This window comes from Acomys russatus, chromosome 27 (genome assembly GCF_903995435.1).
Source record: "Acomys russatus chromosome 27, mAcoRus1.1, whole genome shotgun sequence".
Taxonomy (NCBI): Eukaryota; Metazoa; Chordata; class Mammalia; order Rodentia; family Muridae; genus Acomys; species Acomys russatus.
In genome coordinates this window covers 7,573,757-7,717,296 of record NC_067163.1, presented here as the reverse complement: position 1 = coordinate 7,717,296, position 143,540 = coordinate 7,573,757, and the positions used below count along the sequence as shown (strand labels likewise).

At 49.6% G+C, this 143,540-nt stretch overlaps 3 protein-coding genes across 3 annotated transcripts; 1 reads left to right on the top strand and 2 right to left on the bottom strand.

Annotated features, from left to right (window-relative positions):
* The first annotated feature begins 47,341 nt into the window (after positions 1-47,341).
* Gas6 (growth arrest specific 6) lies at positions 47,342-77,031 on the top strand. Its single transcript, XM_051170051.1, has 15 exons — positions 47,342-47,607; positions 47,856-48,022; positions 56,394-56,418; positions 58,040-58,102; positions 62,660-62,782; positions 63,315-63,437; positions 64,537-64,659; positions 65,467-65,588; positions 66,599-66,717; positions 66,971-67,160; positions 70,116-70,280; positions 71,557-71,725; positions 73,855-74,027; positions 75,597-75,825; positions 76,528-77,031. The coding sequence occupies exons 1-15, from the start codon at positions 47,490-47,492 to the stop codon at positions 76,680-76,682; spliced, it is 2,064 nt and encodes a 687-aa protein (XP_051026008.1). The 5' UTR covers positions 47,342-47,489; the 3' UTR covers positions 76,683-77,031.
* A 3,635-nt stretch (positions 77,032-80,666) lies between these two features.
* On the bottom strand, positions 80,667-109,104 carry Tmem255b (transmembrane protein 255B). The gene is made up of 9 exons (XM_051169708.1): positions 108,917-109,104; positions 105,483-105,625; positions 103,266-103,328; positions 95,195-95,284; positions 91,906-91,986; positions 90,852-90,937; positions 86,194-86,353; positions 85,217-85,360; positions 80,667-81,066 (listed from the first exon to the last, which is right to left on the bottom strand). Exons 1-9 carry the CDS (start codon positions 108,969-108,971, stop codon positions 80,899-80,901), a joined length of 990 nt encoding a protein of 329 aa, XP_051025665.1. The 5' UTR covers positions 108,972-109,104; the 3' UTR covers positions 80,667-80,898.
* Positions 109,105-126,967: 17,863 nt separating this feature from the next.
* Positions 126,968-138,263, bottom strand: Grk1 (G protein-coupled receptor kinase 1). The gene is made up of 7 exons (XM_051169915.1): positions 137,565-138,263; positions 136,011-136,138; positions 134,034-134,191; positions 133,554-133,637; positions 130,066-130,190; positions 128,791-128,992; positions 126,968-127,303 (listed from the first exon to the last, which is right to left on the bottom strand). Exons 1-7 carry the CDS (start codon positions 138,261-138,263, stop codon positions 127,005-127,007), a joined length of 1,695 nt encoding a protein of 564 aa, XP_051025872.1. The 3' UTR covers positions 126,968-127,004.
* Positions 138,264-143,540: the final 5,277 nt, after the last annotated feature.

Below are 143,540 nucleotides of genomic sequence, written 5' to 3'. Positions count from 1 at the left end.
TGTAGGCACACATACAATCATACAGTAAGACATGTGTAGACACACACACAATCATACAGTAAGACATGTGTAGGCACACACACAATCATACAGTAAGACATATGTAGACACACACACAATCATACAGTAAGACATATGTAGACACACATACAATCACACAGTAAGACATATGTAGGCACACATACAATCATACAGTAAGACATGTGTAGGCACACATACAATCATACAGTAAGACATATGTAGGCACACATACAATCATACAGTAAGACATGTGTAGGCACACACACAATCATACAGTAAGACATGTGTAGGCACACATACAATCATACAGTAAGACATATGTAGGCACACACACAATCATACAGTAAGACATATGTAGGCACACACACAATCATACAGTAAGACATATGTAGACACACACACAATCATACAGTAAGACATGTGTAGGCACACATACAATCATACAGTAAGACATATGTAGACACACATACAATCACACAGTAAGACATATGTAGGCACACATACAATCATACAGTAAGACATATGTAGGCACACACACAATCATACAGTAAGACATGTGTAGGCACACATACAATCATACAGTAAGACATGTGTAGACACACATACAATCACACAGTAAGACATATGTAGGCACACATACAATCATACAGTAAGACATATGTAGACACACACACAATCATACAGTAAGACATATGTAGGCACACATACAATCATACAGTAATACATGTGTAGGCACACACACAATCATACAGTAAGACATATGTAGGCACACACACAATCATACAGTAAGACATATGTAGGCACACACACAATCATACAGTAAGACATATGTAGGCACACATACAATCAAACAGTAAGACATATGTAGGCACACACACAATCATACAGTAAGACATGTGTAGGCACACATACAATCATACAGTAAGACATATGTAGACACACATACAATCACACAGTAAGACATATGTAGGCACACATACAATCATACAGTAAGACATGTGTAGGCACACACACAATCATACAGTAAGACATGTGTAGGCACACATACAATCATACAGTAAGACATATGTAGACACACATACAATCATACAGTAAGACATATGTAGGCACACATACAATCATACAGTAAGACATATGTAGACACACACACAATCATACAGTAAGACATATGTAGGCACACATACAATCATACAGTAAGACATATGTAGACACACATACAATCACACAGTAAGACATATGTAGGCACACATACAATCATACAGTAAGACATATGTAGGCACACACACAATCATACAGTAAGACATATGTAGGCACACATACAATCATACAGTAATACATGTGTAGGCACACACACAATCATACAGTAAGACATATGTAGGCACACACACAATCATACAGTAAGACATATGTAGGCACACATACAATCATACAGTAAGACATATGTAGACACACACACAATCATACAGTAAGACATATGTAGGCACACATACAATCATACAGTAAGACATGTGTAGGCACACACACAATCATACAGTAAGACATATGTAGGCACACATACAATCATACAGTAATACATGTGTAGGCACACACACAATCATACAGTAAGACATATGTAGGCACACACACAATCATACAGTAAGACATATGTAGGCACACACACAATCATACAGTAAGACATATGTAGGCACACACACAATCATACAGTAAGACATGTGTGTAGGTCAGTGAGTGTTTTAAAAAGGTTAAATAGAACACAGTTTAACAAGCCCAACTGAGGGTGGTAGACACAAGGAATAGACACATACAGGGATTAATATTGCAGATGGTTAGGTAAGCTGTTAGTAAACAGAGACACATGACTGATGCAGACAAATGACAAATTTGAATGAACGGTGGCCAGCCCTGGGGACTGTACTGAGCTGAAGCCCAAGGGACAGGAGGTATCATTCAAGCCTCTTACCAGTGGAGAGAGTCAAGAATCCCAGCATAACTAATATTTGCTGTGAAGACTGTGGACATAGAATGGTTCTTTTTAAAGAGAGATATTTTGGGGTAAGAATGTTAAAATGCCATCAAACAGTACTTAAGACCTGGGTGTCTATCTGAATATGGTCTTATTCCTTTGTCAGATATTTTCTGGGAATTCATAAACATGACGGCAAACCGTTTACAGTAACAGACATCTTAGCTTCACGTGCAGCCTTTCTGATTTCAGGTTTCCTGGGCAGTTGTGACCCCACCCCGCATGCTGTGATCTTCTTTAAATCCCTTAGCCACTCTGTGAGATAAGCACACATGCACACTTAAGTGTGTCATATCCTTCACGCGAGGGACTGAATTCCCCATACTTAAGTCTGTTAAAAATCTCTCCTTTTAAAAGGGGGTTTTTATTACTTTTTTGAGAATTTCATACAACATATTTTAATCATATTTAACCCCAGTCCTTCTCCTAACTCCTTCAAGACTCACCATGCCTCTTCTCCTCCCTATACAACTTTGTACTCTCTTTATTTTTTTTTTTTTGAGAATCTCATCTATAAATGTTGTGTGCTTCATTTCCCCTCCTCCTCCTATAATTTATCTCATGCCCCTGCCTCAAATCCACGTCTTCTTACTCTTATTGTTAAACACACATACACACACACACACTCACACACACGTGTGTGTGCACGCCCGCATGTGTTTATAAAGCCTGACTTCATTTAGTGTTGCTTGTAGGTATATCTTCCTTTTCTAAGCAGGTTTAGCCTGACTGTGAGCAGTCAATCATCTTTCAGGCCTGTCAGTGATTCTGGGGACACGTTGGGGACCCACGAGTGTCAGCAACTAGGACCCTGAGCTTTGTGGGGCACCACGAACATTCAAGCAGAAGTGGCTGACTTGTGAGACAGAACTCACAAGCAAGCTGCACCCCATCAGTGCTTGACTGGTGGACACATGACTGTCACCTCAGCACTTGGGAGGTGGGGATGACAGGCTCAAGGGTTCAAGATCAGCCTGGAATACATGAGACTCTGTCTCAAAAGTAGAAGAGCAAAGAAACAGAATAAAGAGCCCTCACCTAGCTCAGCGTGTGCTGTATCTTGTTTGCTACAGAGTCACACCCAGCCTGTTGCAGGAGGCCGAGACCCTGAAGAGGAGACCTTGAATACAGAGTGCTGCATCATGCTGAGCACATTTCAAACTGCGAGCTTCCTCGCAGCCACAGGGGTAGGAACTGGGCTGAGTCATGCATTGCATGTTTTTGGCTCCTAAGCCATATCTGTTTTTCTCACTCTGGACACCATAACCAAGGCAACTCCTTCTTTAAAGTCTGAGAGGGGGAGTCCATGCTTGTCATGGGGGGAAGCAGACAGGCATGGTGCTGGAGCAGTAGCCAAGAGCTTTACAGCGAGAGAGAGAGAGAGAGAGAGAGAGAGAGAGAGAGAGAGAGAGAGAGAGAGAGAGAGAGAGGAGAGAGAGAGAGACGGGAGAGAGAACAAGCAAGACTGAGTCTGGCATGGGCTTCTGAAACCTCAAAGCCCACTCCCCAAAACATGCCTTCTCCAACACAGCCATACCTTTTAAACCTTCCGGAACAGTTCCACTCTCTGGTGAACAAGCGTTTAAGCGTATGTGGGGCTGTTTCTCATTCAAGCCCTCACAGCGAGCCTGGGATGAAGAGTGCTGCACTCCTGTAGAGCACTATGCAACCATGCATTTGATGGAGGCCTCGTTAACCATTAACAGCCCAGTACTGCTCAACTCTGGGTGCTAAGCCAGTGTTTCACTTGCTGGAACCCACATCACATGACAGAGGGCTTGCTGCGATTTATAGTGTGTGTGTGTGTGTGTGTGTGTGTGTGTGTGTGTGTGTGTGTGTGGTGTGTATGTAGTGTGTGGGTGTGGGTAGGTGGGTGGGTGTTATGTGTGTGCAGGGTGTGTGTGTGTCCTGTTGTATGTGTGTGTGTGTGTGGTGGATGTGTGTGTGTGTGTGTGTGTGTGTGTGTGTGTGTGTGGTGTGTATGTAGTGTGTGGGTGTGGGTAGGTGGGTGGGTGTGGGTAGGTGGGTGGGTGTGGGTAGGTGGGTGGGTGTTATGTGTGTGCAGGGTGTGTGTGTGTCCTGTTGTGTGTGTGTGTGTGTGTGGTGGATGTGTGTGTGTGTGTGTGTGTGGTAGGTGTGTGTTATGGATGTGTGGTGCAAGTGTGTTGAGATGGAGTTTGGGCTCTGCAGCCTAGACCAGCCATGAACTGCGGATCTTCCTGCATACCCCTTTCTGCGCCACACTAAGGTCACAGGTGTGAGGTATCACGCCCAATCATAAAGTTAGTTTTGGGGGGCTGGAGAGATGGCTCAGTGGTTAAGAGCACTGCCTGCTCTTTCAAAGGACCTGGGTTCAATTCCCAGCACCCGCATGGCAGCTCACAACTGTCTTTGACTCCAAGATCTGACACGCTCACACCAGCACACATAAATTAAATAAAATATTTAAAATAAAAATAAAGTTAGTTTTTAGCAGGCACTTGGTGGCCACTTCCTATACAGGCTACAGAAGCCCCCTCTGCTTAGCTTGATGCTGCAGGCTGGTGACCAGGAGCAGAGGGAAGCAAGCGTGTGTAAACATGAAGGCTTCCAGGAGAAAGCTCCCTGTCCTGCCAGCTGGAGGGCTTGGACACAGTTTACCCAAACAGTCGTTGCCATGGAGACAGGGAAGCCTGAAGTGCTATTACCAGCAGCATCCAGCGTGGCTCCAATGTGGGAAAAGACTTGGCCCTGTGGGTCCTTAGGGAGACAGTTTGAGAGAAGGGGCTGAGGAGGTGGCTGACTCTCTCAGCCCAAGCATGGCCAAGCCTCGTGTAGCTGCCCTGCTCTGGGTCCTCAGGCCAGGCTCTCGCAGCAGGGGGTAGAAAGGCCAAGCATTTTTTGGTTAAGTAGGCCACAGCCAAGTTGCTTATGAAAAAACCATAGCTAGGGCCAAAGGCCTCTCTGCCTGGTATACTTGACCCTAAAATGGCTTTTTTAACAGCTGGTTTCCACTTCTCTAAGCTGTCAGGTCCTTTGGGGGGAGTCAGAAGCCTGATGCCAGTTGGGACATGGATTCCTGTTGTGTCAAAAGCAAACAGAGGACCTTCCTAGAGACTGAAGAGGGTGTGATTTCTAGGAGCTGGTCACAGATCAGAAAGCCAGGATGTCCCCAGGGATGTTCTACCATTGTTAACAGTGTGGTTACAGTCACAGCCTGGATCCTAGACTTCATAATGCCCAAAAGGTTCAGCAGAGCCAAGTAGCTCAGGGTGAACCAAAGACAAAGGTTATTACCAAATGACAGTCATCAAGATGATTCAAAGTGGAGGACAGCTCAAAAGAGCCCCCGACTAAAAGGAAGGCAAAGCTCAAAGTGCCCTAGTCACAGAGAAACTCACCAAAGTCAGCCTCTCTCCGGGGTCCAAAACAAGGCCCAGGCTCTGACTGGCCAGCATCATCAGGCTTGGTGGAGCACACCCGCAGTCTCAACGCTGGAGGCAGAAAGAAGAGGCTCACCCCAAGTTTGAGGTCAGCATAGATGAGATGAGTTCCAGGCCTGCTTGGGCTAAGGAGAGGTGGCGTAGGGGGCAGGTTGAGGGAGAGGGAAAGGGAGGGAGAGAGGAAGGAAGGAAGGAAGGAAGGTGGGAAGGTCAACACCAAATTAATCCAAGTGGCGGAAGAGATTGTAGAGGACAGGCCACAGGTTCGACACCAGCCTCGGGCAGATTGGGAGGTACATTGGCCTTCCCAGATGGCCTATAAGAAACAGAGAAATGGACAGGAGTGGACTGGAAATAGATGATCAAATTCTGAAGCCGTGGTCTGTGCTTTTTAAAGTGTTAGGGTTTTTTATATAACACGACTGGCTGAGAACTGAAGTCCCACCAACTACGTGTGTGTTGGAAGTGCACAATTGCATGGCTTTGGATACTCTGACACTACTGTCAGAAAAAAAAAAAAACTGTAGCAGGTGCAGTTTAAAGATAGCGTGGCCTCAGCTCTGTAGCTTCAGTCAGGGGTGCCTACTTCCAGCAAACAGAAGTTTCCTACGAGTGGAGGGCCAACAGGCCTTTGAGGGCTGAGGACACAGAACAGACTGAGAAATGGGTCCACACTTGCTTTACTTGGAGACTCAGGTAGATGGCACCCTCTTATCACCCCGACTCAGGTGGACTGTTCTCTCTAGGCCTCTGACTTAACAGAGTCTGCATGGCCCTTTATTTAAGGTCTCCACTGTAGTCTGGTCTGTGAGCCTTGCACAGAAGGGCTGTTCTAAGCAGAAGCCTTCTTGCCTTAAACATAGCTTAATTCATTGTCTCCAGCTGTGTCACCTCTTTCTCCCCCGCCCCAGAGGCTGGCCGGTTGGGAATCCGGCACAAGAAGAGCCTTAGCCGTAGCCTCTCCGTGGTCTGGCTTCTAGATGCACAGCACAGAGACTCTAAAGCTCTGTGAACTCATGATGGTTCACACATCAGCTAGTTTCTTTACATTGCCCAGCGTTGCCTTGTACTGCACACTGCCATTTGTGCACAGGTTACCAAATGGTGGCCATTTGGGGGTGCATGATACTATCACAGGCAGAGCCTCGTGTAAACATCCTGTTATTAAGGGGGGGGTGCTCCATTGAGGCAGTCATGAAGGTGTTGAAGCATTGGGTGGAGATCAGCTTTGCTTAACTTCCTAGGGTGGAGCTAGTTTCCCAAAGCCAGCTGTGAATCCCATCCCAGCCTTAGCCCAATGAGTCTGGCTTCATCAGATGGCTCTGTTCGCAGTGATGGCAGCACACACCTCTTTCTGAGCATATTGACCATCCCTGTGTCTTCTTAAATGAGCATCTGCACTACTCTGAACAAATAGGAGTTCCTTGTTCCTGCTGGACAGGATCCCAGTGGCGGTCTGTATGCAGCTCTGCTTCCATGCTGTGATGAGCCTTTCCTTTTTCTTGGTGATTTCTGAAGTACGGGCATACATTGCAGTTTTTAGCTGCATTGAGGTCCAACTGATTGCCATGGGCCTTGTGTTCTAGAAACCTTCACCCGCTCCAAGTAAAGGATTTTATCCCATTTCCTTACATAATTTGTATAGTTTTAGAATTTGTATTTTATTTTATAATTTTGAGTTTTCTTTGTATATACTGTGTTAGATAAAGGCTAGGGTTTTAAAAGTAAATCTGACTCTAACTGCTGAAAAGACTTTTTTTCGGAGCTGGGCGTGGTGGCGCACTCCTTTAATCCTAGCACTCAGGGAGGCAGAGGCAAGCGGATTTCTGTGAGTTCGAGGCCAGCCTGGTCTACATAATGAGTCCAAGACAACCAAGGCTGCACAGAGAAACCCTACCTCAAAAAATATTTTTTTCCAGTTAAGTTATTTTTGCACCCTATTGAAAGTTAAATATGCCTGTAATTCTTGATACCCAGAAGTCAGGCACGAGAGACTCTTGAGTTAGAGGCCAGCCCAGATAACACTGGGAGAACTTATCAAAAAACAGGCATGGACAGAGGGTTGGAAGGAAGGAAGGGTGAAGGGGAGAGGAAAATAGCCTACCAGATATTTTTAAAGAAAATTTGTGCCATGTTTTTGTCTACTTGGGGCCCCTGCCCTATCCCCTTCTGTCTGACTGGCCATTGCACATAAATAAATGTGCATTTACCTTATGACACAGTGATTGCAGTTCAGGCATTGATCCTCAGGGAAATAAGGCTTTATTCACATGTTCCCAGAAGTGTTATTTGTAAAACTGAAGCACCTGGAATCGGCCCCACAGGTGGGCAGAGTGTCCACCCCAAAGGGCACATCTGAGAGTAAAAGGACCTCGGCCATGCCTTGGAACTGAGGCAAACCCAGTCACATACTGTATCACACAGTATTCCTGCAATGATAAATTATGGCCATGGAGAATAAATCAGTGGCAGTGAAGGCCGCAGAGGAGCCCAGAAGGTATAGGCTATGTGTGAATGACTAAGTGTAAGGTAGGTCTACAAACCTTACCTCAGAGTGGATGGCCATGACACGGACAGCTGGCCAGCACACAGAGCAATAAAAGCCAATGGAGATTGGCCTGCCAGTTTCTTAACAAAGTTATTATGAACTCTTCTCCAACCCGCACATTCCTTTTCTCTGTGTGCTTATGCAATGATTGGAATACAAATGTTTGTAACACCTCATCCATCTATGATTGCTCAACCCAGAAGCAACCAAGATGCCCTTCAAAAGGAGATGAACAAATAGGAGACTCGCAAAACACCATTGACCATCATTGGGTGAAACTCAAATTAGCTATGCTGCATAAACAAACCATGGGCAATAGAAGTGTTTCCCCGCTTACATCAGATTCCAAAGTCTGTAAAATACAATGCTAGGAAGACAGATGTTATCAAAGGAGAGGGGTAGGAAGAAAGAAAGCTTTGGGGTAACCAGTGGATTCTTGATCTCAACTGTGGCTATGCATCTATGCATAAAATGTACAAGACTCTTAGATACATCTTAGATACAGTGTTTGCTGTGCACTGATGGAGATGGGAATGGCGCTAAAATGCATGACAAATGACCCAATTCTAATGAGGAGGGCTGAGGTCAGCAAGCTGCAGAGAATCGTCACCAGATGCCATGGGTCTCTGAGGAACTGTTACTACTTAGGTATATTTAAACTTAGGACTAGTGAGGACCCTAAAATGTAGTCTGCTAAGTATGCTAACTTCCATACTATTTTTTGTTACCTGTGGGAAGAGTGGAAATAAGAGTATGTAGCCAGGGGCTGGGGAGATGGCTCAGTGCTTAAGAGCGCCACTTACCCTTCCAGAGGTCCTGAGTTCAATTCCCAGCAACCACATGGTGGCTCACAACCATCTATAATGAGATCTGGTGCCCTCTTCTGTAAAGCACTCATATGCAATAAATAAAGTAAACAAATCTTTAAAAAAAAAAAAAAAAGAGTACATAGCCATACCTTTAAGTCTACAGCAGTTGCACACTCAGCAGCCGGAGGCAGGTACCCACTCCATCCATTCTTTCTTTTTCCTCATCACCCTCTCCATCGATTAAAGGCCACCCATTGTCTCACTGAACTATTTCAGGAGTCGACAAACTGGAGAAAGGAAATGCAGATGTTACCTCCATCCACTGGAAACCTTTCCAGGGACCACTAGGAACTTTATGGACACGATGTCAAGCAAAGAAGCCAGACAAACAGGGAGTGCATTGTGGTTTCATTTATCTCAGCGTCTAGAACAGACTTAGGAGCCCAAGGTAAGCCAGGAGCCAAGTTTGCCTCTGAGAAGGCCCAGAGGAAGCCTGGAATCTGACCACATCTGTGTCTCTACTGAAGGAGCCTGTCAACTGTGTGGGGACATCTTAAACACGTTGGGCAAACAGATGCATGAGCATGCGAAAGCGGCTGGCCACTTTCCCTAAGTACCTCCAACCAGCCAGCAGGAAGTCATCCATTCCCAGTGCAGCCTTGGACCCTCAGTGGTCATCCTCCATCCTCATCTGTGATCAGCTCTTCCCAGACGCCAATGCCCAGGAACCCTCTTTTGCTGCTGCTGCTGCTGCTGCTGCTGCTGCTGCTGCTGCTGCAACCTGGTTAACCAGTGCACCCTCATTGCCTCATGGGTAGGGGAAGATGACCATCTTCACAGTTGCAGCCTATTGTCAAAGCCACAGCCACCTTTGATCCCGCCCCTTTGAGGTGGCCCACCTTGTAGCCACGCTCAGGACCCTGACGATAAATAGCATCTTGAACCGCCAGCACTGCTGAAGTCTGAGAGGAATGTAAGGGCTCAGACTCTGCAGCAAGCCAAGGACCTGACATCCAGGGATGTCCTCAGACATGGGCATCTTGACACTGAGGCCGGGACATTCCTGGTCTGCTTGGATATCCTGCTGGAAACGCAAAAGGAAATGGCTTAGGAACCTCTCCTCTTGCTCAGCCGCCTTATCTGAGGCATGGGCTTCCGATGGTTCGGGTGATCTTGCAGAGGTCTGGCAGCCAGTGACAGGGCCAGTGACACACTTGAGAATGGACCATGGGGCGGAAGCGGGAGGTCAGGACCTCTGCTCCTGAGCCTGGGCTGGACTCCAGACTCCCCAGGAGGCTTCCTGCCCTCACCCCATGCTTTATCAGGCAAGGAGGCAGCGCCACATAGTGCCCTTAGTGGCTGAAGTCCCACCTGGATGGCACATAAACAGATGTGGCAGAAAACCTGAACACAGCCTTCCGAGCCCAGGACTCTACGGTGGCCCAACAGGCTGTACATATAAATCTAGCATGACCACAGGAACAGGGACAATCATCCTGTCCCCCAAGTTGGGGGACAACCAGGATGGCCCCAGGGCTGTCTCAGAACCAGTCATGGCTTTCTGTTAGAGAGCCAGCAATCCATGAGGTAAGGAAAAAGGGCTTCTGGGGCCACATGGCACTCAGCTACCCAGAGAAAAAGTCAGAATGCTCAACGCTCTGGTGACATCAGAAGATGCCTTGGCAGTGTCATCGGAACTTTGGTATGGGGATCCCTGGGATGCAGTCACCATTTAGAGTCATCATGAGTGACAATGTACACTTGCTTTCAGTGACCTGCAGTGCACAGTGCGCCTCAGCCCCAACGCGTTCACTCTTTGGCCATTGGTTGAGAAACAAAGGCAGGAAACAACCAGGCCAGGAATACTCCAGCAAGCAGGGCACCGTGGCAGTCTCACACCCCCAGTTCAGGAAGCTACACGTAAGGCATGTGTCTGGAATCTCTGCCTAGGACTAGCCATCCTGGGATAGCAGGGGACCAGGTGGCCTGCACCAGGTCATGGTAATTCTTAGCCATTTGTAGGAACTGGAATGCCCTGGCCTGCAGTGTGTACACAGGGGAATAGCACATCCCCCAGCCTCTTACCATCACTCAGACCCCAAGATCTAATTGCCCTCACTTCCTATTACCCTCAGCATCTGGAGGGGATGGAGAGTGGGACAGAGGGTGGCTGCAGGGGCTCCATGCGCAGCACAGAAGCTTCTCCTCAAGTCTGTGGCAGACCTAACTCCTCTCTTGGCTGAGTGCCTGGTAGTTGGATCCTGTGGATTCTGGCTAGGACAGGCAGGGCTTGGCTCCTTCTGGCCCTGGCTTAAGTCCCAGCCTCCGAAACCTTAGCCCTGAGTTTCTGCCTAAGCAAAAGCACAGCAAGACCCACACTGAGCCAGTCAGAGGGACACAGTGACCAGAACAGAGCACTTAATGTCAACGCAACCAGTGTCAACAAGATTGTGAAAAGGTCTTTGTGGGCACCGAGGGTGTAAACAAACTCACCAACAAGAAACAGAACAAGAGGCAGGCATGGTGGCGCACGCCTGTAGTCCCAGCACTCAGGGAGGCAGAGGCAAGCAGATCTCTGTGAGTTCGAGGCCAGCCTGTCTACAAAGCGAGTCCAGGGACAGCCAAGGCTACACAGAGAAACCCTGTCTCAAAAAAATAAAAGAAAGAAAGGGAAAAAATGAAACAGAGGACAGAGGTGGGGTGGGGGGAGAGGATGATGCTTCCATGCCAGGAACACATATGTGTGTTTGCACGTGAGATGGATGTACTTTGCATTTCCACGCATGGGGAGACTGAGAGTGGGGAGCCTTTCTAGCCTGTCATAGGCTCGCTTCTACCAGCCTTGGTGAAATCACCCGGGAGTGTGGAGAACTGGCATGGCAGACATTGGACCAGCTGCTGTCTGCCTCTCAGGTTTAGCTTCCTTCTCCCTGACTCCTGGGCTACACTTCCTCCCTCTGTCCATGCATGAGCTGGCAAACATTCAGGACCCAGGGAGGCTCCAGCTAGTCTATGAGCTGAGGAGGTCATGGGCAAAGCTTCTCCCCTGTGGGGGGAGCTGTGGGGGAATGGGGGGACGAGGTCCCAGTGTAAGCTGGTCCCCTCCATTCCTGGCAGACCAGGCCGTACCCTCAAGAACATTCTTCCTGGCCACAGGGCCTCCACAGAGCCCATAAAAACAGCGTTCTTGCCGGCCTCACACCTCAGGAATGCAGTTGTCTTCCCAGACAACAGAATCTCAGGCTTGGCGGTGTTCAGGACAGAACCCTGTGCCTCGCGTGTTCTGAAATTGACAAGATAAATTACAGTCACTTCCAAGGAAAAACAAAACAAAACAAAAAATCGATTCTCTGTTTTAAACACCCTGGCTACGCGTTTGGCGTCAATGACTCTAAATCAGGAGGAACACAGAGTTTCTCTTCCAGGAATCTCCTTGAGCTTTGCAGGTTGCCTCGGAGTCCGCAGCACATTCCTTCACTCCCAGAAATGGGTCTGAGGTCGCATCAATCACCCGGACAGACGGCCCTTCTCAGGGATCTGGGCATGTGTGCTTGAGACTTATTGGAAAGGGCCCCTGGGGTCTCACAGGGCTGGAGACGGGTAGCAAGAGAGTGCAGCAGAGACCCACTGAGTCTGCACAGTCAGGCAGGCAGCCGCTAGTGAGGCGATGTGTGCCTGGCCACCGAGCTGGGAGTTCTGGCCGATTCAGACCTAACAAACCTGAGGCATGACTTTTAACCATTCAGCACTTACTTTAGCAGGAACCTGTGTATAGCACGGACTGCCTACCCAGGACTGTTAAACACTGGGCAGACTGGGGAAGAAGCAGGTCTCTGCAGTAAAGCGCCAACGTCAACGGTGCAGCCAGCGAGGGACAGGCCTCTCTGAAGACCCACGGGCTTTGATTAGGCGAGGAGGAGGGGTGGAGTGAGTGAGGTACCTGTAATGCCAGCGCTGAGCCTGGAACAGTGGGACAGCCAAGCAGCACGCCCACAGCAAGAGGTCCAGCTGCTGTCCCGCTGAGGGCTCAGTGACTAGAACTCCTTCACAGTTCGCAGCCTCAGAGCAGGAACCAAGGGTCCCCTATCGGAACTGAACTGATATTTTCTTGCTGACTAAGGCCCACCCGGGGTGGTACTTTTCTCTACCAGCAAGTGGAGCTGTGCCCACCCCACCCCACCTCACCCCTGCATCATTTTTGCAAACCTCTCATAGTCAGCAGAGGAAGGCTGAAGGCTGAGGGCTCCGCTGGGCTCTTTGCAGTCTTCAGGATGACTGGAAAAGGTGAGATCTTCCACAGCTCTGGCCAGTGGTCAGTCGGCCGCCAGTAAAGAGGAGAGGAGGAACACACATACCCGGAGAGTGATGAGAGCCCACGGACTGTCTTGGTGACTTTCGTCTGCAGTTGTCACTCATTAAACACCCTCCTTTCTTGGTGCTTCTTTTTACTAAGGTGACAGTCATGTCACCTAGCAACCTCCTTCAAGGGCATCTCAGTGCACCACCACATCCATTCCGGAGTTTGAAAACACTTCTCATCACTCCTGAAAGGTACCAGGTGCCCCTTAAGTAAACACCCTCCATTCACAGCCCTGGCAGCTGCTGCCCTGCTTCTTATTTCTAAGGATGCGACGTCTGTCTTTGTCCGTGTTCTATTGCTGGGACACCATGACCACGGCAACTCTTATAAAGGAACGCGTATAATTAGGGCTGGCTTACAGTTTCAGAGGTTTAGTCCATTATCAGCACGGCAGGAAGCGTGGCAGTGTGCAGGTAGACACGGCGCTGGAGAGGCAGCTGAGGGTTCTTGAAACCCAAGGGCCCAAGTGACAAGCTTCCTCCAACAAGGCCACACCCACTCTAACAAGGCCACACCTCTAACAGGCCATACCTCCTCGTCCTTTCAAATAGTACCACTCCCTGCTGACCAAGCATTCAAATATGTGAGCCTGTGGGGCTATTTTTATTAAAAGCACCACAGCAGGGGTAGACACTTCTCAAGAAAGGAACTGTGTAGCATATGAGCTCATGCGAAGCTTCTCTCAGTGAACACAACGTTCTCATGACTCACTGCATTTCTATGCATCAGGCCTTTTTCATAGGTGAATAATATTTCTTGTATAATATAGCACAACCACTATCCCTCCCTCTGTCGCTGGGCACCTGTGTTATCTCCTCTGTGCTCAGTAGTGCAGCTGTGAACACAGTATATATTTTCCTCAGGGCGTGCTTTCTTTTCTCATGGGTATATGCATAGATGTCAAATTGCTGGGTTTGGTCTTCATTTTATAACTAAGTTTTGAGGGTCCATTAAACTTTTACATAGCAGCTGTGGCATGTTGCATTTCTGCTAGGACAGTATGAGGGCTCCTGTGTCTTCACACCCTCATCTTTCATGCTTAAAGAAAACCCCAGCCATCTCTGTGCATGAGGAGTCTTTCACTGTGGCTTTGATTTGCACTATTTTAGTGACAGATGATGCCGAGTGTCTTTCACATCTTCTTGGACATCTGTAGGTCTTCAAAGGAATGTCCATTTAAGTCTTTATTTTTTAATTGAGTTTTGTCTTTCATGTAAGAATCATGTGTATGTGTGTACACATGTGTGTAAGTGCATGCACACATGTGAGCACACACAATGCACATATAGTGGTGGTTAATGTTGGTAGTCAACTTGACAGGATCCAGAACCACTGAAGACCGGAACCTCTGGGCAAATCTGTGGAGGGGAGGATCCAGTTAATTAAAGTAAGACTCACCGTGAGTGTGGGCAGCACCATTTATTTCACCATCTGGGATCCCAGACAGAATAAAAAGGGAAAGTGAGCTGAACAGCTACCAGCGTTCATTTCTGTCTGCATCCTGAGTGGAGGTCATGTGACCAGTCACCTCCCACCCTGATAACTATGATCATGACAATCAACTGAGCCCTGCAACTGAGAGCTGAAAAAACCCTGCCTTAAGTGTTTTGTCAGATATTTTATCACAGTAATAAGAAAAGTGTGTGTGTGTGTGTGTGTGTGTGTGTGTGTGTGTGTGTGTGTGTGTTACTGAGACTAAACCCAGGGCTCCAAACATTCTAGATAAATGTTTTACTACTGAGCTACCTCCACAGCCTGCTTTATACATTTTGGACATTAAACCCTTATCAGACATAAGTTTTACACGTGTTTTCTTCCATTCTGTGGCTCTTTTTTTCCACATCTTCTTCATAATGCCATTGGTGCACAAAAGTCTTCCAATGCACGTGTTTTGCAATGTATCTGCCCTTTGGGCTCAGGTCTAAGATTCCATTGACAAACCCACTGTCACATGTATATTCATCCTTATTCTCTTTTAATAGCTTCGTCGTTTGGGGGCTTTTATATTTAGGCCACGGATCCATTTTGAGGTAACTTTTATATATGAAAGGAGAGGATTCTAAATCCACCCTTTTGCAAATGGCTGTGCGGTTGCCCCCGAGCTGTTGAATCGGTTGCTCTTCCAACTGCCTGTCTTCCATGCCCGCACAGCCCTGGTGCTGCCTCCTCTGGGCTCCCAGCTCTGTTGTCTCTAGCTATGCGTCTGGCCTTGGGGAACCCTGCACAGTCGCCATGAAGCAGGATGTGTGAGTTACCTTCTCTGCTCTCAAAGTCTGTCTCTTCCGAATGCATGAACTGAAACCTAACCCTCAGGGTGACGGCAGAGAGAGGGACATTGAGAAGTGACTAGGTCACAAGGGCTCTGCTTATTCCTAGGGAGCCCTTTGTCTCCGTGCTTGAAGATGCCCAGCAGGTAGCATTAGAAGGCAGTTTTCTCACCAGACACCAGATCTGTTGATAGATTGATTACTTGGGTTTTGCAACTCTACATCTGTGTACAATAGACCTCCCCTATTTCTAAATTACCCTGACGAAGGCATCTCTGATGAATGAAAGCAGTTTAATTTTGATTCGGTTTGGTTTGTTGTTCTTTGGTGATCTGGGGTCCCTCACAGTTCCACCTGAAACCAATAAATAATGAAGCCTCAAACCAGGAGCTTTTCTTAGAGAAAAGGGTAGCCCAGCACCATAGTCCTCAGCTCTCTGCTCCCAGCACACCCTCCTGTGCTGCCTGGGCCAACACTTGAGTGCATTCTGGTCAAGTAGTAGCCCCTAGCCTTGGCACTCAGTCTGAGATTTCACCTCTCTGAGCCCACGGCCAGTGTTTCCAGGGCACAATACCGAGTGTCCCCTGTGCAGGAGAAGGAAGAACCTGAAAGCTTGCAGGGTGACTGTGCGGCTCCTAGTGACACCTGCTTTTACAGCATGGCCCTCTGCTCTGGAGGCAGGGGTCAGGATGCCAATAGGAGGCGGGCTGGATGCTCACACAGGGCCCTGGACTCAGTCTGCTCACTGCCATTCCTTGGGCATATGGTCTACTCTGAGTTCCTCATATGCTCCCAAGAGTTGGTTAAGTGAGTGACGAGCTCAGACAGAGCTTCGGGTCACTTGTCTCAGTGACCCAAGACTGCATAGCACACAGAATGTGGGTGGCAATGTCCTTTCCATAGGGCTCAGCCTCAAGGTGTCAAATAAAGATGGCAGATTTATGGGGGCTGGAGAGATGGCTCAGTGGTTAAGAGCACTGGATGTTGCTCTTCCAGAGGACCTGGGTTCAATTCCCAGCACTCATGGCAGCTCATACCTGTCTACAATGCCAGTTCCAGGAGATCTGACACTTTCACACAGACATACATGCAGGCAAAAAACCAATACACATAAAATAAAAATAAAGTCTTTTAAAAAATGCCAGGCAGTAGTGGCTTATGCCTTTAATTCCCAACACTTGGGAGGCAGAGGTAGGTGGATCTCTATGAGTTTGAGGCCAGCCCGGTATACAGAGTGAGTTCAAGGACAGCCAAGGCTATACGGAAAGACCCAAACCAAACCAAACCAAACAACAACAAAAAGAGGGCAGATTTCACTGATGAAGGACTTAGTATAGAAAGGGCCTAAGAAGGGGCCCCCACCAGTCTGCAGACCAGTCTTCCCCTGGATGGCAGAACAAACCATACGCAACCGTGAAAGAGCACTTTGTTTCTCAAAGCTAATAACTACTTGTGGAGAGCCAGCTACTGGCCGTCAGAGCAAGTCAGATAACACACAGAGGTCCTGCAAGAGGATGAGGGCTGAAATTACATACCGATCCTGTAAGCGCCTTAAGGAAGTCTCTAAGCCCAGTTTAAGACTTTTTTTTTTTTTTTTTTTTTTTTGGTGAGGAAGAGAGTTATACACTAGTCAGAGCCAGGGGAGACACAGTTTAAGCCGTACTGCCGTTCTGAGTGTGACCTGGGCACCACAGGCCATAAACAGCCATGAAGGTTTTGTGACTGCAGGGCACATTGTCTGCTCTGCACATTTTGCCACAACAGTGGGTGCTCAGCACGTATGTATGCCGGCTTCCACAGTGGGTGCTCAGCGCATGAGTGTGGGGCTCACTGAGGCTGGCTGTGTATCAGGGAACAATCCTCTTGGAGCAAGAGGTTGTAGACTTCAAAGCTACTAAAGTTCTTGTGTGTCAGTCAGGGTTCGGGGCACAATGTAAGGAAGAAGGACATCATCACACATCCACAGTACAAGTGCACATCATCACTAGGAGAGGGGAGGGGCAACGGCACAGGTCAGCATCCTGGAGAAGAGCTTTGGCACTCAAGGTGCAAAATAGTACAGTGCCTAGGAGAGCACAGAGGGACGTGGAAGATGTCCCCTTCCCAGCCCCTGAACCTCAGGAAGCAGTACGAGGGAGCAGAGCCAGGTGTCTGCAAATATGTGTTGGTAAATGGAAGCACGTCTCTTTTGTGGCTTATTTTGCCCTCTAAGAGCCACGCTGTGGAGACAGGTGATAGGAATCGCACAGGAGACCTCCAGGCTGGCCAGGCACACTTCAGAGTTTCCCTTTGTTGCTTAATACTCTGTTGTCTCTTTGAAATTCTTTTCTAGAAGATTTGTGTGTGTGTATGTGTGTGTGTGTGTGTGTGTGTGTGTGTGTGTGTGTCTGTCTGTCTGTCTGTCTGTCTGTCGGTCTGCCTATCCAGCACTGGTGCCTGAGGAAGTCATAGACTTTAGATACCTGGAAACTGGAATTACAGGCACTTGTAAGCAGCCTGATGTGGGTGCTGGGACCTAAATTCCTCTGCGAACGCAGCCCATACTTTTAACCACTGAACCATCTTTCCAGCCCCATTCTCCGCCTCCTCCTGAAATTCTTAATAACCAAGTAGATGCGTCTTCCCACCACAGGCCCTGCAAACCCTGTTGGCCCCTGCTCCTGAGCCACCTGCCTCAGCCTTGAGGACCCAGAAGCACCTCCTTTGTGCTCACAGGCGTTCGACCCTCCGCCCTTGGCCCCTGGGTGCTCACTGCGTCCCTCCAGCTTCACCATAGAGCCAGTGCTGGCATAGAAACAGGGGCCCCCCAGCTTCATAATATTCAGAGAGAGTCTTAAAGACATATACATGGACAACTCTCATCCCTGCCATGGCCCCTCATCCCGTCTGGAGACTGCTGGTCTCTGAGATGATTCTGCTGAATGTAGAGAGAGAAGGTTCTGGGCCACTGGCTTGGTTTCTCTCCCTGCTATATAACCTTACCTGCTTCTCTTGTCTCTGCAAAATCGAGTCAAAACGGCATCTCTCTTGGATTGGGGGGAGGATGTCTACAATGTCCCATCACTTCTACCAGTGGCTGCTGCCCAGACTCCCTCCTTGCTACCCTGGTCCTCATCCTGGTCCTCTGGGACCATGCCTCCACTATTATGAGTGGCTAAAGTCCTTGTCCTGTTCAAGTGTGACTCTGGAAATAAATTCCTTGTGGATAATGGAGTTAACAGGTCCACCCCCGAAGTAAGGCACATCCTGCCCTAAGAAGACAAGAAAATCCAGCTGAGAAACCAGGAAGGGACCAGGAAGGACAGATCTGCAACATCAGCCCACAAAGGGGACCAATATCTTGCTTTTGCTCATCTGGGCTCCAGGACTACAAAATGGTGGATTTCTGAAGGCTGAGGCAGGAGGATTGAAAGTTCAAGCCAGTTTCAGCTACATATTGAGATCCTATCTTTAAAAACTTTTTTCTTTTTTGTTTTGTTTTGTTTTTCAAGACAGGGTTTCCCTGTGTAGCCTTGGCTGACCTGGACTCAATTTGTAGACCAGTCTGGCCTTGAACTCACAGCAATCCACCTGCCTCTGCCTCCCAAGTGCTGGGATTAAAGGCATGCGCCACCACTGCCCAGCCCCTATCTTTAAAAACTTAAAAAGAAGTGTCTACACAAAATAATAGCAAGCAGTGTTCACCCACATAGTAGAATAGTCCACAAGACCAATCCATGTTTACCTTGAGGTTGCTAAACCAGATCAGTGTTAGAAAAGCACAGCAATCTGTTCACACACCAAAGGAGAGGGTCAGAGAAGAAACCGGGAGGCTTTTGTTGTTAATACTGAAAAAACATATTGATAAAATTTTGTGACTTTATCTGAAAAACTTCACCTGTGACTTTATGTAATAACAGAAGGAAACTTGCTTTTGCTCTTCGAAACTGGTGGGAAACTGGCTTAAATGTGCCTGGCATTCCAGCTTTACCCACCTCTCCTGGCAGAACAACCAGAGACGTAAATCCCTGTGTGTGGTGACAGTTCTTATGCCTGGAAATGCTTTCCGGCTGGCTTTGCCCAGTGAGTTTCAACATTACTTTAAACTTTAAGATAAGTAGGGGCGGGGCACAAAGAGAGAGTGTGAAAAGGTCTCTACTGGGCACTGTGAATCTCGGGGTGGCTGGGAGGTAGAAGAGCTCAGACAGAGTACCCACAGGGGAGTCACTGAGAGAATGAGACCACTGGGCTTAGTCAGATAAAAACTCCTGCAAGACCTTCAGGCCCCAGGGCCCAGCCTACCTCAGGTACCCTGACCCCAGTGCCTGGTCCATGCAGAGCACCTAGACCCCCTATACTAAGATGCATCAGTTATTTGATCACATTTTTTAAAAGTGATTGAAATGGATACCGAAAGCAGAAGGAGGAGACCAGCAGGTGGTAGGTCTGAGGACAGGAGAAAATCATGCAACTAGGTGGAGAAACATATCACCACATGCTTAGGGGTTTGTGTGCATGCGTGTATGTGTGTGTGTGTGTGTGTGCATGCGTGCATGTGCACATGTGTGTGTGCGTGTGTGTGTGTGTGCGTGTGTGTGTTCGTGCGTGTGTGCGTGTTAAATTTGAGACCAGATCACTTGAAGCCATCCTTCTGCCTCTCCCTTTTGGATACTGGGCTTATATGTGCTCCCCACCATGCCCAGTTTGCACAGAAGTTTTATAAACTTGACTACAGGCATCTTTGCTTCCTGGATTCAAGTCTCCAGTATTATTGTTCTTAGTAGAAGTAGGTTCGGGGTCCAGAGACAGTTCCACAGTGCCACCCTGACAGTAACCTCTACTCAGATGAGAGATGAAGCTGAGATTTCATTTTTAAAGATTTAGTCTTAGTTTTATTCACGCACGTTGTGGTGTGGGTATGCATGTACATGTGTGTGTACACATGTGAGTGAGTGTGCACACATGCACAGTGGTGTGCAGGTATTTGGAAAGGCACAACGAAGGCATCAGATCTGCTGAAAGTGGAATTACAGGTAGTTGTGAGCCACCTCAGATGGGTGCTGAAAAACAGAACTGTTTTCTAGAAGAATAGCAAGTGCTCTTAACTGCCCAGCCAGCTCTCCAACCCTGAAGCTTGAACTCTTGACTTCACCACAGATTTTGGGGGGGGGGGTGGTTTCAAGACAGGGGTTCTCTGTGAAGCCTTGGCTGTCCTAGACTCACTTTGTAGAACAGGCTGCTCTTGAACTCACAGAGATCCACCTGCCTCTGCCTCCCCAAGTGCTGGGATTACTGGTGTGCGCCACTGCACCTGGATCCTCAGAAAATAACTTTAGGATGAGCCAATATGAAGCAGAGTTTTAGATTTTATTGAGAAGAGATTTTAAAAATAGATCTAATCACAGAGATTAATAAAAGGATCCTCAGGGATGGATAGTATACACACAAGCATGGGTGTGAGCATCCTGAGAGAGTCACGCTTAAAGATAGTCATATGGTTTGGTGTGTGTGTGTGTGTGTGTGTGTGTGTGTGTGTGTGTGTGTGCGTCTGTGTGTCTCTATGTGTGCACATCTGTGTGTCTCTGTATGTCTCTCTGTCTGTGTATGTGTGTGTGCCTTTCTGTGTGTCTGTGTGTGTATCTCTGTGTGTGTCTCTCTGTATGTGTATGTATCTGTGTGTGTATCTCTGTGTGTCTCTGTGTCTTCTCTGTCTGTGTCTGTGTGTCTATGTGTGTATGTCTTTGTGTGTGTATCTCTCTTTCTCTCTGTGTGTGTGTGTGTGCATGTGTGCATGCATGTGCGTGTGTACATGCATGTGTGTATGTGCGAGTGTGTGTGTATGTGTGTGTGTATGCGCATGCGTGCACATGCATATTCCAAGTACCTAGACAGCTGTGTGGGATTCTGTCACTGGGGTGGTCTGACTGGTAGGCTAGTTGAGCAACTCAGTAGCCGTATCCATGCTGTGCCCATTGCTGCCTCTCCCTCTGCTCTGGTGTGAATTTAGCTAAGGCAACTCGGGCTTCTGTGGTGCCTAGGAAGCTCAGGCTGCCTAAAGGACTCCAGAACTCTCCTGGGCAATAGGCCTGGGAGAGAGCTGGACACAGTGAGTGGGGGCGGGGGACGAGGAAGCTATTGTCCAGCTACTCCACAGAGGAGGTTTAAGGAACAGCCAAGCTGCTTGGTTTGCCTTGAAATATCCGCTGGCCTGTATTATAGGCTGATGACAAACTGTCACATATCCCCAAAGTGGTCCATCTGAGAGAGAGAGAGAGAGAGAGAGAGAGAGAGAGAGAGAGAGAGAGAGAGAGAGAGGGAGGGAGAACAGGAAGTCCAAGCTGTAGAACCTCAAAGCCCACCTCCTAAAGGTTCCATAGCCTTCTCAAGCAGCGTCACCTCCTGGAGATTGCACATTCAAATACATGAGCCTGTGGTGGACATTTCTCATTCAAATGACACCGCCACCGCCGCCTTCCTTTTCACAGCTGTACACAAGTTGCTTTCTCCTGTCACCTTCGGCTTGATAAGCAGGTGCCAAGTGGGTGTGCTCTCTGTAGATCTGTTCTGGGTGAACTGCTGTCTACATGTCAGGCACATGGATCCCCTGATGGTCAGGGAACTTTCTGGAAGTAACCATTGGGTAATTTGTTTTCATGTGGCCAGTAAAGGCTTGGAAGTTGTATCTGCGCTGTGAGCATGCCCCAGCTTACCAACGGTGCCAACTTAGCCTTTGAAATCCTGACATCTTTGCTTGAAACACAATTGTCTCAGGAGGAAGGGTGACCAGACCAGTGGAGGTATTTGGAAAGGACACATACTGTTTCCAAGAACCTGATCTATAGGCTGAGAAGAACACCAATGTCCCAACCCGGCTCTGCCACACTGTGTGCACGTCCTCCCCTGTTGCCCTGTTTCTCCAACTGTGTGGGTTTGTACAGATAAGGTGCCCTGCTGCCTGACCAGCCACAGCCCTGCAGCCCAATCAGGCATGGTGGGCTCCAAGGCTGTAGAGAAACCCATCTGTTCAGGAATGTTCCGGGCAAAGGAGAAGCAAACAGGCAATGAGGTGTCAGGAGGTTAGAAACCACACAGACAAAAGCAGAAAATAATGTGCTGGCTGAAGCTGAGCTTCTTTGGAATTTTCCATTAAAATATACTCAGTGTGGGAGACTTGGGAAGGGAGAGGGAGGGGCTCCCCAGATCCCTACCACCCAGAGAAAATCATGAACATTTATGACATATTTTCTCTGAGATCATTGTATTGTCATTAAAACCATTGTTCTCACATGTCATACATAAACTTTGATATTTCTTAGAACAGAGCTGAACACAGAGCCTGTTACCATACACAGGGGTAGATATGTGTTAGCCTGCTGACTAATTTTCCCCAGTCCATCTACCTCCCACTGGACATTGAAATTCTTAACATTTTTCACTGTGATTTAAAAAAAAAAAAAATACTAGGCTGGAAGTGAATGTTTGGGAGCATTGAGTTGTTGGTTTTTTTTTTTTGTTTTTGTTTTTGTTTTTTCACACTTTAAATTCCTTCCTCTAGATCTTTCCCAGAATAAAACCCTAAGAAGAGGAGCATCCCCGAGTCAGTGGTGTATTAAACTGTGACCTCATGCCAGCTCAGCCTCCTGGTTAATAAAATGTATTCGTCCCAGAGGCATTTTTAGTGTGTCTGCGGAGCTTTGAGGAGCACTGAGAAAGCTGCTAAGACGTGGTTAAGAAGAAGATGGATGAGCTCTGTGCTTCTTCCCTGGGGGCACCTATTCCCTTGGTTTTCAGAAAGTGGAGCCGGAAGAGGTCCAACTCCTGGGTCACACCACGTGACCTCCTGGAGTCTTGTCCAGAGGGAAGGAGGTTCTGAGTGTCCATCCTGGGGAGCCATGATTCATACAGGAAAGCTCCCTCCTGTAGTGGGACACAGCACTGAGTGTCTGCCTGGAGATGCTATCTCCCACTCCACGTGAAGTAGGAAACAGGCCATAGGGGAAGGCAGTGTAATGAAGCCGAGCCTCATTCCCAATAATTTATGGCTTCTGGGTTGGGAGGCTGAACACATTCTGTCTCCATAAAGTTCTGTAGGAAGGAAAAGGGGTGGGTGAGGAGGACAAGGAGGGACCCACCTGGCTGGTGGGCGAGTGGCTTTCCTCCTACCGGGTTAGATTCTGATCCACAAGCTGGCTGCCAAGAGTGCCTGGGAGCCGAGCCGTGCTTGGCCTGTGGCGCAGATCTTACTGAAGTGGCTTTCATCTTCCTCCAACAAGTGCCTGGGTGGTTCTGATAAAGCCGTCTTTGCTGCTTTGCTGCGGCTGGGATCCAATTAACTGTAGCACGTTCTTACTCCAGGGCCTTTAAGGTTTGGAACAAGAGTCCAAGGCCACTCTGGGGAGCTGCAGCCTTGGGTTTGTTGACATCAGCTCAGAGCACCAAAAGCCTTTGCTGGAGGGAAAACAGAAGCTCCACCGGAGTACAGCCATAGGCTGTGGAGGAGACATCATAGCCTCCTTCAGCCTGTATCCCAGGGGCCCCTCAGCAATGCCAGGTAGCCCACCATACAAGCCAGCATCTCCACTGCTGTAGCTGGATGTCAGGACAGGTGCTCCTGTGGTCTTCCCATGCATTGGGGCTACTACTTGGTCGTCACTCACCCTGAAGTAAGACAACAGTCTGAACTGCCAGAGCTACTCTGAGAAACTAGTTTCTCTGAAATAGCTTCCTTTTACGCACTATCCTCTCACTTCCCAATAGTGAATAGAGGCACGAGAGTTACCACAGTGCCACATGAAGACACATGTGAGAGACTTGCTCACTCTCGGACCCCAGTTTTGTGGTTGGGCCATACTGGCCAGGAGATCAACCATCCCTTTGCATTCGGTAACCTGAAGTCAACTCATAACATGCCCATGTTTCAGGCTGTCAGTGTGAACTGAAGACCCTGCAGCCTTAGTGAGCCTCAATTACATGGGCACTTTACAGTGAGGATGGCAGAAAAGGCCAGGTCATCTGAACTGTAGCATTCTAAGTTGCTAGCGGTGCGACCTGGAGCAATGCCTTTAACTTGATCTCAGATGCATCACCCAGGGAGAGCACTGAGGACTCAAGGCAAAATATTTAAATGATAAACTATTTGATAATCAGTATAAGGATGGCCAGCTTATCCACTTGGGGAACACAAAATTCCTGTTGCACGTCTTCATCTCACATATTGAAATTGCAAAATAAATGCAAAATTAAAATATGAATGCAAAGGAAGAGGAAACAGACAGAAAAAGACAAAGAGACAGAGAGAAACAAAAATGTCCATTCTGTAATGTTGGGATAAAGGCCACTCACTCTAAGGAAAATCTGAATACCTTTCTGAGATCAAAATTTAGAAGACACCAAGGAAGTGGCTGATACAGTGAATATACATCAGTTGTTAAGAGAAGATCAGTGAGGGGCTGGAGAGATGGCTTAGCAGTTAAGAGCACTGTCTGCATTTCCAGAAGTCCTGAGTTCGATTCCGGACAAGCACATGGTGACTCAACCATCTATAATGTGATCTGATGCCCTCTTCTGGCTTGCAGGTGTACATGCAGATAGAGCACTCATATACATAAAATAAATAAATAAATATTTTTAAAAAGCAGACCTATGGGCAACCCTTCGGTAAAAAACTTTCCAGGTGACATGAGAGTGTGGGCAGGTACAGAAGAGGGGGCCTGCGTTATCTCACAATACGTTTTTTGTTTTGTAAGAAATCATTCATGCCAGGCAGTGGTGGCACACACCTTTAGTCCCAGCCCTCGAGAGGCAGAGGCAGGTGGTTCTCTCTGAGTTCAAGCCCAACCTGGTCTACAGAGCAAGTTCCAGGACATCTAGGACTATACAGAGAAACCCTGTATCAGAAAGAAAAAAGAAAAAGAAAAAGAAAGGAAGGAAGGATGGAAGAAAGGAAGAAGAAAGCAAGCAAGCATTCATGTGATCCACAGAATTGCAGAACAGAGGGCTTGTTCCGGAAGGAAATCAGTCTGAAGGGTGTTTGGGCAGCTCTACAGCTAATGTGATATCGTGAGTGCTTAGTGCTGTCTGAAGACAGGGGCAAAATAAAAAACACCTTTGCTGCTTTTCTTTGCCCTGTCCTGACTCCAAGCAGGACACAACAGGAATTAAATAAGGCCCTTAATCCAAGCTAAAGCCTGTTCACCTCTGCTCCCTACCCACACAGAGAAGGGAGTAGGAGGGGCTGGCCAGGGCTAGAGAAACAAGAGAGAGAAGCCAGCGTGATGACACTGCTCAGCAACTAGATCCTCTGGATGCTGGAGCTGGCGCCATCCGCCCTTCCTAGACGGGAGTGTCCCGTGTGATCCTGAGCCCAGAACTCCCCAAGGCCAGGGCAGATTCCCACTCTCCGAATGGGATCAAGGCGCGTCAGAACAAAGGCCAGCAAACCAGTAACCAAACATTCGTGTTCTGCATTCTTCACCTATATAAATGTTCATTCAGTTTTTCTCGTTTTCTGCTTTCTATGGCTGGCAATAGCTAACGACTTGGAGGAACTTTGTTTTGAAACACTTGATACACAGACAACAGAATCCCAGCAAACTGTCCTGCGGGAGCAGAGGTACATCTGCTCCCATGGTGTCAGGGTCCTTGTAGAGGTACCTGCGTGAGGAACTGAGATGCAGATTATCTAGAGAGCCCATTGGCCCCAGGGAGCCACAGGTCCTTCTGAGACAAAGACAGACCGACCGCTTGTGTGCTGGGTACTCAGTACCTCTAGAAATTCAAACCACTAGAGGCATGTCCCGAGCCTCTATCAGTCATGTCAGCCCTTGCCCTGTGGGCTACATGTATCCAAAGGTGGCTATGAATGTCATCCAACATAAAATATTTTTTAAATATTTATTTATTGTATATGAGTGCTTTATCTGCAGATCACATTACAGATGGTTTTGAGCCACCATGTGGTTGCTGGGAATTGAACTCAGGACTTCTGGAAGAGCAGGCGGCACTCTTAACCACTGATTCATCTCTCCAGCCCATAAAATCTTAAGATTAGTTAAAACGCTGAAGTGTGTGTGTGTGTGTGTGTGTGTGTGTGTGTGTGTGTAACACATGTGTGACACATGTGTGAACAAGGGTCCTCATGAGTACACATGGATGTGGGGGTCAGAGGTCAACACTGGTGTCCTCCTCAATTGTCGTCCTCCTCAATTGTCCTCCTCCACCTTAGGTTTTGAGACTCTCTTACTGGACCTGGACTTGTGGACGAGGCTAAGCTAGCTAGCCAGCACATCCCCGAGGATCCTCCTGTCTCCCCCAGCACAAGGACTTAAGGCACATGTAGCCAGACTCTACTTCCATATGAATGGTAGAAATCGGGTGCAGGTCCTCATGATCGTACAAAAAGTACATGTTTGCTTCAGAACTTTAAGATGATAAATGTATGCTATTTAAAGCAAAAAAAAAAAAAAAGTAATTCTTTCATTCCGTTGGCTGTTGGCCAGGTTCCAGCAGGTTCCAGGCTCAGCAGGCACCAGGATGCACCAGAGAAGGAAGTGGCTGTGGGTTACGTCATGAGCACATACCGCAGTTGTACACAGGTGCACACATTCTCAGTTCCTCCAGGTGAAGAAAGGAATTTGTTCATCCTATGTAGTCCCTGGGCCACACAGCATCACAGGGAGAGAAACATTTCTGCATGGAGCAGATGGTAAGCACTGGACAGACGGGGCCTGGGTGGTCCAAGAGCAGGAGACACGTCAGACTCACCAAACACCCCTTCCACAGGTGGCTCAAAGTTGCCTCATTCCTCCATGAGACTCCTTCTTTTCTTTATGTACAGGTTCCACAAGAGCGCTTCCGGCTCTTTGTCAACATCCCTGGGGCTCAGGACCTTGGATTTCCTAATAACCTCTATTCCTTGCCTGCCTTCTCCTCGGGTCCAGCCTCAGAGGGTGTCAAAGAGCCTGATAGGAAATCCTAACAGGCTAGCCTCAGCCCTCATCCTCAGCACAGCAATTAAACCAAGGAGAGGAGAGCGATTCAAAATGGCCACACTGGGAAGAGGAACACATAAAGAGGCCCAGGGACTCCCACCACCTGCTAAGTCCATCTCTGGAATTCTGGCATGAATCTTGGGTTAAAAAAAGAAAAAACAGCAAGAAGTGCATGTAGTTTTAGTCAAGGGCTGTCCTTGCCTATCACTGACCCATCGTTGTTTCAGCTCCGTCCTTTCCTGTGTAGTTTGACAAGTCTCTTCCCAAAGACAAGCTCTCCCTCCAGCTGGTATCAGACTTCATTCTTTTCCTTCTGCGGAGGAGATTTCCGATGAAATTCCAACTTCTTGGGAACCATCCTTTCAATTGTCCAATAGTGACAGGGCAAAATGTCTGCCCCAATGTGTGTTCGGCCAGGAATAATCTCCCGTTCTTTGCTTTTACACCTCCACCTTTTAAAAATGTTTTAAAATTTATCAATTTGTTTGTTTGTTTTGAGTGTGTGTGTCTGTGTGTGTGTGCACACGCATGTACGCGCACTTGCGCACACGTGCCAAGGTGTGTGTAGAGGTCAGAAGACACCTTGCAGGAGCCACTGGTCAGTTCTCCCCTACCATGTGGGTTCTGGGGATTGAACCCCAGTGTCCGTGTTGGTGACAAGTGCCCTTACGTGGTGAACCATCTCACCAGGCCCACGTCTCAAGCTTGAAGGATTTGGTGTGAAATTCCTAAATATGCCTGTATCTGAAACATCACAAAACAGAATGCACGTAGTTAAAGACACTCGGTGTCAGGCCCCCATATGTAAGCACCATCTCTTCATGACCTCTCGGATTTAGTTACGTTTGGAAGGCCTGGCACAAGTGACTCGGCTTTTGTTGTTGGCTTTGAGATGGAGTCTTGTCATCACACAGGCTGGCCTCGAACTCACAGAGATCTGCCTGCCTCTGCCTCCCAAGTGCTGGGATTAAAGGCGTGCGCCATCACTGCCTGGCAATGTATATTTTATTTACATTACATCCTGATTGTTATCCCCTTGCTCTTATCTTCCCATTCCCACCCTCCCTCCCTCCCTCTTCTGCCTGTTCCCCTTCCCTAGACCCTTGGTGGGGGCGCCCTCCTACCACAACTGTCTGGCCACAGCCTATTAGGTCTCATCAGGATAGCTTGCATCTCCTTCCTCTGTGTGCCCACTAGGCCATCTTGCCAAGGGACAGTGACCAAATCATGGGCACCAGAGTGCATGTCAGAGGGTCAGCCCCACCCCCACCCCAACACGTGGAGAATAGGCAGTCCATTGGTTACATCTGAACAGGGGGCTTGGTTCTCTGCCTGCAATATTTCTGGTTGGTGCATCAATTTGTGGAGACCACCTGTGGCCAGCTCCGCAGGCCTTGATGGTCTCCCTGTGGAGCCCCTGCTCCCTCCTGGACCTTCCATCCTCCCACTCTTCCCTACAACTCTCAGCACTCTGCCTAGAGACCAGCTTTGAGTCCCAGTATCTGCCCTATCCCCCCACTGGGTGAAGTCTCTCAGAGGAAATCTATTTTGGGCTAATATCCACTTATAAGTGAGTATATACCATGTGTGTGTGTTTCTGGGTCTGGGTTACCTCACTTAGGATGATCATTTCTAGTTCCATCCATTTGCCTGCAAAGTTTTAAGATTTCCATGTCTTTAATAGCTGAATAGTATTCCATTGTGTGAATGTACCACAGTTTCTTTATCCATTCTTCAGTTGAGGGACATCTAGGTTGTTTCCAGATTCTGGCTATTACAAATACAGAGGCTATGAACATAGTTGAGCAAATGTCCTTGTTGTATGGTGGAGCATCTTTAGGGTATATGCCAAGGAGTAGAATAATTGGGTCTTGAGGTAGCACTATTCCCAATTTTCTGAGAAAGTGCCACATTGATTTCCAAAGTGGTTGTACTGTTTGCATTCCCACCAGCAATGGAGGAGTGTTCCCCTTTCTCCACATCCTCGCCAGCATGTGCTGCCACTTGAGCTTTTGATCTTAGCCATTCAGATAGATGTAAGATGGAATCTCAGAGTCAATTTGATGTGCATTTCCCTCATGACTAGAGATGCTGAACAGTTCTTTAAGTGTTTCTCAGCCATTCGATATTCCTTTGTTGAGAATTCTGTTTATCTCTGTACCACCTTTTTTAATTGAATTATTTGGTTTGGTGGTGTTTAATTTCTTGAGTTCTTTATATATTTTGGATGTTAGCCCTTTGTCAGATGTAGGCTTGGTGAAGATCTTTTCCCAGACTGTAGGCTGCCACTTTGTTCTGTTGACAATGTCCTTTGCCTTACAGAAGCTTTTCAATTTAAAGATATTCTTAATATAAGCCCTGTGCCCTCCCCTTTGGCGATCAGATCATTGAAACAATGGTCCCCATGAAATTAGAATTTCTCCAGGATTCTTACGCTGAGAGAAGGAAAAGGTTGAAGCCAGAGTGTAGGAAGAGGAGGAGTTTCTCTCTCTGAAGAGATGTCAAACAATTCTGACTTCTCTGAGCACCTTGCAGGAGTGCCTAGAGCTGAGACACCAGTGTACCAGCGATGAGCCAGAACACAGCCTCACTGGGGCGGCTTAGTGTGGAGCCTTCTTGTCCTCTGTTCAAACCTAACCTTAACAACAGGACACGCAAGATGGACTTGGGAGTGGACGCTGAGGGCAGTGGGCTGCTGAACCCTACTTGCTCCTCTTCCCAATGTGGCCATGTTGAATGACTCCACTCTCTGCATTTCACTTTACTGGTCTGTTTAACTGGTGACCTGAGGATGTGTGGCTGAATCTGGCTTATTAGGGCTTCCAGGGTGTGGTCTCTGAGGCTAAGGACACTAAGAAAAATTTGGTGAGCCAACCAGGAGAGAAGACACACTTTGTGTATCAGTCACTTACAGCAAGTTGACCTAGAATAGAGGGGGAGGGTTGTAAGGTTCCCACAGCTGCTGGAGTCTTTTGCTCTCCTACTTCAGCCAACACCAGCTGCTTTACACCTCCACTTGGTGATGCCAAGTAATGAGAGCCTGGGCTTTGTTTTGGACCCCGAGAGTCTGACCCTGGTGAATTTCTCTGTGACTGAGGCACTTTGAGCTTCACCTTCCTTTTAGTAGGGAGGCTCTTTTGAGCTGTTGTTGACTTTGAATCATCTTGATGACTGTCTTTTGGTGATAGCCTTTGTCTTTGGGTCATCCTGAGCTGCTGGGCTCTGCTGAACTATCTGGGCATTATGATGTCTATGTGACTGGCTTCTTGGGTTTAGAAGCTTTTTGAGAAAATTTAGAGTTATGTTGAACTATGTGGTCATCTTGCATGATGGGAAAAGTTAAATTGTGTTAGTCTTTGGGGCTCTGCTGAACCACAGGGGTTTTATTGAACCTTTGAGAGAGGAAAACAAGCTGAGGAGAATCTCTGTTGTGCCTTGTGTAACCATAGAAAATGTGTAGTTGGCTGCCATAGTGTTCCCAAGGGGATTCTAGTTGACTAGTCTTTTATAAACATGTGATGATTTAATGTAATTATTTCTGTGCCATTTTGTTTCTAAAAGAGCATAAGAAAGAAAATTTAATCTATTTCTAGTTTTCCTGAAAGTAAGTAAATACCAATCTTCTGACAACACATCATTTAAAATCTTTTCAACTTATTACAGGGTAAAAGCACTATTCCTGGCAAGTATAATTTAAAATGTATATTTACTTACACACACACACACACACACACACACACACACACACACACACACTTACATATACATGTATCTTAACAGACTCAAGGTTTCTTTAAGTGTTTGTTTATAATGATGTTTTTTCAATAACCACTTTATAAGCAACTATTTTTAGATGATTTTAGTACATTTAATCCTATGAATCTGTGATTAGAAATGTGTAGAAATTTGCATATGAACTTTATGCATTGTGCAAAAGTTTATAGAACCAATATATTATATGATAATATGTTAATACAATATTTATTATAGTCATTATTATTTTATAATATAATATTTTAAGATATATTTATTATAATGAAAGTTTAATATTTTAAGTACAAGAATGGACTCTAGGCAGGCTTAACTGAAGAGCCATCCCATCTACAATTCTTAGTTGCTTAACAGACAGAAAGAAGTTTTGGCATTTTTGTCATCTTTCAACACACACACACACACACACACACACACACAAAGATCAGACTAGCCATAACTGCCCTCGTCCTGGTGACCAGAGATAGATAAACCCACAAGGTAGAGTATCTACAATGTCTTTAGAGAAAATGTTCAGAGACACAGCAGGAAATTTTCTGAACCAAAGCCACACTGGGCATCTGACGCCTGCCTCTAACTCTGGCAGCTGAGAGGCTGACGCGGGAGAATGATACATATATCTCAAACAAACAAAAAAGAATATCTTTGCTTTTGTCCAAACATGTATAAGGAGAAATGGCAGAGTCACCCCTCCCTCAGGTCTGCATAGGGACCATGATGTCACCTGAGATGTGCACAGACACAGCTGCGAAGTCCAGGCAGTGATACGGTAGTGAGAAGACAGGGTCACAGAGCGAGCATTCTGGGTTCTATGCCCGCGGGATGTTTGAGAAGTGTTGTTTCTGCTAAAAAGCTCCACTACCACTTGTTCCAGATCAACCCTCAAAACCCCAGCCAAGAAAGTCACTATGCACAAGGGACATACACCAAGGGACACTGAACAGTCTCATTGGCCAAAGTGTGTATTGACACTTGACAGGGACCTCCTACCTGTCAGAATGGAAACCATGTGACTGTCTGTAGTGAAAGGGAACATTCCCAGCACTGCAAACTCATGAGCTCGTGACAATTCTGAAAGCAGTGACAACATGAGTCACCGTTGAGGGCGCTAAAGACTTACCTTTATGAAAGGGAAAAGGACAAACTATTGCGAGAGCATTGCAGCCCGTGATATGGAAGAGCAAGGACAGAAACCAGCGATGCTTTGCAGCTGAGTGACGACACAATCGCGTGCGAAGGGCGCTGTAGGCCCTGTACCCTGTAGGAACAGTAGAGGATGCACTAGCACAGGGCTTCTGCCAAATGGGCCAGACTACAAGCAAGACAGGAACCCATGCCAGGCCCAGAGACAGGACAAAAGTTGAGGGGTGCCAGGTACAGCTAGGCAACTCCAGGCCTGGCGAGTTATAAGAACAAAGAAAGGAGGCTGTAAGTCATGTCCCCCCAAAGTGACAGCAGTAAGGTAGAGCCGTGAGCTGCTAGGAGTCTGGACCACTCCCTGGGTTTCTGAATCAAGGTGGTGAAGGATTCCCGGGCTTATCTTTACAAATATTTTCTGAAAAGTTCCTAAACACAGTGTTAGTGTGTAATGTTGTAACATCTGGGAGTGGTTTGACATGACCCTGAGGAAGGAGTGTGTGTGTGGACAGTGCTAGCATGGCAGCCGAAGCAAGGTGCGTGGGCCATGATGAGGCTTTCATGTTCTCTCTGTCTGAGAGCTTTGAAATAAATACTCTATGTATGGGTGTGGTGCTCTGGCCAACTTCCAACGAGCTGCTGGAGCTAGGACTCCAGCCTCTGGTCTCCAGGCTCCACGGATGGGGAGTCATTGGTTCATGAGGCCAGTGTGTGACCCCCACTTCAAGGGAGCAACAGTGGGATTCACCTGCATGGATTCCCACTGTGCATTGACACATGTTCCGTCTGTCTCTTACTCCTGCCATCACTGTCTTCTTCTATGAAATGGAGGTCATTGTCTCTTCAACCATGACTTGTGATTTTAGGAGGCGCTTAGGACTGTGGAGCACATGACGTATTTCAAACAGCTGTCTTGGAGATCTTGGGCTACCGCCTACCTCCTGCCACTCTGTCTCTCCTTAGGTCCACACCAAGTATCCCATGCTCAATCATAAAAAAATAGGACATAGCTGACCTGAGCTGGGCGTGGAGGGCTGACCAGACATCTGGGAGACACAGGTATACAGGCACATGTACATGCGCGCGCGCACACACACATGCATGTGCACAGAGACCACTGCTCCACTGCCATGTTTACAGAAAAACCACCTTCTTAGATTCCACATTGCACACGGCGGAAGCTAGGCAAGGACTCCTTGCATCAACATTCCAGTTCTGCATGTCCAGGTACCTTTTGGGGGGCAGGGAGAGTAAGAGAAAGCATCCCGCAGCCTTCTTGCTTTACAGGGTTCGATAGCACCACAGTAGCTCCCACGGCTTTCAACACAAACACATCTGAACCCAGGGACCAGTCCCTCCTGAGATATAAAGGCCAAGCCCACAGTGTCAAACAAATGTAAATCTTTAGTATTGTCTCCCTCCCTTGTGAATACCACCCTGCTTCCCTCTGTCATGTCCCACAGCTTCGCGGTGTCGACGGCCCTTGGATTACAGCCCCTCCATTAGTTTATCTAGAGTCTCAGAGGCAGAAGCAAGAAGCCAAACCTGAGACCTCAGTCAGGACTCAGCGCTTGAGCTTTGCAGCCCTGGCAGACAAATCTGACCTTACATACACACGCTCTGCCCAGCATGGCCTAATGCCAGCCTTGCTGAGTCAGGACAGCACGTGGTAGGGCTGGCAGGTAGCCAAGGGCAGGCTGAGGTGCCCTTCTGAGCCAGCCAGGAAGTGAGGCAGGACAGGGGCACTGGCTGTCAGAGGCAATGCGTGAGTGGGAGTCCTGGGGAAGTCAACTATGATCCAGCCTGCAGCATCTCCAATGTATGCCCGAGAGCAAAGCTGCTATGACTTATGTCCTAGCCCTACTGCCGTACTGACCAAGGTTATGTCTAAACCTTCTTTGGTAACGAAGAAAAACCAAATGCAATGATAATGGAAATATGGGATTCATTTCTTAGCATCTTTTCAAGTCCCTCATGGTCACCTTGACCCAGTCCCTCATGTCTTGTTGCTCTCCCATTTTTGAGGGACATTTCTCAGTAGCACTGGAGGCCGTGAGCATCTCTGAGGAGTTGGGCAAGCTCGTGACTCAGCCTCCAAAGCCATGGCTCTGGTCCCTTCTACTTTGTGAGAAGTTGGGAACTGGCTGTATCTCCCTGCTGCCTGAAGAAGGAACAGGTGCCAGGTCTGGACCCAAACACTGCTATTTCCAAGTTGCCTGTCACTCTCCCTGGTGACAAAGGCTGGCTGCTCAAAGACCAAAAGGATTGATTGGCAGGGCTCCATTTTGGGCCAGATCTACATCTAGTGGACCCTATGACATCATAGCTGTGCCCTTCACTTTATAAGTTCTAGGGGTTGAGAGGTGACAAAGGACATTCTGCCTCTAAAGGACACATGGATACTGTAGCACGAGGCCACCTTTCTCTTAGAGAAAAGCCCCAGAACAAATTCTGCAAAGGCAACTAGACCTAGACAGCACGCTCCATCTATGCAGGGTGGAGGAGAAGCGGGGCTTAGGAGAGATGCAGTCATGCCTTTCTTTTACCCCTGCCTGGACGTGAGAGTTCCATGCATGCTTTGCAGATGTAAGGACAGAGTTTGGCTGGTGACCTAGGAATGTGACCAAATTACCTTGTCGTGCTAGATTTTGGACCCAGCCCTTTCCATGCCTGCCCTTAGTTTCCAATGGCAATTTTAACAGAAACCCTTGATTCTCCGTAAAATTCTCCATAAAGATCAAATGCAACACAGGGACCATTTGGAGATGTGCGTGGTCTCCTGGGGTGTTTCCCTGTGCAGCTGTATTGAATTTGCCAAGCACATCAGCACGTTTTGAAATTTATCAGTCAGGAATTTGAGGTTGGGTTTGGAGAGATGGTTCAGCGCTGAACGGCTCTTCCAGAGGCCCCTTTTCTGATTCTCGGCCCCTCACATGGTAGCTCATGACCAATTCCTGAGGATCTGTTGCCCTCTTCTGGCCTCCATGGGCCCCAGGCACACACATGGTTCACAGACAGATGTGGGGAAAGAAACACCCCCCCACACAAAATAAAATAAAAGGTAAACACAGAATTTGTGGTTAAGAGATTCATCATAAAGTAGTGTCTTCGTGTTGGGTGTTAACAGTTCTTTTGCAAAGGGAGCAGAGAATTCCCAACATTGTGAAGAGTTCCCCCAAAATACTGTGTGACAGGGACAATGGCTTCTCAGGTCTGTCTGAAAAAGATCCCCAACTGGGAAAGCAGGCCCAGCCCTGTGCCCAGCCCCACCAGGATGTTTGCCATCTGGCAGGTTCCCTGGTTTGCCTTGCTACTTGCTGTGAATACTCACTAACTCCAAGTTACACATTAACCCACAGCTCTTTCCCAGTGAAGAACCACTGAGCGCTTGCTCTCAAGAGTAAACGAGCTCACAGGCCACGTCTCCATCCATCCAATGTCATCGAAGGACAGGGATCCCTTCTGTGCCTGACCCGGTGATCCGGATCTGCAGAACAGCCATCCGTGCCTTAAATCACCTCTGGAACTAGTCTGTCTGTTCTGTCTCCTTCATTGTCTAGTGAGTCAGTAACTCTTCCACTCCTGTTCTTGCTGTGTGCATAAGAGCCAAGACTGAGGACCGAAAACCTGTACTTCTGTCCCTGAGAAGGAAAAAGGCAAAGGAAGGTACGGAAATTCCAGGGCAGTAGCACCCAGAAGACTATCTAGATACACCTCAGCCACCTCCAGGGGGAAACACAGTTATGGACCCCATCTTTGACGCCAGCAAAGTAAAGGCCAAGACAAAGAGTCTCTCCTAGCTCCACCAGTCCACCCCTAACCCTTAACCCTCAGCCTTCAGCCCGAGACCTTACGGCAGGATGCTTGCTGAGATACTTAGTTAAGGCGAACTCACACTGGGGTAAAATGGGCACTACCTAAAAGGACTGTTTCTTTCTTTTCTTTTCCTTTTTTTTCTTTTTTTTTTTTTTTTTTTTTTTTTGGTTTTTCAAGACAGGGTTTCTCTGTGTAGCCTTTAGCCTTGGCTGTCATGAACTCACTTTGTAGACCAGGCCTGCCTCTGTCTCCCTGAGTGCTGGGATTACAGGTGTACGCCATCATGCATTTCTTTAGGCGGAGGAGAGACAGATGCATCTAAAGCGAACTCATAGAAAAAGAGGCAGAGACCATACATGAGCATCTAGGAACATAGGCAAGTGGATGGGTGAAGCTTGAGACAGAAGGGACCTCCTGGGAGATGTAGGCTTTCTTGACTTTAGGCTTTGGGGTACAGACCAAACAGAATATACTTCTCCACTGTATTAATATTCCCCCAATAAATGGATCACTTGGCTGCTCCAGGCTGTTAGCATGCCCAGAGCCTGTGTCCTCAGGAGTATAAGTCACACTAGCAGAGCTGGGCTGTCCTTGAGCATCCTAGAGTTGACTGCCCATTCTAGAATAGAAGGTTAGAGGGGGGGGGGGGAGAACACTCTGTTACACCAAAGTAGCTGTGTCAATTCCGAAGATGTGCACAGTTGCTGTAAATGCCCTGGGTACTCTCCAATCATCTCTGTAGAACTCTTCCGGCTCTGTGGGGAGCCAGATTCCTTTTTCTAAGTCAATGACTGCAAAGCTCATCAGTTTGTTTAACGTGAGATGTCAGCAAACCACAGCCTCTGGCAGGAGGCATCCACTTCTGTCCGCCAGCTTTCCTTTAGATTGTCCTGCATGCATTTTCCTCGGCGTTCACAACCCAGGCCTTGATCGCTATGGGCACTGGCTTTACTGGGCCATGTGGCTTAGTCACTGCAGGCTCCATTCAAGCCAGGGCGGCCTCCAACCAGCCATGAAGGGCACTTCAGACTCAGCCCAGCTCCATATGATACCTGCGCTGGCTGCCCTGAGTCCTTCCCCAGAGGACAGATGGTATGACAAACACATGCACATAGAAATGACCAAGGCCTGACTTTATAGCCTGTGGACACCCCTTTCTTCCAGATCACAGGGGAAGAGCTGAGCACAGCTGACAACCTTCCTTCATGGTCAGAGGGAGATCTCTGGGCCAGGGCATGCGTGTATTCTTTGTAATTCTGTCATGTGTTCCTGTTATACAAACTGTAGATAAAAGGCTGGCTTGTAGGCCATTGGGCTATGCAGGGACAACACCACCTGAGGTCCTGTCCTAGAGACCCACAAGTGGCCTTGGTCACCACGTAGGAGCTCAGAATTCCTACTCCGTAAAGCTTTCACCAGGAACTCCAAAATAGCCTCCAAATCTCACCATGGGAGCTACACGGGACACCTTGGTCTTGCCATGGGTGAGTCTTCAAAGACCTTGGAGGCCACTGCAGCAGGAAAGCCATGCAGTCACTGTCCAGGCCTCTTCAGCCCAAGACCACAGTCACACCAGCCCCCTGAGCCCCAGAGAGCAGTGGGCATCTCAGAGTCTCTGTGGGATAGTGGGGGCTTAGGCCCTCAGCCTCTCTTGTGACTAACATGCCCTCCTTTCTATAAAAGTCTCTTTCTTCAGGAGACAAAGCTTATTCACAGAACCACCCGGGTCTTTTTAAATCATGCTCGTTAGAATGAAATACATGGCCATAATTAAAAAACAAACAAGCAAAAAACTCAGATGTAACCATTGAAAATGCTATAAAAGGCCAGTTTCCTCTCCGTGGTAATGTGGGCGCAAGAGGTCTTATTAGGCCTGTGACATAAAGTCATGGAGTCAGAACTCTACTCCCCAAAGGGCCAGCTAGGACAACTTGCTTCTGCCTCTTGCCCTTGGGGCCGCACACAAAGCTCCCATATCCTTAGGAGCTACTTTTCCTGGACCAGGTCCCTGCCTAGAGAGCAGGAGCATTAATCTAGATGACTTCTCGTGCTCGGAAAGCTTTAACCATTGTCTCTGTCAGAGGCACAGCCTTGGGTAAGCCTCTCAGGCAGCTCTGGGTAGGCACACCTGAATTTGAGGGACCTCAACAGTGCGGGCCACACTTCCTGAGCTATCAGATGGGTTCTGCATCTCACCTGGACTGAGCTCCTGCCTAACAGCCCAGCTCCTGCCTGCTGCTCTGACTTGGCCCCAGCCAGCCAGTGTTTAAATTATGTTCCTCTGCTGAGGCTGCCTAAGGCATAATCGCTTTCATGAATCCTGTCCCCAAGTCGCCTTTGACCTCCATGTACAATATTCTGATGAAATGACCAATGCAAGTAGATGCCATTATTGCTTCCGCTTCCTCTGACCGCACTCTTGCAAGCTCTGTAGGTCAGAACTTGGCATTTGTTCTTCATAAATGTGTTCCTCACATATCTGCTTCATATTGTCCCAGGCCCCCCTTTGCCCCCCACCCCCCCACCCCACCTCTGCAGACCTGCTAGTCCTTGGAGCTAGCCGAACTCATAGCCCATCCCCCAACCAACCAGCTGGGCCCACCCTTCCTGAGACACAAAGCTCCTAAGGTTTCTATTTTCTTAGTATGCTTGGACCACTGATGAAAAGTGATCACAGACCATGTGGCTAGACCGTCACTTCTCACAGCGCTTGGGGCTGGAAGTCCGAGAGCAAGGAGTCAGGAGATCAGGTCTGCAGGCTCCTGGAACGGCAGGTCTGGGTTGGGCTACCTGGCTCAGAGCAGATACTTTGTGATATGTCCTCATGTGATCAGGAACAAGGGTGATTCTGGTCTCCTGTCTTTTCCTGTAGGACATTGATCCCATCAGGGACTCACCCTTGTGACCTATGCTTAGCCCCACCAAGAAGTCCTGTTGGCCGACTGGCACCACCAATTTGGGTAAGGATTGAATATAAGCATTAGAAGGACACCCACTATTTTTGTCTTAGACCAGAATATGGGCATTTTCCCGGGCAGAACAATACCTGGTTATCATAGACCATCCCCCAACAGACAGCTGCTGGTCCTCTTCTAGTCTGGAGTTAGGACACAACTGTGCGATGGCAAAGAGCCCTGGCTACAGCAGGACTGGGGAGTGGGGTCTCTCATTTTTATACACCAAGGGGTTCATATTTGCCATCTCCTTTAACTGTCGCACCTCACCCTAGTGAGGGCGTGTCTTCACAGAAGGAAATTTGGCTGTGAAAAGAGAAAGTGGTTTTCACAAGTCTAAGCAGGTAACAGTGCGAGGAGGCAGGTAGCTTCCACCAGAGCCAGAACACCCCCACATCTCTCTAATCCTTTGCACTGTTGAGCATACGCTGCCCAGGATTTGGGACCTAGATAGACCAGGGCTGAGATTGTGCGCATGGTGAGGCACAATCAAAAGGCTGTAGCAAGCAGGTTCACTTGGAAGAGAAATATTGTTTCCTGTTGGAAAACCAGTACAACACTCCATAAAGACACTTCTATGTGTATGTTTGACCAAAAAATCTCATTATTAAGTGACAGGCTACAAAGGAGGAGCAGAGTGAGTGGAAAACATCTTGCTTTCGGGGCCAGAATTCTGATGCTGAGAGCATCCTGAAAAAGGAGAGCAGAGCAGCACCTGGAGCAGCTGGGGCATTCTTCACAAGGACTTTGCATGAGCAGAGCACACTCATTCACATCTTACAGCCTAACCATCCTCAAGTGCATAAGCAGATGCAGTGAAAATGGGAGATTCCCACCTATCAAAGGTAAGCCCTGAGGCTCTGTTCTGCACCTTTAAAAACCTACTGGTTAGGGAGCTGCAGAGATGGCTCAGCAGTTAAGATCACTGTCTGCTCTTGCAGAGGACCCAGGTCCAATTCCCAATACTCACATGATTCATAACTGTATGTAATCCAGTTCCAAAAGATCCAATGCTCTCTTCTGGCTTCCCTGAGCACCAGACATGTGTGTGATACAGAGATAAACATGCAGACAAAATATCCATACACATAAAAATTAAATTATTTAAAAATGTAATCTACTGGTTAGTAAATCAGCAAATAAAAAGCCTGGCTGGAAAATGTTCTTTATTAAAATGTGATTGGGAATTTTTGCTTCTGGGCAAGACAGAATATCAGGGTCTAGAGCTGCCTCAAAGTAATTAACAATGGACAACCAAAAGGAAGACAGTTTGTGAGGAGCTGGGCACTTGGCAGTAGAGGAGAGCGTAGCCTGAGAAAAAGAAACTGACAGGTAAGGGGCAAACTCCACAGCGACACCCCAGAGAGAAGGGAGCCCTGTGCCTGTCACAGAAACCAAATGTACCTGTGAAACCATCTTTACGGGGAAAATTTAATTCTCCATGGCATCACTGGCAATCTTCGTCAGCCACTTAGCTAAATAAGACTCACTCTTCATAAAACTGAAGGAGTAAACACTGATCCGATGAGAATTTGTCAGTCCCCCAACCAGATAAGCAAAATAAATGAACCAACAGCACACACCCTTCACAATAAGGATTCTTATCAACAAAGCAACAATTCAATGGAATAATTCACCTGAACCAAGTGGGGTCATCCCAGCAAGGCAGGGTCATTCAACTATTAAATGAGAGAAAAGGAAAACTAGCAGGTCACCTGAATAGATAAGGAGGAAGCATTTGATGCATTCCAACCTCCATCCTTAGCTTATACTTTTGACTGTGAGCCTCGCCTTTAATGGCTGAGTCATTTCTCCAGCCACATCCCTAATTTAGAAGCAAAGATTCACTGAAAACTCAGAATAGGAACTTTCTCAACTTGATGAAGGAGTTTCTGTGAGAAACAGCCAACCAGTATTGCACTGAAGGACAAAAGGTTAGGGTGCTGCCCGGGAGGCTCAGGGATAGAAGGGGTGTCCTCTGGTGTCTCTGCACTGCAGTAGAAGTTGTTAGGAGGTAATGATGAGCCAAGAAAAGAAATAAAAACGTGTGTTGCAAAGGAGGAAACTGAAGATTTTATCTATACAGATAGCATGGTTATCTCTGCAAAACTTCCTACTGAGACTACAGAAAAATAGCATCAAAACTATTAATAGAGTTAAACCAAGTTGTATGATACAAGATAATCACACAAAAAGTAAATGTCTAAGCAACCAGAGACTGAAATAGAAAAAGAAATCCTTGTTTGGCGAGGTGGAGAGATGGCTGGGAGGTTAAGAGCACTGGCTGCTCCTGCAGAGGACTGGGGTTCAGTTCCCAGCATCCTCCTAGCAGCTCAAAAGCATCTTGAGTTCCAGGTCCAGGGATCTGAGAGCCTCTTCTGGCCTCTGTGGGCACCAAGCACACAAGCAGTAAAAACACAGACATGCAGGCACACACCTGTAAGCTGGAACTGGGAGAACAAAGGAATTTAGGGCTGGAGAAACAGCTCAGCCGGGAATCCGTGTGCTGCATAATCATGGAGATCTGAGTTTGATCCCAGAACCTATTTTTTTTAAGTGGGTTCTTTTTGTTTTGTTTTGTTTTGTTTTTAATCCAGGCATGGTGTCAAATGCTTTTAATTCCAGCTCTAGGGAGGTGGAGATAAGAGGAGGAGCTCTGGGGCTTACAGGTCAGCCAGCTACAGGCTAATAAAAGACCCAGTTCCAGAAAGCCGAACTACATAATAAAGCCCCGTCTCAAAACTAGAATCCACTAAAACAGCATGAAACACCGAGGAGCAAGTCTTGCTGTACACGCACCACTTCTGACAGTGAACACTGTGATACTGCTGGCTAATCTAAGACCTGTGTAATAAGTAAAAGATGCTGACTATATCCGCAGATCAGGAGATGGGAGACTGTAAAAATGTTTCCCAATTAAAACTTAGCATATCTCTTTTAGGAGGGCTGTTCTAAAATTCATATGTAAATGAGAAAGCAGAATAAACTAACCATTTTGAGGAAGGAGGGAACATTTGAACAGTCATACTACCTGATTTCAGTTATTGTAAGTCTGCTGTCGTAAAGGAGTGTGGTATTGTCAGCTGTGGTGCACACCTTTAATCCCAGCTCTCAGGAGGCAGAGACATGTGGATCCCTGAGTTGGAGGTCTCCAGAGTGAGTTCCAGGATAGCCAGGGCTGCATAGAGGAAGCCTGTCTCAAAAAAGAAGAAGAAAAAGAAGAGGAGAGGAGAAGAGGGGGAACAGGAGAAAGAGAGGAGAAAGAGGGAAGCTAACTTTAAAGAGAAATAAATTGCACAGAATAGTCAATAAACAGACCCGCACATGTGGCTGCTAGTGTACAGATACAAATCACTAGAGGTAGAATGATCTTTAGTAAACAGTGTTGGGACAACTGCACCATTAGCCCATACACACATGCAGAGATCTACAGCTCAGCCATTTATTCAGAATGCTGGGTAATGGGTCAACACTACTGATAACCGAATGATTAGTCACTAATTTAGAACATTATATGTTCTTAGAAATAAAACTTAACTTTGCAGTAATTTCTAGAATAAAACCTTATGATACTTGCTTGGAGAAATACAACACTAAAAGCATAAAGGTGAGGGTGGGGGCAACGCCTCAAACTTGAGAAGCCTGCTCTTTGAAAGACAACTTTGGTAGAAGGAGAACACAAGGCACAGGCTGGAAATAAATACTTACAAACCACCCATCAGATAAGGGACTTTTATCTGGACTATTTAAAGAATTCTTGAAACAACAACTGGAAAAGCAAACATCTCTAACAGGAAGGAAAGAGGGAGGGAGGAAGGAAACTCAAACACACACCCCAGCAGAGAAGCTATTTGGATGGCAAAAGGCACACTAAACTCCACTCAAAACCATTAGTTACTAGGGAAATGCAAATTTAAACTATGAGATGCACCCGTGTACCAACTAAAATGCCTAACACTTACTAAAACTTGTAAGTGTTGCAGAAGTCTAGAACCTGTCCTTCAGATGCTGCTGGTGGGTGTGGGACAATGTGATCCCTTTGGGAAAATGTCTTCTGTTTTCCTTAAAAGTTAGGTGAGTATCTGCCACACGAGCCAGCCATTCTGCGCTTAGGTGTTCTCCAAGGAGAAATGAAAGCAAGGTTGTTGAAATGGCTTCTATGTAGAGGCATTGCAGCCTGATGAGGCTAGCTGCATTCAGTACCTGGGACCCACACAGTGGAGAGAAAGAGGGTATACACCTACAGAGTGTGCACGCGCGCACACACACACACACACACACACACACACACACACACACACAGACAGACACACACACACAGACACTAAATAAATAAATGATTTTTTTTTAAGCTTTAAAAAAAAAAAAAGCGCATCTGCTGCCTTCCGCTGCCCTCCTGGCACTGCTTGCCTGCTCCTTCAGTGTGGACCTGGTGCCTCTTTTGTGAAGTGGCAGCCGAGGAGGCTCCGGCGCTCGCTGGCCAGCACTGACAAGAAACCCATGGAAGGGGACTGAGAACAATGGTCATATTCATTTGAAGGTGGTGGGACAGGGTGGTTCTGTGGTGCGCTTCAAGATTAAGAGGCAGACAGCACTTAGTAAACAAATGAAAACCTGCTGGGACTGACAGGGTTTGCCAGCGAGGCGGGTCAGATTCCAGCCTGAAGGCCAACCTTCAGTCAATGAAACAAACACACCTGCACAGCTGCACGTGGAGGACGAAGATACTTTATTCCAGAATTTTGTTATAGACCGAGAATACATTCTCACCCTGACTACTACAGTACAATTTTCTGTTCTTTCCTTTCCCTGTCCCCACTTCCTTACTGTACACAGTGCACAGTGCATGCACACAAGCACACCGCTCTTCTTCTCTTTCTCTTTTTAAAGTTAAGTGGCCAAAGTTCTGTTTTGGTTGACGTCAGATGGGGGTAGTTTGGGGGAAAGCATTCCTCTTTCTCCATTTGTGGCACACTCATTCAGCTCCTATCTTTATATTCTAGGATGTTATTTTTTTTATTATTAATTTATTCTTATTACATCTCAATGGTTATCCCATCCCTTGTATCCTCCCATTCTTCCCTCCCTCCCATTTTCCCCTTACTCCCCTCCCCTATGACTGTTTCTGAGGTGGCCTCCTCCCCCTGTATATGCTCATAGGGTATCAAGTCTCTTCTTGGTAGCCTGCTGTCCTTCCTCTGAGTGCCACCAGGTCTCCCCATCCAGGGGACGTGGTCATATATGTGGCACCAGAGTACGTGTGAAAGTCATACCCCACTCTCCACTCAACTGTGGAGAATGTCTCTAGGACGTTATTTTGTTCTCATTGTTTTAACAAAAGAATCCAACAGGAAAAAAAAAAAATAACCCAACAGCATTAAATCCTTGCATGCCTTGTTCGAGTGGAGAATTTTGATGTTTTTCCCTTATCATTGTGAAACCAAGGACAATTTTGTAACATTTCTGTACATAGCTGTTACATGTAGGGCAATCTGCCTGTAAGTAGGGATAAATACTCCTGAGCGAAGTGATCCTGATAGTTTTCCCTTTGAGCCAAGTGTCTTGTTGTTTAAATGAACTTCTTGTGTAAAATTAAAAAATAAGTTCAAGGGAAATAAAAGCTTATATGCATATAATAACTTGTATATAAATGGTCCATAGTGTTCACAGTCTGTTTCCTGTTTAAAAAAAACCTCCAGTGTCCATAAGTAGGTAAGTATATATCTGTACAATGAAACATACCGAGTGAAAATGAAAATATGCGGGTTGAAAAGGCCCAGCAATGCACAGTTGCAATCTTAGCACTTGGGGAGACAGAGGCAGGCGGATCTCTGAGAGTTTCAGGCTAGCCTAGTCTACAAAGCAAGTCCAGGACAGCCAAGACTACACAGAGAAACTCTGTCTCAAAAAAACAAAAACAAAAACAAAACAAAAGGCCAAGCAAAAATGTGTTCAACATAGATTTGCCTTTATATGTGATGCTAGAAACTGCCAGGCAAGCCGCAGTGCAGAGGCTGTTTTCTAGAGTGTGGGAACTCAGGAGAGGAGGGAGATGCTAGGAAGGAAGATTTAGCAAAGGGGGACATGTGTCACCTATGCAGGCTAACACGTTGGTCTCAGGTATGTCAAAATCTATCCTATGGGTAGGTGCAGCTTACTAGCATTTCCACATATTAATAAGGCTATCAAAACCACAAACAGAAATCAAACTGAACAGTGGCTTGTTCCACACCCAGGTCAACTCCTTTTAAAGAAAAACAAGAGGCCTTCACTCGGGTGTAATGGCACCGAGGGACAATGCAGAGCTGATTCTGTCCAGACTCCTTGCTTCCACCCAACCTCCAAGACTCACCCCCGGCTTATTCCTGACAGGAGAAGCAACAGCTTTCATTTTCATAGCCAGATTGTTCACAATACCCAAGACAGCCCAACCTCCTGCCCTGTGGGGCTGAGCCATCTGCCCCACCACGCCCATTTCAGGAAACATCATTTTCCATTTCTGGCAGGTTTGGGGGGTGGTGGTGCTTGTTTATTTTTGTTTTTTAGTTTGAACCAGTAACTGGCTAACCTCCAGTCATCAGTTTCCCACTGTTCTCCACATTTGCTTCTTCCTTGCTCCCCCCCCCCTTTTTTTTAAATGCCCAAGAATGAGGATTTCCAAAAATTATGTCTGCAGAGGAGGGTAGAAAACAGTCAAACAGCACCTGGCCAGGAAGCCAGATCGTGCTCTCCTTTCATTTTACCGCATTCTAGGTCATGATAGCAGAGAAAATTTGAAGATACTGGAGTCGAGCCAGTCAGCCCAGGAGGTGAAGGACTTTATTAAACCAAATGTCTGTACCATGGGAGGCACCTTTACCAGGATGCTCAAGAGAACAGATGCTCTGGGAATGAGGGGAGACTGAGGTCCAGGCTAGGAGTCAGAGGACCCGGATGGTTCCATCTAGTGTTGGCTTCTGGTCATCTGAGTCATGACCACACCCTCGAAGTCAGAGACGCCGCCTCTCATGGGGGGGGGGGGGGGCATTCAAGTACCTGGAAACTATGTTTCCTCTCCAAACTTCCACAGGCAGCAGCTGCAGGTGGTGTGTAGGAGCCTGTAAACCACCCCACCTGCACCCATGGCCCTGACTTAGAGCCCCAGGAAATGGTGGACAGAAATGTAAAAAAACAAAACAAAAACAAAAACAAAAAACCCACTTGGCTCACAGTGTGTGTCCCCCTCTGGAGGGGTTCATGATTCCCCAACTATGTTTTTGAAACCAGTGTTTCTTCTTAAGAAAGAGCAGAAAATTAATATGGTAAATACTCCTCCCAAGCGCATGGTGTTTGTAGGGCCAATGCAGCATCAGGAAATTTGGGGTGCTCTCTGGCTTCTGAAGCATTTGGCTTGGTTTCCTGAGAGTGCTGTGGTTCTGGTTTGGACACAGGCACAGACGCTCATGATCAGTCAATTTTTAATTCCCTTTCAGGATTATTGCCATGGCACGCATTTCTCTGAAATTAGCATATTTGTTAACTCCACCTTCAAATGAATGACCCTAAAGAAGAATTCCACCAGTAATGACCTTGTGTGCCCCCCAAGAATCTGGGTTGCATTCATCCAGAGAAGGGTGACTCCCTAGCTTTTCCATCTGTGTGTTGAGATAAGGGTGTCTCAGGAGCAACTCCCCTCCTGGGATTTGGCTGGCTGGCTGCTGCATAGCTGCATTCTGCAATTGGCCGTCAAGGTCTGTGTGTGTGTGTGTGTGTGTTTGTTTGTGTGTGTGTGTGTGTGTGTGTGTGTGTGTGTGTGTGTGTATGTCCACGACCTTGCAGAATGTTCTGAAAGACAGCCAGGCTTTGGTCCTGGAGAACACACCATGCTGCCTTCAGCCTGTGGTGCGGAAATCAGATTACAGAGGGAATAACATTATCTTGCACTGAGAACCTCCATACCTACCACTAGGTGTGACCAGTTTCCTTAGTGGATTTTAACCCTTTTTTTTTAAGTGCCCAAGAATGAGGATTTCCAAAAACTATATCTGCAAAGGAGGGTATAAAACAGTCAAATAGCACCTGGCCAGGAAGCCAGATCGTGTTCTGCTTTCATTTTACCGCATTCTACATCATGATAGCAGAGAAAATTTGAAGATACTGGAGTCGAACCAGTCAGCCCGCCTTGCCTCACCCATCTCGGCCCCGCCCCCCAAAGGCCCCGCCCCACTCGGCCTAGGCTCCACCCCTCCCGCCCTCACCCACAGCCTCCTTCTCGGCCCAGAACCGCAGCGAGCGCTGGGTGCGTCGCTGCAGCCGCCGGGATGTGACCTTCACCGCCGCCTAGCCAGGATGACCGGAGCCCCTGTTCCGCGGCGTCCGCGGCTCGCTTCAGCTTCCCAGGTGCTCTGACCGCATGCTCACGGCTGCCCGGCTACCCGGCCCGGGCCTCGCCATGCCGCCACCGCCCGGGCCCGCCGCCGCCCTGGGCATTGCGCTTCTGCTGCTCCTGCTGGCCTCCGAGTCTTCCCACAGTGAGTACCGCGCTGGCCCCCAAACCCCACTACCCCCTGGAGTGGGTCACCAGGGCTGCACCCCACCTCAGCATCTTGGTGCCAGATATTCTAGACACCCTGGTATCTTGGCCCCGGACCTCTGGGCTCTAGGCATCATGGACCCGGAACATCCCAGATACGCAGGCATCATGGTCCCTGGAAGCCCCAACCCTGCACGTTCCACCCGTGAGTGGGTGCAGGTTGACTGCATACCCTTTTTTCTGCAGCTGTGCTGCTGCGGGCGCGCGAGGCGGCGCAGTTCCTGAGGCCCAGGCAACGCCGCGCCTACCAGGTCTTCGAGGAGGCCAAGCAGGGCCACCTGGAACGGGAGTGCGTGGAGGAGGTGTGCACCAAGGAGGAAGCCAGAGAGGTGTTCGAGAACGACCCCGAGACGGTGAGCGGGCGCCAGGGTCTCAGGGTGGAGCCTGCGCGCCCCAGAACCCGCACTTCTGGGTGTCACAACTCCTGACTCTCACCCTGCGGAGGTCCGGGGGAGCCGGGGACTGTGGAATCCCAGACGCCTTTTCTGGAGGCTTGAGGATTCTTGTGGGGAGCGCATTGCAGCGGGCACCCCAGAACCCTTAGACACTGAGCTTTGTTACCCACCCTTTCGCACTTGTCCACTCTTGAGCCCCAGTTCCCCAGGTACCCCAGGTCCACATCTTTTCCGGAGCAGGAGGCGTGCCCTAGAGTGAGGTCCACTGAGGCCCCTTCTGTCGACTGAGGGGAAACCCTTCCAAGGACATGCGCAAACTAAACCTTCCCCTATGCCCCCACCCTAACCCCTAATCCTAAATGAAAGGGAAAGAAATGCACTGATTTGAAACTTCAGGGGCTTTCTCAGGTTGTCCTGCCCCTAAAATTGGATTGGAGGGTGAGGGGTGGAGCTCCTCTCTGATCTTCCTCCAGAGGGACCCAGAGTTTTCCTGAAAGAGGAATTGAAAGATCTTAAGGCTGGAATTGCTTGCAGCAGCAGGTCCAAAAATACGATGGCCGGAATTGTGCAAAGAACATGCGGATGGGAGGGTGGAGAGGCACGTGGGGAAGGGCCAGCACCTGCCTCGGCGAGGGCTGTGCTGGCCCAGGACAGACTTCTATTAATAATATCCTTGGGCAGTGGGATGGGCACACAGCCAACTGCAGCCAGCAGCCCATGTGTGCACAGGAGTCTCCACAGAAGGTGACTGTGAGAGCTGAGTGGGTTCGTGGGGGGAACACGCCCCAGATTAGGGCATGCCTGAGGTGAAGCTCTGGACTCGAAGCACACAGGCGCTCACAGGGATGCAGAGGGCCTCCTGCCACCTGCCAAGTTGGTATGATTTCACAACTTTGGGTTCTACTGGCATTTTCCTTTCAAAGAATTCTTCTGGGATGAAATAAGGGTCACGTGATGAAAGGATGGATCTGTGTGAGCCACCGGGGCCCTTGCTTTGACTTGTGTCTAAATCGGCTGACTGGACAATCCCTGTCAAAGCTGCTTTTCTGATACCGGTGACACAGCTGTTGAGTGTCACCATAGCTGCTTTGGCACTGCTACCCAGTGTTGGAAGCCAAGATCAGGTGACAAGCTGTGCCCCACCCCCCAACCCTCACCCCTGTACTGCCCCAGGCATCAACAGCAGCATAGGGGCAGATGGCTGATCTTTTTGTACCCTTGCTGGTTTCCTGTTTTGATGATTCCTCTTGACCCTGTAAGTCCAACTACTGACAAATCTGAGGCAGGGCCCCCAGTCCTTGCTCACCTGGGCTGTGGACTTAGGTGCCTGGTTCTGTGTGCTACAAACTCCACCTCCCATGGAGTGTGGACAGGGCTTGTGGTGACACGAGTGGAGAGCAGTGGCCACCGCCCAGTCGTGGAGCCCTGCCCCCTCTGCAGCCTGCCTGCCAGGGCAGACAGGCCCAAGCTAGCCCCTCCTGGCTGCCTGGACATGGAGCTGGTTTTAATTGCTTGTATGTTTTAATTATAATTTTTTTTATTTGCCAATTTTATGTGAAATGAAAACATGAGAAGGAGCAGTGTATTTCAGGGTCCCTGTCTCCTAAGAGCAACTTCTCTTCGGTCCACGGGAGGGTTTTCCGATTCTGTCTGCATTTGAGTAAAACTCCAGATTACAATTCAGGGAAGGGCAGTCCCCTCTGGTCCTGCCACAACCTGTCTCCATCAGGACTTGGCAGACACTTGTTTCCATCAGAAGCATCTAGAACTGTCCCCTCTGCAACCCCTACACCCCAACGCGTGCATTTTCCTCTCATGAGTCAGCTGGGTGCCTGACCTGTGCCTCTTGCCTGCAGAATGCAAACTGCTGAGGCTGATGTCTGGCCTGCACCTCACCCCCTTGCAGAGTTCCAAATCCAGAGCTCTTTCTTGACTGCCACCGCTTTGATCGGGCTGCTGGTCACTTTTCTCCTCTTGCCTTGACCCTATGGGATATGGGGCAAGCCTCAGGAAGGGGTTGAGCTATGCTGTGCTCTGGAGACCTGGTGTTCCCCTGCAGGGATCTTTGGCTGGAGCGTCCCCTACTCCAAAGCCCTGGGGAGACCTGGCCAGTGGTCCTAAAAGCTCATTTCTTGTGTTGAAGGAGGCTCATAAAATGGTCTAGACAAGTGGCCTGCAGCATTGTATATGACAATGAGAAACTGTGGTCTGCAGATCACTTGCCAGACCAGATTCTCACAGTGGCCCTCGGGAGTCCTCACTGGCCAGGCAGGACCTGCACATAGGGGCTGATGTTGTAAGTACCAGTTTAGGGCAGAAGGGCCAGGTCTGGGAATCCCGCAGGCCTAGGCTTGGCCACCTGCACAGCTGTGACCCACAGAGACCAGAAATGGTGAAAAGCAGAGAGTGGAGATTTAGTCACCTCACACTAAGAAAGAGGAACAGATCAAGGGGCCTAGTGGTTTTCGGGTTGTTTTGGGTGATGCTGACATGAATTTAGGTTTAAATAGAAGGACCGGGGCGTGGGGGCCTGAGATATGCATAGTTAAACAGGGCCATCAAGTGAGGTCCGGCTGGCACCAACTCAATGCTGGTTCTGCAAAGTGGTTGGAGGAAGCCCTTATTCCTTGAGGGGCCAAGGTGGTCCTCAGGAATGCATCTTCCTTCATAATAATTGTTCTCAGTGATCTCCGAGACTCTGTTGTTTCTTGAAACCTTTAACTTCCCTTGGGCATCCGGGACAAGACAAAATATTGACCTTCCTGCACTCTTATCATCGCTGTGCAGTTAACCTTGCAGGCGAATGAAGTGGACCTGTGTCTCCCGGTTTTAAGTAGACAGTGCCTGAGCGATTAGGAGGGGCTCCATGCAAACATGAGCAAGTGACCTAAAGTAAAGCAGACAGATGCAAAGTGAAGGTGGAGGTGCCAAGGCTGTCATCCAAGTCCCCTGGTGGGCTTGACTGAGGAGTCAGTGTTTTCTTTTTTGGTAAAAGGGCTCAGTGCTTGTTAAACTCCTAATTGTGGGCTCCCTGTTGTTGTGGACTTGCAGTGCTAGGGTAGACCTGCCTCCTGTGGCTCTGACTGGTGCCCCAGGCCAATTGTAGCTAACACACCTGTGGCTCCTTCTCCTTCCTAGTCATTCCCAGGCCCCTGGGGGAGGGGTGAGAATGTGCCATCATACTGGGTGGGCCTAGGCAGCTGGAACCAGGGGCTAACTCCCCTGTGAGGAACCATCGGGTTTGGTTTGGTTTGGTTTGGTTTTCTCACTGTGTGTGGGAAGAGCCTGGCCCTTTCTGTTCAGTTGGGATTTCTTCTGGCCCTGGGAGGGAAAGTACCAGACCTTGGCCCTCCAGTGAACAGAGTGCATTTCACAGATGCTGGTAGCTTCTGGGGGGGGGGGGGATTGCAGGTCCCCTTCCACACACTTCCTGTGCGCCTCCACCCTCCAGCCTCAGTGGCTGCTCCCATATGGTGGCAGCCTGGCCAGCCACGTCTAATCACTCTGTCCCTTCTCTTCCCCCACAGCTTCTCTGTTATCTGCTTCCCCTTTTTATTGTATCTTTACTGTCCCTTCCGGGCACTTTGTCCACGCTGGCTGGGTTCCCTGGCCCAGTTGCTAATTCAGAGAGGCCCTGGGATTGTAGCTCTGGCCCAGGTGAGGTCCTCCCTCCCGCAGATCTCTTCAGTAATTTACCTAATCCTTTAAGGCTGTGTCTTGAGGCTGTTTGCCTGAGCTGTTCCTAACCAAGAAGTTAATCCCAGCTGGAGCCTCTGCCCCATCCTTTGAGCCTTACCTACCAGCAGGGCAGGGAAAAGTCAGGCCGGCTTGCTGATTGGCACCTTGTTTTTATTTAAGGTACAAAGTGCAGTATTGCCAAGATTCCTAGTGGGTTGGCTGGCTGTGGAGATTAGTCCTCCAGGAGCTGAAAGACAGTCCTCTCCTTCCCTATCCGTCTCTCAGTAGCTCTGATTCATTCTCTCTCCCTGTCCCAGTGTGGTGGCTCTTCTCTGCTGTTGCTGGTGACCCTGGCAAAAGCAGAGCTCCTGTCTGAGGCTTAGAGAGTGGAGTTGGAAGCCTTTATCTGCTGACAGCCCCCGCTGTGCCAGCACTTCCCTGCACAGGCTTTGGCTTTGACCTTGACAGAATATAAAGTGTGGTTTTGTGTTTGCGAGGGGTTTTTCTAGGAGCTGGCACTGTGAGAAGCTGAAAACGTCAGTTCTTTTCCCCTAAGCTGCATGGACACGCAGTACATGAGTAGAGCAATGGGTCGCAGGGCCCACCTGGAGTCCGCTGAAGTGTTTAAGCTTGTGGTGATGAAAAACACATTGCCACACGAGCCCTCAGACCTGCCGTAGAGCTAGCTTTGAGAGGGTCTCACAAGCACCCCCTCTGGACCCAAGCTCTGTCCTCAGAGTGGGATTGGCTAGCAGCTCCTACCTCAGTGGTCCCAGAGCCCCTCCCTGAGCCCTTTGCTCTTCAGGGGCGCTCACAGACTGAACTGCTTACAGGGCCACCACAGCTGTTTTGTAGAATTGCTTCCTTGTTCTACCCTTAGGCACTCAGGGGGTCTCCCCCAGAATCTGAAAGCTCTCCCCTTGCAGCTGTGCCTCCCTGTCCCTACAGAGAACGTTCCCCAGACTCAGGTGAACAACACTGTCTACATCTTGACACCTTCACACTCTGTGTGCAGAGCTGGTGAGGCAGAACACTCCATCCCACACCGAGCAGTGCTCTGATGCTCAAAGTTCACTGGGAGTGCACACTCCATGAAGCCTGGCCTACCGACGGTCTGTGGGAGTGAACGTTCATGGGACCTATGTATGGGTGTGAGCGTTCTGTAGCGCCTGACCCTGCCCATGGGAGCGGGTTGGGGAGGCGGGGCCTGTCTATGTCTGAAGCCCTAGTATGATTACAAATGTAAAGGAGAATGATGTTCTGCACGTGGCAGCTACTGCGCAAACTGGAGCCTTCTCAGCTGTGTGGCCTGGGGTGGCAGTTGGGGGTGTCCTTTTCACAATTATAAGAAGTGATATCAGTTCCCCCCACTTTGGGCTCAGATGCACCTCCATCTTGATTATGCATGTGTCTGGCGCTGTCCTCCCTCCCGCATGGATGGGTTTTGTCTGTCTTTGGAGCATGAACTGCCTTCGGCCTTCATCTGATCAGGCAGCCATCAAAGCTGTCCAGCTGCAGCCTGCCTGGTGAGGCCCTCCAAGGAGGCCAGGAAGAGAAAGATTGACAGCTGGAAGCTGTGGGCACGATCCTGCCTGGTCCTGTGCAGCGAGATGAGTTCTGAGCCAGGTCACTCTCAGGGAGCTTCGAAGGCCACTGGATACTTCAGAGCTGGGTGTCGCAATCGCTTTCTCCTTCCAGGAGAAAGCTTGGCCTTGTACTGGCCTCCAGCCAGACCTACACCAGTACTGTTAGGGAGGATGGGCAGTGCTCTTAGCTTTGGCCTTACCGTGTGCATGGCCGTGAAAGGCTCTTCCCAGCCATGTAAACATGAACTACTCCTCCTCCTCCTCCTCCTCCTCCTCCTCCTCCTCCTCACACCTGCTGGCTGCATCCCCACATTTGGCTATATGATATGAAAGGCATTTTGTCATCTAAGTTCCTTCCTGATAGTCTTTCTAAAATTGTAGGAAAGCACCCTATCACGCCTAGTCATGAGGACCTTACTCCCGGCTACTCCATCCCTGTTAGCTCAGTTGTCATCCACATAGCCCCTCACCCATGAAAGAAAGGTGAGAGAAGACAAACAGGTATTCCTGTCACATTGCAGGCAGGGTGAGTGCTCTGCTTGGGGTCAGTGGCAGTGGGCCTGTAGCTCACAACATTCCTGAACAGACTTCTAGTCATCCTGTCACTGGCCCAAATAGGGCTTATATACACTGTGTACAGTGTGGGGATACTGAGACAGAAAAGTGCTGTCACATGCAGCCTTGTGCCTCTGCCAGAACACTTGTTTACCAAGAGAATGTATGTAAACCAGTGACAAGGAACATCTAAGGATGAAGAGAACTGTGCCGGATGGGTCTAAGTTAACTTGACTCAAGCCAAAAGTCATCTGAAAGCAGGGAGCCTCTCTTGAGAAAGTGTCTGCATAGGATCAGGCTGTAGACCATGTTCTTAATTAATGATCAGTCGAGGAGGACCCAGCCCACTGCGGGTGATGTTAGCCCTAGGTTGCTGGTCCTGAGTTTTATTTGGAAGCAAGCTGAGCAAGCCATGAGGAGCAAGCCAGTAAGCAGCACCCTCCATGGCCTCTGCATCAGCTTCTTCCTCCAGGTTCCTGCCTGGTTTGAGTTCCTGTCCTGACTTCCTCCAATGATGAGGTACAATATGTGTAAATCAAATAAACCCGTTCCTCCCCAACTTGCTTTCGGTCATGGCATTTCATTGCAGCGATAGGAACCCTAAGACTGAGGTTGGTACCAGGATGATGGGGTACTTCTGTGACAGACCTGACATGTGTTTTGGGAAGGCTTGTGGAAGGACTTTGAAACTTTGGACTAGCAAAGCCATTGGGTGTAGATCTCAATAGATTGTTCTATAGGAGTGTGGAAGATAAGAGTCTGCACAGTGCAGACAACAGAGGCCTGGCCTGTGAAGTTTCAGAGGAGAGTTTAAAGGCTCCATTGGGCCTGTGGTTAACAAGATTCTAAAACTACTAAGGTGGAACCTTTGCTTTGCTGGGATACTTGATGCTGGTCAGCTGGAGGTGAGAAGTTAGCGGTTACCGAGAAGAGGCCAGCATCACTGGGGTAAAGTCTTCTGGAGAGCGTTTCCTGAGAGTCAGCACACAGATGCTGTGCTCAGACATGGCCAGAGTTGTACCTTGTGCTGGTAGCTGAACTTGGGCGTGTAAGAGTCACCCAGGTGGTGCTGGTGTTGTAGGTGTGAAGGGGTCACAGAGAGCAACCGAGGCTTGGCACTGTGTGACAGGTTTAGGGTTCCTGAAGACAGCCCAGGAGAGGCTGTTGGGTGAACCCGCAGCCCAGTTGCAGAGGAAGACCCCAGCGTTTTGGAGATTCCAGAACCATGGGATGACCACCAAGAACAGCAGTGGTGGTGGAGTGGAGCCAGCAGGAGCCTAGAAGACGAGCTGTGTGTGCTGCAGAGGGTAGACAGAGCCAGAGAAAGGAGCCAAGCCCCTTAGAGGGGCCGACAGCTGAGAAGTTTCAAAGCTTTTTGGATTTTTTAAGAGTCCAGATATTGCCAGGCATGATGGTACACACCTTTAATCCCAGCACTCAGGAGTCAGAGGCAGGAGGATCGCTGTGAGTTCGAGGCCAGCCTGGTCTACAAAGTGAGTCTAGGACAGCCAAGGCTACATAGAGAAACCCTGTCTCGAAAAACCAGGGCGCGGGGGGGGGGGGGGGGGGGAAGAGTCCAGATATTTTTAAGGGACTGCCATTTTAATGTCTTTGAATTTGTAAAGACTGTGAGCCTTTTTTTTTTTTTTTTAACATTTTTTTATGTTTTAAGTGTGAGATCTTGGGGATGAATGAGAAAGAAAAGGTTGTGACTTAGTGTTGATGTGTTTGTGTGTCAAGTTGACCAGGGTCAATTGTGTTGAATAACTTTATGTCAACTTGACACAAACTAAGGTCATCTGAGAGAGCCTCAATTAGGAAAATGCCTCCATAAGATCATGCTGCAGGGGATTGTCTTAATTACAGATTGATGAGAGAGGGCCCAGTCATTGTGGGCAGGGCCATCCCTGGGCTGCTGGTCCTGGTTCTGTAAGAGAGCAGGCTGAAGAGCCATGAGAAACAGATCAGGCAACAGCAGCCTCCAAGGCCTCTGCATCAGCTCCCGCCTCCAGGTTCCTGCCCTGCTTGAGTTCCTGTCCTGGCTTCAAGGGTGAGGAGTTATGTGGACAAGGAAGCCAAAGAAATCCTTTCCTCCCCAACTTGCTTTCGCTCATGGTGTTTCATGGTGCCTGAGACGAGATCTCTGTGTCCTTGACCTGAGTTCCTACCTGGAATGTTCCTGTCTTTCTACATGCGTTTTCTCAGGCCACATGCAGCAAGGCACCCACTAACTAGCTACAATGACATCGGCTTGCCTCTTCCTGAAGGTGACCAGTCACGCCCTGCAGTCATCCTGCAGTAGCTGAGTCAGCAGAGGCCTCCTGTCCCTACGCTTCTCCCAGCATCATCCCTTCTGAACAGAGCTGCTAAGCAGTGCTACCTTTGAGGGCGCCACTGTGCAAGATTCTGGCTTGGCGTTCCTGTCTCCAGCCTTGATTAACCAGTTATGGTCCTTTTTAAGGGGCCTCAGGCTGTGCCGGCTAACTGTTGCCTTTCTTCTCTTCCCACAGGACTACTTCTATCCAAGATATCAAGGTGAGTTAAAGGTACTACTGTAGCTTTATTCTCATACAAGCACGGTGTCTGTTTCGTGTTACCCCATTAGCGTGCTGTTCCTGGGAGAAGGAAGCTAGCTGTGAGGTTGGAGCTGTCAGGAGCTCTCAGGCCAGTGTGGTTTTTATTCCATCATATTCCAATGCTCAGTGCTCAGTGCTATTGTTTGCAGATGTCTTCGGTTGATTCCAGGCCCCGCCCACATCTGGAAGACTGGTTAACTGAGTGCTGTCAGGACTCTGTACCTCTGAGGCTATTTAGGACTTTTCCCACCAAAAAATAATTTTGCTTGTATGTGGTGTGTTTTCCCACATCTGCTCTATTATCAGCTAAAACCTAGAACCTTGCAGAAGGCTTTTACATAGCTTGCCGGACAGGAGTGCACACACACCCTCAGCCACTGGAGTGGGCACACAGAGACATGGAAAATATCAATAAGTTCCTGTTTGTTGTTTGTTTCTCTGAGTAGCCTTGCCTGTCCTGGAACTCACTCTGGAGACCAGGCTGGCCTCAAACTCAAAAATCCACCTGCTTCTGCTTCCTGAGTGCTGGGATTAAAGGTGTGCACCACCATCACTCTGCTCCAGTGTGCTCTTACAGGAAAGACAAAAAATAATAGGGTTCTAGTGCTCGCTTTGGCCCCACAGATACTAAAAATTAGGGTTCTAGTCTAGAAGATGGTCACTTTGCTTCCTAAGAAGCCCTTATTAGCTTTAGCATAAGGGGAGGGGTTAGCTCGTCCCAGTAGGAGGTCTCTGTAGGTGTGCAGTCTCAAGCTGTAGGCCTGGGGAAGAGGAAGCCACAGTTGCTTGTCTTTGTAAACACTGATAATAGTTTGTAAACACTCACTTTCTGAGTCCCAAGGAAAACTTTGCCATTCCTCCTGATCCTGGCCCATATGGGTAATGGCTTTACCAATTTCCCATGGGCCCGTCGGGCTCGAAGTCCTCCGCAAGCAGTGCCTGTGTCACACAATACACACTCATTCAGGACTTCGCTCACTCAGGGCTTTCTCTGATCCCTGCACCAGCCCAAAAAGCCTTGGGCCATCTCTAGTGCCAAAGCCGAGGGGGACAGTTAGCCCCCACACACGCATCCTCACTGTACTGTACTTGTTTTGACCACACTGTCTTCCCACATGTGGACAACCGACAGTGACAGGTGGCTGAACACCAGCATACACGGCCATCGTGTGTTGCATGTGTTCCTGTGCCATGCTCCTGGCTCTCCTGTGGAACACACATGTCGGCCACGTCTAGTGCACCACAGGATGAGAAGCCGCCTCAAGAGCGCTTCTGTCTTCAGGCTAAGAGCAATGTTTCCTGCCCGGGCCATGGCGATCTTGAAGTTCAGCTTTGGCCATAGTCACACTGCACTGCACTCTGGGTAGTCTGTGCGATGGGAGCCCCAGCACCTCACTGTTCTGGGGTCAATGCTCTGTCACACTGAGTGTCTTTTCCTGCTGACACCACCAGGTAGACCATACACTTCACCAAAAACCCACGGTGTCCCGGCAGAAAGAAATGGCCGTTTGTCTCTGATTTGGACTCCTGTTCCACCCCAAGGGTGACGAGTGACTGTGCTGTCTGTCTCTTTCTTTCAGAGTGCATGAGGAAATATGGCAAGCCCGAAGACAAAAACCCAGATTTTGCCACATGTGTTCAGAGTAAGTGTCCCCTCCTGTCTCACTTGAAGCATGTGCTGGGTACTGGGCAGCCGTGGGACGAAGCTGCTGGATGGGTGGGGGAGGGGATCTGCCAGGAACGCCCAGTTCTGTTCCTTGCACGCCTAACTTTCTTTTTAAGAAAGTACCTCTTGGTTTTTTGTTTTTAATGAACAATAAATGTACTCGCTAGAAGGGTTTAAATAGTTCATAGGGTATGATGTGCACCCCGCCACCTCCCATCAGGCAGGCAGGACCATCCTTCAGCCCTGTTTGCACCTGGAAGTACAGAAATGGCCTCTGTACACTTGGACCACCCCACCCCCACCCTGGTTTGGAGTCCCTTCCCAGGCAAGGGCACTCACATCTCCCATCTGATGCCGTGGCTCAGCTGAGCCCACGTAGATTGGCCAGCTTTGGAGTTATTTTGATTCCATCACTACAAAGCTAGAGTGATGTCTTTATGCACCTGTCCACAGTCCTGGACCCTAAGGCAGGGCCAGTGACAAACCTAATTCAGTTTTCTTTCTGAGAAAGCCTGTAACTCTTGATACATGTTATAACAAGGATGGCAATTTCTTTCCTTATACGTTCTAATTTGTTGGTACATGTGAAATTAGTGATCCCGGGCATTAGCCTTTTTTCCCAGGACTCTGTAGAGTTATTCTGTTGCTTTGGTTGGTGGCTAGTACTGCGGCTTCAGAGCCTCTTAAGGCCTTTTGGATTGCAGTGACACCATCTGGATAGGGCTGGATATTCTGCTCCTGCAGGGGTAGGTGGCCTGGGACTGCACTCCAGGCGCATGCCCTGAGCTGACTGGAGGATAACCCTCCTGTGTGCTGTATATGTTAGATTCATTTGCCAGATGTCTTGCCAGCTCAGGATAGAGACTTTACCCAAGTCCCTGACATGAAGCTACCTCCTGCCTGGCTTTGCTCATCACAGGTCCCATGAGCACGCACCTGAGCTGTCACTGTCTGTGCCCTCATGGTGGCTGTACAAAAGTGCCCTGATGACTCACAGTATCCTTCTTCTGAGCCATGGGAAGATAGGGCCACATGCCGAGCCCCACCTGCCGGCCTTTGTGTCTGGTTCCTTGCCTTGCTATCCGTGGCATGTCACAGCTTTGGTTCTCTGGTTGTCAGTTTTTGCTAAAAATTAACCCAAAAGTCTTGAAGGCCCCATTCTTGGCATTTTCTAGAGAGCCTAGACCTCGCCGTAGACAAGCCTTGGTCCTAACAGGCCTTCTGAGAACCCAACACCTCTCACCTCGTGGGGGCTGGTCACCATGCCAGCTGCAGCTACAGTGGCAGGGAGAAGCCATAGCCTGAGCGTGGACTCTGCCCTCTCGGTGCCAGGAAGGACGTTGGCTCCCATTCCTTGCCTTTCTCATAAACCATCCCTGGTTCCCTGGCATGTCCAGTGGGATCCTCTGATAGACATGTTGCCAATAAGGTCACTCCCCACAGACTACCTCAGGCAGTGGTGTACAAGTCATTCATTAGAATTTCCCAAGGGTCAGGGCTCCTTTCTGGGCCCAGAACAGAGAGTCTAGACTGGACAGGACCGCTACCCAGGTCCTGACTTGCCACCTGGAGAGCCAGTTCACACAACATTCTGCACTGACAGCCACACAAAGGAACCAGGATAAGCCGTTAACTAAGAATAGCAACCGCCTGGGGAATAGCTCCGTAGGCCTCTCCATGCCTGCACAGCGCTGTCCATGCCTTCACCTTTCTGGAATGTGTCGCTCTCACTGCAGAAAAGTTCTCTGGGCACCTGCCAAGAGTCAAACGCTGGACTTGGTGAATTTTCAACAGGAAAAGAAGTGACATGTAGTGGCTGGCATTCCTCTAGGGACAGAGGGACAAGGGTTGGGGTGTTGTCTCTGTGTTGGGGGGACTCTCTTAAAAATATTACCCCATGGGAAGTTGGCGCTGCCTCAGCCCCTGGCCTGAGGACAGATTTTGCAATGGGTGGCTGTGGCATTCTTGGCTGAGTTAACCAGCCCTCATGCCAAATTCGCCAGTGTAAACTTCAGAAATAAGTTTAACCCTCCTACCAGACACTTCAGTGAACTGAACCCCATATCCTGGCTTCAGTGGGCTCCCCCAAGTCCATAACAACTGTGGGACGATGAGGACCTCTGGTCCTGATCACTCACTTACAGGCCACTCTGGTTTTACCCAGCCCCTACGTGCTTAAGGAAAAAATGACATCGTATAATGATCTTAAAGAAACCACTCTACAGGAATCTCAAAAATACTTGAAGACTCGCAGACATGCTGTTGGCTGCAGTTTGTGCAAACCCAACAGACTTTAGATGCAAACGTGGAAAGGCCACTGGGAGGTGAGGGTGGGAATCAGATCTCAGAGTCTCCCCGAGAAGCCTAGACTTGCTTCCCAGGCCTGCTGTGGGCTCACTCGGCACCCAGCCCAGCCTGGCCCGGTACAAGCAGAGGTTGCCAGCGATCAGGCTGACCTGAAAACCCTGGATGAGCAAAAAACGCATCCAGGAAGTCCAGGGGTTGGCTCCTGCCTTCTTATGCCTGGTGCCCTGCCCTGTCCCTGCCAGGCAGCAAGAACCCTCTTCATCTAGAGTTTAGGTGTGGGAAGCAAAAGACCACTTGTGGGTAGGGTCCCCGAAACAGAACAAACACTGATGTGGGGGGGACCTGAAAGATTTTTGGCATCCTGCTAGGATGACCTCCCGGAGACGTTAGCCAGTGTTCCTAACGCCTTTCTGGCTTGGCCTGAAACTGCTCCCTGTAAATCAAGAAGGAACAAATGCTGGCTTCAGACCTACACTGGCAGTGAGTAAGTTAGGGATGCCCAAGAGCTGACAACAAGAATCAAAGTCAGAGATGGGAACTGTCGTCATATTCAAAATGGCTATTCACCAACTGAAAGCAGAAGAAACAAGTAAGTACCTCTCAGCTGCTTCTCAGGGAGGGACAGCTCAGGCTCCATGCTTCTCCTCAGCCCTTGGGTCTCAGCTTTTCATGTACTGCAGAGGGCCCACCCAGCCCTGAATGTCCTGTGGGATGCCAGGTAGAGTGGAGTATCACCTACCAGTGTGAGTCATGATGTTGAGGAATACCAGTATGGCTATGCTCTAGAGGTGATGGATGACCCCTGACCCCTGACCTCTGGTGCAGACCCGGGGCTTGGGTGGCCAGATGACACTGACCACACTCTTGAGGACAGGAGGGAAATGGAGTTGGTTACCTTCATCCAATCAGAGTGCTGGGTGTGCTGTGTGGGGTGAGCCCCATTTCACATCCTGTAACAGGCTTTGGCTAAGTAATAGATAGGACAGACATGAATCGAGGATAAGGAAGCAAGCAGCATCGAGATGTTTAACAGGTAGCAAAATACCTCTGGGTGATTGAATGCCACTCCAAGTAGGAGACTGGTCTAGACACGGATCAGGGGAGACTGATCAGAGCTGGGAAGTGGCACCCCTTGAGAGAGTCACAGGAAGCTGACACCCCCATGTGTCCCTAGAACCTCCAGAAGAACAGTTCTCTTGTGGGTTGTGACCCTTTGGGTCAAATGACCCTTTCACAGGGGTCTCCCTAAGATCTTCAGAAACCCCAGATAGTTACATTATGATTCATAACAAAAGCAAAGTTAACAGGAAGTAGCAAAGGAAATAACGTTATGGGTTGGGGGGGGGTCACCTCAACATGAGGGGCTGTATTAAAGGGCTATAGCATCAGGAGGGGCGAGAACCGCTGCCCTGGAACTCTCTAGCTCTTGGTAGATAGGAGCCACCCCCACCCACCCACCCAGGCAGACCGTAGGTCCTTCAGATGGGGCAGAGAGAAGGGCCCGGGGCTCCTATGCTCTGGGTCATGCCCACATCTGCTCAACCTCTGAAAGGATTCTTTGAGAGCGGGATATAATAATGGCTTTCTGTGATTTCCCAACCTTAGCATTGAAGCACATGCTGGGTTTTCCCCCCACGAAGGCATGGTCCTGGCTGTGTCTCAAGGTCTCAGCTCTGTTCCTAAGGAGTCATGGAGGGAAGAGCGTTGAAAGGTCTTTTAACTGTGTCCTAGAAGTTAAAGGCCGAAGCTGTATGGCCCCTGGGTCGTGTTCAGTTGGCCACTGCACACCTGACTTGATGCCTCCGTGTGGAGATCCTGTGTGTTTGGCAGCGATGCTGGGCTCTGAAAGAGCCTTCCTGCCTATGCAGTGGACTCCACCAATGCTGTGTTCTGTAGAGAGAAAGTGCCCGAGTCTTCCTAGGGCATCTAGAAGACCCATTTCCTGGGCGGCATGATCCAGCAGCTCCTCTTTGCGTAGCTCAGTGACAGTAGCCCACTCCCAGTAGACCTGGGTGGTGTTTCTGGAACTGGTCCCAGTGCCTTAAAAGTTTTTCACATTTGTCTCTGTCCCAAGATGGGGACCCTCCATCACAGCTTAGCCTGCTTTGGAACCCCTGGGAGCTCCACTGGGGCCACCCCAGAGACTCGGATCACCCCCAACTATGTGAGGTGGTGCGGCTGTCAGAGAAATCCTGAGTGGTTTTCTTTTTTGTATCCTCCAATTCAGATCTACCTGACCAGTGCACCCCCAACCCTTGTGATAAGAAAGGCACTCAACTCTGCCAAGACCTCATGGGCAACTTCTTCTGCCTGTGCAAAGCTGGCTGGGCAGGCCGTCTCTGTGACAAAGGTGAGAGTCCACAGCCTCACCCTTTCTGTCCTACACACTGCCCTGCCCACGCCTGGGAGCTCAGCCATACCTATAGTCTGGCTTGGGATAGGGCCCTGGTGGCCAACCTCAACATCTGCTACTCCACATGAAAAGCTCCTGAGTACAGCAGACCTGGGTTTTACCTGGAGCTGTACCCCAGCTGATAGGCCGCACCTTGATGTACTCAGGTGCGGGTGTGAGGCGATAGGTAAAACCACAAACAAGACGACCGGCCCTTTACTTGGGGCAGCCCTACTGCGCCCACGGGTCATCTGGATAGACCTGGTCAGGGCGAGACTAGCGGTGTGTAGGTCTCACGGCTGTCGTGCACTGATTGGCGGGTCCATTTTGCCCTTCACCCTGTCCCTTGTGCACCTGAAGACCCTTAGAACTGAGTCTATCTGGCTTTCCCTGCATGTCTCTCTGGCCCTCACACAGTCTGCCTTATCTGCCATGAGGCCAGCAGGGATGTGACCAGGCACGAGTCCCTCACTCTTAGCTTCATCTCCAGATGTCAATGAGTGTGGCCAGAAGAATGGGGGCTGCAGCCAAGTCTGCCACAACAAACCAGGAAGCTTCCAATGTGCCTGCCATGGCGGCTTCTCGCTCGCCTCAGATGGCCGGACCTGCCAAGGTAAGGCTCTTGGCTGTGCAATGATACCTCACTCACCTCCCTATCCTGGGGGAGGGGATGAGCATCCTTTGGAGATGGTCTAGTCCAGCATCCTGGACAGGACCTCCCCCTGCCCCAGGTCAGAGGGCAAGGAAAAGGACCAGGGAGATGCTTATCCACACCAGTGTTTCCAGATACCTTCCAGCCCATGGAGCCTGCAGACAGCCTGTGTAGTCACAAGGCCTAGACCTCTGTAAGTGACTGCAGGGAGCTCAGCAAGATGGCAGGCCCCTGTACCCTAGTGCACCTGCCGGATCTTCCAGACCCTCCCAGTATAGATCTATCTCGCAAGAACACAGAAGCAGATGTGCCTTCCCCACTGTGTGGTCCCGTTTCCATTCAGTCTAGAGCAGGGAGCTCTGACTCAGGGTATAGAGGAACGGCACCCCACTGTGCACTGGTGAAATATGCCCTCCGCTCCAACAGGGATGTATCCGGAGTGTCCCTGAGTAGCTGACACTAGGACTGGACCACAAGAACCTATGTGGATAGTCCAGATGGATGGAGGGAGTGGGGACAACTCAGGACCTGAACACAAAGCTCATCAGACTAATGACTGTTTCCCTCTCCCAAGTTTGGAAAGGGGGGAATAGTTTTTATCTTTATCTACCACAGAGTTCACCTCTCTGACGATCCCAAAGAATATCCTTAGAAGGTGTGTGACTGCATGGTAGTGTTTAGCCTCCGTGTCCTCGTACCTGTGTGAACTGTACAGGAAATGCATATGGGAATGTGCAGGCCTCCCCTCCTATGTCCTCCTTATTACAGGAACAGAGGCCCTCTTGTTGTGGCTCTTGTCCCAAGAGCCCCTACATTTTAGTAGCAGGTTGGGGATACCTGCCTTCCTCTGGGGAGCAATGAAGTTGACAGTTTGCCCAGTGTGGGGTGAGCGGCATGTGGGCTCACCATCACTCGACACCCACGGTGAAGGCACCCTGCCTTCCTCCTCCTGTTCTCCCCGCTCCTGTCCCCAGGCTGTTCTTGCCCTCAGTCCCCAGTGGCCCCTGCAGCTGTCCCAGACCGACCTATACAGCCTCGGCCTGGCTGGATTTGCTTGCAGATGTAAATGAGTGCGCAGACTCAGCTGCCTGTGGGGAAGCACGCTGCAGGAACCTGCCAGGCTCCTACTCCTGCCTCTGTGACAAGGGATACACATACAGCTCCCGGAAGAAGGCCTGCCAAGGTACTCATGCCTCAACCGTCACCCAGGTTACTTCCTTCTCTCACCCTTGTTGGTCACTGCCTGAATGCAGGCTGCATTGCTCCATGGCTGACAAATCATTGGTCCACAGTTCCAGGAGGTTGTTGTACACACGCGAGGGTTGGGAAAATGTCAGGCCCTCCTGGCACTGTCTGTGTCTCTTCATGGAAGAAGACCCCCCTAATGTGAGCCCTCCATCTCATCCCTTTCTCCTGCCCCCATTGTGTCCATACATGTGTGCACACACACCGTGCTTGTGTTCCAGCGTGTACCCAAGTTAGCACACACCTGCGTGTTCACCCTTCTCTAGCCTGCAGTAGACAAAGTGAAGACTGTGTGCCTTGGTAGCCTCACAGTAGATGGGGTATGACGGGGAGGCCTGGGCTGGCCTCTCTCTTTGAAGGTTCACCATGTCCCGAGGCCAGAGACTTGTCTCTCTCTCCAGTCACTCCTTTCTGGAGATGGAAGAGACGCGGAGTGAAAGCCCTGGAGAAGGGCTGAGCCCCCAGAGATGGGAGCACAGAGCTAAGGGCTCAGGAGGACCCTGGCTCACCACCATTCCCCACACAGACACTCTTGGTCCCTCCATCTCTGGGCCAGTCCGTCTGAACCCAGCCCTCAGCTAATCTCCAGCTCGTCATCTCTCCTTAGGAAGCAGGGACCTCAGAGACAAGCCTCTGAGAGGAAACGCTGAGCAGCGGTGTATAGAGTGTGTCTCTGGGGAGAGTGAGTGGGGTCGCACGGTGTGTGGAGGCTTCCCATTCTTACCGTGAGTCCCTTGCTCGGCAGATGTGGACGAGTGTGAGCAGGGACGATGTGAGCAGACCTGTGTCAACTCCCCGGGCAGCTATACCTGCCACTGTGACGGGCGTGGGGGGCTGAAGCTATCGCCAGACATGGATACTTGTGAGGTAGGTGAGCACAGTGCTTGTTAGATTGCCTCATGGAGCCCCAGGGCTGGACTTGTGTAGATCTCTTTGCTACTAATGGGCTATGGGAGGGAAGTTTCTAGAGACTTGGTTCACTGAAAACTCCTACGAGCTCCCAGGACCACACAGCTAGCCAAACCTCTGTTTGGTTGTGTTGACCGAATCTCCATAGCAACTCCCTACTCTCTCAGCCATGTGGCCCTCTGGTGCAGACCCAAGGTGTGATGTCTTCATGCCAGGATATGCAGTGTGTGTACACACACACACACACACACACACACACACACACACACACACACACCATTCACTCAGGGCTCTGTATCAAGCTAAATAAACTACAGGGAAGTTGCCTACTAATGGTATGTTCTGAAAAATAGCAGCAAGGGCTCCAGGTGACCAGGTGCCATGATGCCTTTGCAAGTCACAGTCCTAGGAAGCAAGAGAATCATTTTTCTGTTATGATCCTGAAGTCCAACTCATCCAGGAATTCTCTCTCATGCATGAGAGAGTAACTTCCTGTCCTAGGCTGAAGGGCTGGGGACCCTTGTGTCCCTCATGCCCCTGGAAGCCAGCTCAACCTGCTTTAATTCCGTGCTCTCTCTGGTCAGTGGGAAAACCTACAGCACATAGCCGTTTCCTGAGCCGTGGTCTTCAAGGCTTTTGTGTTGGGTTCATTTTGTAACCATATGCTAAAAATTAATTTCTGTTATTCTCTGTGCTCTTCTATGACTCTGAAAAAAATGTCATAATTGAAGCTCCAATAGCAAATAGAAACAGATAAGAAAAAAGGTGCTGATGGAAGAATTCAGAACTCTGGTCCTCTGCCTGGGGCCACCTACATGACTTGGGGCACATGGACTCTGGGGATTTCTGGAGGTGGGCTAACCTTGGGATTCTGAAAGGTCAGAGACCCTACCAATGTGACCAGGACCTCAAAGTTATTTGAAGGTAGCCACAGGGCATTCCCTCAACACCTTTCTATCTCATGGCAGGACATCTTACCATGTGTGCCCTTCAGCATGGCCAAGAGCGTGAAGTCACTGTACCTGGGCCGCATGTTCAGTGGGACTCCTGTGATCAGACTGCGCTTCAAGAGGCTTCAGCCCACCAGGTGAGAAGCCAGGCACAGGACAGCAGAACCCAGGTGAGAGGGCTGATCCAGGAGCCCAAAACCACCCAACACCTCTGAGAGAACTAGTTCCCCACGTTCTGAAACATATCACAGGGCCCAAGGCACACCTGAGCCCTGGCTCTAGGCAGCCCTGCACCACCTGCTCTGTGCAGGGCACACATGAGCCCTGGCTCTAGGCATCCCTGCACCACTTGCTCTGTGCCCCACTTTGTTTCTTGGGTCTGTTTTACAGGCTGCTGGCCGAGTTCGACTTCCGAACTTTCGACCCTGAAGGAGTCCTCTTCTTCGCTGGAGGCCGTTCAGATAGCACCTGGATTGTCCTGGGCCTAAGGGCTGGGCGGCTTGAGTTGCAGCTGCGGTACAATGGTGTTGGACGCATCACCAGCAGTGGGCCAGTCATCAACCACGGCATGTGGCAGACTGTAAGTGGAAGGCCAAGGCCGTCCCTAGCATTTGGTGCTGGATGTGGCCCATAGTTAGCTCAGAGCCTCTGCCTCATCAGCGGAGTGTGGCCTACTCTGAAAGGGCTTCACGAGAGAGCCATGTGGCTTTGGCTCAGAAGAGTCTAGAATAACTCCCTGAGGATGCCCAAGACATTGTAGATCACCAGAAGGGATAGGTTGCCATCTCAGAACCCCCATGAGCCACTGGGACCAGATTCCTCTGCTCATCTGTTCACAGGGGGCTCTTCTGCCCTCAGCTCTGACACTGCTGTTCCCACTGGAGCTGGGTGATGCACAGTGACCCCCACAAACTCAGTAATTACATCCTGTACCCCAGGCAGTCCAAACAGGCTTGGGAATTAATGTTTAGAGGGAAAACAGCTCTGACTTATTTCCCTTAGCCATGAAGACAAAATGAAAAGTCCATGGTCCACTTTGTAGGCAGTATGGACACCTGGCCATTTCTCCAGCCACCAAATTCTGCTTCTTGTTCTTCCTGGCATTGAGGGATCTGAGTCACTGTAACAGGAGGAGGGGGGTTCACAAGGAAAGAAGCCTGAGGAGAGGGTGCCCTCTACACAGCCATGGGGACAAGCCTGGACTAGGAGCCAGGCAGGACAGCTAGCGAGGAGCAGTCACTGTGACATGACACTGTCTCAGTGTCAACTCACAGGCACTGAACTCATGCATGGCTCAGTAATAAAGCAGCCCAGGGAGCCCAGGGGAGTTATGCCCCTTCAGCGCTTCCTGCCCAGCAACCCACGACACAGTCTCCCCTAACAGAGGCAGGTGGACACCAAATATGCCTCCACCTCAGCTAAAAGGGATGCTGGTGTTCTGGAAGACAGGGACTGCACCGTGTCTGTCGTACGTCCCCACACAGGCTTCAAGGCTGTCCTGTGTGCAGTTTCTGAGGAGTTTGCTTGATTGTCCAACAATACTCCATACCAGACCGTAAATTGTTAGGGGTTAGAAAATTTAAGAATGTGTGTGCTTTTCCAACTACAGCACTTAGCATTGGGGGAGCCATGATACAGACAGCTCACTAGCTGAGCTGAGGGTGAGGCCCACAGGTGTTGAAGACTGGACATCTCAGTGCTCAGGATGAGCAAAGGAAGCCATGCTTCAAGAGGCATTAGGGACACGGAGCACCTTGTGAGTGGCAGACAAGTTGTATAGGTTAAAGAGACAAGAAGTTGCGTAGGCCACAGAGGTGGGGTGGCTGTGTAGACACACCAATGGGAGATCCAGAGTGAACTGGTGTTCAGGCCTAGGCTGCACTGATGAAATACTGGGGTTTCATCTATAGAAGACTGGAAGCCAGTGAAGCCTGTGGGCAGAAGCAGGGAGTGGTGGCTCTTCTCTCACAATAACTGTCCTGTGCTGGCCAGGTGGGCTGCAGGGCCAGGGAAGCAGACAGGCTGGACTCTAGCCTGGGCATCAGACCAGCTGACACCTCAGTAGTGAGCAAGTTAATCAATGACTCTATTGCTTCTTACATAGAAGAGACCACACTGTCGGTAAAATGCATTTTGTATGCCCAGGACAGTATCTGCCACCTAGACATAATGCACACTGTGGTCACCTTGGGCACAGCCAGCAATGCATCACTCATTTTGGGGGTAAAGTCCCCCAGAACGGGATTCTCAGCTATGACGGGTGGATCCCAGAGACAGCTGTGGCTCTCTGTTGGCTAGAAAATTGACATCTGCATGTTGCTGGGTGACAGGCAGCCAGGAGCTGCTTTTTCTGGTCCTGGTCCTGGTCCTTGGAGCCTAGACAGAAGAAGGCCTATTGTGATCTCAAATGAGATCAGCCTGGGGCTTATGGCACTGACAGGGCACACAGCCTCTGTTCAGCCCATGCTGATACTTTCATGTCCAAAGCAGTCATACTTGCTAGGGTCCAAACTAAGAAACCTGAATGTTTAATTGGGAGATTCTAGTTTGGTGACAAGTCTCTATAGACGCTGGGGTCATGGCAGCCTTCAGAGTGTAGTTTATGGTGTAGGACATGGGGCCTGGGGTGCAGCTATTGGCTCTATGAAGCTCCACTGGGCTGTTACCTGACATTGTGTTGTGTCACATGTGGGGAGAAGAGTTCAAACATGGAGCTCATGTTAGCCTTCAGTCGTCTCTGACCCAGCATTTGGTTGCATTCAGGTTCCACTTTGCAGCCTTAGAAGTTCCTCACAGAGACACACAAGCCCCTGAGGGCAGCGCTCCGTGCCAGTCCACAGTGCCCAGGGTCTCAGGCATGAAGAGCATCTTACTTAGAAGAGAGAAAGGGTGAGCAGGTCTTACCTAACTTTACCCAAGACGAGTTGGGCTGGAGCTAATGAGCTGTGTTTGTCTTAGAGCAGACAAGCCAGGCTGCAGTTTCTTGTGAGGCTCAGGCCACATCAGACACGGTTCTTTTAAAACAGGTTCTTCTCTGGTTCTTTTAAACCAGACTAAGCATCAGTAGGGCCTTCCTATGGCTGTCTTCTAGAATAAGTTGTGTGTTGCTTTGGTTTTAGTCCCAAATGTGTCAGAGGGGCTAGCCTTCTTCACTGAATGGAACTTGTCTCCACTTTCAGACCCCTGACCTATGAGCTCAGTAGTGTCTCTGAGCAGGGAAGGGTGTGGGGAGACCCCACACAGGTGAGAGTGACCATGGTCTCTTACAAGGTTTAGCTCCTCCTGGACACAGGTGATGTGGTGTGGTCTTGTGCAGTCAGACTCTTTCTAGACCAGATAACTTGGATGTTCTCTTTCTGAGGCCAGGTGCCCTTGACCCAGGCGACATGGGCATGGTGTCATGGGTCATGCTCCTAAACACAGGTGGCATGGCGTACCTACCCTGGGGTCTGGTGCCCTTGCCCCAGGTGATACACCATGGGAGCCTTTCAGAAATGACCATTCACTTGACCGTGCTGCCCGACGGCTCCCTCAGATCTCTGTGGAGGAGCTGGAACGCAACCTCGTGATCAAAGTGAACAAAGACGCTGTGATGAAGATTGCGGTAGCTGGGGAGCTGTTCCAGCTGGAGAGAGGCCTGTACCACCTGAATCTCACCGTGGGAGGCATCCCCTTCCAGGAGAATGAGCTCGTCCAGCCCGTAAGTCCATCCCCGACCACGGAGGAGAATGCAGCAAGCTCAGGCTTGGCTGAGCCCAAGTCTTGCACTAGTGAGAAGCCTCAGGGTCACCATGCTGGCAGCCAGTCATTGCACATCAATAACTAGCCACTTCTGCTTATGATGCCCATTTAAGTTTTCATCTGACTTAATAATGAAGTATTTTGAAGTAAAGATAAAATGTATCATTTTTTACGAAAAAAAATAATGAACTTTTTAGATGTGTCTCAAGGACATTTTGGGTTGTTAGCCATACCTAGGTTTCCTGTAGGGGAAACTCTAATGGGGGACTTTTTTTGGGGGAGGTGGGGACTTTTTTTTAAAAGATGTATTTATTTGCCAGGCATGGTGGTGCAACACTTTAATCCCAGCACTCAGAGGTGCAGAGGCAGGCGGATCTCTGTGAGTTCGAGGCCAGCCTGGTCTACAAATGGAGTCCAGGACAGCCAAGGCTACACAGAGAAACCCTGTCTCAAAAAAAACCAACCAAACAAACAAACAAACAAATAAATTATCATGTATACAGTGTCCTGCCTGCACGTATGCATGCACACCAGAAGAGGGCACCAGATCTCATTGTAGATGGTTGTGAGCCAAAATGTAGTTGCTGGGAATTGAACTCAGAAAGAGCATTCAGTGCTCTTTAACCTCTGAGCCATCTCTCCAGCCCTGGTCATTTTTCAGTGTCCTGCTTCTTTCTGTTCTACGCCACAACCTGACCTTCGCTTCTCATGTATCTTAGAGCCCAGTGGTCAGAACCCTTGTTTTGGGGGTGCAATACCCACTGCAGATGGAGGACCTGCTCGGTAGTTGGTAGTGACTCAGGCATCCTTCAGGACAGCCCCAAGGGGATAACATCAAGCACAGCGTGGCAGATCCTCTGCGACACATGAGGGTGACCTGATTTGATTACATAATAGTGAGTGTACAGTCAGGCTGGGACAGGCATTCCCCTGGGCTGACTTTCCTAGGCCCGAGTCAGGTGGTAGATACCTTGTCCCTCCACCCACAGTGGGGAAGCCGGTGGACAGGGCAGGTGGCTGCCTCCTGCCATGCGTCCTCACCCTGCATGGATATAGGTGTCCTGCCGTGTCCTAAAGCGAATAGGGCTATTATGAAAAGCCCTCCCTCTGTTTTATTACACTGTAGCTTTACACACACAGAAGCTGGAGGCCCTGCCAGCAGGTCCTGTGATGCCGGGCTTGTGACCTCTCAGGCTTGTCCTAGGGAAGCCACAAGGAGTCGCCTGTCTTTCCAGATTAACCCTCGCCTGGACGGGTGCATGAGGAGCTGGAACTGGCTGAATGGGGAGGATAGTGCCATCCAGGAAACGGTAAAGGCAAATACGAAGATGCAGTGCTTCTCTGTGACGGAGAGAGGGTCCTTTTTCCCTGGGAACGCATTCGCCTTCTACAGCCTCAACTACAGTAAGTGGGCGTCGCTCTACCAGGGGCTAGCTGTGGTGGGACCTCAGGCAGCTGGAGCATAAGTATCCATCTCAATGCTTCCTACCTCAATGAGTGCCAGGGGTAAGCTGGTTGCCCACAGGCTGGGGCAAGGCTCAGCGGGCCAGGCAAGGGCCAGCTCCCAGGCCAATATCTGGACGTCACATAGAGTAAGGTATGGAAGAGGAAGTGATGGAGACATGGGATCCTAAAAGCCGTAGGATAGTCAGGCCTGGGGGCTGGGTGGGCGGTGGGGAGGGAACCTGGAAGAACACCTGGTCAACCTTGGATATGTCTGAATGCATGTGACAATGCTCAGAAGTGCGTCAGGCCCTCGCTGGTCAGTGACTTCACGCAGCTTAGCAATCGGGCATGTAGCTTGAAGAAAGGAGTGTCGGTCTTTATCACCCTTGGAAGGGGCCCTGCTGCAGCTATCAGGCTCATACAGAGAGAAAGCCTGGCAAAAGTGTGTCCTACTGTGCTTCTCAAGGACATGGTAGTGGAGTGAGGACGCGTGGGGTCTGCATCTCTGATGAGTGGACATGCCAATGCAGGACCCTGTATCTGACAGTCCCCTGGGGATGACCAAGGAGGCAGAGGGTGGAGCATTCAAGTCTTAGGCTCCCTTAAACAAGAGCCCATAATTTCTTTTTCTTTTCTCCTCCCCCTCGCCGCCCCCCGCCCACCCAGTTTTTTCAAGACAATGTTTCTCTGGTGTAGTCTTGCCTGTCCTGGACTTGCTTTGTAGACCAGGCTAGCATTACAGCAGTCACTGAGGGTCATTTTGGGCCCCTAAAGTTCTCAGAAAAAATAGTGATACCTGATGAGTCACCATGCGGAGAAAACTAGCCAGGCAGAGAAGGCCTAGTGTGTTTGCCAAGCACCTGCCAGGCAGGGCACACTTGACCTCTTCCATCATGACAATGTACTTTTTTTTTTTTTTAAGATATATTTATTTATTATGTATACAGTGTTCTGCCTGCATGTATGCCTGCAGGCCAGAGGAGGGCATCAGATCACATTATAGATGGTTGTGAGCTACCATGTGGGTGCAGGGAATTGAACGCAGGACCTCTGGAGGAACAATCAGTGGTCTTAACCTCTGAGCCCTCCCTCCAGCCCCGACAAAATGCTTGTATTCTTTCTTTCTGCCATCTGTGTCCACATACTCAAGCTATTGAGAGCTAACCCCTGTGGATGTCATCTAGGACAGGATAGAATACTTGATTTAAACAATTGTTGGTAGGGAAGGGTGACCAGGGCCAGCTTCAGAACCCTCGGACACACCATAGGGAGCACTGAGGCTGGCAATGTCACAGTCACAGCAGCTCCCTCTAATGGAGCTCTTTGTGGCGAATAGACTTTAATGTCAAGGCTTGAGGGTTTCTTCCTGCCTCCTAATCAGTGGAGGACTCCCAGGTGGTGAGGAATACAAGCTGTTTACCTTCGAAAAACCAGAACCCACCCGTCTACTTTGGAGCATGGCCTCAGATACAGATGACATGAAGTGCCACCACCCAGCAGCATCTTAGACAGGAGGCACCTGTGTGCGCTGGGTGGAAATAAGTCCATGAGCCTCTGGAATGCTAAGTCCAGACCTCAGATGTCCATGGGGCTGCCGGAGCGACGTCTCTCACAACAGCTATTCCCATTCCTGGGGTGTGCCCTTGTAATCTGCATGCTGTGGGGTCTCCTGGGGCTGACAGAAGGGAGGTTAGCACATTGGCTGTAGCTATGGACGGTGCTTTGTGAACTCTGCAGGGGGAGAAGCGTGGACAAGGAGGCGATGGCTCCCTGCATAGGTCTTCATTACCTGGGGAAGGGGGGTTGGCAGGCATCAACAGGGCCCTCGGGAGTAGGGAGCAGCCACACTGAGGCATCCCCAGTGCCCACGTGTTGACAGTCTTCATTGGGTGCTGGGAATCTTCTCACCCCCGTTCTGCAGCTCCTAAGGGACGGCCTTGTTGCCTGCTCCTCAGCTGCCTTCTTACCAGGCAGTCTCTTCCCAGAGCGTGTAGAGCCGATCCTCGTGGCTCTCCCGGCCTGAGCCGTTGCTCACTCTCGCCTCTCCGCCGCTTGTACTGCCTTGTAATGCGCTGCTTTCATCGCAGCCCGAACATCGCTGGACGTCGGCACGGAAACCACCTGGGAAGTGGAAGTCGTGGCTCGGATTCGCCCCGCCACTGACACGGGGGTGCTGCTAGCCCTGGTGGGTGACAACCATGTCGTCCTCCTCTCCGTGGCCCTGGTCGACTACCACTCTACGAAGAAGCTCAAGAAGCAGGTAGGAGTGAAAGGAGCCTCGGGGGTCCCGGCGTGGTGGCACACGCCTTTAATCCCAGCACTCGGGAGGCAGGCGGATCTCTGTGAGTTCGAGGCCAGCCTGGTCTATAGAGCGAGTCCGGGACAGCGAAAGCTAACACAGAGAAACCCTATCTCGAAAAACCAAAAAAGGTTAAAGAAAAAAAAGGAGCCTCGGGGCCAGCTTTAACTAGCATGGCCTGGGCTCGAAGCAAGCCTCCTTTGGCCTCTGGGAAGCCCTGAGAGACTCCATGCTTCTTGGTGCTGGTTGTGCTAACCACCAACTGGCAAGGAAATTCTCGATGCCACGCCCACTCTCTGGGATATCGACCCCCTCACCGCACCCCCCCTGAACCTTTCCCTGACCTGGAGATTCCTTTCCAGACCTAGTGTCTCTACCCAGGTCTGAGTAACACCCAGGTCTGGCTTTGGGGACATGGCTGCTGCCATGTAGTCACACAGGCACGACTGTGCACTGGTATGGCAGCGAGCTACTGCTGGACTACAGGCGTGGGGTGTCGCACACAGAGCAGTGAACCCTGCAAGAGTCAGGTAGTATCACTAGCACGCTGGGATTGCCAGTTTCTTTCAGCGTCAGTTCCACTACCCTCGCCATAAGCTCTGACAGGGTAGCAGATGATAATGCTGGGTAAGGCCCTGCATCCAGCTGCCCCTCTGCGGAGCCCTTCATTGCAGACTCTGTCCAATGGCTCCCCCCAGCCAGGTAACCATGTGAGGCCACTGACTCCCCCTATCTTATGATGGAGCAAGAGCTATTGGAAAAGAGAGGAAACCTCCATGTTCCTAAAAGGAGTAGGAGTCAGAGAAGAGGGTTTCTGTCTCCAACCATCCAGGCCATAGAGTCCTGCTGGCTACTTAGCTTAGTGAAAGGACCATGACGCATGCCACCGAGGGACCCAGGCTTCGTGCTACAGGGCTTCGTGCCCCATCCCTGGCATGTGTGATAAACAGCCCCAGGCTCTTGCCAGCAAAGACTATTCACCCCGGGGAGGGCAGGCAGTATGTACGCTCTCTTGAATGCTGGTACCACAGGGCTACGGCTGACAACTGTATTCTGCCACATCCTTTTTGAGAAGTCAGCTCAGGCTGGGTAGGGATGACTCCAAGCCCTCAGTTTCCAAGGGACTTTAAAAGGTTCTTTTTGGCAGGGGGTGGCTGAGGCGGGGAGTTGCCTTCATTGTATGTATATGTACTTTGTGTCTGTGGAGACCGGGAGAGAGATCCCCTGGAAGTGGAGTTAGTGATGGTTGTGAGCGCTGTGGATGCTGGGAGAAAACCCGAGTCCTCTCAACCACTGAGCAATCTGCTCCTGTCACCTTCCAGCTGCTCCCCGCTTTGCATGCAGAGAAACTGAGCACCAGGGTAGGAGAAGGCACCAGAGTTCCTAGACATCCTCAGAGCCAGGGCTGCCGTACACCCAAAGAAGTGGTTAGTGTTGGGGCAGGGCAGGACAGCGAGCCTGGGCGTGGGCCAGCCTTGACGGGGGTATGCTGACCCCTGTGTAACCCCTATGCTTCTGTATCCCCTGCAGTTGGTGGTCCTAGCAGTTGAGGATGTTGCCCTGGCATTGATGGAAATCAAGGTTTGCGACAGCCAGGAACACGTAGTCACTGTCTCCCTGCGTGACGGTGAAGCCACCCTGGAAGTGGATGGCACCAAGGGCCAGAGTGAAGTGAGCGCCGCCCAGCTGCAGGAGAGACTGGACACACTTGGGACACATCTTCAAGGCTCTGTGCTCACCTTTGTTGGAGGCCTGCCAGGTAAGAGCTCCCTGATCTAGTCGCCATGGTGGGCATCCTGAGAGCCAGGCTAGCTGGCTAGCTTCGCGCATGGGCTGTGAGACAGAGGTCTCGTTACAGCAACTATAAATGCAGCTGGACTTAGCCAATGGCTTCTATGCTACAGTTGGGGGGGGGGGGGTCTGACCAGTTCAATTCTCCTTCCTCTGAGCCAGCATTGCTCTGAGTCACCCATTGAGAAGAGATGTCGGGGAGAATTAGTAGAGTCGGGTAGAGCACCTGAATACTGCCAGGCATCTACTTCCTTAGTAGCTGACACAATGACTGCCAGCCCTTCTTCCCTCTACCAGGGGAAGCTAGCAATAACAGCCAACGGCATCCTGCTTGCTTACACAGGCCCATGGGTGGGATTGGTGCAGGGCTGTCCTTTTAGCAAACATCCCTGACAGATACAATCTATTCAGTTTTAACCAATAAGAATCAAGGGAGATAGGCAGAGGCCCTGAAGCATGGGACGATGCTCCTTGGTAAGCCATGTGCGTGCATCCCTGGGAGTTAAGGAGTAAGGATGCCTTATACCTATATCCCCATGGGATGGTAACAGAAAGGGGGAAGGAACACATACCCCTGCACAGAATTCCGGCAGGGCTGGCCCTAAGTGGTAGAGTGGTGCGCCCTAGGTTGAGATCTGTCAGCTCAGTGCATAACTGTCCCACTGCTCAGACGTACCAGTGACTTCTGCACCCGTCACGGCGTTCTACCGAGGATGCATGACCCTGGAAGTCAACCGGAAGGTCCTGGACCTGGATGAGGCCTCCTACAAGCACAGTGATATCACCTCCCACTCCTGCCCACCTGTGGAGCAAGCCACCCCCTAAACCAAGCTGCTCTAGCACTTGCGCTTGAGAGGACTGTGCCCCTAAAGACGAAGGGGACGCAGAGTGACGGACGCCCAGCACTGGCTCCTCCTGTGCGGGTCCTACAACACTGGAGTGGGTTTTTCTTGAGATCTTCCTTTGCCTTGTAACATATCTGTACATAATGGGACTGGTACCGGGGTCAGCGGCTGATGGTAGAGCCGTGTGGCCTGGTGGGAGCTGGCTGGAGGGGCTGGCAGCTTGCGGCAGAGTGGATGTGAAGAAAATAATTCTCTATTATTTTTATTACCACATGCTTCTTTCTGATTCTAAAATATGGGAAATAAAATATTTACAGAAACCTTTTTAACCCTGTGTTGGTCACTGTCTGTCCCAGAGGTTTCTCAGTTCTGAGCTGCTTTCTGGGTAATGAGGGTGCGTTGTGCGATAGACTCACAGCTTGATGAGCCTTTCCTAAGGACCCCTGTGCCCCAGGCCAGGCAGCTGTGGACTGCCCTAGGACCCTCTCCTTACATGGCAAGGGCTGAAGCCAGGGTTCACATTCAAACTGCAGAGCCTTGCTTTAGCCTGCAAATGGAGACCATCCTGCCTGGCTCCACTACCAGCCCCACACATAGAGAGCCCTTCTTAAAACTACACCCTGGCAACCACGACATGGGGGTGGTGCCTGTACAGAGTACCCCCCGCCCATCTCTCCCCATACCGGCCATTTGTCTCTTGGCTGTCTCTGTCCCACTTAAAAAAGTCTAGTCGTCTCTTTGAGCCTATGAGCAGAGCTGAGGGCCCGCACCTTCCCCGGGCTGCAGGAGACATGGTGCAGGAGCTTGCTGAGTGTCTTCAAGCTGCAGTTTTCCTCATAAGGAAAAAAGCTAGGGAGCCACGGCTTTTACCCCTAGCATCCTGTAAGCTCTGGCCTTGCCAGGACAGGAACAGCACTGTTGAACACAGCTCCAGGAAGTACAGTCCAGCCCAGGACCCCGAGGATCCCTCACTGCCCCTGTTTGTCCTCAGGCAACCTCAGAAGCCTACAGCCTTTCTAGGGGTCATCTCTGTCTTCAACTGGTGAGGCAGCGTCCTGTAGACCTTCAGTGGTTTTCCCCTGTGTTGGAGGCAACTGTGGAATGTTCTCACAGATGTCCTCCAACCAGTCCCAGTTCTCTCCAGGTCATGAGGCCAAGAAGAGAGTAGGGCAAATACTGGTTTTGGAACTCAACCACACAGACATTCATGGGGGAGCCAGATATTCTGCATTCCTTATCTGCCTTGGGGAGGCAACCACCCTGTGTGGGAAGACACAGACAGCTCTTTTCTGTTGTTGCATCCTTAGCCTTGGCTGGCACCAAGCCTTACCAAGCTGGCACCAAGCAAAACCATAATGCATCTGCCAGCTGCCTACCATGGGTGTCTGTCTCTCTTCCCTAAGTCTAGGTGGCCAAACTATGGGGCCCCAAGGGGAGCCCCCAGAACCTGGCGGAGGGCGGATGGCACAGACTTTGAAAGAAGACGATGGAATGGATTGTATGGTCTTTGTGGTCTGAACTGATTGCAAACTTGTCTCTTTTTCCAAAGAGGGCCCTCAACCATTTCTTTTGTATTGTTTTTTTATAGCCTTGAGGTTGTTTTCTTGGGCCTGGGGTCTTCCTGTCTGTGCAGGGCCTTTTCAGCACCCCATCTTCCCCCAGGCTCCATTACACCCATCTTACAGACACACACTGACAAATATGTCTCTAGGTCTTTCTAAATGTCCGTAGGGCAAAGTCACCTTTTGGAAACCACTGTTTCAGGGCAGACCATTTCACTGTTTTCCAAAACTCAAAGCCTGCAGGTCACGCATTGAAACACAGTGGGAGGCTAAGTGTTCTAACTGGAAGACACTAGAGACACCAGGATCACAGGGTCCCCTGTCTAGCATGGACAGTGACTTCCTGCAAACCCAACAGGCAGAGTAAGAGAGAAGCAGGTAAGAGACTCACGCAGGCCCAGTAGAACGCCCTCTGCTGATCAACGAGGGACATGCACAGAGGCATGCCTGTGCACCAAATGCCATCTACTACCAAGCTATTGATTGCTACTGGGTCTTGAGAGGCAGAGCTATAATGGCTCTGAGGCCCACAGGGGGGATGTACAAGAGGAACCCCGACACAGCCAGGCTGATCTGGTAAGGTGGAAGAGCTCAGTGTCTCTCACCCATGCGGCATGGCCCGCCACATACGTGCTCCCACACACTTATGTGAGCAGCCAGCGGATACCATAATGCAGACCCAGAACCACCCCATCTCCAGTCAATCTGAAAGCACATGAGACCCATAGATTGGGTGACAAGACAAATGGCCGTGAGCAAATCTCACCAGCCGGAGCAGAAGCCAAGCACAGAGCAGACCCTTAGGCAACATTTAAAGTGGCAAAGCCATCAAGGGATGAGCCACTGAGCATTCAGGCTCCAGATGGCCTCCCAGCCCTGTCCACACAAAGGCAAGGGCACTGTCAGGGCATCTGCTGACACCATAGCCTGGTGTGAGTTGTAGCGACTGTCCTGGAGACTGGGGTACAGGACCTTACATTCTCTGCGGCTGGGATGAGGAACGAGAGGCATTTTTGTGGCGATGAGCAAAACTATTGACCTTGGGAATCCAATGTTTCTTAATAAGTCTTGGCGTCCGTGGACATGGACTGTACTCCCAGACACGCAATTTTGCTGCTCTGCAAAGGCCCTAGGGCCAGCTTTATGAAGTCCGGAGGTAGAACCCCTTGGGCCCAGGACACAGGACTTCTGGGAAAAAGAAAAACCTAGGGTACCATACTATCAAGGTGGTGTGGGGCCCTGCACCAGGGAGGCTCTGATGCCTTGGAAACCCTTGCTTCCAGCAGCCTCCAGAATTTGGGTCTTCTCTGTACAATCACTATGCAGATGAGGCACCCCTTGTCCCAATCCTGAGGGAAAAGCATCCTGCTGTATGTGTCTTCATCAAGGATGCTTATCTGTGCCTCTGGTCATCCTCATCTTCCTGAACCTCACCCCTACAAGGAACAGGAATCTTGCCTTTGCCATGCAGAATAACTTCCATAGTCAGCATTGTGGCATGCCCCTTGTGAGAGTTGCTTAACTCACTCTCTCGGGTAGATGCAAGGCAGAGGAGAGAGCCAAGTGACCCCTCACCCCACTGAGGAGCAGTGCCCAAGGCCTCCTCCAAAGTCCAGAGCGGGTTTTGGCCTGTTGCCTCCAAGTACAACTCTAAGGAGACTTTCACAACTGCTTCTGAGACTGTGGTCGGTCCTAGGAGGAGTCAAATATCCTGGTAAATACAGTGGTGTAAATGTAAGTCAGCAGACTATTACTTGATATTGGGCCAGGGTCACAGGGTGGCTGAGGCCAGGCTCCTGGGGGACGCAGGGAACCAAAACTGCGCTGGATCCAAGGTCAGTCAGCATCAGATAGAAACCAAGATCCTATCATATCCGGGCTGCAAAAAGATATGGATAGTGTGTAATGGGCAGTCCTCAGGGCAGTGGCTGTCTCAGTACTTCGGGGACCGGGGAACGGTGATCAGCTCTTGGGTTTGCAGCACATCTGCGCAGACAGCCTTACTGCAGGAAAAAGTTCTCTAGCCTGCTTCAGTGAGATCTGTGGGAATGAGTGGTCTTGGCCAGCAGGGGGCGCAGGAGCCGCATCTTCACTGGCTGGTCCTCCACCCCAACCTGCAAGTTCTGGACCTCAGAAGAGGGGAAGGCAGGCCCCAGAGGCCGCCCAACAGTTAATGAATGAATAAAGCAGCCACAGAAGTGTGTCAACCTGTAATGCACTTCCTAAAGGAACGATCATCATGGAGAGAAATGCCCGGTTACCTTCGCTTTGCAGGATAATAACAACTGATTACTAGCCAAGTCTAGGGAAGGGGCTGTGAGCAATGGCAGCCACAGAGAAACCCTTCTGGATGGTGATGCTGGGGTCTAATACAGTTTGCTGCTGGCTTTCATGTGGGGAGAGGTGGACGGAGGTGCTATGGGGGCCAGTCAGCTGGCTCTGCTTCTGCCTCGGGTCCTGGCCCGTGGTGGCAGAGGGCATGCCCAAGAGAAGTGCACAGCTTTGCGATGCCTCCCGAGTTCTCTATAAGGCTGGCTGCAGAAGTGGGCTTTTCTGTACATGGCCTTATTGGTTTTGTTGTGTTTCTGTAGACCCCCAAGTCAAGTTACTTTTTAACCTGCTACCTACTCCTTGTCAGGGTGCGTAGGGGGGAGGCTTCTCCCCTGGGAGGAAGTGGGCTGGTGTGCAGAGTGGAGGAGCATTAGGAGACTGCCTGTGGCTCGAGCTGCACTGGGAGGGATGCTCTGTGTCCTCAGGCAGAGAGAGGTCAGCAGAGGACGAGGCCGGCAGGGCACTGGAGGGCTGCAATTAAACAGAGAGGCATCCTCGATCAGCAGGTGGGGGACTCGGTGACATTGTCCAGAATATACATGTGCCAGCACCACCTTGACCCAGCACCTACCAGACCAGGAGCCACCAGCTCCCCCAAGCTCCCCCAGAAAGCCTCCTAAGCCTAGAATAGCCAAGAGAGGTCAAGTGTCAGTCTGGACAGTGCCTGACTAGCACAAACTGGCTTCTAAAGCTGCTGGGACAGCAGAGGAAACTCTCCAAACTCCAGACTTCCTGGGCCCACTTAGCCAGGTCCTCTTCCACTAGCAGTGACTAGAAGAGTCAGGGACAACCTACATCCAGGTCCTTGATACTCACTAAAGAGAGCGAGGACAATAACATCTCCAACACAGCATGGTAGTTAATATGGCTGCGATCAACCATGGTCAGCCCTAGTCTAGAAGTTTAAGGAAGGTTTTCTCAGATGTAATTAACACTGAAACAGTGACTTTGAGGAAGCTGGCACTTTCCCTACTGTTGGGGAGCCTGGTCCAATCAATTGCAGACCTTAAGAAAAAAAGGCAGAGATTACCTCCCCCCTCCCCCCAAGGAGAAAGGAACTCAGCCTGAATGTGGCCATGGGTTATAGTCCCAGCAGTACTTCCTTGGTCCTGAGGACAGCGGACCAGCCTCTACCACACTCATAAGAGCCAATCATTAAAATAATAAATCTTATACACACACACACACACACACACACACACACACACACACCTGCTGTGACTGTATCTCTGAAGTATCCCAATAGACACCCAAGATCAAGGATGAATTAATGTGAGAGGAGAAATCTGGGGAACACAGATCTGAAGTAAATCTTTCCTAGTATTTTCTTCTTCTTCTTTTTTTTTTTTTTTTTTTTTTTTTTCTTTTCCCTTCTTAAGTACCAAGTTTAAAACTTAAAATCAGCATAATAAGTAAATAACGTGAATTCTGAAGTGAGTTTTTAAAGTGACTCCTGTGCGCTATGTGATGCTCCTACTGGCTGCATCTGGGGCTCCTGAGCAACCAGGTAGCCATGTCTTCCCAACGCTGGAGCAGGACCTGGCAGCTTACATCACTGTCCATCCTTACATCACTTCCTTCCAAGGAAGAGCAGAAGCTTAGAGCGTCTCCCTCGCTAGAGACAAACGATTGTCACAAAAAGTCCAGCTGTCAGCTCTCCAGTCTTCTCTTGCTTCTCCCTCAAATCTGAGTGTGCATCCTTCTGAGCACAGGGCCAGCACATGCCCAGAGACCATCCTCTTAGGCCCACTAGGATTAGCATCTCACCCTGTGCATTCTGCTCTTTTCTGAAAAATAAGTGAATGCACAAGCCATGGAGCAAGCCCTTAGCAACCACAGAGCAAGCTCCCAAGAACCTCAGGATAAACCAAGACTCAGAGTGAGCAAACCACCGAGAAACTTGGGAGAAAGCACCTCACTAAACAAGGCCCTGTGGAGGCAAGCCCGTCACATGGACAGGGTGCCTACCCCAGCAATATCATTCAGGCTAACCTCGGCTGTCATGCTGGGCCAACTTCTGTGTTTAGGCGCAGGCCCCTTTAAAGTTTTTCTTTTGACTAACTTCACAAAACATCCCCCTTCCCCGCATAGCCATCTCACTCCCTCCTATTATGCAGGGATGTTTGCTAGCTGCTAATGACTTCAACGGGGCACTTAAAATATCTCCTTCCGTCTCTGTTGGCTGGTGGAGAGAGACAGCATTTGTTCTGTTGTTCTTAGGGGATGCATGGCTCATCCAGTCTGCCTGTCCCACAGAAATCTGATTACTAATATGTGCAATTATACTCCCACCACACGTGCTGCCATGAAAGCTCCTCAGCCCAGAGGACAGGGCTCCCAGGCCTCCTCTAGAAGGGAAGGGACGGCCTCTACCCTGTAAATAGCAAAGGTCCCAGAAGGTAGGAGAAAGAGCACCCATGGGACTTGTCAGGCCATCTTCCAGGTTCTTGTGGTGAAGGGCTGTATCTTATACACCACCACAGAGCCATTTGTCCTTTTCCATGGGCAACATGGAGGAATGGCTCATGAAGGATCTCATTCTGTGAGAGCAGGCTGGCAGCCCCTCCACACTGGTCCATTCTTCCTTAAGTCAAGCCTTTGAGACCGAGAGGCAAAAAGGCACCAGGACTGGCCCAAATGTCCTAGACACCAGGTGGGAGGAAATGGGGCCGCTCATTCCTCATTCCTCATCGTCCCCCATGGAGCATCAGGGATCCCGAGAGAAGGCACTGTTCTGCACAGGCTAGAGCCATGTTCTTGGCATCTGTGGGATTTGGTGGGTCTCTGTGTCCAAAGGCAGCCAGATCAGCTAAGAGAGCCCCATCAGGTTTACCCAGAGACAGTCCTATAATTTGCACATGTGGATTTGACAAAAGACCAGGAGAGCAGAGCAGGGTTGCAGGATGAGGTGCAGCCTGGGGCAATAGCATCCTTCCTGGGATGGAGACCAAGGAGATCCTTCTTGAAGCCAATGCAGGAAGTTCCAGGAAAAGACAGAGTCCTTGGAGCTGCAGCTGTTTCCGCTGGTGCCACCAGCTTAGATGCCCTTGGAGTCATCACCAGAACCATCTCATTTCCTGGCCCTAGACGTAGCTGCTTCCAATGTTCCAGAGAAGAGAGATTCAGTCCTGAGCCAGACTTCACCCCAAGGGGCCTTTATGTTTCCCGATTTGGGGCCCCTGTGCCTCCAATGGTGAGGGCTCAGTTCTCTTTTGAAAATCCCCACTAGCACAGACTGGGGGTATATCACACAGAGACCAGACCTGCTCCCCAACACTGCAGCATCCCCGCTCCAGAGGCCAAAGGACCTAAGTGGTCCAGGGATTTCAGCCCAAGCTTCATTTCCACATAAGCAAAGGAAGCTGAGGTACAGAGAAAAGGGACCCACCCCTTGCAGGGATGGGTGGAGCAGCGGTACAGTGACTTCATCTCTCTGAGTCCAGGGCACCAGTGAGCTCCGGAAAGCACAATGGAGCTGCACTTTATGGTCCCAGACACTGAGGGCTCCCATGCCTTCTTCCAGCTCTGCATGCTGCTGTCCGCACTTCACAAACATGGAGCCTAGATGCTCAGAAGCCTCTCAAGTGCTGCTCACACCTGGTCACTATGTTGGGTCAACCCTAGGGCTCAGACAGCTCTCTCCATCCAAGCTGCTTGGAGCCGGACACTCATGCCCTCCCAAAGTAGGCATCATGCTTGGCAAGGCCTCACCTCATGGTAATATGGCTCACTAGGTGGAGGTCTCCCCGGGGATCCCCGAGGACATGTGACCTTAAAACATATGACCTCACCCCATTCACCAGGGCCTACAGGTCAACAAAACAGCTCCACATATTGTGATGACACAGAGCTATACTTATCACAGCTTTCTGGGCCTTTTAACTGCTTCTGTTAGTGCCATCAGACAAGCCACCTTCAGCCAGGCTGCGTGAGCAGGCATCACCCCATCTAGAAAGGTTTGTCTAGACCTGGTATCTCAATCTCCCCACAGGAGACACTGGGCAACGTCCACAGATGGTTTGGTTGTCACAAGTAGGGGTCTTTGCATAGAGAGGTAGAGGCCATGGCCTGTCTGACACAGCACAGTGCTAAGACGCAAGCAAGAGGATCCCAGCCCCACCCACCAGTCCACAGTGCCAAGCCCAGTCAGTACAAGACCACTGGACAACTGGGCCCTTTTACCCATGGCCACCAGAGCTTCATAGGGCATGAGCAGGCCAAAGCCGAGAGCGGAAACAGGACAAAGCCCTGCTCAAGCAAGATCTTATCCCACCCCTGGTGGCCTCAGGGTCGACAGCACCAGGCACAGGAGCCCCACAGGGTTAACTTTGTAGATAAACTCAGAGGATATTAGCAAGCACCTGGCTCCACTCGGAACACTCACTGGCATCAAGTGTGCAGAACCCTGGCAGCTGGTGGCCTGTATGGGCCCAGTTCACGGCCAAAATTGGCAGCTACTGAAAGAACATTTTCATGGCCCATGAACAACAAGCCTTGAAAATGACATGACCCAGACCATAATGATCCTAGTCCCCATCATCTAGATCAAAGCCCTTCCCCGTCTACTCAGAAGCCCACGGAAATAACCACTGCCCGACGCCGGCAGGTAGCATTCACCTACCTGAAGTGGCAGAGGGTAGGAGGAACAGGTTGGCACAGTCATAGATGGAGGGCACAAGCCGGTGTAAGCCAGGATCTGCTGAGCAGGGTTGTAGAGGATCTGAGGTGGTGGAGATGGGCCATAGGCCAGCTGAGACAGAGGGACCTGTGGAGAAAGGCAGGAGTCGGGTCAGGGGACTGCCCACCCAACTGGTTGTACCTCACACTCACCCAAGGCAGTACTCAGACTTGCAGCCTGGCCCTGTGGGGAGTCCTAACCCAAGCCTTGAAGAGTAGGCCAATCCTCCTTTCATGACGTCATAGAAAGTTCTAGCATTCTCTACACATGGCTTCTGCATTGGAGTCACCATCTGGACCTGCAACCTGAAGTGACAGCCTCATAGAGCCCAAGGACTAGATGATGCGAGAATTCAGGTCCTGCCAAGACATCCCCTCAATTTCCCTGGTAACAAGAAACCTGAGAACGAAGAGCTAAGCAGAGGCTCTGGGGGGCTGCTGAGGAGAGGAACCAAAAACCAAAGCCCCTGGGACCACAGCACGAGTAAAGCAAGGATCTCCCGTGATGTGTTTTCCAGCTGTGTGGACTTGGAAGAACCTGGAAGGTTGAGGGAAGGGAGGGTCTACCCAGGGATGAAGGGCAGGCTCAGTAGGGTGGCCTCAGAGACAAGTGGGTGAGGGAATTGCACTTCTCATGTAGCTTGTTAAAATGGGGTCCAAGCCCTGCCCAGACTCACCACACTCAAGCATACATGAACCCCACTTGGAGGTGAGTTTTGTCTATGGCTACAAGGTTTGCCTGACTACAAGGATGGGAGAAGACTCACCTGGCAGGTTGCCAGGTGATGTTTTTCAGAACAAGTGACTGGTAGTCCTAGTTGCTATCTGACATGCACAATGCTCATGAGTCCTTGAAGGGGAAGGCCCTGAGCTTTGGTCCATCACTGACCGGCTGGAAACGTGTAGAAAGATGCCACCTACCATGTCCTTGAAGGCCCCTAAGACTGCGGCTGTGACAATGCCAAGGCAGAGGCCCAGTACATTCAGCACCGTGGACACCCAGAGCAGCCGGTACAGGTGGATCACATCCTGGCAGCTACGCACCCCCACAAACTCATAGTAGGCAGGTGAGGACTCTGTGCTACAAGGAGGAGAGCAAAGTTACTGCCCTCATTGCTAGAGCATGACCAAGTGAGGCATGTTAGACCATAGTCAGGTCATCACCCCCAAGTATTATAGCTATACTTAGAAGACCATCGTTGAGTGCTAGATCCATAGTCAGTAGAGCAACTTATGTGTAGAAACTGTTGCCAGGCAACAGTCCAGGACATCATGCCACGGTCAGGGGAACATTCAGAGTTAGAGCTATGGCTAGCCAACAAGCCTCATAGGTTAGAGCCACAGCCATGAACATCACCACTGGGGCAGTGCAGGCTGATGGGACATTAGTAAAGGAGCCACATAAGCTCTCAGCTTCCAGCCAGAGGAATCCAGGAGCATTTGGGCCACTAAAGGGAGAGGGTAGAATGGGGTTTCAGGCAGCCTGACCACTGACCTTAAGCCCTACCATAAACCCCAACTATAAACCTAAAGCTAGAAGTAGTCTTGACCCCCCCAAAAAATACATAACCTTAAATGTAAAAATATCTATAACCAAACACTATTTCCTGAACCAACTTAACCCCAAACCAAAACTTAACCCCAGCCCTGGCCCTCTCCCTAATCCTAACTACAACACTGACACATCCATAATTCTAACCATAGCCATAGCCCTAACCACACATAAAATGTCACCTTTCTTCATCCTAAGACCAACATCAAACCTAAACCAAACCACAGTCCTATCCATAGCCCTAAATCTACCATAAACTGGACACAAATTCCAAAACTAGCCCTAATCTCTCACGCAAGCAAGAATCCAAACCCTAGAACTTAACATTAATCTTAACCCCAACCACATTGTCAAACTGAACCCGAACACAAACCATAAACCCCAACCCCATGTCAACTCTAACTTTCACATGACCTTACACCCCCAAACCAAGCACTGCAAGTCTGTGGTCTTAGCTATAGTTACAAGCAGAAATACCAGACAAAGTCCAGCCCTAATGCCCCAAAAACTCTACATACAATTATGAAGCTAACTCAATCCTAACCCTAGACCTGAGACTAAACTAAATGAACCCTAATCTTAACCATAACCTCCACATCAACACCACACAATCAGATACCAGCCCTATCCACAGCCTTACCCTTGGCACTCACCCTCCAATAACCTTAAGCCTAATGCCAATCCTAAGTATAACTCTGAACCCAATTCCAATGCGAACTGTAGCTGTAACACCAATAACAACATAAACAAAAACCAAGCCCTAGGCCTGCATCCTAGCCCTCACCATAACCCTAGATCTAGCTGTAGACCTAAGATTAACCATAACATCAAATACACATATAAACTAACTAACTAACTATAGGGTTATATCCTATTTATTTATTTATAGTAGAAATATACTTATTATATACTATAATATATTATAAATATTATGTAATATTATATATTTATATATATTTAAGACAGGATTTTTCTGTGTAGTCCTGGCTGTCCTAGAACTCACTCTGTGGACCAGGCAAACCCCAAAGTCAGAGATCCACTTGCCTCTGTGTCCTGCATGCTGGGATTATAGGCATGTGCCACCACACTCGGCTTGTCCCTAACTTTAACTATAACCAAAAACTTAATCCTAACTCAAATACCAACACCAACACTAGGCCTTGGGCCAGGCCTAGTGCTAACCCTAATCCAAATACTAACCCTAACTATAACCAAAATCCTATCCAAAACCTTGACTATAGACCATGACCCAGACACAAACCTAACTCTAACCCAATCCTACATGTCAAAACAGAACAAAAACCGTAAGTGTCCCTATATCTCACTAAATGCCAACACTTCATCTAACCATAGCTCTGGCCCTAACACTAATCCTAGACCTAATGCTGGCCCAAGCCCTAGCCATAACTTTATACCTAGCAAAAACTCTAAACAAATTCCAGTTCTAACCTTAACCCCAACACAGACCCTAACCTGAGCTGTAGAACTAACCCTACCATTAACCCTAACCCTAAATATAAATTAATATCAATGCCAGCCTTAACCGTAACACAATTCCTGGCCCTCGCTCAAGCCTTTACTCTCGGGTAACCCAAATGCTAACCTAGAGCTGGCTCTAACCCTAAAAAAACCCCAACAATAGTCCTAACTCCAAGTCCAAAACACACAACTCTAGCCTAAGCCCTAGAAAGGACTAACTAGTTCCGACTTGAATACACATCAAAGTGACAGTGACAACCCCAACCTAAGCATAAAGCACAATGCAACACTAGGAGTGACTCTAGACTAATCCTAACTCTAGCCACACCCTCGCCCTGGCCTTAATCACAACCAATTGCCAACCCTAACTCTAACCCAGCAACAGCCCTAACCCAATCCCTAATGTAAACATGAGCTGCAAACCCAACGCTAAGCCTAACGCTAACCCCCCCAAAACTTCACCCTAAATCTAGCCCTAGCACTAACCCCAACTTTAGATTTAGGCCTAGTCTTAGCCATCAGCACTGCCCCAATACTAAGCCTAACATAGGCCTAAAAGTCACACTAATCCAACTTCATAACTTGAACCAAAGCCTAACACTAACCAGAGCACCTAACCAAACAGGTTAAACCTAGCCTTAGCCAAACTCTCATTCTAACCAAACCAATCCTTAGACCTAACCCTAACTCTAACCATAACCCTAGCCTAAAATTAGCCATAACAATTAACCATAACAATTAAAGCTCCCTAGACTGAGCTTTAAACTAGCCTCAACCCTGTCCCTCACCTTGACAATAAACCAGAGCCCCCACACTAGGCCAAACCCTAACTCTAGGCCTAGCCCTAGCCCTAATTCTAGAAGTAACTACAGGCCCAACGTTAGTACTAATCGAGAATTAATGCCGAGAACTACTCAAGCGTTAGCCCTAACCCTAAACCCAATCACAACAACTCAAATTATAACCGGAACCCTAGCCTTGGTCCTAAACACAACCCTAAAACAAACCCGAAACTGTACCCCAGTCCCTAAACTGGGTCCTAGCCTATCCTAAGTCTAACAACACATTAACCTTAGCAATACATCAAACCTTAATCCTAACACTAAACCAAGCCCTCGCCCTAGCCACAGGCTCAATGTTAGCCCTCGCCCTAACTTCAGACCAAGCCCTTCATCTAAACCTAACACTAGCCCTAACCGAAACCATAACCCTAAGCAAGAACTGGCTCTAGACTCAGCCTTAATCTTAACTGTAGACCCACCCCAACATTACCCTTAGAACTATCCTTAAGCTTAAACCTACCCAAGAACTAGCCTTGATGGTGGGTCAAGACTGAAACCTACATGTTAGCAGTAGCCGTACCTTAGAGAAAACACACACTTAACACAAACTTAACTCTAATGCAACCTGACTCCAAATTAAACCTAATTACAACCCAAGCCCCAACTCTAGCCCTAGTCCTGACTAGGGCATTAAACCCTAATCTTAACCCTACCCGTACCCCTACCATTAGCCTTGCCCTAGCCCTGACCCTAACCCTAGTGCTAAGCCAACTCCAGCACCAGTCCTGGCTCTAACTGTAGCTCCATCACTTTAACCCTCACATATCTAGAAAGCCAGTTAAAGAAAGCCATCTCAGTAGTGACACTTCTTTCTAATCAGACTGGAACCCATGGACACTCTGTAATGGTCACACCAGGGTAGTCCTGGCCACCCTGGGGCTTCCAGTGCCCGAGGCTCTTCTAATGGAGACCTCTTGTCTCCTCCCACCCAGGTCTCAAACAAGTTAGAGACCTCTCTGCCTCTCTTGGGGATTTGTCTACCTTTGGTGGGGCTGGCCAGGGAGGCTCCACCAGGCCTCAGGGTAGGGTATAAAGTGGACACAGGTGTCCCAGCTTACTTGTCCTGGTCCCTTAACAGCTAGTTAGGATGAAGCCACCCCCATTCCAAACTCCAAAATAAGCAAGCATTTTTTGGTTTTTTTGTTTGTTTGTTTTGTTTTTTCGAGACACTGTTTCTCTGTGTAGCCTTGGCTATCCTGGACTCACTTTGTAGACCAGGCTAGGCTCGAACTCACAAAGATCCACCTGCCTCTGCCTCCCCGAGTGCTGGGATTAAAGGCATGTACCACCGCGGCTGGCATGAGCAAGCATTTTGTATTTTTCCATACTTATCCTAACAGAAAGCTGTAGGTGGGTCTCAGCCCTGAGAGGGAGCAGAGCAGAGATGGGATGTGCTGGTTGCCCCCTGGTGGCCAGCTGCCTCATGGTATGTGACAAACCGGAGCCAAGCCAGGTTTAAGTACTTCCACATACTGTGTGCTCTTGGATGGAAACTCAAACACTCCAAGAATCCACTTTTTCACTGCTGAAACTAGATCCAGAGAGGCGAAGCAGAAAATTTAAGTAGATACAGGAAAGGCGAACTGGGGGCCTCTCTCACGAACAGATGTCCTGTGCAGGGTCATGCCTGTGCTTGTGCACATGTATGTGTGTGTTTACATGCTGAACATATTTACATGTGTGTGCACAGACTGGTGGGACCTTACCTCCCACAGGCATAGAGGTCGCAGCAATAGCATGTGTTGCTTCTCACCTTCAGCTGGCACCTTCCGCTCAAAGAGTAGCAGGTGACCTGGGGTAGAGACAGGCAGACTCATTCATACCTTATCCTACACAGCCAGCCAGCAGCCTACATACAAGACCTTCCCCTGTCGGGCAGCACGGATGCATTGCCACGACCCTCCCTGACTCAGGGCAGGTGAAGCAGGACAGGGCAGGGCAGGGTTGGGTGGAGCAAGGCAGGACAAGACAGGAATAGACAGGGTAGGGACGGAGCATGCAAGATGGGACTGGACAGGACAGCATTAGGCATATCACAGCAGGACTGGGCATGGTAGAGCAAAGCTGTCAGAAGCCCCTACACCCCCACACCCCAAGCACATAACATATCAAGACCTCTCTTTTCTGGAATGCCCAGTGCATGCATTTTTAACCTTCTACGGGTCTGAAGACTCCAGAACATATTGGTAAGAGAATCTGGTACTGATTTGCCTTCCTGATTCCCTCTCTCTCCTTGGCATTGGCACTCAGTGTGAGTGGCTTTATTTAGGTGAGCCAACAAGTGTTCACAGAACCGGTGTAAGCCAGCCCAACTGAGCCACAGGCCAGTGCCCACCTGGGCTGGTCTCACGGGTCAGCTGCTGCATGCACTTATTTCCAGGCATCTCACAGCTAAAGAGTGACGTCACACTCCAGCTGCTCCAGCCTGGGGCGAGCCAGAGAGCTCCTCGAACACTGCACATGTGTTAGCCCAGTGTTTTCATGGCATTGATTAAGCCAGCGGAAAATGCTAATTGAATGCTAATTGACCACACAGAGCTGGACAGATGAATCCTAACACTGTGTCAAAGAGGAAAGCATGCAGCTGTGACTCCAAAGAGAGTGCTGCGCATTGAGCTGTCAAGGCCAGCTCCTAGCTTTCAGTGTCCTCAGATCCACACATCAGGAAGATCTGTGAGAATTAAGACAGCCATTTTAACCAGACGCAGAAGACCTTGGGGGGGGGGGGTTATGGAAAGCACACTGGCCAAAGGGACTCACCTCTGTCTGATAGACGTCGTACAAATACCCAGCCCCGCTGGAGTAGAACTGGCACCTTCCTGCGCTGAGAGGCCTTGGTTCCTAGAGAAATGAATGCAGATGGGACAGACTGGTCATCCTCAGGCAGGAATGGCCATTTCAGGCTTGCCTTCCATGGGCTGCAGCAGAACTGAGCCACACAAGTTGTTGCCAGCCATAGCAATTGTGTGTGGCACCCAGAAGGCTGCAGGAGAGAGGACTACAGACACCCTTCATCTCCCTGCTGGGCCAATGCCAGCACAGGGATGAGGGGCACGCTGCTGAATGGGCTAAGGGGCGATCTACACCTCGCCAGGCACATTAGGGCCACTCTAGTTTCTCCTACTGGGAAAGGGACAAGAAAGATGTGGACTCATCTGTCCAAACTACTCATCTGTGCATCCAGTCAGTCATCTGTGCATCCAGTCAGTCATCTGTGCATCCAGTCTTCCAATCCTCCATCCATCCTTCCACATGCCATATCCCACCAGTTGGCATAAGCTTGCTAATGTATTATCTCACCACATCCCCACCCCTGTGTCTCCAACATTCCTAGAACCAACATAGGGTTGAACCCTGAGGAAACCAAGGTAATAGAGCTGTAGGTGGGTGAAGTGGGATAGACTAATGAATAGGCAGTTGCTAAGGCAGAAGAAAGGCAGCTGGGGCCTGTAAAGTGCCATAAAGGCATATAATCTGTAAGTGCACATTTGGGCTCATTACTACGTATCAGTGGCATTTCTCAAATCACTGCTTCCGACCTCAGAGGAATCTAGAAGCCACCAGTCATTCCAGCAGCTAAGATAGTCATGAGCACTAGACAGCAGCTGTGGTAGGGTGTAGCACCTGTGTACCAGGCTGGCATGGATGGATTCAGAGAGGAGGCAGGCCCATTGGCCCCAGCTGGCATATGACAGGAGCAGGTGGGATAGTAGTACAGGGAAGACAGTGACACAGGAGGCTACAGCTGGGACCTGACATCTGGCTCTCAAGCTCTAGAGATACTTCAGGGATGTCAGACTTACTTGGCCTTCATTACAACATGGCAAGACTCGGATCCTTCCCCAGAGGACTTTCCAGGGAGAGATGATGGTGTAAAGTGGGAACAGAGTCTTCACACCACCTTCCCGTGTGGTGGCAGCTTAGTGTGTATCTGCATGGCACCAGTGGCCTCAGAAGAGTGGACCTCAATGAGTCACCAACACTCTGGCCACTCACCCACAGAACTGTAACTGACCACAGGACACCAGGGCTCTAAGGCCTTTGGGTGACTAGATTGTGCTGTGGTTGGGGCCCGGCTGCTGCTGTTCATGTGCACCCTCTGCTGGACCCTCTACACTGGCCGCTCTTCGGAGATCCAAGACTGACCCATCAGATCCCATAGGCAGGTGCATGGGATGTGTACATGCAGGTGGCATAAACAGCTGGGCATGGCCAAGCGGATCCAGGCAGGCAGGTGCACAGGTGGACACAGACAGACAGACGTGAACTGACAGGCTGTCTTCTAGACTCTTCTCATCAATGAAGCCAGAAAAGGTGAGTGAAGTCCCTTCACACCCATGGCTGCTACTTACCTGGAGACAGAAGTCTCTGGAAAGTGATTCTCCCAGACATACTGAAGAGCTGAGAGGGCACAGGACTGAGAAAACCACACCCACCACAGGGACAGAATCCCAAGGCAAGGATGGCACATTCTTTTGGGAGCATGGTAGTGTGTGTCTCTGTCCAGGGAAGGCAGATGTCTAGATGTCTGGACACCCAACTGCATGTACTGGGAGAGCTACACACACTTACACACTCATGCAGATGCACACACAGAATTCCCACTGGGTTAAAATGGTGCATATCAAGTCATACTATGTCATACCATGTCATACCATGTCATACCATGTCATACCATGTCATACCATGTCATACCATGTCATACCATGTCATACCATGTCATACCATGTCATACCATGTCATACCATGTCATACCATGTCATACCATGTCATACCATGTCATACCATGTCATACTATGTCGCTCACACCTCATATCACAGTATATACATTGTATGAGCATGCCACACCCCATTCTACTACTTGTCCTCTCATGTCATGGCACATTGTGCCGTACCACGTCACGCCATTACATACCATCCATACCGCACCGTGCCACGTTGTAGATAACCTCCCACTCCATATCACATCACGTCAATCTCCGGCATGTCCTCCAACATCACTGTACACATGTTCTACTGTGCCTCTTTTTTTTTTTAATCATATCATGCCGTTCATGTCACAGCACATACCGCAGCACAGTATGTCACATGACACACATGCACTTGTTTCTTCACTGTTTTGGTCCCCTTCATCAGGGAAGAAACCTGGCTGGCTTGTCATTTGCCTGTGGCACCTGGGAGCCTGCCTGGCCCTACACCTGATAAACAGGTGAGTACACATGCCTGTTCACTGTGGGGGCCACCTTCGGACTGGCTACAGCTCAAATGCAGGCTCGCACAATGGCTTCTTCCTGGCCACTCATAATTGTGCCGACAGCAGGACTCTCTAAATTCTCTTAAAGTCCTTTTTTTAAATAGATAAAATGATTTTTCATACATGTAGCCCCACATCAAGGCACCAAAAATCTTTTAAGAGAGACCATGAAACTATAAACATGTAGAAGATCAAAGTCTGAGATTTCATGATGCATTTTGCTTTAAGTGTGGTGAGAGTGCCAAGAACAGACACTTGGACACAGAGCTCCAGAACTGAGGAGCAGGAACAAAGGTTCCCTAGTGCTTAGGGAGGATGGGGGAGGGGGTAAGTAACTAAAATAATGAAGGACATTTGCATCTGCTGTGTATTTGTGTCTACTACGTATGGTGTGTGTGACTGTGCCTGCTGGGTGTGCTGTGTTGTGTTTACTTTGTGTGGCTGTGTATGTTTATATCTGTCGTGTGTGGCATGTGCACATCTGCTGTGTGTGGCATGTGTGTTTGTGCCTGCTGCGTACGATGGATGTTTGTATCTGCTGTGTGTGGTCGTACTTGTGTCTTCTGTGTGTGGCATGTGTCTGTGTTTGCTGTGCACATGTGACCCATGGGAGGCAGAGGACTCGAGTTGCTGGAGCCAGACTCAGCAAGAAAAAGATGGACAGCAGGGGCAGCTCACCATGGAAGCCTGTCACTGTGAAAACATCAAAGGCCAGCTCTGTAACTGAAATTCTGTTTTCACATGGACAATGAGCCATACTGCAAAAGCAGTGTGCCAGCCAAAGGTAGTACTCACAATGTGCCGTGCTGCAAACACACCATCGACTATGGCACAGCAGAATGCCGCCACCACACCAAAGCTGATGAACACAATGGCCGCCACCAACTAGGAGAAGAAGATAGAAGAGTGTGGGTTTGTCAACATAAAAAAAAAAAAACCAACTAGAGCCCTAGTGGAGGTGTGTGGTGCCCTGGCCAGACCCTCGCTGCTTTACTTCCACCCACCTGTGACTCAGCCCCAAGGGGCTTAGCCACATACTCACCCATGTGGTACATGCTGTGGGGTCTGTCCCATGAGTCACAAGGGCAACCTCTGCATGGAAGTCACTTGATGGCCCCACCTCTGCACACCCAACTGCAATGTGTTCCCGTTTTCATACACACATGAGTTCTTGCCCTATGCCTCTAACATAACCAGATTAATTCCGCACCGCCCCTGCCTGCGGGGTCCCAGCATCACATCTGGCCACAGAGTACCCAGTACCTGCCCATGATTTTTAAACTGTCCACTATCGAGATCCCAACTGCTATGTTTGTTATAAAACAAATGCATTCACAATGGGAGTTTCTGTAGGATGAATTCCTTGAACATGTGCTATAACCCAGTACTTTGATGTGTAGAATATTTAGGTTTTTTGCACTTCAAATTTTTGAGAAGGAATGCTACACTGTCCTATGAACATACTTAGCCACTGACAATAAAACATCTACTTTCTTGCATCCAGAAATTGGTTTAAAATGTTCACCTCAAACTACAGTTCTGATTATTAATATTTCAATTTACATTTCTCTGACTATTAATGAGGCCAAAGCCTTCCATATAGTTGTTGACCACCTTTATTTTCAGTTTTCCTTCTGATACAGTTCCAGATTGATTGACCAAACAAACAGGAAAATTAACTCAACTTAAGGGATTCCTGGACCTGACTATGATAGCAAACTCAACCCCAGAGCCAGGAGGATGAGGCTGCCAAGGCAGCCTCAGTGTATGTTGAGATCCAAGCTAAAAACAAAACAAAACAAACCTGCATTTCCTTCCTGAGAGTCTGCCGGGTGGTTACACATCCTAAACCCACCTGGGAGCCCTCCCCTTATCTGCAAATCCTCCCCCAGCAGGAGAGATCTGTAAGTGTGTGGGTTTGATGTTCAATCTTGGGAGATGCATAAAGTCATCAGGATCACCAGCCACATGGAAAAAAGGAAAGGGGCAACCATCAAGAAATAGCAAGTGGGGCTGGAGAGATGGCTCAACAGTTAAGAGCACTGGATGCTCTTCCAGAAGACCTAGGTTCAATTCCCAGCACCCACATGGCAGCTCATAACAGAATGCATCTCCAGCTCCTGGGGATCTGACACCTTCACACAAATACACATGCAGGCAAAACACCAATGCACATAAAAATTTAAATAACATTTTTTAAAGGAAAGAAAGAAATAGCAAGCAAAGGCCAGACGTGGTGGTACAAATCTATGATCCAGCACTTGGGAGGCAGAAGGTGGTGGATCTCTGTGAGTTCAAGTGTAGACTAGTCTACATTGTGAGTTTGAAGATAGACTGAGCTACAACAGTAGGACCCTGTCTCAAAAAGAAAAAGGAATGAGGGAAGGAGGAAGAGAAAAGAGGGAAAAACAAAGAGAAAGGGAAAGAAAGGAAGGAAGGAAGGAAAGGGGAGAGAGAAATAAAAGGAAGGAAGGAAATAACAAACATAGCAAGCATCTCTCTGGCCCCAGTGTAGAATCAGAACTCTCAGGCTCCGGGTTGGCGCATGCACTGATAATGTGTTTGCACTCTGATGACACCCTATCACTGCTCTCTGATAACCTCTGCCACTCTCTCCTCTCTCCTATCAGTTTTTTTGTTTGGCATGAACCCCAAAAGTCAGAACTCTGTTGTAAGGAAGGCAAGATCAGAAGCCTCCTCCAAGCATGTCCCCCAAGTCGTCCTGTGTGTGCATATGTGACCCATATCCTGAATCTAGTCACCCAGATTCCCAGCCACCCTGAACCACAGCAGCATCTGGAGTGCTGGCCACACTCTCTTCTCTGCCTCCAGATGGACAGTGCAATGAATAAGCAGTCATCTGGAGGCTAAGAGCCTTGGAAATGATCTCAGCTCCAGGATCCTCAGCCTTCTGCCCAGCAGAAACTCCGACTCATACCACAGGCAACTGTCAACATGTGTTACATGCATGCCTGGTACATGACCCTAACCCAACTTCACACAGCCAATCTGTCACCTCCACAACCTCAGTCCATGCAAATTATACACTAATGAAGATCCTTCTCCATCCCCCACACTGCCACCCACCAGGCATAGCCCATCAGTCAAGATGTTTCACAGCCAATCCTACCAGCTGGTGACACAAAACAGGGGCCATTTGGAGCCTTTCCTAATAGGAAAATCTCATTCCGAAGCTTCTGGGCCTACCATGCTATCCTTGGACATTGCTGGCTTTTCTTCTCCACTGTTTCTGCCAGCCAACCAGAGTGGAACTACCCTGACCAGCACTCTATACTTGTCATAATCCAGGCTGCCGGGTATCCCAGAACCTGAGGGTCATGTCATGATAGCAGGAGAACATAGCAGTGGGCAGAGAGAGGCTAAGCTCAAGTACTAGACAAGAGGCAAGTGGGCAGCACACCACAGAGGTGGAAGGCAGATGGGTCACCCACACACTTGGGAAAAGAACTCCATCCTCTTATGAACAAAGACCATCAGATGAGTTAGCAGGTGTTAAGTCCCTAAGCCCAATGTCCCTAACACAGGCATTTCACCCTGAGGCACTCTGCTATGTTGGGAGCTGTTCCAGGTGCTGAAAAAAAATAACTGCACAAATGCTGGCCTGCTTTCTGGAGCAAGGTCTGGATAGCCTATTCCGTCCAAAAAAAACCAGCCAGATCTGGACATCCCATGTGCCCCGTGTTTAAGAAGCCAGCATTTCTGCTCTGGCCTTGATGGTGTCTAGAAGTCCCCCAGCCTTCTGAGACAGAGTATACCAAACAGCTGGTGAATGACTGATCTGGGTCCGAGTCACAGTGCGCTAGAGAAAACGACAGCCAGAGGTCCCATGCCCCTCCCCTGCTTCCATGGCCATGTGTGAGGAAACAGAAACAGTGTGCCAGTCCAATATAGAGAGACGGAGATAAGCAGAAACACACAGAAAGAGATAGAAAGATGAGAGAGAGAGACAGACAGACAGACAGACACACAGACACACAGAAAGAGATAATAAAAAGACAGGAGAGAGAAACAGAAAGAGATAGAAAGACAGGACACACACACACACACACACACACACACAGAGAGAGAGAGAGAGAGAGAGAGAGAGAGAGAGAGAGAGAGAGAGAGAGAGAGTTTCTTCCTTAGTCCCTGTGAGGAAGGAGGGCGGGCCTGTGACCCAACACTCCAGTGTGATGGTAAAGGAAGAAGCTGGGCCCCCTTATCCTCCTGGGATTCAGAAGGGTCACAGAGGCCACACCTGCCTCAAGGGGGATTCTGACAGGGGAAAGACCCAGTTTCTGTGTATGCTTCTTGTGACCAATTGCCACGAGAATTTTATTTTCAAATTGGTAGTGCTGTTCGCTAGACATAGAAGTGCCATCTTTGAGTCAGTTGGGCCTAGGGAAGGGAAGTGGGAAGGGGTGATGCTGAGAGACTTGGCGGGTAGCAGGAGCCCTCTCCAGGGGATGCCACCTGTCCTGCTTGTAGAAGAGCCCTCCCTCTGAGTCTTTCTTTGGCTTCCACTGGAGATTGTCATAATAACAGGCAGAGATGATGGCGACACCATTTCTAATTAGGTTTCACCCTCAGAGTGGAGAGACTGGAACAAACACAAATCAACCTCCCATGAGAAGGGAAGTCCGGAAGGAGACAAAAGATCAGCTCTGGACTGACAGGTGGGCGATAGGCACACATAAGGGGTATTAGGCTACTCTGTCTTCTTTAACATATGCTTCAATTTTTCTATGGTAAAATTTAAAATAAAGAGAAATTAGAAGAAAAGCAGTCTACCCAGCTGCAGCAATATATCCTCTCCTTGGCTGAAGCTGCCCAGCCTGATGCCATCCCTGGAACATTCTGAATGCTCCCTGAAGACACAAAACAGTGGCTCCCATTCCTGAATGCGCACTGTAGCCAGCTCTGTGCTAGATGCCTCTTCAAGTACCAGCTCTGCCCAAGTCAGCACTGAAGTCTAAAGTGGCTCAGGCCCTCAGTGTACAGCACCTTTGGTGGGCTCGGATTTAAAGTGCCCAGTGCCAGAGTTTTACTCCCTTGGTAGGTTTCCCATAGGACCATGACCTGCTCATTCTCCAGTTCTTGGCCAATTTAGAAGTGTCAGGTGTGGATTCTATCTCATGGAGTATACCTGCCTCAAATCCAAATCTTAAATAATGGTTGGTTACCCCATTTGTGCCACTGTTGTACCAGTATATCTCACAGGCAGACCACTGTTGCAGTCACAGGGTTTACAGCTGGGTGATATGGTATTAATTTTCTCCCCCAGTATCATACAAAATACCTTCTAACACTGTGAAAGTTAGTCAATAAGGGTGAAACTTCTATATGGGCGCCAATAAAGGTGCTCAATAGTAAATTAGTGTTGTTCTGAAATGTGTGCTCAGCATACAAATTTAACCCAAATGGACATTCTTCTGAAAGGAGAGAAGATCATGCAGGAGCCACACACAGCTTGTCAGGGACAAGGGCACAACAGCCACTTGTCCGCTGCTGAGCCTGCTCCCCTCACCACTGCACCATCTCTGAGTCCTTATCCTCCAACTGCCAGGCCCAGAGTAGCTCTGGCCAGGGTTTCTATACTCCACCAGGCAAGGCAAAGCTGCTGTCTGCAAGGTGACACATCTTGCAGACACAATCCGAGAAACCCACTGCAGAGCCAGCAGAACCAGTAAGTGAGTCCTATGGCTTGCAGGCTTGGAATGAAGTTGGCAAAGCCAGTGGCAAGGGGCCCACCAAAACAATGCCCACACGGTAACCTCATGCTGAGTAAGGTAATCACAAAACTTATATTTAAAACTAAAAGCACTTGTGAAATAAGTTTAAACAAAGCCATGCTAGGCAAGGAAATGTTGTATTCCCGAGGCTGCTCCCTCGGCACCTCACACTTAGCACAGTCTCTACCAGAAATCCTGCTGCGGAAGGTCATGATTGTTGCAAGGGATCTTGCTCAAGACAAACAACCTGGAAATTCCAAACAAAGATGTAAGACTCACATAATCCTCCTGATTGTGGAGCTAATGACAAAGCTGAAGAAACCAAGTCAGTAGTGTGGCTCTTGGGCAGACCCATAGGATCTGTGGTGCAGACGTGGGAGCCCAGAAACCAGTCGCACATTTATGGTCAGATGACTGACATGGACACCGAACCCATTTGATAGAGAAAGAAGAGATTCCAATCTCTCATGCATCATCTCCAACCTCTCAGCCCAGCCAGGAGGAGCAAGCCAGGAAGCAGCACTCCTCCATGGCCTCTGTCTGCATAAGCTCCTGTCTCTAGGTTCTTACCTTGTTTGAGTTCCTGTCCCACTTTCCTTTGATGATGAACAATGACATGAACTTCTTGACAGGAGCCACACAAGATCGATAGCTCCCAGCCCTCAACAGAGAAGGTGTCTTTGCAAGAGATGGGCAACGGCTCAAAAGGGAAAGAACAAGAGATCACGAGCTTACCAGCCCCAATGGATACATCTACAGCACAACTCCTGTACCTAAGGCTTGGAGACCATCATGAAAGAGGAAGACAGACCAAGAGGCAGAGGATCAGGAAATCTACTGAGGGACTGGGCCTCCTAGACATGACATGAAGGATTTCACCCATGATAAAACAATATGGGTGCTTAAGCAAGACCTGAATAAGTACACCAGTAAACATGCTCATGTGGAGGAGGGAAATGACGTTGGGCCCCACCCCACAGACAAAGAACTACAAGGAACTGAGTGCCTTAGGAGGGTTTTTATTGCTGTGATGAAACAGCATGACTAAAAATCAAGTTGGGGGGAGAGGAGTTTATCTGGCTTACACTTCCATGTCACTGTTCATCATCAAAGGAAGTTAGGACAGGAACTCAAACAGGGCAGGAACCTAGAGGAAGGAGCTGATGCAGAGGCCATGGAGGGGTGCTGCTTACTGGCTTGCTCCTCATGACTTACCTAGTCTGCTTTCTTCTAGAATCCAGGACCACCAGCCCAGGTGTGGCACCACCCACAACAGGCTGGGCCATCCCACATCAATTACTAATTAAGAAAATGCCATGGCTTGCCCATAGCCTGATCTTATAGAGGAATTTACTTAATTGAGGTTCCTTAGCTCAGATAACTCTGTGTCAAGCCACCATAGAACCACCCAGCACACTAAGGCATGCTAAACAGGGACGATTAGTCTTCACTGGAGATGAGCCACCTAAAATAATTATCCAATATCAAGTAGTCAGCCCTAAAGTCATATACATACAAGTAACACTAAATGGATTTATCAGGTTATATATCCGTTAAAGAAAAAGGGGTCGGGCTAGAGAGATGGCTTAGAGGTAAAGAGGACTGGATTCTCTTCCAAAGGTCCTGAGTTCAATTCCCAACAACTACATGGTGGCTCACAACCATCTGTAATGAGATCTAATGTCATTTTCTGGCATGCAGGTGTACATGCAGGCAGAGCACTGTATATATAATAATAAATAAATAAGTAATTTCTTTAAAAAAAGAAAAAGAAAAAGAGGTCATGATTTCAAGAGGGGCAAGGAGGTAGGTATAAATGGGAGGGACTGGAGGGAAGAAGGTAATGGATAAAATGATGTAATTTTATTTTATTTTATTTTATTTTGTTTTGTTTTGTTTTTCAAGACAGGGTCTCTCTGTGTTGGCCTTGGCTGTCCTGGACTCACTTTCTAGACCAGGCTGGCCTCAAACTCACAGTGATTGGCCTGCCTCTGCCTCCCGAGTGCTGGGATTAAAGGCATGTGCCACTATGCTGGATTACTTTAATTTTTAAAAAATAAAAAAATAATATTTTATAGTAACTTCTAAAAAACAGACTCCAACAAATGGTGTTCAGACAATGAGGAAGCACAAAGGAATGCCAGGAAGTTCAGCTCCACATTTTTCATACAAACTAATGTGGGCCAAAAGCCTGAATGAAATGTAAGTGTTAAAACTTCACTGAAATTGAAAGCTGGGCCTAGCAAGACAGCACAGGCAGTAACGCGTGTACCATGCAAGCATGAGGACCTAAGTTCGGATCCCCAGCACACATGTAAAATCACGACATGGCGTGTCTATAAACCCATCCCTGGATGGTACAGGGAGTGGAGGGGGGATCCCCAGAGCACCCCAACAGGACCTACAGAAAGTGATAACCGACAATAATCCACAACAGTGTACCAACAGATACAGCCCGTAGTACCCTGTACCAGATGGGTGTTGACACGCCATGAACTTGGACAAACAGCATCATCTAAATGTCTGCTAGTGTGATCTACATAGGAATAGTCCCCAAACACTCATAGAGCTGAGTGCTTGGTCTACAGTTGGTGGAACTATTTGGGAAAGATCAGAGGTGTGCCCTTGTTAGAGAAGGCGTGTCACTGCTGGTGGGCTCTGAGGCGTCAAAAGCCCACGCCACTCCTGGTTAGTGCTCTCTCTCCCTCTTGAACTTGTGCTTGTGGAAATAAGCTCCCGGCTCCTTCTCCATCACCATGCCTGCCTGTGTCTGCTGCCACACTCTCTGCCATGCTGACCATGGTCTCAACCACCAATTAACTGTTTTCTTTTATAAGTTGCCTTGGTTACAGTGTCTCTTCACAGCCATAGAATAGCAACTATGTTTCTAACATCTGACCCTAGCATCCCCTGCTCTGTTTCCATCTCCACCTCTCTCTGATCCTCAGTGGGACATGTTCATTTAGACCACATTGTAAACGGTACCAATCAGGCCCGAGTCTTGGGTTGTACAGTATACAGGGTCCAGGGGTTTCAGATGATTGTGGAGAGGAAACCCTAGCTGTGGCTGTAGCTATACTGAGGGGCTAACACTCCCCACAAGGCCGCTTTGAAAGAGAGATGTGTCTCCTTACCATTTGTCTTCTGTTCTCCACCAGGTGAATGCCAACGATTGCCAAGAAGGACCCAAAGCCCAGCTGAGACGAAAGGAAGAACAAGAGAGAGACAGCTGGTCAGCATCATACTGACCCGTCCAGTTAACATCTGCCCCTGGGCTGGCGAGATGCCTCAGTATATAAAGGCACTGGCTGGCAAGCCTAATGACTTGAGTTCAAACCCCAGGACCCCACATGGTAAAAGGAGAGAACCAATTTCCTCTGACCTCCATGTGCTATAGGATACGTTTTGCTCTCCCCCTCAAGATAAGTAAATATAATTTTTAAATATTTAGTAATTCACCCTTAAAATGTTTTGTCCAGTTGGGTGTGGTAGCTCACACCTTATAAACTCAGCACTCTGGAAGTTGAGGCAGGAGGGTGGCCAACTTGGGCTACTAAATAAGACCCTGTCTTTTAAAAATTAATTAATTAAATACTTTGTGGGAAGAAGAGTGTGGCCACTCCCACCACACAGCATGGAGTTTCTGTCCCTGGAGAGAGGCAGCATATCGCCTAAGGCCCCTGGTGGGGAAAAAGATGATGCTTCTATGAAATCAGTTCAATTTTTGGTCCTAGGACTCAGGTATTAAGTCTTCATATACCTTTCTAGGGACCTGGGGCTCTCACACTGACCTTATCAACTCATCACAACCTAAAGTCACCTGGGGAAAGAGTCTCAATAAAAGGTTGTCTACAAACCAGGCATGGTGGTGCATGCCTTTAATCCCAGCACTCAGGAGGCAGAGGCAGGTGGATCACTGCGAGTTCGAGGCCAGCCTGGTTAACAAAGTAAGTCCAGAACAGCCAAGGCTACACAGAGAAACTCTGTCTCGAAAAACAAAAAATAAAAACAAAACTAACAAAAAGGTTGTCTACATTCGGTTGGCCTATGGGCATGTCTGTGGGATATTGACACATTAAGTGATGTGGGAAGACCCAGCCCACTGTGAGCAGCACCATTCCCTAGGCAGGAGGTCCTGAACCCTATGAGAATATAAGAATCATGCTGAACACAAGCAGCAACAACCATCACGGATGCATTATGCTGTCTGCTCCTGACTGAGGATGTCATGTGACCAGCAGCTCCAAGCCTTGTCGCTGTGACATTCTCACAACAACAACGCACTATAATCTGATGTCGTGAGCTAAAAACAGACCCTTCCTCCCCCTGCCTGTATTTTTGTCAGTGTTTTATCACAGCAGAGGTGAGAATCTCCAACACCTGTGGCTGGAGAATAAGCACTCAAGGCTGATCGTCCTAGTCTGCAGAGAATGGGAGATTCCAAACCTTTTCATGCTCTAGCTCATGACTTTCAGGAATCCCTCCTTGCCCAGGCAATGTGGCAAAAGAGCCCTGTGTGAGGCTGGCATCTCTGGTATGTTCTTCTGTGCAGTGTTACAGTAAGACTTTTCCTGCATAGACGCTTTTCACGCAGGGTTATCTGTGAACTCTACCCAGGTAGAAAACATGACTCACGTACACACAGGATGTATAAATAAACAATGTAAGGATAAAATGAACTGTATAAAATGAACCGTAAGGTATGCTCAGATGCTGAGAGCTGAGAGACACACCTTGCTGAAGCTACTGGCACTGTCCCTGGAGTCATGTACCCATTCATGGGAAGTCAGCCCAGCTATGCTCTTCTTGTTTTCAATGGTGATATCATGAACAAATCTTCAATCCACATGCTCCCCACAGGGCTCTCAAAGCTACTAGGCACATCTTCCAAGAGTTTTGTTGAAGCTGTTACATGTGCTAATGCCCAGGGACAGCAAGGCTGGTCCTTCAGGGCTCTAGGGAGTGTGCTGCAATCTCTTCAGACATCTAGAGGCTCTGGCCCTCCTCAGCTCCAGGCCCCTCCCCACCTTTATCACATTTATGTGGCCCTGGACCCTCTTGCCACCAGCAAGTCACACCCTTCTCCTGCCTGCTCTACTTCCAGGGGCTCGGTGATGACACTGGCCTGCCAACATGGCGGAAGACAGTGGCCTATCTCAGGGCCCTCTGACCAGCAGCCTTCAGTCCTCTCTCTTTGTGGATTGCACTCTCAGATACTAGGCATCAGGCTGGAGTCCTTTTTCCTAGGACTATGAGCCCCTCTCCTCTGGCACCATGGCCTAGCAGGGAATGCATCTCTCTACGTAGAACACTGAGCATCCTGCTCAGTCCCCCATAGGTCTTTGACTCACAATGATCCCTGGGTAGTAGCCGCCCACAGTTACATTCTCTGTCCTGGTGGTGGCAGCAAGGCCGATGGTCAGGATGAGGGTGGACACCAGCAGCAGAGAACCCACAAACCAGAGAGAGATCTTCTTTCTCCTTGCGAAGCCCTCTATGAGGAGAAAGAAAAGGATGTCAGCGAGCTGGGGGCTGGCTGCCCACTGGGCTCCAGGCTCACTCATTTGGAATCCTGTGAGCTCCACACCTGGCCCTCTACCAACAGAGGTAAAGCCTTGTCCCAGCTGGGCCAGGCAAGTGAGCAGCCCTGAGGGTAGCCAGGGCTCACTGACTGAGGCTGGAGGCTTGTCTTCGTCTCAAGTCCTAGGAGAGAAGGGCTTTCCAGGGAATGGAGGGGGCATATAGGTGCCATAAGTGCTGGAGGCAGCTCTGTCCCAGATGCAGGGCCCCTCTTTGTCGGCTGCTAAGGCTTCTGGGTATGGACCTACCCACCTGGCAAGAAGGTTGCGTCTTCTTTTCCTTACTGCCAGACACACCTGCCTCTCCTAATCACTACACAGCCACACCTGAACACAGGCTATGGCCAGCTCTGATCCAGCATTTGACCAAGTCGCTGCAAACACAAGTGGAGTGGAAGAAAAGTATAGTGGCTCATCCTGCTCCGGAGTCCTACAAGTCAATGCCTTGTGAGTGTGTATACCCGTGCAAGTGTGTATGCACTCATGTGTGCCCACATGTGTGTACACACGGCACAGTGCCTGCTTCATCAGGGAGTGGCCTGCCTACCAAAGTACACCTCCTCTCAAATAGCCGCTGGAGCTGGGCGTGGTGGCGCACATCTTTAATCTCAGTGCTCAGGAGGCAGAGGCAGGTGGATCTCTGAGTCCAAGGCCAGCCTGGCCCACAGAGTGAGTTCGAGGACAGCCTGAAACCCTGTCTTGAAAACAAAAAAAATCAACTGGCCTCTGGATCCAAACAGGTGAATCTTCACACTCTGATGGGTTCTCATTTGAAGATTTCACACATCTTTGATCCCACCAGTGAAGCATAACACAAGTCAAGGTTATGATGGCCCAAGAAAAGGACTGTTACAAGCTAAAGACATAAATCTTAAGAGAACTACAGACGATACAGATGATTGCTCACACTCCAAATGACTCAGCTGACCTGCCAGAGCAGTTTCTGTCTGACCCAGCAAGGGCACACACACCTCCAGGAACAAGACCCGGTTCATGAGGCCCTGGTCATCCCTAGTCACCGTCCTCACCCTTCTCCAGACCAGGGCGTGGCAGGTTTCTCCTGAGATTCTCATTCTAAACCACCCTTCAGCCCGACCCCACAGAGGGACCAGGTCTACCCATCCCCAACATATTAATCACCGGCTCCCAGAGGCTGGCAATGGTCGCCTTTACCTCTGGCCTCACTGCTTCCAAGGGGAAGAAGATGGAACTTATGTGGACCAAGCTATGCAAGTCCTAGCCTCAAATATGGATTTGGGATCCCTTCCTACTCCCAGTCCGCACTCCCTTACCTCTCTGAGAGCAAGGCTTATGCCCAGAGCCCATGGCACCCTTGCACCTGCCTCAGCTCACCCTACGGCCTTACTGGAATGTCACCTGCAGAAACACCACACACATTTATTCTCCCACTCACCGGTATGTTTTTCCTCCTTGATCTCACATTCATTCCCCGATTCCCCATCCCCTACTTAAGTGAGCATCCATGCTACACAGATGCCTTCAGATCCCAGACGCACTGCTGTGAACATGAGGTGAACCCTGCCCGTTGGGAGCCTTTGGTCTCGTGATGGAAGGCCATCAGATATAAGGTGAGCGATGATACAGACAGACTTTATAAAGAGGAGAAGGAGAATTCTGGATGGGGTGTGTAAACACCTCACTGGGTCCTTTATCCCCTCAACAGGGCTCATAGGCAGCACCTGGCTGCTAATTAAACCACTACTACCAGGTTAATTACTGCAACATTTGAAAACGAGGGGTGAGGTGGGGATTGGTGGGCAGAAAGCATCCAGGTGGTATGCTGAGGTGGGTGGGGAGGCCACCTGCACCTGAATAGGCAGGAGCACTAAGCAGCTACTTGGACTAGGGTCAGCCGACTCCCGTGAGACACACAGGGAAAGGAGCATCTTACCCAACGTCTCTTCTATACGCACATCTGAGTACTCAGGACGGCATAAAATAAGGAAGTTAAAAAAAAAAAAAAAAGGCCCAGATAAGAAGGCAGGGGTGTCTGAGATGCCCAGATGCAAGCATTTCTACATCAGGTTTGGGGTAAAAGGTCATTTCACACACAACAGGTATCCAGACAGTTACTGCACCGTCTCCTGTGTTCCTTACCCCACCAACAAGGCGCTATCGCCCTGTGCGTAAACAGCGCCTCGCCACTAATTAAACCACTGCTACCCGATTAGTTACTGTGGGTGAGGACCAAGCTCAGGCCCATGAGGAGGAAGAAAACTAAGCAGGGCCAGGCCCCTCACTCTCAGGATGCCAGTGTCCGGCTCAAACTGGGAGGATGTGGCACCTGGTGTGGATGAAGAGGAAACACATCACCGGGCAACAACCGGATTGGCGGAGTCTGTGAGGTCCTCAGAACCTGTCTGTGAAAGTTGCCCTACTCCCTTAAAAAACACAGGGATGTTCTGAGGGTATGCCTGCAGATACCTACTTTCTCAGCTGGTTAGTGCTCCCACCCCACCCCAACCTGATTCCGTAATCCACGGCAGAGGGTCACCCAAGGTGGGAAGTCCTTTCTTCTTAAAAACCTCTCCCACCCTCTGGCCACCAGGAACAATGGGCTGGTGTCCTTCCAAGGCCCAGCTACCTCCCAGAGGAGCACCCAAGCCTCAGTGGCTGGAGCCAGAGCTTGCATCGGGTTTCCTGTTTTCCCAGACCGACCTGGCTTCAGCTGAGGCAGGCTTGTTGTGGGAAATCAAACAATTAGAGACGGCTGGGGAGTGAGGCAAGTGAAAGCCTTCGCTGGCACCAATAACTCCAAAATCCCTCAACACCTCTCTCTCCCTCGGGCAGGAAGTTCTCCCAGGTTCTTTCAAACATTTCCCAGAAAAGTGTAGAAATTGAAAATAAAAGCAGTTGGACAGAAAAGGTATGGGTCTGGGATGCACCACTTAAAAGTATTTGTGTCTGTTAATAAAAACATAGCATTGGGGACACAAACAGAAGAAACTGGTGCAGAAATGAGAATGCAGCAGAAGGATGGAGCGCCAGCCAGCGTATAGGCGGCCTGGGCCTCATGAACTCAAAGGTCAAGAAACCAGAGTCCCCAGCCCCAAACCCCAAGGGAGTCCTGCGCTGCCTTGTGCCTTGAGCCAGCAGTTCCCCTCTCAGACCAGCTAGAGACCTGTAAGCCAGCTCCTGAGTCCCCAAAATTGCCTGCCAGCCATAGAGATGCCAATGATGCTAACCTGTGGTGTCCAGCAGAGCCAGAGGGCCTGGCACAGGCGGCGGGAGCGGCTGCATTCCCCAAGTGCCCTCCACTGGGAGGGCAGCGCTCTGGGGCAGCCACTTGGAGGCTCCTCCTGTCTGGTTGGATGATTAGGTTTCAGGAGTCCCAGCAGCAGTTCCGAGAAGTGCAGCTCTGTGTCCAGCTGCTCTCCTGTGCTCCACGGGAACTCAGGTCTCCTCTGCTGTCTTCCTCTCTCCTTTGGTCATTTCCCTTCTCCCTCCACCACCCCTCTGCCCTCTCCATCTCCACCTCCCTTCCTCCCTCCTAGTTCCTGGTGCCTGCCCCTCCTCCTCCCCCCTCCTCCTCCACCTCGCCATTCTTTTTCTCCTCCCCTTCTTCCCCTTCCAGTCCCTGGAAAATTAGAGTCTAGGAAACGACCCTGAGCTTTTACTGCCAGAGACGGAAGACAGACCCAGTGAGGAGAAACGTACCTGAATAAGTACCGTGGACTGCTGGCCCGAGCCCAACCCTCCATCAGAGGTGGCCGCAGACTAAGAACTGAGAGGCTCAGATGGAGGGAAGTAGAGAAACTCCACAGGTGCAGACCAGAGGCCCTACATCCTGTGCTGGGGAGGACTCAGCCCCTGGCCACTTCAGACCCCAGTGAGTTGAGCCCTCCCCCAGCAGCCATTAACAAAATGCTCTGCACACTTGCACACAGGTGGACGCGATGGATGGAGGCGTTTCCCAGTTCTTGTGGAGCTGCGTGCAGCACAGCTTTGGGTTCTGTTGTAGGCATGCCCCACATGGCACCAAGGGCTGTGGCTCTCTAGGGACGCCCTCCTACCACCCCACTCACCCAGCTTTTAGATCCACAGCACTGATGGCTGCTGTGGGAAAAAGGGGAGGGGCTGCAAGGAAACACGTTGAGTAGACAGCGCGTGTCTTAGCAAGGTTTCCAGTGCTTCAGTAAAGGCTCCACGATCGAAGGCAGCCTGGGAGGAAAGGGTTCCTTCGGCTTACGTGTCTGATCACAGTCCACCATTGAAACAAGCCAAGGCAGGAACTTAAGCAGAGGACCACGGAGGGAATGCTGCTTGGTAACTTGCTAACAGTGGAGAAAACTCAGAAACTTGCGCCCACAGTGAGGGGTGGACTGCCCCCTGTATGACCACTCCACAAGCCAGATTTAGGCACACTGATGATATTCCCAGCAGGCTTTAAGAGTAGCCCAGGGGCAGACCCTTAGGAAGTCCTTTGGAAGAACTGTGGTTCTACGCTGCTGGCGCTGCCAGAATCATCCAGAGGCTTTTTTAAAGTACTACTGGTGCTAAGGCAGCCTCTGCTGAGGGTGCAGCCTCTGTGGAGAGCCCCTGCTGTCCTCATAGGCACACATTGAGACAAGGAAATGTTCACAGTGGCATAAATGGGTGCCCACAAATACTCTTCACAGGCTGCGACAACCACACAGGTGGTCTCAAACTGAATGTCCATCACCAGGGAAGAAAGGAACCAAGCCAGCCGGGCAAGCCACAAGGCACCTGAAGCAACCGAGCCATACAGCTCAATCTACATAGGTGACAGAGATAGTGATAGCACATACGACCACAGAGAGTGCAGGGCAGTTTCCAGCCTCCGGACTTCCTGAGCCCCCACCTTGTTCCAGACACTGTTTTGGGGACTGGGGACGTATCAGTGAACAAGCAGATAGCAATGCTGGTGTGCCAAGGTAGGGGGTGTCTCCAAGGGCTCCGGCATTGACAGCTTGGAGAAGGTCAGCACGCCAGGGAGTGCAGAATCTAGAATATAATAAACTAAAAGGTTTCTGACCTTTTTCTATGGGATGGGGGTAGGGGACCTTGAGGTTTGTTTAGACCACTGAGAGGTCACTGTAGGAGCCAAGATCATGATCCAATGAGCAGAGACAGTGGCTGCCCAGCATAGAGATACACAGACAATGAGACATGGCTAGATCAGAGCCACACCGTGCTGGCACATGATTTCAATGGCTGCTGAAACCTGCACGTGACTTTCAGGGTCATTGAGGCCAGTACATAGCCACCAGGGATGCTGACGCTGGTCAGTGACCATCTGGGCACTGAGACTTCTTTGTAACTACAAGAGACATTGAGGCCATGACATCACCAATAACAGATATTCTGCAACCAGTAGTATTAGCACCCTGGTGGCTGGGGCCAGTACATAAATACCACTGAGTATGTCTACAGATTAAAAATACCATGAATTAAACTGCAAATGGTGTCTCGTATTTTTTAATCCCAGTACTGAGAAAACTGAGGAAGCAATGGTTCCATGAGTTTGGGGGCTAGCCTGGGCTACAGAGAGGAAGTTTGTCTGGTATTTGTGTGAGGGTACAAAGGAGTCTATCACACCTGTGCATTAACACACATGGACAGTTTCTGTGAGGGGTGTGTGTGTGTGTGTGTGTGTGTGTGTGTGTGTGTGTGTGTGTGTGTGTGTGTTTTGAGCCTTAGTGCATTGTAGAGAGATTTCCAGTACCATCAACTAAAAATAAAGACATTTCAAGAACTCCTACAGGGCCTCTTCCCAGATCACCAATTGTTCACAGGATGAGGCAAGAGGAGGCCTATTTTGCTCTGTGGGAGCTGAGCCCTGAGTTCTGTCCCCTCCCAGATCAGAACAGTGATTCTGTGCCCCAGTTTCAACAGAGCCGTCTATGGCCTATGAAGGAAGAGAGAAATTTTCCTGGTAAACGTGAGGCAGTTGAAAGGGGCCTCAGACCGTCTGAGTGAGTCCAACCAGTCAGTCAGTCATACCCCAATCCCAGCAGCCCAGTCAGCCTTCATCTTGCTACCCGTGGGCACCCAGAGATTTGTCACAACCTTGCTAATTCTCCAAGGCCCCATGGAATCGAAATCACCTGAGAGGTGGTGAGAGGGGGTGAAATCCCCACCTGTCGGGGAAATAGAGGCAGCAGTGGGTACCTTTGTTCTGAGTGCTGACTGTTCAGATCTGGCTAGGAGCTGACCACTGCAAGCAGAGAGATGCCCACGCTTGGCCCAGAAGGAGTCCAGACCCTGGTAGAGATGCAGATGTGGAGGCAGATGGCCTCTAAGGAGACACTGGGCGTGTTTCCAGCTCAGCCAAGAACAGAGGACAGGGACCAGGCAGGTGCTGCACGCAGCTGCAGGAACCAGGCAGGCTCTGCAGAGACCTGGGCCTGGGCCTGGGCCTGGGGCTAATAGGAGTTTGCCCAGGGGTCTGTGGGCACCAGATGCCTGGTTGCCCTGGCCAAAATTTGCCTTGGCCAAAATTCCAGGAAGTGGGAGGCATGCCAGGTATTTTACAAAATTGGCCACAATCTGACTGTTCTCAGTCTAAAGGGACGTTTATACACATTGGCCACGTGGCTCAGCATAACTAAGTTTGGGGGTGACTAGTGCAGGCCAGTGGCTGAGTTTCTTATTGTGCCTTAGGAGCCCCTCTCCTGCCGACTGCAATGAGGTGTGTCTGAGCACCTCCAAAAGCTCGCTTTGTGGAGAGTTTATTGGCATACACCAAACTGTCCTTTTTTTTTTTTAAGTGGAGGATTAATAGATATTTTTAAAAATACACTTATTTATGTGTGTATGCACGCATCTATGCATGCAGCGGTGCCTGCATGCTTGTACAGGTGCCGTGTCGTGAGTGTGGCGGTCACAGGACGGCTTGCTGGGGTTGATTCTCTCCTTCTATCTAGAGCTTTGAACTCAGATCATGAGGTGTGGTGGCTAGCTCCTTCACCTGCTGAGCCATGCCCCTGGCCCTGCAACATAGATTTTTGACATGTACACCCACGAAATCACCAGCATAGTCACGATGGGGCACACATCCGTTTGCCACTCTGGAGGTGGTGTAAACCTGGCAGAGCGGGGCTTTAAAATGAAGCTGAAGAAAGCCTCACGTAACAGGCAACTGTACGGTGGGGGTTGGTGTGCATGCAGATGCTGGGTTCTGTGCCCCGGTTGCAATCCAGACATATGCATTGTTGTGCTTATTAATCAACGCTGGGTAAGCATTGATCCCCAATTATCTCTGATTGGTTAAGAAAGCAGCTGAGCAGCCACTGACTGGGCAGAGGAGAGAGGAAGGCTGGGCTTCTGATCCAGTGAGGGGGGTCTCAGGTGGGGAGGAGGAGGAGAAAAAAAGGAAGGAGGTGGACAGAGAAGAAGAAAGAGGAGGAAGGAGAGAGAGGAGGAAGGAGAGAAAGGGCACGGGCGTGAGGCGTGGCCATGAGGACTGATGGAGCAGAGGCAGCCCAGGCAGGACCAGTATGGCAAGGAATTCAGGGTAGGTGGCTGGGACATAGCCAGACTAGCATAGAGGTCGAGGATAAATTACCATCTGCCCAGCTCCAGTGCTCTGAAGCTTGGTGGATAACTCTAACAGGTCTCTGTCTCATTTGGGAGCCAGAGTGGGTGACTAGGAATGTCCCCTAAATTATAACATATATTTACAAATGGCACCCATTATTTGGGACCTGGAATGGATGATTGGAAAAGCCTCCCCCAAAATTATACTACCTATTTCTACAACTTTATTCAGAGCATCAGACAATTTATACCCCGAGGGTTAGGAAGAGTCACCCGAGTAAAGTGTGCAATCACGAGGACAAGCACATGTAGCAAAAAAATGTGTTTTCCCATAGAGGCGCACGAGTAACAACAGCTGAAGTAAAGGCACTCCTGTCCCCTCCACCTGGGAGGGGCACAGAAACACATTCCAGGGGACAACACTGTGTTCTAAAGAAACTGAGGTCTCGAGACTCACGGCTTGTTTTGTTGGAGTTTTCTCACAGGCTCTCAGAAATCTCCCCAGCCACCTCCACTCTTTGACCATGTTCTGACACACAGCCATCGTAGCTATGTCGGTAGGAGAGAAGACATTTTAAAAACAAATTTTCATGCTACCAGAGAATTAAATCAACGGACTCAAAAGAGTTAAATCTTCCCTGAGAATCTGCTGTTGAGAGAAGGGACAGACTGGGGCCCTGTGCCAGCCAGGGAAGGGACTTTCCTCCCGTGAAAAGACTTGATGCCATTCTATAGCTTAACAGACCAGTTCTCTGGACAGACCAGAGCAGAGACAACAATGTGCCAACAATGAATAGGGTCACGCGGACCACGGCTATGGCTACTTAGTGCTTTACGGCGTGTTCTCTCGATAACCCCAAACCTCATATTAGTATCCAGAAGACAGACTAGACACATTGATTTGTTCCTCTTCCGGCTGTGGCCACATTGAATAAATCTTTTCTGCTTTTCACATCACTTGCTTCTTTAACTTGGTGTCCTGGAGCCAGGAACCAGACTGTACTTCTTGGGATTTCCAGCGCCCAGATTTGCACCCTAAAAACCCCAGTAATATCACTCCCACATTTTCCCTGTCTGTCTCTTGAAGCTCCTTTCTCCGTCTCTTCCTCAGAGTCCGCTGATATTCCTGGTGAAATAGCAGAGTATTGTAGAAGTGATTAGGATGTGCTTCTTTGCTGTCATTTGTTGTTGTTGTTTGTTTTTGGTGTTTTCCACTCATCACCATGAGCTGAAATTCACACAGCCCATTACTGCCTCGTACTGGACTGTGTCACTCTGCAACACTGCTTGTCCACTCATTCAGGGGACCTGTTGGCAATCAGCAAGGGCAGGCTGTTCAACACAGAGCTTGCAGGAATGGCTCCCATCGGGTGGAGGCGTGCTCCAGCATCTCTGAAGGGCTGGCCCTGGTTGGTTGGATCATGTAGAGATGCTCCAACCAGCAACTATATGGTAGCTGGAAAAGGATGATTTTCAAAACCCTTTTCATAATAGCGTGGATGTTGATGACAGTGCTTTCCGGCGTCAGTTTGACTGGACTGACAGATAGCACCATAGCTCCGAGGCTTTGTTATGAGTGCGTTGGGAGGGTATCCTCAGGAAAATTGGAGTAGAAGGAGAAAGGACCTCCACCATGGGGCGTGGCGTACAGTGCACATCACATAACTTATGTTATAAAAATGTCCTTCTACCTACATGAAAAAGTTTTCTGTACAGAAAAGCATCACAAGCTGCAGGCAGAAGCCTCACCCACATCTCTCATGACATCTTGATGCCCAAGGCCCAGCCCTGGCCATAGCAGGCTGAACTCCACAGGGAGCAATAGTCTGGAATCTGGGTATTTTTAAAATGTAATCTAATTTAGACTTCCCAACAAGCAATTGTGAGAGCTGAAGAAATCTGTCTTCCGCTGGTCTGAAGATAGTCAGAGAGACCTGCAAATTGCTTTGACATTTGGAAGGTAACTAAGTAGTTCTGACAGAGGCACAGACTTCCTCACAGGCCCAGATCCCTTCCTGTCGGAGCAAAATATTTAGCCCAGTGTCAGGTTTCCTGCCTTGACTTCCTTTCTGTGCCTGTGGGCTCAGATGTTGCCCCCAGAACAAACCTCCTAGCATCCCCCCATATCCAAAAGCTCTCATAAAAGGCAACCCATGTTTCCAGAAGACTCCAGGAACAGGCAAGCCTAGCCCTGGCTGAGTACCTATTATGTGTCTCACACTGTGACTGCTCTTTTCACGTGCTGCCTATTTAATCCTCATTGTTGCTGTGGATCACAGAGGGAGAAACCAAGGAATTGGATAAGCTTTCCAAAGGCAAATGATCAGTCAGTGGGAGGACCAATATATAAATCAGGTAGGTCTGATGTCAGCACTTAACTCCACTTCTGAGTGCTCACTTGGATATTGATTTTTAACTCAACTTTGACTCATTCACCCAACAGAGTACTTGTTCGTTTTGTCTATGCACTACAGAGCAGGAGGAGAAGACAAGCCACACAGACCTGCCCTTTAAGATTTAGCTACAATTATTGAGAAGCAGAGGCGAGCAAAGCAGCTCCTCCTGGAAGTTCCACATGTGCACCCAGTCCTGGCGTGATCAAGCGCTCAGTAGGTCACTCACCTTTTGGTTGGTCACATGGGGCTGGTGCCCAGTACATGGTAGAGCATAAGATGGTTTCTAGAGGCAGCAGTCAGGCCCGTGTGGCCACTGTTCTAGCAGAAGGACCAGGGCAGAAGCAGGAGTCACAAGACTGGGCTCATATTAGGCCTGAAGAGTGGAGCTGAGCCCACAAGGTAGAGCTGCGTCAGGGTAGGTACCACACAGGTCTCAGGTGCTGGCCCGGGGCAGCACCTCCCAGGGGGCTCCTCCTGCCTTTGTTTTCCACTGCAGGGCCTTCCTTCCCTCGCTGACCTGGGACCTGTCTAGCATGTGAAGATGGTGAAGGCATACAAATTTCAGTCCAACTTAACCTTGTGGTCTTCCACACAGGCTCACATGTGCACATCAGAACACACACGCTCACACTGCTCACACACAGGCTCACGTGTGCACATCAGAACACACACGCTCACACTGCTCACACACAGGCTCACGTGTGCACATCAGAACACACACGCTCACACTGCTCACACACAGGCTCACGTGTGCACATCAGAACACACACGCTCACACTGCTCACACACAGGCTCACGTGTGCACATCAGAACACACACGCTCACACTGCTCACACACAGGCTCACGTGTGCACATCAGAACACACATGCTCACACTGCTCACACACAGGCTCACGTGTGCACATCAGAACACACATGCTCACACTGCTCACACACAGACTCACATGCATATCAGAACACACATGCTCACACTGCACACACACAGACTCACATGCATATCAGAACACACATGCTCACACTGCTCACACACAGTCTCTGATGTATATCAGAATTACATGCCCACACTGCTCACGCACAGGCTCGTTGTGTGTACCAGAAGGTACATGCTCACACTGTTCACGTGTGTATCACAATGCGCACATTCACACTGCTCAGACACTAAGACTGGCTCTCAGTTCCAGGTCTACACCAAGCTGTGTCTCAGTGGCATTGAAGGCTGGGCAGAGGCACATCTGACATGACCTGCACGTTGCTTCCTGAGTCTGGAGCTCTGTGTGACCTCCCCCGCCACACTCCTCCTGCTGTTGTGGCTGAGGCTCTCCTTGTCCCTGTCCTCAACTCCAAGAGAGTCCTTCCTGCTCTTTAAAGAGGCTGTTGGTGCCTATGAACCCTTGCCTTCCCCTTTTCCCCACCGTTCATATCTGCTCTGGGTTTAGGCTTAGGAGAAACAAAAAGGGAAAGACTTTTGGAAACGAAAATGGCTACTGTCCCTCTGCCACGAGCCTCCTCCCTTACCAGAACATCACAGTAATAAAGTGTCCTGTACGGTGTCATGCTGGCCATGTAGCCAGCCCTATTGATTTATAGCAAGTTCTTCTAGCCACCTCCAGAGGCGGGAGCTGGCCTGGGTGTCTAGGATGCCCAGAGTGCTGAGACTCAAGGTTTATTTTTTCATGAGTAAAAAAGGATGGAAGGATGGTGACAAAAGATGACAGCTATCAGTCCTATAACCAGAGTAGACCTATTGGAGGCACGTTCGCTCCATTCCTCCTCCTCTTAGATGGCCTCTGGACCAGGAGATACTCAAAAGTGTGCTGGAGGACGATGCATTAAACTCCCCCCGCCCCCAGACCCCAGGATAGCCTCTGCCACCTGTCAGGTGAGAACAGCTAGAGGCTAACACTCTGAGTGAGGACTCGGAGCTTCACATTGGTGTGAAGGCCCCCACTGATCTGAGGACACAGGTGACAACTGGACCCTAAAACAAGGGTACAGGCTTCATCCGCTCTCAGCATCAGCCACAAAAACATGTGGTCACCTCCCCCTGCCCCATCCACAGTTTGGCTTCCCCCAGCAGCTGTTTGGAGGGCGCTAGCCAGAGTCCTATGTCATCTGCTGGCTCGGAGCTGAGGAAGTGGGTGGTGCTGACACACACGTAAAACCTCCTGAAACTAAATAGCCCGTGAGATGGAGCTGGAGATGAATAATGCAGACGCAGCCATCAGAAAGATGGAAGAGGCCACCCTCCTGCAGGGACAGGTGGGAAGTGAGCTGGGGACGCAGATGTCCTCGGAGCCATGAATTTTTAAAATCAATAACATTGTAGAGCTCGGCTGGGAGGATTCTGCAGCTGTGATACCCTCTGGCCGAGAGTTGCGAGTGAGTCTCTCATGGCTCACATTTCCACAGGAAGAATGACACCCCACTTCAACCCCTTCCCACTGAAAGAGGTCTTTCCGGCAACCACCAGTTTGTACAATGTCTCCTGGTTTAGCCAAAAAGGCTATGAAGCACCGTGCATGCACATTGCTGAAAGGAGAGAGCACAGCCACCAGCCAGCCTGGAAACAAGACCCAGCTACTCACCAGGGCCCGGGTGCCCAGACCATATCAGATATTAGGCTGCCGAGGAGGACAGACTTGGGCAATGGAAGGACAGTGGGTACAGCTTTTGCTTACACCCAACACCGTGATCCTGGTTAGCACCCCTACCCGACACATCTAGAAAATGACCAGGTAACCTTAGAAAAATATCGCTCTGTGGCTAAGGCTTTACAGTTGGCCTTTAAAACATCAGATCACGCTCATCTTGAATGTCTGGGTAATCACATTTATTTCCAACATCATGTTTTCAAGGATGTCTTGCCTCCCCCGACCCCGCCTGCTTCCAGTGGCTGTGTGACACCTGGTTCCTGGTGGAGCATGGTGCACAGGACTGAGCAAAGAAGACAGACTGTAATACGATAATAGGGAGCCGTAGAATGATGGCACAGCATTCCCTAGAGACTCACTTCAGCAGAGCTCCTGCCCAGCACAGCATGTGTCTGACAGACCCAGAGTGGATGTCAAGAAAAGAAAAGTTAGCCGAGTGCCACAACGCAACATTCCCATGGAGGAGCCTAAAGTGCTAATATGCCCAGATTTGGAGTGTGGGACACGAAGTCAGCCTCGCCCTCAGTCCCTTTTGGTGAAGACTTGACAATGCCCACGCTGGATACCATCCTGAGCACTTAGCCCTTTCTTGTTCTCCTCCACTCTTCCCTGGCAAAGGATAGGATCCCTCAGCCCAGCCACAAGGATGGGCTGTAGGCTTTGACCCAGGTGTCAACAGACCCCTGCTGACAGACCTGTAAATAGACTTCTACACCTCATGCTACCCAGTCAGGGATGGGTGGCTGCTTCAAGATGAAGGGACGACGAGAGCAGAAGCCAAACCCCCAAGTTTCCAAGGCCGTGTGTACACAAGTACAGCCACTGGCCCGCTAATGAAGTCCCGGCATCTGCAGTTACAGCCTCTCAGTTTTTGAATAACATTGACTTCATGTGAAAAAGACAGTGGCAGAGTGTGACACATTCATAGTGCTGAGGCAGCACTGTCAATCAAATAGCCACGTAACTGGCCAAACCATCCTGCCCAAACGGAAACAAATGCAGTGGTTCCAAAGATCATGTTGTAGAAAGGTTGTCTGCAGCTGATGTGCCTTACCAGAAATGCTGAAGGAACTCCTGAGGTCAGGTGACCAAGGTCCAGCGCAGTGGCACCTGGCACAGGGACATTGACCCTTGAAGAGGGTCACTTAGCACCCTGCCTGTCCTCCTGGTAGGGTTCCTATCAGGTAACATCTAGAACCCAAAGAAGGAAATAAAAGACACTGCAAATGGTTATTGAGTGTAAACAGAACAGGGTACTGTAAGCCTTGTTTCTACTTATGAGACAGGAGGTTCTGTGAACCAAGATCTGTACTGTGGGGTAGGCCTTAGGGTACGTACAGGTGGAACATACGTGTCCGTGGGTCGTGGGTATGTAGGAAGACTGGAAAAGATAGCACAGGGGAGGGACCATAATAGCTGTGTGGTGCTTTTGCATTTCAGGGATTTGGTCTGGGCCAAATGCAGATTACAACAATCTAACAGCAGGTCAGCTCAACGCTGGGGCCATAGTTAAGAAATAACTGAAAGCCACTAAAATGTCATGTGTTCCTCACCCCGACAGCTTCCTGTGGGACATGCTGCCAGCCTCTCTCCTTTCCTCATCCAGTGAATGGAAGCCAAGGGAAAAACATCCCCTGGGGGCTTGGGCTTACTTGCATGTATTGAGGGATGGGTGTTCAGTCAAAGCTTACATGACCCCCAGTTCTGTTCTGGCCCTTTCCAAACCCCAATCTACTTTAGAGTCACTTCATGTGTGTCTTGGTGACTATTCTATTGTCATGACAAAGTGCTATGACCAAGGCAACTTACAAAAGAGAACATTTAACATGGGGCTGACAGTTCCATGATGATCACAGAGCAGAGAAGGCACCAGGCAGGCAGACATGGTGCTGGAGAAGCAGCTGAGAGCTTATGTCTCTCTCCACAAGCCAGAGGCTGGAAGAGAAAGAGAGCTAACGAGGAATGGTGTGGCCTTTTGAAACCTCAAAGTCTATCCCCAGCGACACACCTCCTCCAGCAAGGCCACTCCTACAAATCCTTCCTAAACAGTTCCACCAACTGGAAACAGAGCATTCAAATATATGAGTCTACAGGGCCATTCTCATTGAAACCACCACAGTGGGGCTTTAAAAATTCCAGGTATTGGGGCTAGAGAGATGGCTCAGCAATTAAGAGCACTGACTGCTCTTCCAGAGGACCCATATGGCACCCATATGGCACCCATATGGCACTCACAACTGTCTGTAACTCCAGTTCCAGGGAAATATGACACCCTCACACAGACATACATACAGGTAAAAGACCAATGCACATAAAAATAAATAATTAAAACAAATAATAAAAAAATTAAATTTCAGGTATTGAGACCAATTAAGTCAGTTGGGGGAAAGCATAGATGTTTCTAGAACCTTACCATGACCTCCTTAGAGTGGCTGTTGGAGACCTGCTGACAGGCCCCTCAGATATTTCCTGAGAAGAAGGCTTTCTGTTATGACCACCTAGCAGATTTGGTCTTAGTCTCTGCCTCCATCACAAAGCTTCTTTCATGCTTTCTTTTCTCCACAACACTTATCACCCACCACCTGACACTCTAGAGAATTTACCATCTACTTGGATGTCATCTGCATCCCCACAGAATCAACCACATGAGTGGAATTTTTTCTGTATTCACCCTGTGCCAGAGCCAGGGCCAGGGCTTGGCTTTGTGACACATTTGGTAATTACCGCTGGTGGAGAGTGGAGATTAACATGGGATGATTAGCCTGGCAATGAGCTCAGCAAATCTTTCTCCACCTGCCTCTTGCCTGTGTGGACACCCTACCCTGGTAGTCCCCTCATGGGCTCTAGGGAATATACCTCCACCCATCTTGGGTTGGCAGCAAGTTCTCCTCTGTTCCCCACCTTGTGAAGCATTTCCATACTTTGGGAGCTGAAGAACAGATACTGATGTGCATGTACCTGACAGGTGCAGGTCCACAAGCCTGATGCTTACCTGAAGGTGCCAGGGCCACAGAGCAGGAAGCAGAGGCCATGCCAGGGCCACAGAGCAGGAAGCAGAGGCCATGCCAGGGCCACAGAGCAGGAAGCAGAGGCCATGCCAGGGCCATGGAGTGGGAAGTAGTGTCAACTTTCTTGAGAAGCTACACTATTTTCCCGCCTCTTCCCATCTCCAAAGTCCTGTCAACTATCCTCATTCACACCACTCAGGTGTTTAGCTGTACTTACGTGAAGAAGTGTGAAAGTGTGTGTCTGAGTCAGCGTATGGCTGTGAAGAGACACCATGACCACGGCAGCTCTTATAAAGGAAAGCATTTTATTGGGGCTGGCTTACAGTTTCAGAGGTTTAGTCCATTATCAGCATGGCAAGAAGCATGGCAGCGTGCAGGTAGACACGGCGCTGGAGAGGTAGCTGAGAGATCTACATCTGGATCCACAGGCAGCAGGAAGAGAGAGGAGACACTGGGCCTGGCTTGAGCGTTTGAAACCCCAAAGCCCACTCCCCCAGTGACCCACTTCCTCCAACAAGGCCACACCTACTCCAACGAAGCTATACCTCCTAATCTCTCTCAAGTAGCTACTCCCTAATGACCAAGCATTCAAATATTTGAGCCTATGGGGACCATTTCCATTCAAACCACCAAAATCTACTCCCTGGCCCCCGTAGGCCTCTAGCTATTCTACAGTGCAAAAATGCATTCAGTCCAACTTCAAAAGTCCCCATAGTCTATCACAGTTTCGACACTGCTTAAAAGTCCAAAGTTCAAAGTCTCTTCTGAGACTCATGGCAATCTCTTAACTCTTAATTCCCTGTAGAATCAAAATCAAAAAGCAGATCACATACTTGCAGCATACAATGGCACAGGATATGCATTACCATTCCAAAAGTGAGGAAAGGGAGCCTAGCGAGGAAATACTGGACCAAAGCAAGACTGAAAACCAGCAGGGCAAACTCCAAACTCTGCACCTCCATGTGCAATATTCAAAGCATCTTCAGGTCTCCAGCTCCTTTCAGCTTTGTTGACTGCAACACACGTCTCTCTCTTGAGCTGGTTCCACTCCCTGTCAGCAGCTCTCCTCTGCAGGCATCCCATGGGTTCTGACATCTCCAACATCTTGGGGTCTCCAAGGCAACCCAAGCTTCACCTTCACAGCTTTACACAGTGGCCTCTCTGGGTCTCCATGCAGACACGCCCTGCCACATGCCTGGCCTTGGCAGCTTTCCTTAGTTGTGAAGAGAGATTCCATAACCTCTTCCTTGTATCCTTGACTCTAAAGTCAAACCATGTGGCAGAAGCTGCCAAGTTCTGCTGCTTGCTGGGGCTGAGTGTGGCCCCCCTCATTCAATGACATCTGCGTCAGTTTCCTGTTCATCATTTCCTTCACTTCTTAAGCTTTTCTTTCTTTCTTTTTTATAAATTAGAAGCTTAGCCAGGTGGGTCTTGCCCTGAGGTCACCACTCCCTTTATTCCCTTTAGCATCGGGCTTTCCTTTAAGTATTTTTATCTCACTGAGCACTGGACTTAGCTCCATTACACTTCCTGGTGTCTCTTCTCTCCTCAAACTGTACAATTGGTATTTTCCCTTGTTCAGCTTGCTCCTTTTCATTACAGATCTGCATAAGATTGACTGGCCACTAATAACCATGCAACAGTCAATACTAGGCTGTTTTGAAATCTCCTCTGCCAATGCCATTAATCCAAAACTCTTACATTTAGCTTCAGGCAGACTTTTCAGATAAGGGCAAAAAGCAGCCACATTCTTTGCCAAAATAGCACAAGAACAGTCTCTAGGCCACTTGCTAGTCTCCTCCTCTGAGACCTCTAGAGCTACGCCATTGTTATCTACATAGGTCTCAGCACCACTGTCTTCCATGCTCCTGCTAGTGTGGCCCATTAAACCCCAAAAGCATTCAACTGACTTCCTAATCCAACAAGCAGCATGGCCCGGCCTGTCACAGCAATACCCTGTTCCCAGGTCCACCTTCTGTCTTAGTCAGTGTTCTGTTGCTGTGAAGAGACGCCGTGACCACGGCAGCTCTTATAAAGGAAAGCATTTAATTGGGGCTGCCTTACAGTTCAGAGGTTCAGTCCATTCTCATCATGGTGGCATGCAGGTAGATACACTGATGGAGTTCTACATCTGCAGGTACCCAGAAGAGAGAGACACTAGGCATGGCTCGGCCATTTGAAACCCCAAATCTCACCTCTAGTGACACACTTCCTCCAACAAGGCCATGCCCACTCCAACAAGGCCACACCTCCTAATCCTTGCCAAGTAACTCTACTCCCTAATGACTAATCTATGAGCCTATGGGGGCCATTCCTATTCAGACCACCACAGTGTGTGCACACCATCTTGTCTGGGACTAGGCATCTACTTTGTATGCATTTAAAATTCTAAAGTTGATAGTTAGTTTACTTTCCATTGCTACAACAAAATACCACAGGTCTACAGCCATACCACCCTGAATGTATCCGATCTTGTCTGATCTTGGAAGCTAAGCAGGGTTGGTCCTGGTTAGTACTTGGACGGGAGACAAAATAGCATGTATGGGGCGATTTGTGAAGAGGTTTACTTAACCCACAGTTTGGAGGCTGGAAAGCCAAGATGAGTGGCCCCATTTGTTTGGCCTCTGGTGATGGCCTCAGCGTAATGGACTCAGCTGAGCACACAGGCAGCTGTGAGAGAGAATGTGGGCAGACAGAAAGCCAGAGGGCTCAGAGGTCAGACTCAGGCCTGTAGAGGAATCCACTCTCCTACAGACCAGACACAACCCCACAGAAATAGCTAAGCCTTTTCCAAAGCACTTCCCCAAGGACCACAGCTCTGCTCCTAGGCTCTGCCTCTTCACACCCACTTCATGTTACCTCACTGGAGGCGCAGCTTCCAAAACACAGACCTCTGGGCATGCACTAGCCATTCCTCAGACCATAGCCAAGGACTCGGGCACTTAGCCTCCAAAGCCACTTGTGACATGACTTTGGATGTGAGGAGAGTGTCAGGGCCTGCTGGAAAATTCCATCACCATTGATTATAGGAATAGAGTCCAAATCCAATTTGAACACAACAATGCAAAAGCTAGCTTGCCCTACTGCTCACAGCATGTTCCTGCCTCTCGTTGCATGACCTTCAAACTTCCAGAGTCACCTCTGTTTAGTCTAAGGTGCCTCCTCTGCCAGGTCCCTCCTGAGGGTGAAAAATTATTGGAGTCATTGCAGAAGTGGGTCTCAGCACAGTTGTGTAGCTCTGATCATAAGTGAAGCCATTCACAGTACACTAGTGACTAGGGACCAAGACAACCTGTATCTTGCAGGACTTCCGGGAGGGACTTGCAGTCCGAGGGATGGCTCCTCAAGTTGAGGATGAAAAGGTCCTTTTTTATGAAGGCCCTAGCACAGGCTTGTATAGCAGCGTCTGTGATGTCCTACAACAGATCATGCTCCTCTGCTGTCTGCCTTCCTAGGAGACTGTAACCAAAGTGGCCAGCAACTGTCAGAATCAAAATGGGAAAGCTGCAGCTCCCTGAGATCAGTGTCTAGGCAAGACCTGAGCTCTAAGACCCAGGAGTCTATAAGCTGTAAGTGTGGTAAGGGACAAAAGTTTACTGTCCCTAAGAGAACACCTATAGCGGAGGCTCCTAAAACAGTCAAAGAAACCACTAGGATGAGGAGTTGGCTACAATTTCCACCCAGCAAACACAGAGCAAGCAACACATCCGTCCCCACTCAGCACCACCCTCTGGTGAAGCTACAGTGCCCTGCATGCACAGCCAAGAGCAGGGCAGCTGGATGTCCCAGAATGCAGTGCCCTGCATGCACAGCCAAAAACAGGGCAGCTGGATGCATCCCAGAATTTATCTCTTTGAGTGACACTCAAATTTATGTATGTGAGTGGGCCAGAATGAGAAAAGACCTCCCCTGATTAGACCCTAAGAGACACAGAATTGCTCCCAATCTCATCCCTACTTGTTGATACATCTGCCATAGGCTGGCTAGATTTAGATTTTAAAAAGACCTACAAAGCATCCGGCTAAATATGAATTTCAGACAATGAATATTTTTGGTATAAGTATGTCCCAAATACTGCTGAGACATACTGGGAAAGCATTCGCTATTTGTCTGAAATGTAAACCGGACTGTCTTGCTCTTCTATCTTGAGTGCAAGGTAAGAGGGAACCTGGCGCTGAGTCCGTGCAGCCACACCAGTTCCACCATCAACTCCACGGGCTCTGGGCAGGCCAAACAGGGATGATGGCTAGCGTAACGAGAACCAGGCCTCCCAAACCAACTGTGGCTGCTGAAACCCACCTTTTCACACTCCTCCACCCCAGTGAGGCCCAGGATGAGACTGTCAAACCACCAGGGTCTTCAACCCAGAGCACATTAAAATGAGCTCCAGAACATCATGACATAAAATATGTATCCAGGACTTGATGCAGTGTGAGATGCTCTAGACTAACGGATGGAGTGAGGGAGAAAGGGATGGTGGAAGATCTGTCCTATCTACAGCACTCAGCACTAATCAGCCACAACACTACTGGGTCCCAGAGGATCCCAGACTGTGGTCCAGGAGGTGTGATCACCTCCCCAAGGCCCATCCAGAGCACCCCACAATTCTACCATGTCAGGTTCTCTGAGAAGAGTGGAAATCTGGTGTGGACATTTTTAGCATCCATCGTCCGTCCCCAGGATATCATGTGTGCAAGGAACCTCTATAACAACATCTGCAATCTTCCACAATGCAGCTGGCCTCAGGGTTATTAATGACATACTCCTGACAGTTGCTTGCACCCCATACAACTTGGGAAACACTGGTCCGGTGTTGTCTTCTAGTGTTGGCTTCATCCAGCAGTCTTCTAAAAGTATTGTGTATATGTAGGTCACCTTCCCACCCAAAGAGGAGAGGTTGGTGGCAGAAAGGTGGTCTGGGAACACAGACACCCACTACAGGCGGAATGACTGTGTAAGGACTGGGCCATCCATCACATATGGCATGTATTTGCTCAAGCATCCACCACACATGGCATTTGCATATAAGGACTAGCGCTCCTACCACATGTGATTTGACCATCTGGATGGATATATACCACATGTGGTGCTGACTGAGGACAGAGACCATAGCTGTCTGAGGTAGCTGTCTCTGCTTCTTGAGAGGAGGCAGTGACTCTCAGCTAAGACCAGGCCTTTCCATCCTTTCTAGTCCCCAAAGACTCAAGATGCCCAAGTTGGGGTCTGTGAGAGCAGGCAGTGACCAGTAAAGGCAGCTTAGGAGGCAAGAGCCACGCAAGGAGAGGTCTGGGAGGGGTGCACTGAGTACAGCCCTCTTTGGGGTACACAAGTGCCTGTATTCCTGAACTGACCAGGAGCAAACAGATCTGCCCTGGGATATTATTTCAAAGTATTAGGAGACCCACGCTGTATGTGGCTTTCTGATGGTCCAAGCTCCCGGCCTGGCCAGACATCCAAACACAGAGGCTCTTTGAGCATTTATATCTTATTATCCAATCTGTGGCCCCTTTTTGTCTCTTTTGAATAAGATATGACAAAAGTAGTGAACTGTCATGACTGTAGGGTCTAGACCAAAAGTCTTGTTCCACATGAAGACACAGTTGCATGGTGACCTGAGTGGAGTGGGCACAGGCTGACACCAGGTCACTCTCTTCCCCTAAGCTCTGTACACTTTCCTCTCTTTATACAGCCAGCTCCACACTTTCCTCAGATTCTTGGCTAGGAGATGAGACACATTCCTGACTTGGATGCAGGGGCTGCCTCTTCCACGGTGACTCCTTTCATGTCATCTGGCATTTGACCATCTGGGCGCCACACATTTAGGTCCCCAAAGATACCAGTCTCAATCATCTCCTCCTGCCAAGGAATGGAGCAGTTGCCAGAGGCAAACTCTTGGAAGAACTCTGTGTCCGTTTTGTCAAAAACCACACCCTTGACTGTGGAAAAGGCACCCACGTCCTGAATGTTCTTGGCATAGACAGTCCTGGAGTCTGGGATGAATGGGGGGATTAACATCCCTGTGGAGAAACGGGAAACAGACCAGATATGCCCATGGTGAGGATTCTGCTGAGCTAAGGGGTCTCCGCAGACATGTACAAGACCCGCTGCTCTTCCTAATGCCAACAGAAAAAGGCAGCACCCCTAAACGGCCCCAGCCTGCATGCTCAGTACTCACAGACTGGATGACAGACAGGGTGAAAGATGCCCGGATCTGGTTAGAAATCATAATCCTCCTGCCTCAGTTTCCCCAGCGCTGGAGTGATTCACTATGCCAGCTAGGAAGCCTTTTAAAAGAAATCTCAGCGCTTGCCTCCTAACCCTCCCCCAGGCCCTTCCCTGAGGTCTCTTCTGGCACTTTACACTATGGCCCTCAGTCCCTCACATGGCAGCCGTGCCTTCTCCGCAGCCCCAGGCCCAGAGCTCTTGCCTGGCCCCAGGTAGGCATCACAGTGACGCACGTCAAACTCATCTTCACATCCTCCCTCCCCAGCCAGCTTCGCTCCTTGACAGAAGCTACAAAATGCAGGGTGTTGCTGGTCTGGTAGAGCCAGGTATCACCTAGCCTCCTGTCCCCGACATCCTCGGGACATTTTGACCCTGCCCTGCAATCCTGCTGTATAAGAGCCACTAATTCCAGTTTCCCAATGGGCCTGCGTTGGTCCAGGCTGGCTGCTGGCACCCAACGTCACCTCTTTACCTGCCTTTCTCCAACAGGCCTGACTTAAGCCTCCTATGCCCACCATGCCCTCCCCCTCAGAAGACAGCCCTTGGGCCTCTCAAGTCAAGAGCCTTCCTTGCCTCAGAGCCTCACGACAGCTCTGCCCAGTGTAGATTATGTCCAAATGAGTTGCTTAGCCCTTCTGCCCAAAAGTAACTCTCTTGGGAGAATCTCCCCCTCTCTGCGGCTCCTGACCCATCCTGTCTTCCAGAGATGCAAGCATTCAAGTGAGACAGAGTTTGTCTCTCTGTGAGAAGCTCATTGACACAGTGTTTGCCATTCTTCACAGTGTTTCTCATGACATTGCAGCCGCAGGACACTGTGTGTGCCACATGTGTGCATGTGACTGTGTATCCATGTGTGTGTAGCTACTCGTGTGTTAGCCCGTGCATGCACAGCCTGTGTGCATATGTACTCACCTGTGCGTGCCTGTATGTCCATCTAGTGGCCATGTGTGCTCTGGTGTGGTGTGTGCATGTGCGTGTGCGCACACACACGTGCATGTCTGTGGGTCTGTGTGCCCCTGCAGGAGTCTGTGCATTTCCAAGGTCGGACGTAGGGCAAATGCCATGAAGTTAGGCCCCGAGTTTCAGCACTGCCTTGTTACCCACACTTCTCTCCTGACTTCGACCTGCCTGGCCCTAGTACCCAGTCCTGAGATGCTGGAGATGAACCGAGGCCTAGGTGAGCCGCTGACCCACAGTCCATGGCTGACCCCACGGATAAGGCAGGCCATCAGGGGCACCAACTCCCTCTGCCCTCTCAGGCTTCTGGTACCAACCATACCGGCTTTGAGCTGCCTCCAGCTGATGTCTTTAAAGAGGCCGTTCGCCCTCAGTGCGTCACAGGTCCCATCCCGGAAGCCCAGGCGCTTCTCCGGGTCCTTCTCCAACAACTGCTCACAGAAGTCCTTGCTGGCCTGGCTGAACTTGTCTGGGTACTTCACAGCCTCTGAGATGATCCGTTGCTTTAGCTCCTTGTTTTCCACCTGCATGGAGGGCAAAGGTAACCCTTCATTCGAGCCCTGGCCAAGCCTCAAGCCTTGGGGCCTGGTGCTCACGCTCACTGGCATGGAGGTGACTAAGGGTGCCTTGGTGGGCCCTTCTCAGGTAGCTTGGCTTTGAAAGGCTCCGATTTCAGGACAAAGAAACAAAAGTCTCAAAGTGAAGCCCCCAACTATCAAGGTTGCTTTAAGGGTGGGGCTGGGTGCCTTAGCCACATGTTTGCACAGCTAGTCCACCACGGTACAGAAAATGACCAGAAATGAAAATTGCTGCTAGGGAGCTTGGCTGGGCAGAGACCTCACTCAACCATCTGAGAGAAACCTAAGGTGTAGAGCTTGCCTTACTTCTGGTCAGCTTTGATGGAGGCTCCCAATCAAAGCTTCCCACACTCAAAGTGTATGCTATACACAGTGCAGACTACTCCAGAGACATCCCCCACTGAGAAGCCAGCACCTCTGTCCTCTCCCTGATAGGCATGAATAGACCAAGAGCATCATGTGGAAGCCAAGTGAGCAGCAGTGTTGTTAGGACACACAGCTTGCCCTAAAGGCCGTCACATGGAGGCAGGCCTATGAGACTGAGACTTCTCCACATGGGGCCAGGATCCCATGACAGCATCGAGCTGTAAGCTCAGGTGAGGACAAGACAGCGGGCACTGTCCCAAATGGGACATAGGAGATAGCACCTGGCTTCTAGCCCAGACCAACCTCTGTGTGCAAACAGAAATAAGGAGCAGTCAAAGTGTCTGGGGTAGTTGTCCTAAGCCCAGAGAGCAGTGCTCTGGTGGCCCACAGTTAGCTAGGGACCCACCAGTGGCCTCCTTGAAGAACTACCCAACCTCAGCTAGCATATGTTTGCTCTGCTGTAAAAGAACAGATTTAGAATGTCTCAACAGCTCCACCTACAGGTCTCCAGAGCAGACAGGTCTTACGACAGGACATCACACAGGAGCAGGACCCCAGAGCCTGCACCCCTTACATAGTCCTTGCCACAACCCACCTATCCCTGTCTACTCCAGCACGGATCCTCTCTGGGCTTCCTGCCAGGTGACACCTACCTTCTCTCCTCGGGCTCGGAAGGGTCCTCTGGCTGCGATCATCTCATACAATGTGACCCCCAGGGCAAAGTAGTCCACAGAGAAGTCGTATTCTTCACCGCGTAGGAGCTCAGGGGCCATGAAACCTGCCATCAAGGACACACGTAGGTTCACAGATGCAGCTGCCTTCCCACAACATGGTCCCTTCCCCGGAATCATGGAACTACTGAAGCACTGATAATTCCCAACCCCCAAGGGAAGGGACTGTCTCACCACCAGTAATTTTGAGGCCAGAAACCTCTTTGCTGTCCAGTCATTGCAGGACACTGACCGTATAACCCTGGCTGCTACCCACTGGATACCCACAGTTGTTACAACCAGAAATGTCTTCCAACATAGGCAATGGTTCCTAGGGGCAGAATTGCCAGGGTCGGAGATCTCTCTCCTGTGTGAATGAAGCTTCCACTCAGCCTTAGGACAATGCAGGGCAGGGCGGTGTGCTGTGCATGACTTGTGAGGTAAGCACATACAGAGAGACCCTTTGTGACTTTCTGACTCTCCTCCTACAACGGTACAGAAGTGAGAGCTGTGTCCTGTGATGCAGAGCGGGCCAGCGACACAACTGCTGCAGCCAAAGCATGAGGTGAGGTCACAGCCTTACGCCTTCCTCAGTCACTTCACCTCCTGGCAACATGAACCTTCTTTTATTACCTACAGGGCATACCTAGTACCTTCAGCTTTCAGCAATGAGAAGTAAGGACTGAGCAACCTAACGTGCTCAGAGACAGCACAGGCGCGAGGAAACACTGTCCCAAGTCCAGCTTCTCAGAACGGCATCCAATCACGCACACACTGTCTGGCCTTCTAGACAAGCATGCCCTCCCCGGTCCTCCTAGTTCGTATTCACAACTTGGCCACTGGCATGAAACTCTTGACCTTTGCTACCCAGCACACACGGTTAGGGCCAGAGTCTGCAACGTGGTGTCTAGACTGTCTCCTCCCACTCATCCTCTTAGATTCTCAACCCCACGTGACAGGCTATGGAATTGTTCCTCGGCCCCTAGACAATTAGCCCTTCTGGAAGATGAGTTGTTGACGACCCCTTTTCCAGCCATGCATGCCACTTCACCACTCCAGGACATCACCAGTGGTCACCCAGTGCCACTACCAGCTGGGTCAAGCTAAACCCTGATTACATCACCCTTTTTGCCTTCATGTTTTGGGTTTGGTTTTGTTTCGTTTTGTTTCTTTCCAATAATACTGCTGCTGCAGAGGCAGCACCAGTGGACGAAGAAGCAAGTACAGTTCTTCTGTCATGAACTCATCTCCTCATGGCAGGAAGCAGAAGACAGATGGGCACAGCCAACAGCCGTGGCCTGAGCTGGGAGGCTGCGAGGCGGGTGGGGGGGCAGGACTGTCTAGAAACAATGCTCAGTGGTTCCTGGGATATCAGCTTCTAGTTTGCACCCCAGCTCAGCATTTCCAGAGCCTATAACAGGGTCCCAGGAGGCACTGCATCCTCCTGAAGGTCAGGGCAAGCGCTGCAAGGTGATTGGATGGGCAATGGCGCCCTCTTGTGGCCAGCTAGGCCTCGTACTTGGTCCAGAGCAGGACCAGTTTCTAGGCTTGAATGTCTTCTTCAAATCTTGCTTCCGTGGACCTGGGACTTGCAGTGGACTGAAGTTTGGGCTAGCTCATGTCTTCACAAGACTGTGCAATGGCTCCAGGCCAAGCTGTTTCCAGAATCATTTCCTGAGCTCTCCTTCACCCTGGGCCTGCGCAGAGCCTCAACATCCACCAGCTACCAAGACCCAGGCTAGACAAGCACCACGCCCCCTGAGGGTGAGTACGGATTTGTCCTAGCCCAGAATGGACGGAAAAGCTCTTGTCCCTCTACCCACCATGGCATCAGGGACAGTCTCAGACGGTACCTGAGGCACAGGAACCTTGTGATGCTGCAACACAAAACAAGATCCAGCCTCCACTCTGTTTGCATCCCAACTCAGGTTCTGACTGAATCCAGACAGCTCAGGGAAGGAGAAAATGTCTAAGGAATCCTGTCAGAAATCAGCCTGAATACATGACAGCCCAGAGGTTTGCAGTGGTCACGTGACAGCCTCATTTGCCTATGTGGTAAGTGTTAGAACCAAAGACTCTGACAGATTAGGCACAGCATTGAAGGCCACGTAGCCACCAAGCATGGGCCACCAGACTCATCTCTTTTCTCCGCCACAGGTTCTGCCTCTCTCCCTTCCTCTGAGGAGGAGGAAGATCAGTGGTGAGGGAAGCCCAACACACATGGCCACACGTGTGTGTGCACTTAGACACAGATACATCTAAAGTCATCTATATACATGTAAGAATGCATGTGCACAAAACACACACATAGATGCATGTCCATATGTGCACAGATACATGTATGTACTGAAAACACACACAGAGGTTTCTGTACGCATTCACACATGAGTACACTCATGTGTCTACAAATTCATGCATGAGATATGCACATATGCAGATGTGTAGATAGACATGCACATGCACAAAGACATATTTGTAAGGTTGTACACACATATATAATTGTATGTATGCACATAGAGACTATCATGGTGCATGCACACAGAGAGGTGCCTTTGTACACATACATACATACATGCACACAGAGGGAATTGTGTACCTACATACATGTACAAAAGATATGTGCAGGTGCACAGATGTGCACAGATACACATGCACATAAATGCTCATGAACATCCACACATGTGCTTATGCATAAAGACATTCATATGCACACACAGTCACACCTACAAGACATACAATTGCATATACCACATAAGAGCAATCACACATGTAGGAATGTGTGTCCACAGGTATGCATGTATACAGAAAGACACATATGTGCATAGCCTGCATATTGGTGGATACCTACCAGGGCTTTTTGTTTGTTTGGGTTTTTTTGGTTTTTTGAGACCAGGCTGGCCTCGAACTCAGAGATCTGTCTGCCTCTGCCTCCCAAGTGCTAGGATTAAAGGCCTGTGCCACCACTGCCTGGCTACCTACCAGGGTTTTCCTGAAGCCTAGCAAGGGCTGGTTGAGGAAAGCCTCTGTCCCTGTGCTCTGTGACGTGACCCACAGTAACGCCTTGGCTCCAGCTCTTCTATAAGCTACCCCAGACAAACTCATTCTGTCAATACCCAGCCACTAGTGCCCTGTCCTCTTGCTGCCCATCAAAGTATCAATGGGGGCTGGGTGGGCAGTTTGGCCAAACCAGTGAGATCGCTAAAGCAGGGAGGGGCCATCCCTGAGGGAACAAACAGTGCTTAAGCGGCTGAGCAAACCTTGAGTGCCAGGGTTTGCTCTAGGGGATAAGGGAGCTACACTGCACAACCCCCACTCTGTCACCACTTTTAGGCCTTGGGCTCCTGCTGCCTCTAGCTCTGGGAGAGAGGATGACCCAGGCCCCTTGTTAGATGCGGAGCCTCTCTAGCCCCTCCCCAGTGCTCAGGTCTTACCTGGGGTCCCTGCATAGCCCTTGGTCTTATTGTGTCCTTCCTTCAGCTCCACAGCCAGTCCAAGGTCAGAAATTCGGATATTGCCTGAAAGTAAATACAAGCTGACGTCACACATATTCCACAGAATAGAGGTGCCAGGTGAGCCTGGGGCTCAGCAGTATTCCCTACACAGCAGCAAAACACCCCATAGATGTCCTATGTGCACACATACCATGCTACACACACATTCACTCCCTGCAAATATAGAGCATAGACATAATAGGCACACCACACATACCTTACACACAGACATGCAGCGCCTGCTATACACACACACACAGACCTTCGTACATGCATGCATGCATGCACACATTCAAACACACACCATAGCCTACCCTACTGTCCTTTATACCCTAACAGCACTGGCCCCTCTGCAGTGACTTTCATATAGGCTGAAGAAACCATGCTTTGCTGTGGCCCCCATGCACAGCAGGGGCTCACCATCATTGTCCAGCAGCACGTTCTCCGGCTTGAGGTCACGGTAGACGATGCGTCTCTGATGCAAGTGCTCCAGGCCACTGATGATCTGCGCGGTGTAGTAGATTGCTCGTGGTTCCGGGAAGCCGGGGTTCTCCTCATCCACATTGTAGATGTGGTACCTGGGGACAGAACACTGTGGGGTTCACACACACACACACACACACACACACACACACACACACAAACACACACACACACACATGAACACATACATACATACATACACACACACAAACACACATACACACACATGAACACATACATACACATACACACACGTGCACACATACATGAACACATACATACACACATACATGAACACACACACATGAACACATACATACATACATACACAAACACACACACACACATGAACACATACACACATGCACACATACATGAACACATACATACACACATACATGAACACACACACATGAACACATACATACATACATACACAAACACACATACACACACATGAACACATACATACACACACATGAACACATACACACATGCACACATACATGAACACATACATACACACATACATGAACACACACACACACAGGGCTTAAGGGCAGCAAGATACAGAAACAGAGAGCCAGCGTCTTAGGGCACACATGTATCTGTGAAGTGTGGTCACCTTGGGACCAGGCATCAATGTTCTCCTGGGGAAGCTCAAGGCTAGCGACCTCAGATGCCACCTTACCCATGGCTGCTAGACAGACAAGTGTCAGAAGGCCATACAAGCTTGTCACCTAACACCTCCCTCCTTCTGATCCTGGGGCAGTGCCAGGACAGGGCCAAAGGAGGTACGCTTACCCTCAGCTTCTTAAAACACAAACAGCCCCTAAATTTCTAAGGACACCCATGGTCTGCTCTCCCCACCTTGAGCCCCTGGGTGGACCTGACAGTAGCATTTCCTCCCAGCCCCTTCTCTGCAGGCCTGGTCATTGTGGTTTGTCTCTATTTTACAGACCAGGAAACTGAGGTAAAGAGTTTGTTCTTTTTTGTATTCTTCTTTATGCTTGCTCCCTGAACACATTACAGGGAAGCAAAGCCCATAGGTGGAAGCTGGGAGTGACCTAAGCTGCGGGGTAGGGGCTGGGGGGGGCGGGGGATGCAGGCAGCAGGCTTGGAAGATAATCAGAAGCTTCTGGGGGGGCAGCATAACCCAGAATCACCCAGAATTCCTTGAAGCCCTCTTTCCCATTCATAGCATTCTCGTAGACCGATTGTCTGGACATCATATTACTCATCTCAAGAAAAGGCAGACGGCTCTACTCGAGCCATGATGTAAATAAAAGCCTATGAACCGAGAGACACAGGAATGTGCAAGCAATAGCTCCTTTTAGTGATACCCTACATCCCCCAAGGCACCCCAGGGTCTCACTGTGTTAGGCTTGTGCACAGGTATCCAGGGATCTCATCATGCTAATCTGTGTGTCCGTCACCCAAGGCTCTCGCCACTTTGCCCTCCTTACACTCACTTGGTCATTGTTGTTTGTCTTTATTTTACAGACCAGGAAACTGAGGTAAAGAGTGTTGAAGTCATCCCAGCCAGTGAAAGCCAATGACCTGACTTCTCCAAGGATGCAGGAACAACCACCTCAGCATACCATCAGTCCTAGCCATCCCAGACTCCATCAGGTATGGCACTAGGCAAGCCGGCCTCTAGCCAGCCAGTCTCCCAGTTCTCTATCCCTCCAGGCTTGGGTACTGATGGAATCATTCATTTTAATCTCTTAGTCCTCTCAACGCACAGCACCCCACCACAGCCGTTCACAGCACTTGTCTTCGGTCACCTGTCTCCAACAACAACGGAGATGCATGAGGAAGTGCAATTATGGATACATCCTAAGTCCTGGCCCTGCCCCTGGACATGAGCTGGGTACCCTAGTTGAAACCAGTCCCGGGTCTGGACACCTTTACCTTACGTCGCCTCCGTTCATGATGGTCATCACCAGGCAGAGATCGGTCTTGGTCTCGAATGCATAGGCCAGAGACACGATGAACCTGCTGTGTACTTTGGACAGAATCCTCTTCTCAACGATGGCACCCTGGAAGCAGAGTTGTGACTCTCAGTCCCTGGGAACACACTGTGTGGAGCAGGCTGCATGCTGGGCGCAGAGCAGGACAGGCTTGCAATGTGTCTGAACTCTGGCATGTATTCATTCAGGGATACAGCCTTGGAGTCACCTGGGACATCTCTATCACTGCCCTGTCCACCCTCCCCCTACACCATGCTAGTCCCACCATCCTCACTTATGTCCAGCCAACTCCCAGCGCAGCCCTAACTTCCAGTAGAGCCTGCTTTGTTGTTTATCCTAAACACCTGAAGTGTGGGGTGGATGAGAACAGCACGTCGAGCCCCCTCATCTGCATAATGTCCCAACCAGGACACTGAACTCTGAAAAGATTCCGTACTGTATTGGGTTGAAAATATATGTGGGTGGCCCAGAACTCAAATTATGGTTCTGTAAACCTAGAGTTGTGTGTGTGTGTGTGTGTGTGTGTGTGTGTGTGTGTTATTTTGAGATATGGTCTCGCTATGTAGCCCTGGCTCTCCTAGGACTCACCATGGGGACCATTGAACTCACAGAGGCCCACATCTGCCTCTACCTCATGAGTGCTGGGACTAAAGTCGTGTGCCACCATACACCAGCATAAAGATCTTTTAAGTATGCGGTTTCATGCCTTTTAACTGAGATACTTTAAATGAAAATTACAACTTAAAGCATTTTCTAATTTTATGAATAGTTCCAAATTCAAAACAAAACCAATCACCAAGGCCCTTTAGAAAATACATCTTCCACATACCATCTCTATTTTCTTCTTCTTTTTTTAAAAAAATGTATTCTTCTCTTATACATTACATCCAGAACACAGTTTTTCCTCCCTCCACTCCTCCTCATGTTTGACCTTTCACTAAAGGCTCGGGGATCTGCTGGGGACTGGTGTCCATCCCTAAGAGTGTCACAGCATTATCCGGACTGTACATCAGGGCTGTGGGGGCTGTGCCCCTCGGACAATAAGCCGCTTTCCTTGATCCTGCCTTATCTAGACACTGACGCCAACAAAGGAGGAAATAAAATACTGGCAGCCTGTCTATGTCCTCCACTCATTCTTGTCCCCTGGAAACCTGTGTTCAGGAAAAGCAGTCCTGCACCTCAGCGTCACAGATGGCTTCTGCCTCTCGTGAATAGTACCTGACAAGGTGATGCTCAGCTGACAGAGTCTGGTAATCACAACAGGAACCACACTCTGAGGAAAGGCTTCTAAATGGCAGCTTCCTGTAACCGGCTGTCCCCCTGAACTGCTCCCACAGGGCTGATGGACTGTGGCCCAGCCAGTGGCTGCCTGAACCAAGGGTGCCCAGGAGCTAAGGCCCACGTGGAGGCCTGGTGGGAGTCTTGGCGGGAGGCCTACATCCGTTCTACCATCCCTCTAGCTCAAGGGCATCCTTCTGCTTGCTGGGCCCCCTACCTGGTACCCCTTCCTCTTCTTCAGCCGTTTCTTGTTGAGCTTCTTGCAAGCGTACATCTTGCCGGTCGCCTTCATCTGGCAGGCGGACACCTCCCCGAAGCCCCCCTTCCCCAGGACCCTGAAGTCTAAAAACCAGTCTTCGCCTATGGGCTGGGCTTCCAACCATTTCCACTGAAGAAAGCGCAGGAAGTACAGGCTCTCCAGGTACTCCTGGAAGGGGGCCTGACTCAAGTGATCCAGTGTGGCCTGCAGCAGAGGCTGGAAGAGGCCATCCTGCATCCCAGTGGGCCCTTCCCTCACCCTTGCCACCATGCCCTGGTCCAGAAAGCTGCAGAAGAGTGTGGCCTGTGGGTCCAGGTACTCAGCCAGGATGGCCTGTGCCTTCTGCAGCCTCAGGTCATCGTCAGCTGTGTCATAGTCCTCAATGTCCTTCCAGAGCTCCAGGGCTGGCACGTGTCTCTCATCTGTCTTCAGGAACTGTTGGAAGAGCCTCTTGCCGATGGGTTGCTCTGTGCACAGGTTGCCAAACTCCAGGCTGATGCTGTCACGGAGACCCTCGCACTTGGACAGTGGGGGCAAGCGGAGCTTCGCCAGATACTTCTTGTCTCGGGAAGATGGGGTGCTGCTTCCGTCAAAGCTGCCTCGGGCGGCGATGAAGGCAGAGTTGGCCACCACAGTCTCCAAGGACCCGAAATCCATCCTGGTGATGCCTCCCGTCCGCTTCAAGTGTTAAGAGCCATAAGCTGAAGTCAAGCTCAAGATGCCTGCTGCCAAAGCAAGCCTGACCCTATGCCCTTGGCCTGTGGTCTGCTCCTGCCCTTGTGAGACAAGGAAGGCATGCAGCTGTGGCCAGGATGCTTAGGCACCCACTGAGAGGCCCAGGGAGGCCAGGGATGACAAGCATCTAGCTAAATCCCAGCCTTGGGGTCACTGAGGACACCTTAGGGGTGACCAGCAGGTGCCAGAAAAAGACAATCCCCTAAGCTCCTCCAAATCGGATTAGACTCAGCTCTGCCCGTCTCCCCCTTGGTGCTGCCTCCACGTTCCCAAGGGAAGAGCACACCGCAGCCTCCTGGAAGACCCTTGGGGACTGTTCTATCCTTCCTTAGCCATGGAAGGTGGACAGGACCTGTCTCTGTCCTGCTGGGACATGGGTCTAGGGTAGAGGGTAATCGGTCAGTCCCAGGGAAACCTCCATGTGTAAAGATGGTTGTTTTCTACACAATTTCATTTTATCCTTAGAGTGGCAGGTGGCAAGTGTCCTGATAACAGGACTCTAAAGGGGATGCCACGTGACCAGTTTCCTCGTCTGTAAGTGACATCATAGGCACTTGATGGGGACCAAGCCTTCTCCTTCAAGAAGAATTGCTCCAAGGTGGTTAGAGGACAAAGACGGGAAACTCACAAACTGTCATGTTGAGTCCCCTGTCAAGTCAGAAGATTCCTGAGACATGAATCCGGGTGTGCGTACAGGGTCCAGGAGGGGTTACCTGAGACAGACCTGGAACGGCAGGGACCCAGGCAGACGCTAGTCACACCCAGGACACACCTGGGAATGGTATAATCTGTGGAATCTATGGACATGCCGCCATCTGCTGGGGACCCTGCCTCTGTCGTGTCTGTAGGGACTTCTAACAGTTTGAGGAGGAGCCACATGGAGTGAGCACTCACAGGGAGGAGGGAGGGAAGTGTTGAGAATGAACGAAAAGCCAAGTCAGGGCACTAAAGAGTGTTCAGGCACCCACCTTCTCTCAAGGGCAGTGGGGTACTTGGGGTAGGGACGGGGGCTTCTGCTGTGACTGAGGAAGTGAAAAGAGACCCTTCTGAAGGAACCTGCACCCCCTCCCACATCCCCACCTCCCAACAAGGGCTTGTGACAGGAAGATTTGGAGAGTAAATATTTGAGATAAACACTATCTCATTGTCCCCAGGTGACCTGTGCTCGTCCCAGCCCTGCCACTTAAGCAGCTGGTGACCTTGGACAGACCGTAGCTCTTGCACCAATCAAGACCAAAGGGGATATGGCTCTTAGCCGTGGGGTACTTTGCCAGCAGAGCTACACAGAGCACTGAAATCCATACTCCATCTGCCTCAGAGGGCCCAGTGGAACTCAACCCTCCATCGCTGACAGGCTCCCAGGAAGCCTCAGGTCAAGACTATGAGAGGGTTAGGTGTGAAGATTCCACACTGTCTTCACACCAAGAAGGTCCTTGTGGGAGGGGCTGAGGAGGGTCTGGCCACCAAAGCCGGATGAGTTAGGCTCCCAGACCAGACTATGCAGACAGAGGGGTGGAGTATACAGTGTCTCCCAAACTCGTCTCTGTGTATTCTTGTTGCATTAAACTTCTGAGATAGGGCTGGAGAGATGGCTCAGTGGTTAAGAGCACTGCCTGCTCTTCCAAAGGTCCTGAGTTCAAGTCCCAGCAACCACATGGTGGCTCACAACCATCTATAATGAAATCTAATGCCCTCTTCTGACCTGCAGGTATACATGCAGACAGAACACTGTATACATAATAATAAATAAATCTTTGAAAAAAATAAACTTCTGAGATAATGGCAGATCATGTTCATGTGGGGTGGGATGAGAGGAGGGGGGGAATAGGGAGAACACAGAAGCAGTAGTCTCAGGATACCCACAGCACCAGGGCCCTTGACCTGTGCTTTGCAGACAAGCCTTTCCCACACTAATAATAACTTTTAAAGTTTTAGTTTTTTTTTAATAATTTATTTTTTTTATTTCATGTGCATTGATGTTTTGCCTTCATGTATGTATATATGTATGTATAAGGGTGTCAGGTCTCCTGGAACTGGAGTGACAGACATTTATGAGCTGCCATGTAAGTGCTGAGAATTGAACTCGGGCCCTCTGGAAGAGAAGTCAATGTTCTATTATTTTTTTTAAGATTTATTCATTATGTACACAGTATGCATCAGATCAAATTCTAGATGGTTGTGAGCCACCATGTGGTTGCTGGGAATTGAACTCAGGACCTCTGGAAGAACAGTCAGTGCTCTTAACCGCTGAGCCATCTCTCCAGTGCCCTCAGACTTTTTAATTAAAAAAAAAAAAGCTGAGTTTGCAATAATTTGGGCTGGCGAGATGGCTCAGTGTGTAGAGGTGCTTGCTGCCAAGTTGACAACCGAGCTTGATCCCTGAGACCCACATTGTGGACGGAGAGAACCTGCGTCTACAAGTTGCCCTCTGACTGCCACACACACGCCACGGCACACGCGTGACCCCTTCCCTGATAAATAAATAAATAAAAATGGAAGGGAGGATGACTTAAAAGGAGCCCCAATCTCTGAAAATGCCACCTTTCCTCCTTCTCTAAAGGCACCGTCATCTACGCACTAATTTCTCTTGGTTTTGGGATTCGCTAGCAGAGGGTTGAATGGTCAAATCTAAATCAATTTACAAGTGTAATTGAATCATACCGTGCTTGGGAGGCAGAGGCAGGTGCATCGCTGTGAGTTCGAGGCCAGCCTGGCCTACAAAGAGAGTGCCGGGACAGCAAGGCTATTTATTATACAGAGAAAGCCTGTCTCAAGAATCACACAGGGGAAGCACAAAGCAGGGCAGCAAGCAGACATCCACTTCTGACGAGAGGGAAAACAGCATGCACGGCATCTGTTATGCAACAGTGCTCACAAATCATGGAACTATAAACCTGCAAACAATCAATCTGCAGTTTTACTGAATTAATGGAAAATATCATCAAAATCGCACCACTAAAGCCTGGTGTGCCCGTGTTTTGTTTCGCATGAAATCCTCTAGGTGGAAAAGCCTATTTAGTACACTTTGTTCCAAATCACACCAAGGCCAGACCCAGGACCACACCACAGGGCAGACTCTCTTTTTGGATGGAACTGGCGTTGTGTGGTCAGGGGATTTTTTTAAGGTGTGTGCGCAACACCATATTAATTCACTTGGTTATTTCCAGCTTTGTCTGTCTTCTTGCAAATGACATAATTTTTGTGGCTGACAAAAATCCATTGTATATATTCTTTAACTGCCCCTGTAACTCAGCTATTGTGAAGACAGCGGCAATAAACACTGATGGGCAGGTGTCTCTGGGATGGGCTAACTTAGCGTCCTTTGGGTAAACAGCCAAAAGCGGTGTAGCTGGGTCATATGGAAGAGCTTCTTCAAGGTATCTTTTTAATGTCCTGTGTTCTCTCTTTGGTACCCACTCCTGTTTAATGGGAGCAGCTGGTGGAGGCAGGCAGTCTCTTGGGTTTTCCCTTCTTTGTCAAAGTCCAATGGAAATAACGTCACAGGGTTATTAGAAGTCACTCCTCGTCTGTCATTGATCTTCCTGACTCAGCCACCAGCGTCACTGGCTGCACCGATGGCAGTCAGTGCATTTCTCAGACTGCCTATTGATATTTTGTGCCCCGTACAGAAAACAGGCTTTGCAATCACCCATGATTTTATCCCGCTCTCCATCTCTGTTTCCCACGGGTCTGAAGCTGACAAAGCTTCCAGGAAGTTCTATCTTCCATGTGAGAAGGTACCAGAACTACCCTAGAATCTTCCTACGGGCACGGAGCAGAGAGCTCAGCCTAATGCAAAACCATAGTTGGGGCTAAGTGGGGAATAAGGAGAAGGAAGGTTCCATCTGCTCGTGGCTCAGGACAAAGCACATCTTGCGTGGCTCGCCTGCCTGACTATAGCCTGTCTAGATTCCGGCCAGACCCTATGGCATGACCACTGAGGCCCTGGTCATCTCTTCGGGGCAGGTCTCCTGGTGGCACTCCCTAATTTTTCCTTCATTTGACAATGTTTAGATTTTCTCTTTACCCCTAAAGTTTTTTCTTTTATCTAGACATGGGATTCTGGCTTGATCACTTTTTTTTTTCCAGCACTTTTTTAAAAGATTTCTTTTTCTTTTACATGTATGAGTGTTTTGTCTGCATTATGTAAGTGCACTACATGTGCCCATGGAGGTCAGAAGAGGGAATTGGATTGGATCCCCCGCTGGAACCGGAATTTACAGATAGTTGTGAGCTGCCGGTTGAATGCTGGGACCTGAACCCAGGTCCTTTGTAAGAGTGGTAAATGTTCTTAAGCACTGAGTCATGTCTTCAGCTCTGTCTTCCAGCACCGTAAAATCACTGTGAACTTTTATTCTGGCCCCTAACACCATGTATGGAGGAAAGTTGTACCATATACAACTGCCAGGTGGGGTAAAAGCCTAGGGCTCCTTTTCCTGGGGCTGTTTGGTGGGGTACGCAGTTCTGGGTTCTCAGAACACACTGTGGGGAAACTGCCCTCTGCCAAGGTCTCAGCCCCTCCCCCCACAGACTCATGGTCAGGTCACTTTGACAATCCATGTGTGGTTTGGATCACAGTCACACCTCCAGAAACTCAGAGGTAGAGTTAGGAGCATGGAGCTCAAAGAGGTTCAGAAATAACTCACAGTTTGTCCGCGTGTACAGAGTCTACATGCTCACTCACCGACACCACCTTCCTTCACGTCTCTGGTCACCAACACGCAGGCTCAAGTCCATACATGCCAGCTCTAGCCACGCCGGTGTCTTCAGATGGCCACACATCTGGCCCCAGACCCACAGGCCGTTTCCACCCACGTGCATCTGGATCCAGGTCCACAGCACCTCTAGGTTCATATAAGATGGACCCCAAGTTGAGAGGCACCACTGGGTCCCTAGACATAGGCCCCAGACCCACAGGCCATTTGCAGCTGGGTCCCCACCAGTGCCACTCACTTGCTGACATCACAAGTGGGCCTGTGCCAAAGGGAACACACAGGACAGGATCACTAAGAAGGTACAAGCATCCAGGCTAAAATGATGCAAGCCTGTTTGAATTTTTAGGGTATCTGTTTAAGGACAATTAGATCATATTGGGTGCAGGCAGAGTAAAAGCACCGTGGTTTTTCAGAGTCGTTCTTCTTCCCAAAGAAGCCAGTTTGTGGTCACACGGGTGACTAGGAGGTACGTAGATGTAACAGC

Bases quoted from the DNA above. Each gene is read 5' to 3' on its own strand.
- Gas6 (XM_051170051.1), top strand. From the start codon at position 47,490: ATGCTCACGGCTGCCCGGCTACCCGGCCCGGGCCTCGCCATGCCGCCA. The intron at 71,726-73,854 runs GTAAGTGGGCGT...CTTTCATCGCAG, and splicing joins CTTCTACAGCCTCAACTACA to CCCGAACATCGCTGGACGTC. The intron at 75,826-76,527 runs GTAAGAGCTCCC...CCCACTGCTCAG, and splicing joins CTTTGTTGGAGGCCTGCCAG to ACGTACCAGTGACTTCTGCA.
- Tmem255b (XM_051169708.1), bottom strand. From the start codon at position 108,971: ATGCAGCCGCTCCCGCCGCCTGTGCCAGGCCCTCTGGCTCTGCTGGAC. The intron at 105,626-108,916 runs GTTAGCATCATT...TTCTCCTCATAG, and splicing joins GGCTCTGCTGGACACCACAG to AGGGCTTCGCAAGGAGAAAG. The intron at 85,361-86,193 runs GTAGGTGGCATC...CTTTCTCCACAG, and splicing joins TAGGGGCCTTCAAGGACATG to GTCCCTCTGTCTCAGCTGGC.
- Grk1 (XM_051169915.1), bottom strand. From the start codon at position 138,263: ATGGATTTCGGGTCCTTGGAGACTGTGGTGGCCAACTCTGCCTTCATC. The intron at 128,993-130,065 runs GTAGGTGTCACC...CCCTCCATGCAG, and splicing joins TCCGAGCCCGAGGAGAGAAG to GTGGAAAACAAGGAGCTAAA. The intron at 127,304-128,790 runs GTATGGTTGGTA...GTTTCTCCACAG, and splicing joins CTGGAGGCAGCTCAAAGCCG to GGATGTTAATCCCCCCATTC.